Source organism: Numenius arquata, chromosome 2 (assembly GCF_964106895.1).
Source record: "Numenius arquata chromosome 2, bNumArq3.hap1.1, whole genome shotgun sequence".
In the NCBI taxonomy this organism is placed as follows: domain Eukaryota; kingdom Metazoa; phylum Chordata; class Aves; order Charadriiformes; family Scolopacidae; genus Numenius; species Numenius arquata.
The window spans coordinates 21085735-21229913 of NC_133577.1; the positions used below are offsets into that span (position 1 = coordinate 21085735).

Genomic DNA, 144179 nt, shown 5'->3' on the forward strand with positions numbered 1-144179 from the left:
GCAGGGTATCACAGCAGTAATAGAATAAATATTTCTCTGCCAGAATTGTAAATACAATGGCCAATGCCAGAGCCTTCGAAAGAATAATACAATGCCCCGTAAAGCCCTCAGTTTTTGTAACTGTAGATACCTTGAATGTTAATGTCCCAGAAGAACCTTATCATTCATAATCAAAGACTGGATGGTATACATGTGGGTAATATTTTTATCCATACAGATGTCTACTGCTTTCTCTTTATTTTATTTATTAATATGCCAAAGCTGTGAGTTTCATCAGATAATCACATGTGCATCAGCCAAGCACAAGCTATGCTTCAGGCAAGCATGCATTCAACCAGGCTTGAGAGAGAAATAACTGGGAAAAATCTAATAATTTCTGATAAACAGGAGGCCAAACTAAATTATCTAGTTGTCCCATCTGGCTCAGAGCTCTGTGAAACAACTTAGCATAAAGAATCATGCCCTTCTGTTCATTTTACACCCAGTACCTTTTAACTGAGAGAATTCCTTTTTCATGTACTTTGCATGCAAAAGTAGGAAGTAACATCTTCCTCCAGTGCAATCTCCTGTTGAGCACACAATTTTTCCCCATTTCTGTTAAATAATTACAACAGAAGAGTATACTGAAAAATGAAAGCCCAGTCTTCTTACCATTTCAGTAGTGATGAGTCATTTGGCTTTAGTAGGAGAAAGATCAAGCCATAGACCCTAAGGCGAATGAATCCGATGATGCTGAAGATAGCAATCTGGGAGAAGGAAAACTTATGCAGAGGAGACTGGAAATATTTTCTTCCCCTGCTGCCACAAAGTATCTTTTTCATTCTTGCTCATCCCAGCATATTTATGCAACAGACAGATTAATAACTTCAATAGTGCCTCCCTAATCTCCAGTTTATCCCCAGCATATGGATACAATATGCTCCAAGTCCTAACTCACTGATAATTAGGATGAATTTTAGAGTAAGAATTAAAAGAAAAACCTCTAATGAGGATGTAGAAGTTTATCATCCACATAGCAAATACCTACAAAATCATGTAAAGTAAAATCTGGTGGTTTGATTGGAGGACCTTATTTGACCCACAACTAGTTGCCAGATTCCCTGTTATGTCTCTAGACAATCAGTGCTTTGGGTGGCCAGAGAAGTCCGGTGGCCTGGAAAGTCAGGGTGTTTGGGCAATGCTGAGTGTCTTCTCAGAACACCCTGTGCAAACCTAGTACCAGAATTTCAAAAAAGAAATTCAATAGACGGAAATCAGCTCTCACCTCTCCTGCACCTTGAATTTCAGAACCTACATTGTATGTGTCAAAGTTTCAGATTACAACCACCAAACTGTCAGGCTTTGGCATCTGACACAACATGCCTACTGGGCATATTTTTCAGACTTCACAAACTCACTGGGGAAATGAAGAATAATTTGTTTAAGCATCCACACTACTCCTTTGATGCAGTTACAATGAAAATCTCTATTTCACAACAGAGAAAACTGAGGAATGGAAAAAATATTATCTACCTAAGGTGAGGAAACCAGCATCACAGACAATGCTAGAATGCAGATCCTCTAATTACCAGACTGTATTCTCCTAATTGCCAAATAAACCCAAACCCTAGCAGAAGAATGATTACACCTTCATCACCATCCTGTTTACTCAACAATCCGATAACAGAGCAATGACTGGGAGAAAAGACATTTTGTTTTTGAAAAATTATCTCAGAGATTTGACAAGTCCTCACACAGAGACCTGTAACGAGTTCAAACCACTCTTAAAATAAAACTAAAATCTGAACAAGCTTCTGAAAAGGAATCTGTGTCACTTTCTGAAACAAATTGTTCATTTACATTCCTTTAATGATCTGACTATATTGAACCCAGCGCTCTAAGCAACACATGTAAGAAAGCTCATTTACACTTCCAACTTTGTTTTTCCAAGGGAGTTGTATTATTTACCTCCTCATTTCCTTTGGAGCTCTTACGATGGGAGCTACAAGCTAAATGTCTCGAGCAATAGATGGAAGATGAAAGGTGACCAAATATGTTCAAGCCAATAATAAACAGAGAGCATTTGTAGGTGAAAACAACCAGCTTGGCACAAGAGAGAGAGATAATGCAGTGGGTTTAATAGGAGGCTTTTAACATTTCCTGTTCGGGATTGGCTGGCTTATTAATGATTTAAGCACAAATTGAATTAACCAAATATTGAACATATGTTCTTTTAAACTCTCTTAAATCTACGAGAGCCTTGCATGGGCAAGCTATGTGGCCATGCTGTTGAAGTGGGGGGAGGATGACAAGGGGGTATTGAGGGTGACTGGGTAAGTAAAACATAACCTGAAGGTGGTCAATTTAATGCTGTGTTAGTGGCCTGAACTTTCAGTTCCCAAAGGGAAAGGATGATTAATGCCACTACCAAATGTATACCCATACCTGACCCTGATCTCATCAAATCCTGCTGCCACCATCTGCTGTTTTTAATTCCTCTGCAATATTTGTATTTGCTACCTCCCTCCTACAAAGAGAGGGGGAAAAAAAATGTTCCCTGCTTATGAATGGTGTGATCTGGTTGTACTGGCTGAACACTGGCCAGGAGGCATCTGTTGCTTATAGTCCTGACAGCATCTGCTACTATTTCTCACTTTTCCCAGCATGCTGTGAGATATGGTTTCTCCCAAAGGTGGCCTTTGTATGCACCATTGTCAATTCCATCATTGTCTGCCACAGCCTGTTCCCACGATGCAGTGGTAGTTATTACCACGCTGCAAAACCTTTTCTTGCAGGCTATCTGTAATCTAAGATATTGTGTGATTGAGTTATGCAGTTAACCCTTTTCCTATGCATCAAACCATTAAAATAAAAAGAAACAGGCTGGACCATTTTTGGAAGGAAAACCTTCAGGGCTTGCAATGGATGGGAAAGTGAAACAGATTTTTTTGTTGGTGGTGGTGCGTTTTTTTTACTTTTAAAATAATGACAGTTTGGCATTAAGTAAACTCGAGGTTTAAAAACAAACAAACAAAAAGACAAAAATCAAAAAATGCCCTAAGTAGCAATTTTAATTCCTTTAAAAATACTATAAAGGATGCATTGTTTTTTCTCCTGATTCCTGATACGGCTATTAAGCATTGTAACCAAATGTGTGTGAATGCTATTATTTATGTGTCTGATCTTTAAATACCCTCTGCTAGTGGGATACAGACTGAGACTTCTGATGGACATAGGCGTCCCAAGCTGTCATCTTGCCTTGTCCTTCTGTCAAACAGTTAGTGTGTCAAGCGCTTCTCCTGGGAACTTTTAGAGCAAGAGACTGTAAGCGCAGAACGGCCCGGTCTCCAGAGAGCCACTTTTAACTCACGACAATATCCTTGGTGTCAGCTCAGAATAGCCCACTATGGGGCAAGGAGAAAGAAAGCGCAACAGATGTTACTAGTAAAACCATGTTTACAATTCTGTAAAGTTATTGCCCTTATGTACCTTCTGACCAAAACCCACTTAAAAGACGGCCAGGTTCCTAGCAGTTGGATTTTTAAGTCAATTCTGTTCACATAAATCTTTGCATAAAGAATTGGTGCGATTAAAATAGACATCGCATCTCTCACGTGTATGTGCCCCTCCCATTCCCCCCAGACGATCTCTAACAGTGTAGAGTTTCAAATAATATAGTTAACACTTACAGCTGTATTTATTGTAATTTCTATATCTGTATAAGAATTGTAAATATCCCTCCCTAATATGCATAGAACATGAATGATGTTTTGTCTCCCCAAATGCATTCATGCACCTTTTATCCTTTTTTTTCCCTCTTCTTTTTAACTTTTCATTAATTTGGGGCTATTTATTATGTATGGAATCATACCTAAATTCCCTCTGAGGTACTTTCACAGTTTTGTAATAGTTAAAGTAAGGAAGGTGGCTGACTCTGGAAGCAATGATGATAATTAACTGATTTTTTAAATCTATCTCAGAGCAGACCAAAATAGAGAGATGGGGTTGGGGGGGGAGGGGGGGAAAGCAGGGGGGACAGGAACAACCATAGAACTTGTGAAGAAGGTTTCTAAAACTAAGCCCCCCCACAAATCCTCATCTCTCCTTCTGCCCAGTCCTGAGGAACCATCAGGCAGTGCAATACAGCACATGGTGACAAAACAAATATCAGGGTAGGATTTACAAGACTATATTTGGCTACTGTTCCCCTGTTAGCCTCCTTTGTATTGTATCTTGCATCACCTATATTATGTTTTCCCAGGAAGAGGGCTTCTGAGGAAAGGGGAAATTGTGTTATTTTATATCTCTGATACTTTGTATCCCCCCCTACTATTTTAAGTGGGGACTCGTGTTATTTCAACAGTGTTTTTACCCTGTCTTCTCTAATAATGCCGCCTGTAGTACCAGCATGGAGGGAACGTAAAGAACAAGTACTGTACAGATGTAATACTGTCTTTTGGCACCAGTTTGTCTTGCCTTCACACTTTTGCTAGTTATTTAAAGTCTATTTCCAGTGTTATAAAGTTAAATGAGGAATTCTGATTTCAAACTCTTTTACATTCTCTCTGTGCATGTAAAAGTCTAGGTAGAATAAGTCACTTTACAGCCTAAGCCAGGTATGATACTAGACAACAGATCTGCCAAGTTGCTGTTGGTTAAGGCCATTAAAAATACATTGCTGAATCCAAGATTGAGTTCCTCCCTGCACTCTGAAATCCTTTTTCCAAAGGCAACAGATAACAGAAGGAAGACCATCGCTGGGGATTCACTTGCAGCTTTTCTATTGCTAAAACAGGTTGAGCTTGGGGAAGCAAAGAGAAAACTTAGAGCTGGACCTCAGTACTTACAGCACCTGGTCTCCACAATGGCTGCAAAATCTGCACAGATTTGCATGGAGAAACTAATGATTTCTTTGAAAAAAAAAAAAAAGAAGGGAGTGTTGCATGTGAAGGAATCCTAGGTACATGTGTGTGACCAACTTTTATAAAGTATTTAACATCCATAGATGGAAAGCAATAAAATTATCCTAGCTGCCAGACAATATAACTTGTGACAGAATCATTGAGTAGGATCACAATATACAAATGCTCTGAAAAACAGATTTCAAGCTACAGATTCCTCTCAGGTTGTCTGTGGAAGCTCAACTGCTGCAAACTTACCACCATTTCTGAGTCTCTAGCTCCTTGAGGCACCACCATATCCTTGGCTATTTCCATTAGGATACAGGATCCTTTACTGACACCTTTTTTGCAGGATGAACTGTGTGTTTATTTCCTGTAAAAGAGCGAACCAATGTAAGACCTGCTATGAAGGGCACTATGACCTTTCTGAGATCTTCAGTAAAATACAGCAGATGAAAGGAGGCACAAAAGCACAGCTTTCAACAGCAAGAGATTTGCACGCTAATGGCGTAACATCGCTTGAACAAGCCTCGCAATATTTTTTTCTATTTCAGGCCAATCAAAGGGACTCTGTTGCTCTTCGCTTTGACTCCTCTCTGCTCGTGGTCTGGCTGAAGTCAGAGAACGTTCCCTGCGGGAGGTGGTGGGCTCACCCTGCCCTTCTGATGCCCACATGGAGCCCAGGGGCCTCACCAGTGCTATAAACCAGAATTAACTTCAAGCCTGCCAGCACCTTCCCTGGCTGAAAAGCAGCGGTGGCCCATTTACAGACAAGCGTGTGTATAAACGTTTTCCTGAATCAGGAAATATTGCAATAATTTTTCCCTGTTTGTTTCAGCAGCAGGAACAAGTATGGACAAAATTCCTTTATTATGGGTGAGCAGGGTATTTACGTTAGGATCCGTTGTCTCTTCTCCTCCCTCCAGCATTACTGTCAGCAGATCCGCCTGCAAACTAGACAAAAACTTCTGCAGGTAGGTTTTGATAGTGCGTGTGAGCTGAAGGCTGCTCTCACTCACCCACCGTTTGTTCGTGTCTAGTGTAGCCAAGCAGCTACAGCTCCCACCACGCCAAACAGAGATTAAAATAAAGTGAAGTGGAGGCAGGAGAGACCTGTACTTCAATCGGGAAGGCGATATTGGAGGAGGAGGTGGCACGCCAAGGGAGATGGGCCACCCGACCCTACCTCAGCTCTTGCCCCAGGCCTTACGGCCGTGAGCGACCTCCAGCCCATCGCCTGCGAGGCGCCAGCTTATGGCCTCCACCCGGCCACCCTCCTCCAGTGCCCAGCAGCTGGGCCGGTGGGGTGGCTGGGCTTGCTGGGATCCAATGCCCTGGCCTTCCCTGGCCATCCTGGCCTCCTCTGGCCCTTTCCCGGCCTTCCCCGGCCCTTCCTTCCCCGGCAACAGCGGGGCGGCAGCCAATGGGGCCGGGGCGGGTCAGGGCGGCGCGGCGGCGGCGGCGCGGGCCTTTGTGCGGGGTGGCAGGTGACCACGGCGGGGGAACAAAGCGGGGTCAGGGCGGGAGCCGGGTCCCTTTTCTCAGGCCCATGTTCTCCACTCCTCACAATCTGTCTGAATTTAACTTGCCATTGAGGGCCCTGGCTGTAGAAAACAGCTTTATGTCTACTAATCCAGGCAGAAGTAAGGGTAGACACAGAGACAGGTTTGAAGGCGGGGACGTGGCTATTCTGCTCCCTCTTTTTTTTTTTTTTGGCTTTTTTTTTCCGCTCCCCCTCCCTTCCCCTCTGCCTCCAGTGAAAAGTTTTCTGAACAAAAAAAAAAAAAAAAAATGGTGACAAGATTAATCAGCCCGTGGAGCTGAAACACATGCTTGACTTAAACAACCTCTTTGCTGTTATTAACAACTGCTCCAGCATTTCTCTTGTTATGCTAATGGTACAGATTAGAGTAAAATCTATTCCTTCTTTGCTGAACAGGCCAATTGATAGAGGCCGATCTATTTTTCTCCCTCGTTTTAATTCTTTTTTTTCTCCAGGCACAAGTGTTTGTGGCAGCAAGAACAACAGGACACGGGGGAAAAAACCCACCAAAACTGCACACAAAAGTGACTGGCCCTCACATACACTAAAATCATTACTAAATACAAATCTACATCAGTCTCCAGTACAGCCTGGAAATAATGTCTGGGTGTTGTAAGACAGGCTGACCACAAAAGACAGGAAATTCAACACAGTGGCCGGTGCCCTGCCTTTAACTCATTCATTTATTTTTTTCTGTGCAGAAAGTGCCTGGCAAAGGAGATGGCTTTGATTAGTTTTAATATGTTCCTGGGATGAAAAATGAAGGAGAAGGGAGTGTTGCTGGGAAGTCCTGAAGAGGGGAAGAGTGCAACTTGACTCAACGCCACACCACATGCTGGAACGTCATTCGGATGGACGGAGGTAGTCCTGTTGCCAGGGGGGGTATTTGCTCTGTGGCATCAAGGGCAGCAGGATAGGTACCTGTGTGTCAGTCTGGGCTTGGTGATTTGTGCCTCCTGTTAGCCTGGGTCAGACCTTAAATGCTCTGTAGTTTTTCTCTGTATTCCCCCCCAGCTTTTTAGCAGTCAAAGACTGGGACCTGTTTCACAGATAACAGCAGAGATGACATTGCAACCTATGAGTTTATGATACGCTAAATATTTAAAAGCCTACTATGTCTGATACCTCAGAGAGGAGCTTTCAACAGGTAATAGCCACTGGGTGAGAATGAATGCACCATCAACTTCCATGTGCAGCCTATACATAGTATTTATATTAAACCCTGTATCACCTCCTCTGGATTTGAATTGTTCCTATATAAATAAATGGAAACATCACGACTTTGGTTCTGCCTTGTCCTATGTCAACTTAAATCAATGAGACTCCTCCCACAGATTTTGCTATTTCTAGATTTGGCCTACCACTGTCTCTGTATACAGTCGTTGCTCAGCGGCAAACATCTGCTGCTGCTTACCACCTTCTTCAGCCTCCCCAGACACATACGTAGTTGGTTGATACTGTAAACTTATGCAAGTTCAATGTTCCATGACTTCAGTGAGTTCAATGAGTTCTGTGAATTTCCAGGATCCACTTGTGAAGCCTGCAGTAACAGCAGGCTGATCTTCCTGGGTCCAAAGACGTTAAAGGCTCTCCTGGGTCAGGTCTGGATTTGGAGGTCAGCACTTTCTTAGCACTAAATTTGATCGGACAGATTTCATAATTTCATGGAGTCAAAGACCACAGGGATTGTTAGATCATCTGCTCTGACTTTCTGTATACCATATGCCATCATATTTCGCCCAGTTATTTCCATATTGAGCCTAATTACCTGTACGTGATTAAAACAGATCACCCATCCTGTCCTAATGAGATGAAATAAAAAAATGGGAAACTACTACCTCCTGTAGTGGTTTGTGCCAGTATTTTAATGACCTTCACTCTTCAAAAACATGTGCCTAGTTTCTCATTTGCGTGGGCCTGGCTTCAGTGTTCAGGTTTTGCCTAATTCGGCTCTACTGAAGTAAAAGAGCTTTCCTGAACCTGCTTTTTTCATCTTGTATGTAGATTTCTTTGCAATCTTTGTGTCATTTTTTTGACAATATACACTGGTTGAACTCCTTAGGGGGTTCACTGGAAGCCACTTCCTTGATCTTCCTTTCCTGTTAAGTGGGGATTGCCTACTCCCACTTGCTAATCCTGTGCAGGCACCCAAGCACTGCTTTGACGCCTTTGCCATCACCATGCTCAGGCAGCTTGTCCACTGTGAGTGCCAACCCTCTCCAAAATTGTCATATTCCAGGAGGCAACCCCACTTTCTCACGGAGTGGCCCACCTTCTTTTCTCTTAAGTGTGCACCATTTTGCAGTTTTAAGCACATTGTGTTTGCCTGACACATGATCATAGTTCTCCATACGACTGTTGTGTCTGCAACCATTCTACTAATCTTTGTATGTAAATGTGTACTTTGAAGGGCATTTTTTTTTGCTCCAAGATGAGCAGGATGAGGCTTGCGTATGGTTGATGTCAAGCACACTAGTAAAATCTCATTGAAAGGTAATTACCCAGGGACAACATCTCTTCAATACAGACCAGTATCTACCTATTAATCTATTTATCACATGATCTAGTGATATTTTAAAGAACTTTAGTCTTAATTAGTGTCCCATAGCATGAATACTGTATAGAATATATTTTATCTCTGTAGTTATCTTTGAGAGTTGAACTTTGAATCATATTGAAGGAGTTAGCAGTTATTGGATAAAATCAGCTTTCTTTGGTGTCATTAATCCAAAGATATTTGCATTTTCTAATTCTTTATTGATTAAAATCTATATCAGTCTAAGCGTTATTTCCCCTCAGAGAAATGGTAGGCTAATTAGGCCGCTGTTACTTCGGTCATCCTACTTGCTCTCTTTGAATATCAGCAGGCTATTTGCACTCTGTACAGCTGGAATATCCTTGGTAGTCTGAGATGAATTGAAAATTAATGTCAACAAGCTGAAGACTTCCTCAGTCAATAGTTTCTGAACTTCTGGCTATAAGTTACTGAGCCCTCATGGTTTATAAATGATTATCACTAAAAGATGTTGACTTGCTTTCCTTCCAGTAACATAGTGTCTGAAAGGAGCTTCTATGATCTTCATAAAACAGAAGTACCTCAATAAGAGAAAAAAAAATAGCTGTGAAATACCTATTTTTTCCACATCCGTGGAATCCTTTTCTGTAGTCTGCATCTCTGAGTATTTATATCCCATCATTAGGATTTCTTTTGTTCCTACTGTAGTTAAAAAATTCCTGTTCATTGTCTTCAGCAACTCCAGATAGGGATTTACCCAACTTTGGTTTTCCCTTATCAATTTTCTGCATTTCATCCCTTGTTATATCCTTTGTTATCAATTATCATTATACTTTCTTATTTCCGACTGCTGCTTTCAATATTTTGCTAATGCTCTATTGTTTCTTCTTATGGTAAGTGCACCGTTACAGTAAAATACCACTTCTATCCAGAGAAAATATGAAGAGGTACTGTATTTTTAGCATATCAACACTGTGCTAGGATCCCTAAAGGAAATCTAAAAAATTGCAAACAAACTTTTTGTTAGTTTGCGCAAAGCAGTCCTCTTTCCAAGAGGACAGTAGATACATACCAGTATGTTGGTAACTTCCAACGCTGTCCCAGTCCAAATCTACAGGCTGCACCACTGCATTCTCAGGACTGTGTCACGTTGGCACGAGCTTGCAGAGGAGGCACCAAAACTAGTCCAAGAAATCCCAGGCAGAAATATGGGGGGGTGTGGCACATGGTAGGTGTGCAGTCACCAGCAGGAATCTCTCTACGCTGTAGTCATACGACATGTGAGCAATGGCCCAGCAGCTGGCCAGAGGCACAGCTTTGTTTGGGCTGATGGACATTGGGAACCCCCTGAATGCAAAAAGATGTGAGGGAGACAGGCCCTGCAGAAGGTACTGTGACTCCTTCTTCTCACCTCCAAGTAAATCTTGCCTTCCTTGGATAATCCGGTGTGAAATGAGCACTGGAGTGCATATGGTGTTAGCTGTTTCTTAAACAGAGAGAGAAATCCAGGCATTTTGAGTCACCTACTAGATAAAAGAAGTTCTTACTCTTCACTGAAGAGAGTGTTCCTGGGAGAAGTATCCTCCCTTACATTCAAGTAAGAACTCAACAACAAAAAGAAAACAGAATAAATATATCTGATTTCCACCCATATAACTTAACGTCATGAGGTTTTTAAATGGGATTTCAATATCTACTTGCAAATCAGATATTTGTCTTTGAGAATTCATCTCTACACAGTACAAGGCCTGTCAGTCCTACTATGGGGCACTTTCCCACCGCCTTATTTGGAACATGTAGGATGTTATCATTTCTTGTTCCAGTTAAGCCGGTGGGGAGCAGTGGGAGAAAAGTGAGAGGAGAAACATGTTGGGCTCTGGTGCCAAATCCCTGAGTCTGAGCTTCGTGGAAACAATGCCAAAATACGGATTAGGCGTTACAGTAGCCAAGATGCTGTACAGGAACTCATTGCCAAATTTTAAATAAAAATACCTCCCTTAGAGAGGAAACTATTAGATTTTAAGAAGAGTTACCACATGGTCCAGCACTAATGCCTCCTACAGCCAACAACTGAAACCCAACATAGTATTATACAATGGGTTGAAGCCAACTATTTGTGCAAATCAATGAGGAAAGAGCAGAAGTGGTGTAATTGCTGCTACATTATTATTATTACATAATTTTCTATTCCTAATACTGCAGCCAGAGACAGTGAACTTCCTTTTGCAGCAGATAGTCAAGAAAGCTGAACAAAACTCTGCAATTTCCATTTACCAGTATTCATACAATATGCTTTGGGCCACATACCATGCAATCCCTGGTTTACCCAGAAATATCTTGTAGACAGAAGCTGTGCCTAAAAATAAGCCAGCAAAAGAACTAAACACAGTAATAAAGAGACTTTGTTGATATGTGAAACATTTTCAGAGAATTGCACAACATCTAGCAACTTTTCCAGGCTTTAGCTACTCCATCATTAGTTGTGTTGTGCAGTGCCTCTTCTGTTGTTCATATTTCTGCAGCATTACAGAGTCCTATTTGTGGACCCATTCTATTTAGGCATCAGTACTCTGTTGAACAGTACCAGATTTTGTGGTCTTGCAAGCCAGCTACTGGTTGGACAAGAAGTGATACAGACTCTAGAGATTTTCTCAGTCTGGGAGTTGTCAGGCTTTCTGGATCGGAGACTTGTGGCAGCCATTCACATTTCTGTCAGTCACACGGTACCTTAAACATTCACCTTTTAGCTGAGTGGACTCTGAAGGGAAGAATGTTTCACCAACCATCTCCTTGGGCAGCCGACGGTGTACTGCACTCAGGCTGGGAAACAACTGGTTAGACAGTATTTCAGAAAAGCTCCAGGGGCCAGGGTTTTTGAAATGAATCAGAACATATTAAAGAAATACCTAGACTCTGCATCACTGTCTTAGGGTTTGGCTGCAAAGAGCTTTGTAGGCTGACACAAGCCTACTCTGCCCACACTTCAGGCAAGCACAAACTCTTTCCACCCTAGTCAAAACCAAGGAAGCTTTGTTCTAGAAGCCATGCGGCTGTATTAGTGCTGCACAGATCCAAGGTGGTTTCTCCTTCATCCCCCAGCAGGACTTCTTAGCAAAGGCTCAGCATCCCTCTTTCTCTTCAGCACCCCACAGCTTCCAGTTTGGAGCTGTCATGGGTCCAGCTACCTCACTGAACAAGCAGAGTGTCACACAGCCGTTGCACCATACAATAATGTATCCTGTGTACTCAGTGCGCATGAGAGATGGGAAAAAACCACTCAAAAGTCCATCGCCTGAGACCTCTCAGCAAAAATTATCATTTTACAATTCATCAAAAACAATCCCCTTTCTAGAATTCATTCTAGTTAGGCAAAAACAAGGGTCAAAATCTTCTAATGCTGGGAGTGAATACTCCAGGGAAAGAGGCAACATGATTTAGCCTATCAGTTTTTCAAGGACAGAATAGCATTCTTCCAAAGAAAAACAACCGGTAAAGCCACAGGTGCCACACCAACATCCAGACTGTGCCAGACTGCTATTATTGTGTGCTCTTAATGAATGATGCCACTGCTATATTAATTTGGCTTGTATAATCATAAGAACATATTCTATTTTCATAATTATATGTAATATAATAAATCTTATATGTTATAAACATATATTGATTTTACAGCAGGTATTGTCAGTGTATGACAATCCTGTACTTAGCTCGCTATTGGTGCACTGTGCAAATTTGAGTATTACTGTTGAAGCAAGATGTGCAGCAATTGGAGGAAGCCCAAAGGACATGAGAGAAGGCTGAACAACTTGGGGTGGCCACATTCAGAAAAATCTGAGGGACACCAGGATGAGTCTTCAAATATGTGAAAGGCTGTCAGTATCAGTAAAGAAGAAGGGAATAACCTGCTCTCCTTATGCACAAGTCAGTAGCTTATTCAGACACTAGGAAAACTTTCTGATGGTCATGACAGTGAAGCACCCGACTGGATCGTTGGGAGTGATTGCAGGATCTGTGTCACTGAAGGTCTTAAAGTAGCAATTAGAAAATATCTCTCAGGAAGGGAGATATATCACATAGCTAGAGCTGATGGTGCCTTGGTGAAGTACATGAAGACTTGATGACCTCCAAAGGTGCCCTCCAGGACAGTTTTTCTGGGGTCCATGTTTTCAGTATTACCACCTAAATGAAAAGCACTCACTCTTAAAAAAGAGCAAGAAATCTCCCTCTAAAGACTCAAAGTCCAATGTTAGCCAGATCCAGCTTGCCAGTGGTAAAAGCTTCAGAATAAGGGCTGGTGCCTGCAGACTTCTGTGGGTTAAATGCAAGTGTCTGGAGGAATTAACTACTGCCCATTCCTGGTCTTCAACCACCACCCACGTGTTGGAAATGCAACAGCAGACATGACAAAGAAGCAATTATCCCAACAAAATCAGTTATTACCAGCGATTCATATGGTAATGATGGTGGTGAGGATGATGATGATACTGCTCAACTGTAGTAAGGATGATAATAACCAGTGTTTTAGGGGACGGATTACAGGTTTAATCAAAATGAATAGTTTATCACAGATAATGAATTTTACAGGGGAATATGGTCCTAGGAAAATGCCTTGTTCTGAATGCCTGAAAATTACATTGATTTAAGTAGTGGGATACCATATTTGCACTATTCATTTAGGAGAAGAGAGAATGTAGCATTTTTATGTAGTTATTCTTTGCCATGCCTAAAAAATGGGCGTTAATGTCATGATCATGGTAAGGAGAGCCATTACAGAGTCCCACATGTTTATTGGTATCATTTTTATAAGCTCTAAAATTTTACTCATCTCATTTATATGATCTTTATTTTGTCCCTGACATAGAAAGAAAAAACTATCCATGTGCTAAAAAGAAACTAAAATTTGTAAGCATCTTGTGAAATTCATAAGCTACAAAGATCTTAATTCAGAAGAATGTTGAGACTCCTGTTATTACAGTGAGACTTAAACACAAGCATAGATGAGAGGGAAGCTCTCTCAAGCAAAGGATAAATGGAGAAGGTCTGGAACAATATATAAGCACTAAAAAATTTGTTAAGTGTATTCATTTCCAAGCATGTGTCCTTTTTTCTAAAAAAAAAACAGGTTAGAAACTTCATTTATATGTTGTAGGGAGAGGCTAGGGAACAAAAAGTGAGAGAAAAGGATGTGATAAGATAGAATTAAAGAGTTGCCTGTGTTTTAAAAATAGATAGAGAAATTTCAGACCCAAAAGAACATTACTCTCTTCCCCAAAAGAAGCAGATCTGGGCTACCAGTATATCTCCTTTCCCATTCATTTAGCGTTTCCTTGTATAGTTTGCATGTTGAATTCTCTATAAGATCGTTCCCGATACTGTTAATGCTATTTTGCTGTCATTGTTGATTTCAAACCAGGCTCTGCTTTACTTCACAAAGCGCCCTCCAAACTCAAACAAGCTGCAGAAATGCTGAAATCAATACATGCCTCTTGAAGGATAGATCTTTTGTAACACAAAGGAGAGAATGACTAATAGATTACTGAAGCTTTAACAAAACCTCAACAGATCCCCATATGGTGCATTGCAATTAAAAGAGTAGAGGATGGATTTATAATTTTTGGGGTGGAGAAAAGAAAAAGAAAAGAAAGAGTTTTGGACAAGAAAATGAGTGAGGTGGAGACAGAAGTGATGTGTGACCATACACAAAATAGAAACCCTTCTTTTTGAGCTTTTCATCTCCGGGTCACTGGTTCCAATCGAGCCCAGGTCGATAGCGAACAAAAATCATTTTAATCTGATGGGTGTTTGCTGACCTATGTGAAATGAACTGGTTGTGTCAGTCCACTTCCCAGCTGACAGCTCTCCCCATCATCAAGGCCATTGCTACAAGTGGCAGTAATTGGTACTTTTTTGAGGCCAGCTCAGCTAAAAGGCTGAAGAATGGAAAAAGCAGTAGGGCTGAACCACCTCCTCCTCTTGTCCAGCTGCTCCCTCCAGGTGAGTGCTGGGGGATGCTGGGGGAAGCTGGCACTGCTGTTGCCTGCACCACATCTGCTCTTTGAACCAACAAAAGACTTTGGGGCAAAGGGGAGTCCTCTGAAGTGGTAAAGACCTCTTATGAACACAGATTTCTTGGGAAGGATGTGGGGTAATAGAGCCCCAAGCCTGCAGTGCATTTCAGGTGGATACCCTTGTTTGTTGGTGGCCCCATGGGAGGGTGTCTGTGCAAGCACAGGTGTCTGAAAGGACCCATCAAGCTACTGAGCCCGGTCCCTGGGGCCTGAGGATCTATAGCTACAATTTTACCTGCAAAGCAGGAGCGAGGAGGACTAAGTCCAACTTCCATTGATGGCAGTGGAAGGACACCTGGGCTCACTCACATGTGCATATGTCCAAAGAACTTCGATAACATTTTCAGAGCATTTCACTTTTTAATGAAACAAGCTGATGTGAGGGGTGACTTGACAAAGTGAATTGAATCTAAGATGCTAAAAGATCAAAGGAAGAAATAAAATATGAACTTCAAGAGGTTAATAAAACACAGTGCCCTAGAGAGGACAATTTTAATCATGAATTTTATCAGTATTTCTCTGAGCAGCTGATACCTCCCCTATTGCGAGGAGATAATGTATTATGAAGATAACATTATAAGGGGGACTTCCAATTACACTTTAAGTCACAGTGGCCCTGTCTCCCTTGGATATTCCCTGGGAATGGTGACTTTGCCATGGGAGATCAGAGATGCCAGGGTGGTCTAGCTGACAGGGGGAACCAAAAGGTTCCAAAGCCTGCCCAAATGGTTCTGGCCAGTGACACTTTCCACAAGGTAAATCTGTGGCTGCCACTTCAGACAAGAGGGAATGTGTCTCCATTGGGTGAAGGGAGTTAGAACTGCTGGCAAAGCTGTGAAAAAAAGCCTGGCAAAGTGGAAATCTGCCTTGTGAATATCCATTTCCCCTTTCAGGGATACACACAGAAGTATAAGAGAGTGAGGTTCTATCAGGCATTCTCCAGGCGGAAGGATCCATGCTGCAAGTGGATTTCCTGACAACTGAATGAGATGCTCCCAACATTGCACTTCACAAGCAGATTGTGCGATATTACAGCTATGAAACATAGGTGCATGGGATAGGAACAAGGAAGAAAAGAAGCCAGAAAATATTAGGAGGAACCTGGTTTTTGCAAGTCATGCCTTGTACAACTAAGTTTTTGCCATAGATGATCTTCTTTCACATATACACAAATGTCCTTTCCAGCACCCAAATCAAGCTAGGTGCTGGGGAAAGCAACACTCAATTCTCAAAGTAAGGGCAAGAAAAATGTATGATGCTCTCTCATGTCATGTACTTCTGAGTTGCTGCCATTCACTGTCCATTGTCAGATAGACCGTGGCCAGAGGCAACCTGTGTCAAAGAGGCAGTGGTCCTCACCAGCACATGTACACTCTAGTCCATTTGTCTAGAGCTGGAGAGAAAAAAAGTGATGTGTCTGCATGGAATAAACTTCTTTTCAGTTTGCACTGGTGATCCCCCATATCACTGTCAAGAAATAAACTTCTAGCAACTTCCATCTGGACACTAACAAATATTGACTGCTAGCGAAGCTGTCTGTGCATGCTGAATTGCCTTGTCGCTCAAAATCTGAAGAGTGGGAATACTCAGGGTGTCTCCAAAATCTAGAAGGGAGCTGTTGCCTTCTTCCTAGTGGAAATGATTCAGAAGGCAGTGGGAAGAAGTAATAGTCTAACAGGCACTGGTCCCACCTCAGCCTGAGTCACTCCTCAGGCGGGAGGATGAAGAGCAAGCACTTAGAGGACTGCAAGTGGGAGACATGTTATGACAACTGAGCAAGCTGGGCTTCAGCTGGAGTCTTATGCTCCCTGGGACCCTTTCTCTGTTTAATCTAAATTAAACTCACTTTTCCCAGAGGTTTACCAGTGGGGTAGGTGCAAACTGAATTCCGCTGCCATGTATAAAAAGCTGGGGTGACTGTCCTGTCCTTCCTTGGGCAAGGAAGGGAAAGGGCAGAGCTGGGATAGAGAGCTTGTGGGATAAGCCCATTTCCACAGTATGCTGTGGGATATACGGTTTGCAATTCTCAGAAGCGTGGGGGATTATATTAAGAGGAAATTCCTTCATACAGCTTCAACTAGTAAACTAAAATGCGCATGTGTTATATGATAGTCCTCATCTTTTAGAATACAAACCTGAACATAATGTTCAGGGGCAGGTAGAAACACAATCCAGAGGTGAATTGCACCTGTGAGGTGTCAGACCTTCCTCTGAAGAATTTGGTCTTTTCAGAGATAAGATCACTACTGGAATAAATAGGTTGCAAACAGAAGAATCCAGAAACTTATTTCCATGGTGGCTCAGACTTCTGGTCCATTCAGTTGAGCACATGCTTGTTCAGAAGCTGCTAAGCCCCTGTAACAGACAGTTCTGTGAGGATATACCTGTTTTGAGCTGTTTCTGGCTAAATACTGCAGTATTGCCACCTCCTCAGAATTTGGATACGCCTCAGTGAATATTCATAACTTGTAAGCTATGGGGTTTAGGGGATTGGAGTTTTGCAATAATTGGGAATTACATGAGACCACCTAGTTCATTAAAACCAAATGAAAAACAGAGTCAAAGGCAGGCCTGCAAAGGTAAACAGTGCATGAATTCACTGCCTCCATATTTAAAGCCTTCAAAGCCTTTCACTTAAAATCCTTTTCCGCTCTGGATCTCAGCATGAGTCTGGCTGCGGGGAGGTTTTGTGTGGTGGCCTGTCAGCTTCCATCTCCAACACAGTGAAATTCAACTAATTGTAAGTGCACGTTGCTCCAGGCGTACACTGCACACTGCCATTTGGGCCATGCACACGCGCCGAGACCCCATCCACCTACTGTAAAATATGGTATTCTCTCCCCCTCACACACACACACACCTTTTCTTTCTTGTTACTTGCAATCACTGAAAAGATGACATGCCAGAGCAAGGAGCAGAGATCCCCATTGTGTTTCTGCAAAAATTGGTGCAGAGGGATTTAGTCCCACGACTGCGTGATGTGCCAAAAATGGCAGCAATCATTGGCCTGTGCTTCCATTAATGAAGAAGGGCTGGCCGGAGAGCAGTGTGGGGCTGCGTCTGCCTTCGAACTTGGATCTTACCTGCTGAAGCTGACCTCACTGCCATGTCAGGCTCTCTGCATTGCGGCCGAGGTTCAGAAAGAATCAAGAGGAAAAGAGGAATAGAAAAATGGGAAATACCTCACAGTTGAAGACCCTCTGTGACCCAAAATAGCCTCTGCTAGTGCTAATCCTCAATTGCTTGTGAGGTTCTGCAAGGTCAGTAGCCACACAGGCCTAATTTGCTCCTTAAGCAAAACTGTTTCATTCCTGAGCTTTCATGGCGATAGTATGGTCACACGTTACTGCCAAACTGTCCGCTGCAGGCGTTTTTTCAGCATGTTCCCATTCTTCAGAATTTGACATCTGAACTTCACAGTAGTCATCTGAGTCTGGTTTTGTTTCTGGATTGGATAGGCCAGGGTTTACTTCCATCCAAGTAGGTTTTGTTTTCTCAATCCTTAAACTGGAAACTTTTTCAACTTAATTTGGGCTATCGGTTTGACCATCACAGATTGCGAGTGATGTACTGCTTGCGTGAATGCCGTCATCTTCAACTGGACTCTTCTAGGGGGACAATGCAGGAGTACATTTACCTTTCTCTCCCATAAATTTCCTCACTCCCCAGTACAAAGACAAGAGGGTCATCTGCATCACTTTTGCTGCTGCCAGTTGATCAGCAAACTACTATGGCAGTAAATCACATTTCATTCTTCTGCACTCACTTTTTTGTCCAGATTTGTGCACTCAGTTAGGTAAGCAGCTGGTCACTCCACCACAGCCAGCACCCTTTGTAAGGGCCTCGATGCTTTTGGGGTGCATTAAGCATGGTCCAGACACACCAAGACATAAGCCCCATCAGGATACTCAGGCAGAGCATAGGTGTCTCCAAAGTTCAATGAGCTTGGCCTGGACAAGTATCTTCCCCCAGGGCCGTATAGCTCCTGCGGCAATTGAAAAATTTCAGGGAACTTTGTGATCCAAAGCTCAGAAGCTGAATGATGCTAGGTGTCCCCCCAGAAATGGGGAACTGAATTAATCTCTTTGTGACTCAGTCTTATTTAGCTTTTGTATAAAATGCTGGAAGAGGTTGTTTCAATCCGGCCCTGTGCCTTTATTGTGTGTTAGTACCTGATCCTTCACTGGCAACTAAAAGTACTATATTGAATGAGTCATGTAAATAAGATGAATATTTGGTTAGTTGTTAGCATACTTTTCAGGCTGATCCTCATAAAGTTAAGTTCAGTTCTGAGCAACCTTCCTGATGTGACTAGCTTCATTTTCATTACTCTACTGCAGAAGTGTTTCTTGTCCTTCAGATCACCTGCTAACTCTGCTCTCATGTTCAGTCGACCTGTGACACTCTATAATTCAATGCTGCTTCAGTGACAATAACGTTGAAATTCAACCACACAAGATCAACAATTTAAATAAATAGTTCTAACTGCTCTCAAGGAACTCATAATCCAAGAGGCTTTCACTGCCGCTCGCCGCTGAACCTCACCACTTATGCTCACCTAATTATGCAACACTTTTCTTCCCAAGCCATTGCACCTGAAGTGCTGATTATACTGTACTTGGAGTGCTGTGTGCACTCTGAAGGGCCGTTTTTGGTCTCTGTGAGGTTGCCACTTGGCTCCTCATAGAAGTGATCCCATTTGCTATTTCCTACTTTGTTTTGGAGGGAGTAATTGAAGTGCTAATGTTCAGGGAAACATCCACAACACTAAAAGAAGTAGAAGTGCAAGGATTCCATTTTTGGAGATGGGGACATTGGAGCAAAGCAGTTTGCCCAAAATCTTGTCCTCATTTCTGGGCAATGTGAGAACTATGATCCAGGCTTGCCAGACGCCTCTCCTGACTGTGAGAACACCCTTCTCTGAAAATAAACCCTAGGCTGGGGGGCCCTGAGGAAGATAATAACTGCTGCTAGCTGCCTCAGGAATTAATTTGTTAGAGATAAGACAGTCTCAAAAACATTTGAAGGAACAACTCAGTTTCATTAAATAAAAAAGCCTTAGAGGAGTTAATAGGAAGAAACAGAATATGTTGATGTATGTGTGCATGTGTGCATGTCTGGAGATAAAGAGAGATAGAGATAGAGGGATACATACCCAACTGAAATATTCTCATCAGTTTACTGCTTCATTTATTTATTTCTAGGTGTTTTTGTAAATAAATACTAAAAAAAAAAAAAAAAAACCAAAACTCATTCCACATACTAGAGTCAAGGGGGACTTCTTCTTGGACCCTTTGATGTTGATTCAGAGTACACTGGGTTTTTCTCATAGAGCAAGGACAGCCTCTGCACATACAGCCAGAGCAAACCAGTGTGCCAATGATGTCTTTTTTGAGGAATTAAGTGCTAAGAACCTACAGCTTTTTACTGGTCTTCTGCAAGATATGAATTTCATCCACAAGATTTCACAAGGTAAAAAGTGGCACCATAGCAAACTGGAGACACAAGTACACTTCTTCTCACTTGGCCTTAAATGCCTTACCCATTTGAACTCACATTTCCAAGAAAAGATAACAATTAGGAAGAAGCAGATTAGATAGAATTGAGTGGCCCAGTTGATCCTGACATGTATTCTGATAGGTTTTGTGTTTCTGGAAGTAGCTATTCAAGAGAGTTAGGGCTCCTTCCTTTAATGGAGACTCTAAGTCTATCTATCAGATGGGCTGTCTCAGAGCACCTCACCACCTTGTGGGCAGAGAGCCAGTCTCTAGCACCAAAGTATAGAGGGAAATGTAGGAGGCACAGCCCAAAGGAATGAAGCACGTCCTCACATGTCCTTCCTTATGCAGGGACTCGAGAAGGGCCAGACCCACCATTCTCACAGATTTCTCAGAGTCCTGACTCCCGTCTCCTGCTTTCACACCACTTTCTGCAAAAGAACATTAAATTTTACCAGTCAGGAAACTCTCAGAGGACGGCTTCTTCTGCTCTCTGAGACAGTGCTGGGGAACAAGGGGCTTCCCACACTTTGAATTCACACATCACCTGCCTTCGTAGGCACCTGAATTTTTCCTTGAGCATTCTGGATATCAAGGCAAAGCATTTTCTCCCAGGAGGGCAATTTCACTTTCATGTTCTCCCCTGAATGTTTTCTCCAAGAAGCCAGAAATCTCTAGAGCAGTTGCTAATGTGGTTGATTTTTGCCATGTTGACAGTAAGTAGTAGTCATTAGTAAGCAAATACTGAATTCCCCCTGTTGCGTATTTCTCTTGCAGCTTAAAGACATTATTCAACTCTCTACTTTCTTTCCTGCAAAGCTTCTTCTAAGATAACTGAATAGTACAAAACTCACGGTTATTCTACCACACTTTTATTCCTAATCTTAATAAGCAGCAATGGCTGAGGTGTAGGGATTATTTTTGAAGAGTTCCTGACAAGTCAGGAGGAGCTGTTGGTTTGAGGTGCAGCAGAAAATCGTTAACCTTCAGCTAGTCATTAGTCCCCAGGAAATGTCCACCCTGCAGTCAGTACCGCTCTTAGGATGAAAAGTGTTGTATAAGAGCAGACTATTATTATGAGGTGAGAAGGGGGGGAAAAAAGATGTTTTTCTGAGAGTAAGTTCCCTCCAAATTTTATTTGGTTTTGATTTCCTTTTCCTAACAGTATTGAACTTCAGCAGAATGAGCACTGGGTTGCTTTAAACCATTGCTTCCCTCATATGTAACTCAGTTTGTACAGGCATGGGGTTTTTTTTGTTGTTGTTGTTTCTCTGAATACTGTTTATTTAAGTAATTGTTGGCTCTTTTCCTGTCCTTTGTTGACCCCAGGAAACAACTTTTTTATGTGTTTCCATTCTGGGATTTCTATTATCTACTGACTTGAGCTGGGTGTACTTCCGTGGAAAGGCCCAAAAGAGAAGGAGAGAGCTGAAGTTACTCTTGAACTAAAGTCAACTTGTCTTCCAGTCTGAGGCCCAAGAAAACCATCACTTGAAGCAAAGCACTCAGAAGACAGTTTACAAGTCTACTTCTCAAGAACAAACCAGGATGCAGTGTTATCACCTTTATGAAGTTAAAGGAGGTGGTTTTACAATTTGGTGGGGAAAAGTCATGCTGTTAATTAGTCACATTTATTTGACAAAAAAGTGGGTGAAGGTGAAAAGGGGAAAGGAAGTTGGGAAAGCAAAACAGAGCAGAAGGGAAAAAAATCTTTATGATGAGGTGCTCGGCAGGATGAAGGAACAAAAGGAAAGCTTTCTGCCTGTCTCCTGATATTTTCCAACTCAGCAAAAAAATCCATTGTGTAGCTTAAGGGGGAAAAAAAGTTAAAGTTGAAAGCTTAGTGTGTGAAAGCAACTGCTCAACCATTGTGTAATATGGGCTAATGTAATGTCACTGTTTCCCCATGATGTAAGTTGCAATTTTTGTTCCAGTTGCTGTGGTCAATGTTATCACTTTCAATTTTCAAAAGGGGGCAAAGGGATGCATGGAGATGGTATTTCTCTTTACTCCCACCGCCCCTTCCCCACCCCGAAACAAATACTTCTGTTAGGAAATATCAGTGCTGACCAGATGTCACTGACTTTTTTTTTTTTTTTTTTGCATGTGTCCCTTAACAGCTGGCAAGAATATCAGCTCAAATTATTCACCACAAGCACACTCTTTCTGTTTGTCTCCAGATAAAGGGATTTGAAATCCTGGTTGTCAGAGAGGGATGCTGAAAACTGTGGAATGGATTTCTTTGGGCAGAGGGAATACTTTTTGAAGATCTTTAAACCAATCGGGGATGGTCGGGACTAGCATGCAAAACCAAACATCCATTAGGGTTGGCACTTCGTGTTCTCAGAAACTGTTTCAGCCAAGGATGTTTTCTTGGAACCACTGTGAAGTGGCTTGTTCATAACAATCCGCAAATCTAAATGTAGAGACAGTTTTGTTTTGGCCATGTCAGCTGAAAAAAAAATCTTAGCTGTGGTTACAGATGAGAAATACAGTGGGTGGATGATAAAAAGAGACTGCTGTGCATGGATGTTCTAGAATTGCTTGGGATCATAGCCATGTGACTGTGCTACCTGGAACTACACTCTCTACAGCTTGCAAATGGGCAGAGGGCACAGGACAGCGCTAGGTTTGCAGTGGGACCATTCCACACACTGCCCTGGTGTCACAGGGCTCAGGAGGCGGCAGTGGTGGTGCAGCGAGTGGCACTGCTCCACCTGGAACCGCACTCAGTGGGTACCGCTGTGCACAGCACAGAGCAGGGGCTGGTTTATCCTGACAGCCCATATGCTAACTGCCCTTGCCACCCATGTCAATGAAGACTATTATCTTCTGCCTAACCAAAACCTTCTCCTCTTCCCCTCACATTTACGGTTATGTCTGCTTTTCTCTTCAAACCTGTCACATGTAACTGGTATCATACAGAACAGTGCTGTGTTCTTCCCCAGTTACAGCTCTGTAGCAAAATGAGTGTGTTTTATGAGCAAAGATAATTAAGGAGATTGGTACATGGAAGTCATAGCATGATAGTGTTATTTTTAACATTATCTTCAGATGAATGAAAAAACAAGATCAGATGAAGATAACTCAGAGTAACTGAAAACTCCCAGACAGCCGGGAAGCAGCTCTCTTCACTTCAGCTCTGTCTCTAAACCAGAACAAATCACTGTGTTTATTTAATACTGCATCTTTTCTTTGGTGATTGTTTTGAATAATCACTGTAAAACAAAGAGGCAAAGATTTTTAATGAATAATAAGGACAGCAACTAGCCTTGGAAGAGTATGTAACGCAAGACAGGTCCCAGGTATAGTAATGTTATGCTTCAGCATATTAAGGCTTGTATTCTATTACTTAGGGTCTCTAATGTAGCTGTAGCTATCCTTACTATTGATATGAACAACAATGCTTTTCTAAAGCATGCTAAAATCTTGAAATTACATCAAAGTTGTTCATAGACACTGAATTCCACTGGTGAACTACAACTTGTGGTTTCAAGTCCTCTTATTTTGTCCTTTTCCAGCAAGCAAGTAGGAGAAGCCAAGTCACTGTTCCATGTTACGTTCCATCTTTACCTACCCTTTAATAAGGAAACCTTGGCATTTTATCATGATGTGGAAGCCTTTCTATATGCGTCATCACCTCCACTGTCAATCTCTGCAGTCCATTCAGTTTTGAGTCTACTTATTTTGAAATGCAGAGATGGGAACTGACTATGGCTTTCTGACCATTTTTGGATACGGAAAGATGGGGCTCTAGACTACTGGAAAGGCAGTCTTGGGTGACCTAGATTTCTGTAAGAAATCCAAGCTCCATCTGAGTCAATTGCCATTGACTTCAAAGGGGCCAAGATAGCAGCCCCTGTGCCTTCGTTTCTGTGCTGAAAAATGGGATGTTATGGAACTTGCCATTGTTTCTGAAGTGGTTTTAGATGCATATAAAAATTAAATTATTAAACAAAAAATAATTATAATTATTACTGTATTTTCCATATTGTTTTCCATCACACTATTTTGTTTGCTTCTTTGATGGCCCCAAGGCACAGAGCAGATGTTTTCACTGAGCTGTCCTCAATGACTTTTAAATTACTTCATCATTGAAAAATGGCAACAGTGCCAGCCTTTCTTGTAACATTCAATCTCATCATTCCTCATATGCTTACAAAAAGACAACTTCAGGGCCAAATGTACATGGCATTGAAACCACTGTCTCCAGGTCAGGCAAAAAAGACAGGAATGGACAGAAAGAAAGAAAGGAAAGAAAGCAAGCTTATTTGTGCAATTGAAAAGCATTATAGTTTGGATTTTTCTCAACTATTAATGGCCTGAAACTCAAATATTAATTTAGCTTGATTCTTGAATTTGTTTTGCCTTGGAAATAATGGGGAAGCCCTTTATTAGAAAAAGGAAAAAACATTCCTCAAATATCTGACAATGGAGCATTACTGAAAACTTCTGATTCCCCCAACAGAAAACCTATTTAAAAAAAAAAAAAAAAAAAAAAAAAAAAAAAAAGAGTCATTAATCAGTAACAGCTGCTCCCAGCACCTGTTATTTATTCCCATCATTAACACTTCCTTTAACATTTCTGACAGAAATGGGTATCTTTTCAATCTGAACACCCTGCACTCTGTGGAACATCCCCAGAACTCGGTGGCTATATTTGATCAATAAGGTGTGTTTATGGCTTCCCCCCAGCGTGGTATTGCAGCTTTTCTTTTTCACTTGTGGGCTCTTTCTTTATTCTAAATGTAGGTTTAAAAATCCCTGAACGTCCCACGTCTTTTGCTGAGTACTTATGCAGCCTCTAATTTTTGGTATGCCCTGATTAACTGGCCACAGGGGCAGGGGCACACAGTGATTGTGGTGTGTGTACAGGTGCCAAAGGATTCCCAATCACCACGCCCGCCCCCCCCATGCCTAGTTCTTACTAAGGCAAATGGAAACTCAGAGGATTTACAAGCTGGGATTTCAGTGCTACAAGTGTTGTAATGTTTCTGTGTCAGTTTTACCCTCAGCCGGAGCTCCCATCTCCATGCTCAGAGCAAGACAAGCTGGGGTCCCCTGCAGAGCTGGCAAGGAGGTTCCTCACCCACCTTCCCCAGCCAGCATGGCTCTGTGACCCCACCGGCTCACCTCCACCACCTGGAGCCGGGGCGGGGGGGGGGAGGCGGTCCTGGGGCAAAATGATGCCTTGGCTTACCTCTTCCTGCAACACCCCCTGGCTGCCTCTTACCCCTTCCCTTCCCAGTGCAGGAGGCACCCAATCCTCTCCTCATGTAACAGAAGAAAACAGGGGAGATCAAACAGCAATGAGCATCACTTAGAGGTGCCTTTCCTTTATATCCATTACCCATAGGCTTCCACTGCCAAAGCTTCTTGTGGGGAGTCCTGCTTTCCATGATCATCCAAAACCCTCCTGTGCACATGCAGAAGTGAGCTCTGAAAGTCCAGCTGGCTCTGACAATCCTAGTTTGAAAACCTTATGGTAAACACAAATATATAGTATAAAATAATATATAATATAAAAGACATGTAGATGTGGTGCTTAGGGACATAATTTAGTGGTGGACTTTGCAGTGTTAGGTTTATGGTTGGACTCAATGATCTTAAGAGTCTTTTCCAACTTAAATGATTCTATAATCAATGATTCTACATTACTGCACGTAGTCAAACACAGGAGCAGCCGTGAAGAAACACAAGCATGCTGCTTTGCATTTGCTGCTTGTCCCCCACAGTCCCAAAAAACATTGCTGCTTTTTGTTTCCTTTTTCTTTTTTCCATCTCTCTCTTTTTGATTAATAAATATCAGTCAAATCTGTTTCATGCTTATTCACAGTTTAAACATTGAGATTTGTAGTGGTTTCCTACCACCATTAGATAATGTTTTTCATCTGAAAGCCACTGTTTTCACTTGAGACTGTTGAAGTTGTGGCAACATTTGTGTTAGTCTTGGGGTTTATACCATTGTAAAGTAAAAAGCATGCTTGAGGTTGGATTTAGGAGAACATTGTTTCTTTAATACAAATAGATAAAGAAAGCAGTGTATTGTATTTATCAAAAGGAAATGTCAGCAGAACTTTATAGTCTGGTAATTAGATAACGCAGATAAGTCTGCTGAGTTTGTGTGCTCACAACTGCCATTCCAGATAACACTTCCTGAAGTCAATTAGAAGAACTTACACAACATCATACATTTTTCACCGTTCCTTTCTTTAAACTGATACAGAAAGAAAGAAAGAAAATTAAGACACAGGCTACAAGCAGCACAATACGTAGTCGTTCCACATTATTTTTTGCTCTGAACAATCCAGCTCGCTTTGAGCGAAAGCGACGGGCATCTGACTTTTCCAAAGATTCCCCGCAATCGCGGCAGCAGCAGCTGTGCCAAACCATCACCACTGCAGAGCAATGGAGAATTCCATGGGCCCTTTGATTCAAACCAAGGTAAAACCAGACTGAAGCAAGGGGTTTACATTTTTCAGACAGGTGGCCTTTGTAAACACCTGTGTTTACATCTATGGAAAACCTCGTAAAGGAAAATCTCTTAGTGCCTTGAAAAGAAAAGCACACAAGTAATAGTCAAATTATCTTGGATGTGGAACTTTGACCCAAGTGTTGCAGGCTGGATTCTCCTCTGTACAATTTTTATTTTAAATGCAGAGGAGGTATTTTGACCCTATGCCTGATGAAAATGTTCTGAAGAGGTTTAATTTATTTATATTAGTGGTAAAGTATTAACATTTTATGCTAGGAGTTGATGTCTCATAATGCTTTGTGCCTTATGTAATTAGTTGAATTAGTTGTTCTTGAGAAAACCAGTTTTTCCTTGTGCAGGTAAACATTAAAAGTATTTTCCGGCATATGGTCAAATCCTGCAGTTTTCTTGTGTTAAATACAACCTTCCTCAGGCTACTAAAGCGCTACTTAGGGCCAGAAAATGGGGTGAGAAGGAGAACTTATCTTTAAAGATATTCATATTCTAAAGCAAAATGAAAAGTATAATATACAACTTTTTAATGAGATAAAATCCCAGATCAATTCTATTTGGGGGAAAAAAAAAAAAAAAAAAAAAAAAAGGAAGTTTTCAGCTAATTTGCTGTCTGCCAGGAAGCACTTACTTGTCATTTTGCTATCTTGCTTCACGAAGAAAGTGAAACTCATCATAAGAGCTTTTCAAGAGGGCATTTCAGTTTCCCATAGCTGAAAAACAGTTTCCCCACTGAAAATGTCTTTCATAAAAATATTGACTTTGAAGTGTTGTGGAAAAACGTAATTTTCTGCTAGGTAGAAATTCTGATTAGAAATTATCATCAACTGCCTCAGCATGAACATCCTGGCAGTGGTGGAAGCTGGGTGCAGAAATGGCTCTGCAGCACGTGTCCTCCCCGGGCTAGGGGCTGGTCAGAGTTGACCGTCTCTCTGTCCTTTCCCACAGAAAGTGCTGTCCCCACTAAGTTCCAGTTTCATGTTACGAAAGAGAACACAGGGCACCCGGGTCCTGATCCTTTCTCTGGCTCAGCCTCCAGAACCCTGGGAAATCACCCCACGGAGATACACACACTAACAAGCAGTCTTGAGCCTGCAGAGCTGTAAGCGCTCAAGCCTTGTCTGAACAGCCGTGTATTTTCCAAATTATACTTGTGTCTTTATAGCTGCACAGCCATGCTCTGGAGAAGTCAGTGGTATAAAGCTGCTTTTACTAGCATGGTTTAGATAAATAAAGGAAGGGGAGGTATCTCTACTGATGTACGTGATTTTTCTTTCAGTGTAGCTGCATCGACACTGACTGTTCAGCTGGTATAGTTTTATATCATGAAAAAAATCACCTTGGTCATATATAACCCATGCATAGAGCAATGCCAGTTTATAGAGTTGCCCCTAGCAGGTGACATGAGTCTGCACTGACCTTTACAGTTACCCCCGCAGCTGACACACAACATTCCTCATCTATGCCAAGGAGTAAGGCATTCCTGAACGGGGCACTAAGATGCTCTGGATACACCTGTGCTGGGAAATTAAGCAGCTCCTGGTCTCTGGAGCACAATAATCTGTATCATTGCATTGCTACAGTGGTCCCTGCCATGCTGTACCCCCGGAGTTAGCAGTGTCCCAGGCACAAAGCAGGAGCCATCCCCCACAGGCGGTGTGGATGTAAGCAGTCAGTTTGGGAAAGCAAGGCAGTTTAACACTATGGATGCAGACGGATCCATATCAACTGGCTGCAGGGCCAGAGAGCATCCTCAGCAGTGTTGAATTTATTGGTGCAGGAGGGCAGGCTGTAGCAGCAGGAAAAGACCAGAATGTTTCTTCTGTTTTTTCCCTGTCACAAGGACACTGTTGCCTCCAGCCCCATCTCCCCCCCACTGCCTGTCCCACTGACCAGGCAGCAGACCCCACACAGCAGTGGGTCTGTTGTCCACCTCTGACTCACTGCACGCAGCAGGATCAACCATCACATTTTCACAACAGCAGGCCCCATGTTTCATCTAAAAATCTGCCTCATAGTGCAGATTGGGTCTTTTCCAGCCAGGCTCTTGACTTCTCTGCCTTGCTTAGTAGGTAGCAGAGACACCCACAGAAAGCCAGGCAAGTGAAGAAAGTGATTCCCAAGGAGGGAAGGGAACAGAGAGGCTCCCCATTTGTCTGACACATGTAGATCTCAGGCATCTTGAGAGATCACTGCTCAGTTTGGGAATTGGCCTAGAAGTAGTTCTTGAGTCATTTTCTTTGAAATATAGGACTTTGGATGTTAGGCCATAATGATAGGGAGGTTTCCCAGGGTCTTTCATCAGAGAATTCCCATCCGTATCACTCCTGCAGCTTTTCTGCTTGTCCCCCACAGTCCCAAGCCAAGTTTAACCTGTACCTCTACCTGCAAAATGGTTTTGCTGGAAGAGAGCCTGCTACAGCAGAGAGCTGGCTACAGACCTTGATTGCAGGTGTTGATCTGTGAGAGGAGGCTGATAGCACTGTGGCCCCCCACGTTAACATGGCCATGTGTGGCGTCCTTTCTGGCCCATGGGCACACAGCTTCATCATGTCCCCTCTGCACACACTTCTACCACCGCAGCTTTATCCCTCCCCCCGCCAGCCCGTCTCCCTGCTGCCAGTGCAGGGTTTGCGTATCCTCTCTGAGATGATGGATGTGTCAATTGTGATAGGGGTCTCTATTCCATGCAAGCATCTCAAAGCGCTTTACAAAAATAGCTCGCTACCTCACAGACAAGCACTCTGACATGCAGAGATAGGAAACAGCCTTACTCGCCTTGGAGGGTATTTTAACATTCCCCGCCACCGCAGCATCCTCTCACAAGCACAGATGACCTTCTCCCTCTTAGCACAACCAGGAGGCCCCCATTTTCCTCAGGCCCTGGAAAGATTAAGTGACACAGGTCCAAGGTTGCACAGGAAGTCTGGAGGGAGCACTGGAAATAGAAGGGGGACCTCCTGAGTCCCTCCACAGCGCCTTGACCACAAGACCATCCTTCCTCTCCCAAGGTTACACATCGAGTCTGCGGTAGAGCCAGGAATAGTACCCAAGTTTCCTGACGCCCAAAGCCATCCTCCGGCACTGTGTACAAAGTAAGCACAAATATTAATTTAAAGCAACTTATAAACCTGTGTCTTGCCATTAAACCTAAGACATGCTGTCTGAACTCAAAGCTTCTTACGTTTCGAAAGCTGTGACACACCCCACTTAAAGAGTTCCCTTCCACAAACAGGGCAGTTAATGCCTCCCTGCAGCTAACCTCTCCTGCTGCCTCAGTGCCTCCTGATGTGTCCTGTCCACACCAGCCCTCCAAAATACTTCGCTGCTTGCCACAAACAGGTTTGCAGGAAGAGGCACAGGCTGAGGGGTGCCATCTCCGGCCACCCTGTTGAAACCTGGCACCCAACGAGGCCAAGCCCTCCCTGGCTGCTGCAGGGCTGAGGGGAGGAGATGTTGCAGGTCGAGGTGGGGGCATGAAGGGTCGGTGCCAGAGCAATGGCCTGAGGAGGTACCTCAGGCCCCCAGGGTCCTGGCACCAGGAGGATGAGACAGCTAGACCAGCCATGGGCTTTCATGTCCCCTCCTGTGGGGACACACGCTCCATCGGTACGTGCAGCTTGCCCGGGGAGAGCCAGAGATGTGCTGTGTCAGGAGGGGCACGGTGCCACGTGTCCCTGCAGCTCGTTGGAGCCGTTCCATTAATTTTAATGGGCTTTGGATCAGGCCCTGCATTCTCAGCTGTCCTGGCTAAACGGCCTCCCCAGGCAGGCTCTCCTCTCGTTTTAGACCGAGGAGGCCTTTCGGAGACCCTGCTGACAGGCAGGTTCCTGCCGCTTTTTGGCAGCAGCGCTCCCATCCCCGAGCAAGCACTGCCCTGGCAGGGCTGGGGAGGCCAGGCACCATGGCTGCCCCTCGTCCACAGCCTGCACCACCTGCACACACGGCTGGGCCTGCCAGGGCTGCCCACTTCCACTCAAGCAGACACACGGTCCCCTTCCACCCCCTACACAGATCATCCTTTTTTTTTTTTTTTTTCCCCCAGAAAGACCAAGGTACTAGAGGTGAGGAGCATGGATCCAGTGCTCCACACTGCATGCCTCAACCTGCTCTGGTCACTGAGAGCCCCAGTATAATCACATGCTCAGGTTTTGGGGGATTTAGTAATCCTGTACAAGAAATAAATCCTGCCTGTGGCAGTAGCCCCAGCACTGCTCAAGACAGAAACAGAAGATGCCATTGGCCTGAGTAGCCATCATTTCATAAGGTGCTTCAGAAGAACAAGACCATGCCCTTCTCTTTGCCCACAGTACCTTTTTCTTCACTCACCAATCTCAGCACTTCTGGTAATTAGCACACTTGGACAAACTGAGCTTTCCAAAGCTGTTTTATTTTTAAGCGAAGTTAGGTAGATGCTGATGCTGTGCCTCTTTATAAGAGCAAGGAGCTGTGTGCTTTTCCAGACCTTTACCTGACACCATATTAAAGTAGTACTTGCTGCAGCACTGAAGACCTGACATTACAGAGGTGCTCAGCCATCAATGACCTTCCGTTCATGATTGCTGATTAAGAGGGCCCAGCTGACACCATGGCACTGACTCTGCAAAGTGCAGTACATCATAAGAGACAAACCTGCTCCAAAAAGCTCAGGAAGAAGAGGAAACAGAGAGAAATAAAGTGATTTGCCCAACGTTGAAGAGCAAATCAGCAATGGAGATGGCAATAAAACCTACCAAGGCTCACTTGTCTGACCAATCTGTGAGATTATGTTGCTCGGAACACCTGCTGCCATACACATCGTCATGCCTCATTTAATACATGATGCATTGACTGGTTATTGGCAGGTTGTTATGTTACAGCTCAGATTGAAGATGCGGCTCAGACCATCACTGACAGGCTGGTTTTTGACACCTCGGATACACCACTCTCCTCATGCAAATTTTCCCTAAAAAGACACTTTGGGTTAAATGAAGAGGATTACCTTGTTGAGCCACATCATGACGAGTGAGTAGATTTTGTCTAAGGTTTGGCTTAGCAAGGAGGCCTTATAGATGGACAAGCCCCTGCAACTGATTGATTTTTCCATTGACCGTGATTTTTCCATTGACCTCACACTGAATTACAGTTCCAGTGGTTCACGTACTTATGTACACTAAAACAAGGGAAGCACCTATATACTTTACAGTTATAGATCACCAGCTGCGATAATGCTTGATTGTATCTGCTAACCCATTCTTTGCGTTTAGGATAGCATCCCCCTCCCCTGAAGGGAATGGGAACAGTGTGTTTTCATCAGGTCCCAGAAGACGCAGGAGGTGGCCCACAATGTTTGGGATACGTTCAGCTTTAATGGATCAAAAAATAAATTTCTTAGATTTACCTTTTCTTCCTGAAGCAGAATACTTTGCCCGTTTCTGTTTTAACATGCAGCACAACCTGAAGGAGAGCTAGTTAGGGCAAGCTAAATTGGGGAAATTGCCTGAGCATTCAGGGCCAAGCCAGGGGATGGGATCACACCCTTCCCCAGTGTGAAGGCAGCAGGGACCAGGGGAAGAGTTGAAACCAAAGGTGCAACTAATACTTTAGACAGGTATCACAGACAGAAAAGTTGTGGCCACCAGTCAATTCGGTGTCACCCTTTCCCAGGGAGGGAAGTGCCCCCCACCCCAGCAGGTATGACTGGGGGACCTCACAACCCATGGGTGCACATCAAAGGCCTGAGCCTAGGGGGCCTTGCTGGCATGCCCTGGGTGTCTCAAACTCCCCTGGTCTCCAGGCAAGTGTTTGAGGTTGAGAGAAATGAAGAGCTGAGTCACGACAAGCCCAGTATCTGGATTGCGATGCACCATGCTCATGTTGCTCTTCCTTGGGAAGTGATGCTGAACGTGTTTATATATACACAGCCCCACATGACTGAGCAAACATTACTCAAGGTTTTGACCGGCACTTGCCTTTGGGGTAAGAGTGAGCACAACCATGGGGTCAGCAGGTCAGAAGGGTAGGAGGGTAGAGGTGGGGGTGGCGGTCTACATGGAACAAGTTGTTCTCCAATCTTTGTGATAGGTCTCAGTCCTACTCCATCCACCCGTGAGTCCGCATAAGCCTGTCAGATGCCTGATTGCAAGGTTCAGTCAGCTTATCATCAGTTATGGAATAACCATAGCACTCCAATTATCATTAATAATATTTATTTTGGAAAAATATTTTAAAAATGAATTTCTTCATTAACAAAATGGTAAAAAAAACTCAAATAACATTTGCACAATATTCCATAAATACATTTATATACAAAAAAATATAGTCACATAGACCCGAAGTGCCTTTGTACATATTTACCAAAAAATTTAAATTATAAAAAAAATGAACATCACAAAATACTCAAGCTTTACAATTATCATGAAAATATTTTTACAGATTCAAAAAAATAACACACTTTTTCTCACCTAGTAAAAACACATTTTAGTATCAAAAAAGACAATAAAGGCAGTGTTTGTGTCTCTAATTCAAGAAAAGACTGGCTCATAAGAATCCAAAATATACACTTCAGGCAGTGCATGCTTCTTATGTAGTAATTAAGTCCATTCATTTAAATATATATAGAAAAGCAACTGACCATAGTGCAATGATAAAATTCATAAAAGGCAGTGCAACAGTAATCCTTGAACACAGACCCTTGCCTGGTGTCCATCTGGTTTCTTTATTTTGCAGTCACTTTGCTAACTTCAGTAGAGAACCAGCTCAAGCCTGAATTTAGTTTCTCAGCAGCAGTCAGTGAAGGAATCTATCTCCCATTCCTCTTTCAGCAGCATTCATTGGGGCACGTCTCCTCTGAAATTGTTCTGAACAACCACCTTGCCATATCACCTCTGTTTTACACCTGGTGAGAGAAAACACGAGCAGAGATCAGGAGAGGTTAATGGGAAGAAGAGGGCTCTAAGCCTGCAGAGGGTGGGGACTCTCTCTTTACGCTGGGCAAGAACAGACTGCATGAAGCACACTGAGGGGTAAGTCAGCAGACCACAACCGCACTATCATTGTACCCTTGTCTGCAAAAGTCATTGTACCCATAGTGTCCAGTGCAGCAAGTCACTGAGCTTGTCTTTGCAACATCCATAGCATGACAAACTCGGGCTGGCTGGATTTTAAGAGGTACAAATCGCTGTGGCACCATGGAAAAGAGTTTAGCTGCTCTGACTGTGTTAGATGAAGGTTGCACATCAAGACTTTTCTCTGCTGTTCCAGCTGCCAGGAAGTATACTAACCTCAGTTGCTATGATGCACTCATCTTTCTCTTCTGATATGACATACACCGACTGGTACTTTGTGTCCTTTGAAGTGGAATATACTGAATCTGGTCGTTTTCTTTCAGAAGTATCACTATTGAAGACAAAAAGAGAAAAGACAGGTCAGATGGCTTTTGCTTAACACTACCTATGAGACACACACAACCCCTTAAGAGTCAAGCCACCCCCCACACTCAGATGTGAGAGGTACCTCTTCAGTTGTACTGCACTTTTCTCCTCTGCCTCTGAATCATATGTTTCACACTTGGCTTCACATTTGCTGTGCTCCTCTTTAACAGAGTCCTCATTCTTGAGTTCATGCACCAAATTGTAATCCACTGATGGGTATCTGGCTTTGTAGCCATTTTTATCGGAGTTATCACTGTGAAAGTCTACTTTCTTGTTCGTGTTTTTAATCTGAGTGGCACCAATGACACTTATGGAAATGTCCTTCTCGCGCTGGCAGTTCGCCAGGTTGTTCATGGTCTCAGTCTCGCTCCTGCAGGCATCAGGCTGGTGGTGCCTCTTCTGCACTCGGAGCCTGATGCAGACGACCACAGCAGCACACCCCAGTAGCAGCATGAGGACCAGAATAATCCCAGCGCAGACAGCGATCCAGGGGAACTGGCCGTTCTGGCCTTCCGTGTACTTCTCAGTGAAGTCAACGATGACTGGTCCCTGAGGTGGCTCGGGGAGCAAAAACTGGCAGTTGAGCCCGCCGTACCCCCGGGCGCACTCACAGACGTAGCGGTTGTTTCTTTCATGGCAGGTGGCCCCATTGTGGCAGGGGTTGTGTTCACATCTGCTCACCGGGGTGCTGCAGTTCTTCCCATTGTATCCTGGGGGGCAGGTGCAGGAATAGTCATTGACGCCATCCTGGCAGGTCCCTCCGTTGACACAGGGAAAGGAGGCACAGTCATCCACGTTATCATCACAGTGTCTCCCAGTGAAACCAGCCTGGCACTGGCATATGTAAGAGTTTCCCAGATCGACGCACTGGGCTCCTGCAAGACATCAAGGGGCATGAGCACTGAGTGGTGGGCAAACAGACCCAACAGTCTCCCACCTGCTGCTCTCAGGACAAACAACCATCACAACTAGCAGCTGAGAAAAACTTTCTTTCTGAGAGGTTAGCTCAACCTTTGCCAAGTCTAATCTACCATTAAAAGTACAGGGGTTTATAAAGGAAGGTATTTGTTAATCAGATCTATTTTTCATTCTCCATCCTATTCCCTTTTTAACATTTCATTCAGCTTGGACAACAAAGCTAGTCCAGATCAGGTTAACACCACAATCTCACATTACAGTGTTTGAGTGGTGATGAATGAGGAGGACTGCAGTAAAGAAAGCCTTCACTAGTTTAATCAAAACAGGAAGATTGCTGTTACCAGATTACAAGTAATAGTATTTAGCACTTGTATGGCATTTTGCATCCACAGACCTCAAAGAGTCTTTGCAAAACATTTGCAAGTATAATCCTCCACATTTTTACGCATGGAGTTTCAGGCCAAGTTACCTGGCCACAGTCACCCCTTGAGAAAATGCAAACTGCAGCAGTGGCCCAAACCACACCATTACTTTTTAAGTACAGTTCCTCCACCAAGTCAACTATTGACACGACATGGACCATGATTGATCAGTGGGCCTTGTTATGAACTCCAGACCAGAAGCCAAAGTAACTGGATGGTCTCATTTTAGAAGGTCACCGTAGCAGGTTTGGCCTTACCATTAGCACAAGGGCTGGAACTGCAGTAATCAATTTTCTTTTCACAGTTGAACCCGGAATAACCCAGGGGGCAGCGGCAGCTGTATCCCCCATCAGGGTTGTCGGTGCATCGCCCACCATTGAAGCATGGTCCATCAGCACAAGTCATTGCGCTCAGCTCACAGTTTTTACCATAGAAGCCCGGGGGACAGGTACAGGAATAGCTGTTCTCAAGATCCTGGAGGGAAGAAATGAGAAATGGTCAAAATACTTATCTGAAGTTGCTTTGAAATCCAAAAAAGGATTTAAAAAAAAAAAAAAAAAAAATCAGTAAAACTGACGTTAACTCCTCCCTTGGGATTTCAGGTGGCACAAGCAACTCAAACTTACAGTGCAGCTTCCACCATTCTTGCAAGGGTTGGCATCACATTCATTGATTTCAATCTCACAGTTGGAGCCTGTGTACCCGGGTCGGCAAGAACAAGTGTAGCTCCCCTGACCAGTGTTGGTGCATGTGGCACCGTTCTTGCAGGGCTTGTGATGGGTGCAGTAGTTCAGGTCTGTAAAAGATTTTTTTTTTAAAAAAGAGGACAGTCAAGATACTTGTCACTTTGCAAGGCTAGCACAGGGTAAGTGAGATGGAAATGGCCACTTGCTTTCTGTTTTTTTAAAACAGATGCTCAGGCAGGGACTGAGAACTCACCCTGGTTGCAGAAAAGGCCACCCCAGCCTTCCTGGCAGTTGCACTGCCATGGCTGCTGACAGGTACCATGAAGGCAGCCTGGGTATCGGATGCACTCATCACAATATCGGCCCTGCCAACCCACTCTGCATCTGAAAAAAAAACCAACAACCAAAGTCTCGTCAGATTTAGACTTTTCACTGTTGGAAACCCTATCGCAAACTCCACAAACACACTGATGCCAAGGATCAAGTTTCCTAAAAGCCCTCAGTGATCCTTCATGTGAAAAAGTCAGAGTCCAACCGTAGCATCAGCTTTCACCGGTCCCAGCTATTTCTTCCACTTCCTTAGATAGAGCCATGGTTCCAAGTAGTTAATTTGTTTACTCTAGTAACAAACAGCTAAACCTTACACACAGCACTGTAAACTCATTAGGTTAATATTAATGGCACTGTTGTTTGACTTGTAGATTAATACTTTGATCTGGCATCACCTGGATTTCTCAAATTACCATCTAATATGAAGAAAGGCATTTAAGCTGACCCTTCCAATGACCAATGGCTTACTTAACACCAGAGCATCAACATTAAAGACAAAGAAGGGAGCAGGAGGGGAGCGGAAAACTTACTTGCATTCCCCAGGTTTGTCGCAAAAGCCATGTTGCTCATCGCATCCAGGCAAACAAATCGCTGTAAACAAATCAAGGAGGGAGAGACATCAGCACCGGGGCCAAACGCTTCCCTTCTACAAGTCCGATCCCAAGAGCACCTTGTGGGTGGGGAGCGAGCCCCTTTTACTAGGTCGGGGCAGTTAAGCGCAGCTGAGTTAATCTCTGGAGCCTGCAGGAGTATTGATCTCGCCCCGTAACTGGGTACTTTACTTATCACCGGGGATGAGCATTCTTCTTAATACAGTTGCACACAGACAAAAGAGGGCTCACAATTGCTCCCTTCCCCACAGCCCCTCACCCCTCCCCCGCCCCCTTCCCTTCCCAGTGAGGGTCAGAAGTCCTTTTTTCCAATTCTATGCACACAGCTCCACCTCTTAATATCCCCCGAAAGTGTGTGTGCAGATAAGAGTGGACAGCTGGTGTGCAGGGTGCCAGTGCAAGACAGCTGCTCTATTGTCTATTCTCTCCCAGCAGCTGCCCCACTGCAACAATACCCTGGCCCCGGAGCCAATGGGGCCGGCGGCCGGCGGCCGGGCAGCCTATCCCTGCCCACAGCTAATCTATGGCACGCGCGTGATTTCGCTGCAAAAAAAACTTTTTTTTTTTTTTTCTTATTCAAATAAATAAGTCTAAAGTTCTTCCTCCCTCCTTCCCCCCCGCCTCCACCCCGCTCCAAAAAGGGGTGGGCGGGTGGGTGCAGTCCTGGTAAAAGAGGTAAGCAGGCCAGCGGGAGGGAGGATGAGGGAAGGGAAAAAAGGGACTTCTGCTCATTACTTCGCCTGGTTATGGAACTCATTAAGCAGGCACTGCAAAGTTTTAATTCAACAAAGCCAGCCGGAGACAATGGCATGCAAGGGGAAGAGGAGGGGAAGAAAAAGAAAGAAAGAATCGGCGCTGATAATCAGATCGCCTCCAAGTTGGAAAGAATGGAGCTGGGGGCAAGGCGACGGGAAGCAATCTGCGACTGGCAGCTCCGCTTGCTAACGGCAAAACATTCTTTTTGCATGCACACATAAACACATCTCCCCTGCCTAGTACGTTGGCATCGCTGTTATAAGCTGTTTTTTTTCTGAGAGGGAAAGCAGAGCAAAGAGCATATGTAACGAGGCAAGAAAGACGGACAGCCTTCTACTTTGCTATGGGAAAGCGATGTACAGGCATCCAAAAGTGCTGACAGCCCCGAAAGAGCTCATTATCAAAATGCTTCCTTTTTCCCCACCCCTTGACACAACTGGGATAGGCACTTTTGATCATGGGAAAGGTTGTAGTTCCTATTTAAAACACTATCAAAGGAAATGCGAGCCCCTCTGCCTGCTGTTTCTTGTGCAACATTGTACCAGGAACTGCTAAAAGCATCCTATCAGCCACTAACAGTGTGAATAATTAATCTGGGGTCATTCAATAGCAGCTCAGCTGAGACCACAGTGTAGGTGGGCTTTAAGAAAAACAAAAACACAAGAAGAAAACCAAGAGGCTGCTTCACAGCCTATAACTGTTTCCTCCCTGCCTGCCTGGCCCTTTGATGATTGGAGAGGAGCACTCATCCAGTACGTCATCTGCCAGTGGACTTCAGATCCGTGTATACACACAAACAGAGAATGCCATCACATGCTGCAGCAGGAGCTCTGTGTGTATGTTTGGGTGTACACCACTATGTATCTACAAAGGGCAGTAATCTTGTACAAAGCTGGAGGTATCTGACATCTCTGACCATCCTCTCTGTGATCTGCTTACTGTCCCAGTATCAACAGCTTACTGCTGTATCAACACACCCCATTCCTCAACACATTCAAGCTCAGGCATACTTTAAAAGGTGTACTCATGTCCCTCACTACTTTATTAGTAGTAATGATCATGGCAATGGCACAGAGGAGAGAAGGGGAAGAAGCTAAATGTTCTCATGGAACAATCTGTTAGTGGCAGTTTACAAGTACCCTAAAAGAGAAATGTACAGTCTAGAGGCCACAGAGAGTATCTTGGACCTCCCAATACTTTTAATACAAGCTGGCAAGACATCAGACAATAACAAGCCTACCAATAGGTCTGCCGCATGGATGCTGCCAAAGCCTACCTCCCTCTCCTGAAGCCATCTACTGTGTAGATGATGATATCAATGTACCATGGTTGAAGGGGTGGCTAGGTATAAAAAGTAGTCCTGATATATTTGAATAAATCCTTGAGCAACTACTGAACATTTTGCTATCAGATTTGATGTCTACAGCAAATGAGCAAGAGTGTAATGTTGGCACTGACATTTTATTAGCTTAAGAAGGAGTTGTCTGCATTAACTTTCTGTGGTGATGCTGAACATCTCACATCCCCTGCACCAGTAAAGCCTGTACACAGCACCAGATCTCCACCCACTGCAGCTTGGTTCCCCCTCTCCCATGGGGCCTGATGGCAGAGAAACTTGTGTCGTCACCCCCCAAGAACTCATGGGACGCTGCTGCAAATAATGCCCAAGGAGACAAGAAGGTGGACACTCACGCTCAGTGCAGTACTGGCCTTTCCAGCCCGGGTTGCAGACTTTCTCGCCACGCTCTCCACAAGTGAAGTGACCAAAGGCATCATCCCGGGGACGGCAGAAGACAGAGCAGCCTTCTCCATAGTAGTGCTCGTCGCACACGAAGCGATAGGAGTACTTGAGGTCAGTGCGGCCACTGCTGTGCAGGTCCTGGGACCACTCTTCACCCACCGCCAAGTGCCTCTGAGTGGCCAGGCGGCTGATGAGGCGCTCGGGATTTTCTGCATGAAAGTGGAGAGAAGAGGTGTGATTAGGGAGTCCAAAGCTGGCAGGTGTGTAGGAATATGCTCAACGGGGGGTGAGAGGTGAACCACAGGGGCAGGATGACAGGGCTGCATGCCAACAGGTTTCCCTCTCTTCCCATGGTCTCCTGAAGAGGAGCAGGGATGGGATGGGGCAAATGCCCTGCACGCTGCAGAGAGAGGGACTTGAGTGGGGTGGTGGGGCTGAGATCATTCCAGGGAAGGGTCTGTTTCAGGACAGTTACCTGTGGTGAGGTCGTCAGGTGAGTCTGTGTGCAGAGCCTCAATGATGAGCGAGAAGGTGCCCTGGGGAAAGAAGAAGCAGAGACAACCCGCCGGGAGATTGTGAGAGCGGGCAGGGCTGAGAGGCAGCTCCCCCAGCCCCTCAGGGGTTACTCATACACACACTCCAAAAGACCCTCAGCGGGATCGGCGGCACCTCAGACGGGCGTTCGCCTGGCTGTGCGGCCGGGGGTGTGGGATGGGATGGGATGGGATGGGATGGGATGGGATGGGATGGGGGCCGCCCCCACCTACGCCGCCCCCCCACTTACGGGCCAGGTGAAGCCGAAGGGGAAGCGGATGGGGTTGCTGAAGGCGGGGTCGGCGCCGCCCGCGCCGTCGGGGACGCTGAAGGAGTTGGCGCCGAGGACGGGGGTGATGGCGCTGCCGTAGGTGCAGGGCGGCTCGGGGGAGACGCTGGCCTGGTAGTGCTTGAGGCAGACGCGGAAGAAGGTCTTGCAGTCGCACTGCTGGAGCCCGCCGCCGCCGGGGCCGCCCCCGCGGCAGCAGTTGCGGTTGCTGAGCAGCCCCTTCTTATTGACAAACTCCTGCAGCTTCAGCTCGAAGACCCCGGAGCAGCCAACCTGCGGGGAGGGGACAGCGGCCGTCAGCCCGAGCAGCCCGCTCCCGCGGGCCGACCCCAGCCCCACCGGGCATCAGCGGGACGGACACCCCCCGCCCCGACCCCTCTCCCCGCTTCTGCTGGCTGCAACAGGCAGCGACAGTCCCCGGCATCCCCGCGGGACCCCCCGGTGCGGGGACGACCGCAGGTCTTTCTGCCCCCCACCCCGCGGGCACTTACCTGGCAGCGGCTCAGCAGTACCGAGAGGAGGGCGAGCGTCAGCAGGAACCGACCTCCCATTTTGGAGGGGCAGCTCTGGTGCCCTCGCTTTCCTCCCCCTTGTCTTTTCGTCAGAGGGGAAAGGGGAAAGCGTCTCTCGAGGGAAGGGAAAAATACAGCGGCCAAAGCCGCTCGCCCCAGCAGAGCTGGAAGAGTTAGTGTCACGGTCTCCTTTCAGGAGTGTCTCTGACTTTTTTTCCCCCTCTGTCGATACCTTTAGGTGTAGCTTGTCGGCGACTGACAGCTCTTTCGGATGGCAAAAGAAAGGGGAAAAAAAAAAAAAAGAGAAAAAAAAAAGAAGAGGAAAAGGTTAAGATTAATCTGCTAAACTCTTTCTTTCACAATCCACGGTGCTCCTCCTTCTCTCCAAGAAGAAAAAAAAAAATTAAAAAAAAATAAAAGCAACTTAATTCCCAACAGAGGCAGAGAAAAAGCTTCCCAAGGAAGATTAAAAATCGGCGATCTGGCAATCCCTGCAGAGCCAGCGGCGGACGCGGCGGCAGCGGCGATAATTCCCGGTGCTGAGATGCGGGAGCGGCTCTGCGCGGCTCTGCGCGACTGCGCTCGCGCTGCGCACGTCGGGGCTGGTGGGTGTCAAACGGCAGCGGCGGCGGGCAGGTCACGTCGGAGCCTTGAAGCCTTGATCCCCTTTTTTCCTCTTTTTTTTTTTTTTTTTTTTTTTCCCAAAAGAAGAGAAGCTCTCTTTCCTTGTTGCGGGCTTACTTTTGTTTTTAGAGGAATCCCAGCCAACAAAAATAAGCTCGTGTCTCAAAGCGGCGCACTGAGCGTGTCCGGGTGTGCTCCTACGGGGGAGGGGGTGCCTGCTCTGCCCTGCTCCGCTCCGCTCCGCACTGCGCCGCGGCTCGGCTCGGCGGCTCTCTCCGAGGGTGGAAGCGCTAAGGATCTGCCTCTCCTTGGGCGCCTGCCTCCCTTATATCCCGCCGGCCGCCTGCATGCCTAATGAGATGCAAATGAGCAGCCCCCCAATCTGGCTAGAGCTGTCACAAAGGAGCCACTTTTCCAAACCCTCCTCTCAATGGATCGCCAAATGGTCAGTGAGCTGTAAAATGTGCAACCCTCCTCCCCCTCCCCTCCGCGCTCACCAAACGTGCTCATTTACATTCCTGCAAATTTGGTAACCGCAAGAATCCCCCTTCTGCTCCGGGGGAGAGGGTAACAGCCCCTCTGCACCGGAGAGAGGCAGCGCAACACGCTCCGGCGAGAAAACAACCCTGGGGACGGCGGGCTGTAATTACCTCTCCAAACGTGCAAAAGCAACGGCCGTGCCCCCAAAAAGTGACTCGGTGATCATGGCCACTTCCAAAGGGCATCTTCGGCTTTAACGGGACGAGGGAGGCGGGAGCCAGCGAGCCACAACAAGGGGAATCCGATCCCTTGAAATTCACACCGCATTTCCCCTGGCATAACCGGGGTAACTGGGGACGGGGGGATGAATTTGCGCGCACCGAGCCGGGGCTCGCCCTTCCCTTGGCTCCGCTCACGGCGCTCATCCCGCCGGCGAAGGGAAGGGGGGTCCCCGGGGGTCCCGGCGGAGGGAAGGGGCGCCCTCGGGAGTCCCGGCGGCGGGGGAGGGCGCAGGCGAGTTCGCGGAGGGGACCCGTCTGCGGGGCTCGGCGGGTCCCGTCCCCGCCACCACCGCTGCCGGAGAGAGCCACCAGCTCCGCCCGGGTCCCGCACCCCTCTATGATTATTATCATCATCACCAGCAACCTCTCCCTCTCTCTCTCTCTCTCTCTCTTTTTTTTCCTCCTTCAGCTTAGTAAAAAGTGAGTTTGGTGTGTGTCGTTCGCGTGGCTGTCATTAAGGCCGTTTGTTATTGTGTGAGGGCTGAATCAGTTAGCTCTTTGTGCTCTCAGCTGTATGGTAATGTAGACAGCACCTGCTCCCTGCACAATGCGAGGGAGAGAAAGAGCTCCCCTCGGCGCACGCTACTGCCTCTACAACAATGTCCGCACATTTTTTAAAGAAATCCCTTCCAGCACTTCCCCCCTCCGTAAAAAAAAAAAAAAAAAAAAAAAAAAAAAAAAAAAAACCAACACCACAACCCAACTTTACACCAACCGTCACCTTATTATTTTTTTTACATATCCATCAGACACTAGAACTTTTGTTTTGATCTTAAAAACATGGAAAGGAGTTTACTGGTGCGGTGAAAGAGGGATAGAGATGATTACCATTTGAGCAGTTTCTTAATGACGGATGGAAGCGGGGGATAAAAGTTGGAGGGCGACTCTGGCATGTCACTCGAAGCAGGGTTTTCCACTTTGTTCGGGCCTTCTGTTTAAACACCTTCGGTAGGCGCAGGCGGATTCATTAGGATGCAAGGTGTAACTGTCTCTGTAAATGTCATTTTAATTGTAACACATCATTTCAGCACAGATTAAGCTTGTGTGCGAAAGGAGAGGATTTGGCTACAATAACCTCACTGTAGGTATGCCGTGCTAAAAGCCTTATTATGGCGACTTTATTGGGTTGAAACGTGCATTTGCATGGCAAAATGTGACTTTCATTGAAGCAGATGTCTTGATCACAAATTATCTTACAATGCGCTAGGAAAAAAAAATCTTAAAGACTTCTTAAAGTAAAAGCATTGGGTAATACCAATTAAAAGAAAATCACTAATGAGTTCATTCAGCCCAGCTCTTCTTGACTGTTCCAGGACTGTAGCTGCCCACGTTCATTTACTGGGGACTTGTGGCACCTATCCCAAATCCAGACAGGTACCCTCGGTACTTAAGCATCCAGACTTTTGCAACGTTTCGCCACTCAACGTGTGCGTCCTTTACATCTAATTTTGGTCGAACGAGCCATCTGCATCCAGGTACTCTTCTTCTCCTCTCTCCCCGCCCTTTAACGCTAAAGCGAAAGCAGAAATGTACAGGAATGTTTGGTGGGTTTTTTACCCCGGAGTTATATCTGGGCAGAGAGGGGAGCAGCGATCCCGCAGGCAGGGTGCGAGGGCGCAGGGAAGGCGGCCCGGGAGGGAGCGGAACGGAGCGGGCGGCGGGTTCCCGGAGGACGGGCCGCCCGTCCCCCCCACAGCCCCCCCCGCCGTGCATGGCCTCTGCGGCGGGGAGCGGGGGGGCCGCCCCGCAGCCACCCCGGGTTTAACTGTACATTACTTTTGCCACCTAGCGTCAATGTCTTTTCAAGTGGCTTGCCGCTGCTTCCCAAACTTTGCTGCGGCGTTATCCTCGGGAAAGGTAGAGAGAGAGAAGGAGAAAAAAAAAATCATTTCGTATCGGGTTTACTAAGAGAGTGGGTCGGGGTCGGGGGGGGGCAATATCTGTCTTGAAATTTGGGGGTAGCCCGTCGGTGGAGGCGAGAAGCGATATATCACCGCGGATCTTTTAATCTACAAGAGACAGAAAGTTGGTCCATGAGCATCCCCTTGCTTAAAAAACTGGAAATAAAAAGTTACACGCGCGAGGGCTTTAACCTAGTGATAGGGAAAAAAAAAAAAAAAAAAAAAGACCCGAAAAAACTTGCCCCCAAATCCTTAACAACCCCCCTTCGGTACCGGGTATTTGTTAAATTGACGTGGCACAGATTTCTCGATTACCGCTGCTGAGCGTGACTGAAAGGCGCCGTGAGAGCCGGCAGGATCCTGCCCACGGCGCTCATTCTTCTCCGGCTTAATTTATGCCACGCGATTCTGTATTGGGGAAATCAAGCAGAAAGCTCCTTTTTCTGCTTTTTTCCCCCCTCTCCCTCTCTCTTTCAGATGCTGGGCTAACGGGGAGACTGTTTAACTTAAGTGTTTCTATAGGAGGCTGTTGTAGTTTAACTCCTGCCCACCAGTAGCTGAGGCGAACAAAGGAGGGACTCGAGGTCTAACTATTCATCCATTCTCTGCACTTTAATTTTCATTGATTTCGAAGACAAGGGGAGCCCTTAGGGATTCTCGCTGAAGGGGGATGACACGCCTTTAGACGCGATCAGCCCCCCAGCCAGCCATCTGCTCCCAACCAAATGGCGCTTTTTCGCTCCCAACCGCGTGTCTCCGCACCGCGCTCGCCCGCCGCCCCCCGCCGCCCCCCGCGCCCGCCTCCGCGCTGCTCACCGCGCCCGCGCACGGGGTCCCGCTGCCCCCGACGGGCGGCCGCTCTCGCCCGACGCCCTGCCCGCCCCGACGGAGCGAGCCGGCGGCAGGACCCCCCGGGGGCGGGCGCGGTGCCCGGGGCCCCGCCAGGGCGCGGCGGCGACCCCGCACGGCCGGGACGTGGCGGGCCCGGCCCCGCCTGCCAGCGGTTCGCCGGGGCTGGTGGGGTATTGTGCTGCCCCTCCCTTGCCCCTAATTGATACTCTTCCCGCAACGTCGGGACCCCCGCCTCTCCTGCCCCGGCGAGGATTTACGGCCCCGCCGCGCAGCAGCGCGGCCGAGAGTTCCCCATCAGCCGCCAGATGATGGGAAAAGTCACTTCAAAAGCGGGTGGGGGGGGAGCTGTTAATTAGGGCGACGCGCTGCCATCGCTGGCGCGCAACCCTGAATTTTCCCGGGACGGCAGGCTCCGGGCATATGGCGAACGGTGCGTCGGCGGAGGGACGTGTACGTGTGGAGCTATGTGTAGCCGAGTGTGCATAATATTTTAATTAGGTCTATAGTCCCTACGGAGGTATGTGTGTGCGGCTGCCTCTCCGCCGCAGCCCTCCCCGCACGCCCCTTTCACCTGTCCGGGAGGGATGGATGGGGATGGGGTGGGATAGGATGGAAAGGGGAGGGGAGGGCAGGCTGGGCGCTGTCGGGCAGGGGCTCTGGCTCCCCCGCCGGCCCCGGGCTCGGCGGCGTGACCAGGGTGCTGGCGGCCGCCCGGGTCCCCGCCACCGGGCGCCCGGACCCGAGGCGGGTGGGTGGCGGGCGCGGAGGTGCCGGAGGGGCGCTCCGCCGCCCTTGCCGTGTGCGGGGAGGGGGATTAAGAAGTTTAGCGTGTAGGTTAGCCCAAAGTTGCAAAGGCATGTGCTGATTAGAATAAGAAAGGGCAGTCGCGTGGCTCAGCTGGCACACAGCGAGGCCAGATGATAGATAAGCAGCTCTGGGCCTTCCCTCCCCCCCAGCCCCCTTTTTCAAATCGCAAATCATCTGCTTCGGCCCTATCCTAGCCCCTCATTTTCATGACAATGGTTGTGTGTTTACCTGTGATCCTGGGACGGGGCATTCCTTTGTCTCCCGAGGAGATTACCGCAGCCAGCTGCTCTGCAACCCTTTCCTGGGCAAATCCCGAAGTGGCCCCTATATGTGTTTTACTGATTGCACACGAGGAGAAAGCGAGCCCCCCTCTCCGCCCCGCTCTCCTGCGCTTGTTTGTTTGGGTTTGCTCGCTGGCTTGCTTCCGACGGGATTTTGCTTGTGGGAAACTATGAGGGATAAAATTGGTCACTCGTGTGCGTGAGCTGTCGTTGCTCCCAAAGTTGGGAAGGGTGAAGGGCTGCGTACCCCTGCGAAGGCGCGCACCACCCGCCTGGGGGGCAGAGCCGCGGGGCCTCCCCGGGACGAGGGGACATCAGGGGCCCGAGGGAAGTAGGCTTCCCCCTACTTTGCTCTCCCTCGGGCCCCGGACACCCCCCGGTCCGGGACAGCACCTTCCCTCGAACGTTCCGGGGGGTGCCCCGGGCCGGGCGAGTCCCGCTGCCTCCTCCAGTCTCATCTCGGGGACACGGCGACTCGCACGCTGCCACCGCCCGTGCCCCGCCGGGGAGCAGCTCGGCCTTGCATTTGGAGAACTCGTCTCTTTGCCCCCTCTTTAACTCCACGGAGACACGATCTTCACCACACTAGAAACCACGGATCGCGTTTGTACTAGATGACCTTCTGAGGTCCCTTCCAAGCCGAAATATCCCATGATCCTGGGATTTCCCCTGCGGCCCAGCACCCCGTCCACCCCATCAGGCAAGCCAGGTATAAGCCTGTGCAGCGCCGAGGCCTGGCTTGTCTTGGTGGGGTGGCACAGAGCAGGGAGGGCAAGCGATTGGGCTCAGATCATGCACACGGGATAAAAAAACATGATGCACTTCTCAGAAAAATGTTTTCCATTCCGGCTATGAGATTTTGCTGGATGGCTGGAAATATTCCCTTCTGCTACCAACTTCAGTAGCAACATTTGCTGCGTTCACCAGTTCTCATAAGGAAACCCCCTCTTCTCTTTTTCCCCATTTTTATTAATCATCATCTTAAGCCAGAACTCTGAACGGTAACTGCAAACTACCACCCCAGAGAGTAGCTGCGCAGACCACTCTTCCCCTATGACCGCCAGCACAGTGTGCCGCGGTACTGTACTGCGTTTCATGCACGAAGGGTTTTTCTGTTCCCCTGCGGCCTGCAGCCCCCTTTGCCCGGTGTGCACATCTTGTGCATTGTCCGCTGGCTGTGGCGCAAAACCTGCTCCTAATAAACTTTGGAAGAGGGGTAGCAGTCCGATCGTATGTTTCCAGGGCTTTCCGAGCCACTTCCAATTTGCGTCGTTTTTATTTCTTTCCACATCTCTCCATGTGCAGGGAGGGGGAGGAGGGAAAAGAAGGGGGCAGAAGCTCCTCTGCAGAAGGTGATTATGAGAAAGAGGATGGGTATGGATGGGGCGGGCCCGAGCTTTTGGAACTGCTCTCCCCTTTTCTGAGAGCATCTGCCCGGAGACGAACAGATGTGGGCACCTGCGGTGACAGGCCACATATGCTCCATCCTATTCACAGGCATTCAGACGTGGCTACAATGGTGAGGCTTTGTGCACACGGAGTCACCAAATATATTAATCTGTGCTCCCCAGAGCACTGCTCTTTAATTTTTTCACTGGCAATAACATCTGATCTAATCCTTCCACCAGCTCCCCCACGTCCCTCTTACCCAAGCCCCCGAAAAGATGTGAAGTTATTCAGGTCCCCACCTGTTGCCAGTGGGGTGGCAGGGGCCTGCGCTCCCGGCCGGCCTGCAGCCAGGCCCTTATCCCGGGCTGCACCCCGGGGAAACGGGGGTTCCCCTCCACCGGCAAGCCCCGAGAAAAGAAAGCAAAGCAAACTCGTCCCCTTCTCTTTCTCCCCCCGGCTCCGGGCCGGATCCTGCCAAGCCCTCCCCCCCCCCCCCCCCCCGCGCCATGCTGCGCCGGGCCGCTTTGTTCCCCAGCGGCCAGCGCCGCTCAGGGGCCACATAAATCTCCCATGTACGACTCGGAGGTTTTCAAGCAATTTCGGTGCGCGAAGCTTTCATCTCCCCACGTCCCCCCCCGCCCCGGTTGGATTTGTTCGGGGGCACAATGGCTCCTCCGGCCCCATTGTGGCCGTACAAAGCCGAGGGACACCAGGCCGCGAGCAGGGACAGCCGTGGTTCAAACCAGCCCGGCCCCCCGCCGCTGTCATGCGAAGGGCCCCGCTGCAGCCGGCTGTCCCCGGCAGGGCGGACACGGACACGAACACGAACGGCGACGGCGACCGACCCGCTCCCTCAGGCCCGCCCTGGCCCGGCCGCCGGGCGCATGCGCAGCCCCGCCCCCGCGGGAAGCGGAAGCGCAGACTGGGGTCAGTGCCGGGGTGCCGTTGGGAGGGGGCGGTCAGCCGGTCGTTTAACGGCGACGCCGTGCAGGGGCGGAGGAGAATGGGGCTTGTCGGGGATGAACGTGACTGGAGCCCCAGTTCTGGCTGGCGGCGTGGTCCGGGTACCGCACGGCCTCCCGAGGCCCTCACAGGTTGCCCGGTGCAGGCCCCAGCCCTCGCCTCAGCGGCGGGCGGATAGCGCCGGCCCTTCACCTGCCTGCGGCCTCCCGCTGTCCTGCTTCTGGGGCAGGCTGTGGCCCTTCAGAGCAGAGGGGGGCTGCAGGCCTGTCCCTGGGCTGCTGCACGTCGGAAGTGGAGGGCTTTGTTCCTACGTCCGTTGTGCTGTGGGCCTCGGTTACAGGGCTCTAGAGGGCTGGAGTGGTTATTCTGAACATTCCTGCTAACAACCTGTTGCAATCCTGGGTGTTACTATGGGCATAATAAAATTTGTATCGTGGTAGTTGCTTGCTGGCAAGATGAAGTTTAGTGGTATTATCAGCAGTTGTAGGGGCCACCTCTCTGAATTTTTGTGTTTTTATAAAACTGGGGTTGAAAATGCTTTTGATTATTTCGGTTTATGGAGAAAGTTGTTTGTTGTTTGGTTTTTCTTTTTTTTTTTCCCTTGCAGATTCATGCACTTGATAGTAATGCAGTTGAGATCTTATGGTAATTTGAGGTCTCCATTGCACACGAGTAACATCAGAAATAAGCATCCAACCTTAAACTATTCATCTGCTGCACAGAATGTTCATGTTTTCCACTCTTGGGAAACTTCGCATTACAACATAAAACATTTTAGTGCTGATTCTGCCAATTTTATTGAGGTGCATCTGGTGAAAGTACTTCTCACGTCAGTAGATCTTACATGTTCTCTTTTCTGTTACTGTGATGGATTAGAGAGCGATTTCCTTAACATAGCTGTTACTGTTTAGTAGTGAAACAGAACGGTTGACAGAATATAAACTCTGCATTTTTTGTTACTTTCAGTGAATGTGTTTGATAGTAATATGAAAATGCCAGAAGTGGCCAAGGTGCTTGCTTATGTGTTTGGGTGCGAACTTGCTATTGATTAAGCTGAACTAATACTGGAAATTTTTCTGATAATTTCTGTATCATATATTTGCTTAAATTGTTAGGCAAGAGGAGTGCTTCAAATAGAGGTGTGAGGACGTGGGAAAATTTTCCATTTATTACAGTACAGTATAGCTAGTAAGTTGCTATTTACTAGCACTTTTTGCTCTAGGCTACTATGTAGCCACTATGGGCAGAATCTCTACTGAATTATAACTAAAACTTGCTTGGGCACAATGCATTTTTGCAGAGGTAAGACCTGCCATGGTATGCTGCCTCTGTGTAGCAATCTCCGATCATTTAGTCCTACCGCATGTGTTAGTGATTAAAAGATAAAGACCTTCACACCCATTGCTTGGTCTCCATGGAAAGTAACAAAAACCGATAACCTACCAGTGCTCAAACTGTTCGGAATCAGAGGTGCAGCTTTCTTGGAAAAGCAAATGGCTGGAGTCGTAAGGGCACCCAGGTAGCACTGGAAGTAGCATCATAGAGAGCACCATGCCCTACCTTGTATCCATGTGCAGCAATGAAACAGATTTATACATGCTTATTTCTGATTTCTATAACAATGTGGTCTACTGTATGCGCTCAGCTTTATTTTGTATGTATTTCATATGACATTATATAAGGAAGAAATTTTTTACAATGAGAGTGGTAAAACACTGGAACAGGTTGCCCAGAGAGGTGGTAGATGCCCCATCCCTGGAAACATTCAAGGTCAGGTTGGACGGGGCTCTGAGCAACCTGATCTAATTGAAGATGTCCCTGGTCATCGCAAGAGGGTTGGACTAGATGGCCTTTAAAGGTCCCTTCCAACCCAAAACGTTCTATGATTAAGGAGGATGGTATTCAAAAGCTGTATCTGGAGGGTATTGGATATTTAAACTCTGAGAATGCAGGAATACTTTTAAAAGCTGATCATTCACAGTACTTTTGTGAATTCAGCTTCCTTTTTTTCTTTTTGTAGACCGTAAGGTTGTATATTGTGATGTAACACTCCTGAGACAGTCTGTAACTGAAATGTCAGAAATCAGCAGTGTGAAAAACAGGAAAAATTGTACTCGTTTAATTAAAACATAGTGAATTTCTTCAATGTTTAACTGAGAAGGGGGTTGACTTTCAAGTAAAATAAAAATAAAAGAGATTCTCTGAGAATAAAGAAGAAAAAAAAGCTTGATGGAGCTTGTTACCTCAATTTTTCATTAGAGGGTCCTTTAAAATAAAATGATGATAAGGTAGAGGAAATTGATGCTGTAGTAGGGGAAGGAGCACTTCTGTCCTACAGGCTATGCCAAAATTCTTTGCACTGAGATTTGTAGAAATATAAATGGAGGTCATCAACAGTTTTAATTTTATCCCACAACTGTCTCTGGAACGTGTAAATTTGTTTATTTGGTATGCTATAAAGTTCTGCCACGGAACTCAGAGATTGTCTTCTTCAATTTTTTGCTATTTCCTAAACTGAAAATAGGCTTATTCCATTTTTAATTATTTCATGTCTAGCTAATGTTTGCATGTGTGTCTTCTAAAACAGACTGGTTCAAAATTGCGGTACATATTATAAATGCCATTTGGTGTATTAAGTTCACTATTAATGATGGTCAGATTTGTAGATTCACAAAATATAGGTAAACCTCTAATTCTTAAGCAGGTCTTGAAAACTATGTCTTCAAATGACAGGATGGTAAATTGGATTGAATTTCTGATTCAAAGCACAGCTGATACTACCAAAACTGTTACAGAAGTCGAGGTATTGCAACTGTTGCCATATCAATGGACTATTGTCTATAAACTCAGATGGTAACTGAGCCGTTTGCACAATCAAGGTACAAGACTGATTTCCAAAGTTATTCAGTATTTTTTTCTGCTGACGTCAATTAAAGACGTTCATATACTTTTAGAGTGAAAATCAAGCCATTAATTCCTGTTGTACACGGTCAGCTAAGATGTTATAAAGCTTTTAATTATGTCTATACTTGTTTTTCTAGCAACGTGTACTTTTCTATATTTTATGCTATTAATCTGAAATTGCAAAAGTCATATTTGTGAAAACCTTTTGATATTTACAGTTTTCATTGATAGAAAAAGCAGATGTGGAAGGCAAAGTGGATGGGCACTTCTATCCAGTTTGTCGAGGGGAAGAAAACCGGTTCAGACTGTTTGAAGCCTAGGACTACACAACAAGCTATCAGAAAAAGCAGAAAAATAACAGTTCAGTTTCCAAGCTGCCTTTTTTTTTTTTTGATTGTAGAATTTTATTACTTTTCTCAGTATTGCATTTTAGAATGCTGTTTTTCTTTTTCTTCTTTCAGACTGCTGTGGGTTTCGGAGATCAGCCATGGGAATTAGAGGTTTGCAGGGATTTGTGGCAAGAGTTTGCCCCGATGTATGCAGAATGGTAGATCTGAGAGAAATGGCAGAAAAACATCGCATCGATCATCCTGATTTCCCACCTGTTATCGTAGTAGACGCCATGTGTTGTGTTAGATACTGGTACACACCAGAAAACTGGGTATGTGGTGGACAGTGGCGGGAATACCTTGCTGTTTTAGAGGATTTTATTAAAGCTTTTATGGCAGCTGGTATCAAGTTGGTGTTTTACTTTGATGGAGGGGTAGAAGAGAAAAAGAGGGATGAATGGATCAAACGGAGGTTGCAGAATAACAAGGAAATAGCCAGAATTTTTCAGTTTATCAAGACTCACAGGAAACAACCAGGGAGAGGAATGTTTGTTGTTCCTTCAGCTTTGCCTACTTTTACACGTTTTGCACTAAAGTTGCTTGGTCAAAAAACGGTATGCACATTGCAAGAGGCAGACTTTGAGGTGGCCACATATGGTTTGGAACATAACTGCATAGGAATTCTCGGGCAAGACAGTGACTACCTCATCTATAATACATGCCCCTACTTTTCCATTGAGAAGCTCCGTTTGGACAGACTGGTCACTCTTATGTACTCTCGAGAAGATCTTTGCTGTGCATTGGGTCTTAGTTTGACACACCTCCCTCTCTTTGCTTGTTTGCTTGGCAATGATGTTATTCCAGAAAGCTTGTTGGAAGGCTTTTGGCATAAATGTTTAGTCACTAGTCCCAACAAGAATAACGGCTACAACAGAAGAGCAAACATAATTCTAGCTGTAGCAAATTACATCTCAAAACTTCCATGCTCATACAGCAGCCTGAAACAATTGAAAGAGATGCTACCTTTGGGATCAGATGAGACATTACTTTACAGAGGAGTGCAGTCCTATCTTTTGCCTGGGCAGCAGTCTCCATGGATTCCTCCCAACATAACAAATTGCCGAATGTTCTCCCTTCAAGAACAAACAGCCATGTGTCAAGAGAAAGAAATCCTTCAGGTACCTTGTTTTTTAAAGCTTAATGGTCACTATTGCTATGACTACTTAGTGGAAGTCGGTAATGAGTACACCAAACCTATTGATTTAAATTTGCTTGAGCAAAATCTTTTGTCTGTTAAGTACAGCCATGGTTAGGACTATTACATGCATCAAGATGAGGGCAGATGGGGCACGTTTAATTAAAAGTGGTTCCTCTATGAAGCATCAGGTAGGTCAAATAATGGGGAGCAGCTCCTGTATATGCCTATAGCTGGGCATAGAGATGTACTTTCCGTGTAACGCATGGTGTAATGACTTGCTTTCAGAACCCACAGGTCAGCTACAGCTGGTTAATGGTCTGCTTGGCTGTGCCTGGCACGTGCAGTCAAGGTATTAAAGGGAGCTGTGCTAAGAATGCAGAAGTTGAAATTGCTCTTGTGGAAGAAATGAAGAAGCTTCCTATGAATCTCTATTTCCTGTTTTTTGGATCAGGTTAATTATCCTTTAGATTCATTGTCCCTGATGGAACCAAAAGCACTTCAAGTATCTTGTTAATCCTTAAAAGGAAGGGCTGCACTAGCAAGTTTCACTTATGGCTTCCCACATGGTCAGAGATGCACTGGTATTGGGGGTGAGAAAAGGTACAGTCGGATTGGGTCACCTTTGGATATCTTAGCTGGTGTGCCCTACCTGGCTAATAGAAAACTGAGCTACCTTGCATCAGAGTTTATGCAATAGTACAATTCTGCAGAGTACAATTCTGTAAATTCATGACAATTAGGATAACACACTGAGATTTAAGTAAAAAAAATAATCTATATGAGGTACTGTATTTTAAACCCTATATTAGCCATCTGTTACTCCCTATTTTGTTAGGTACCTATTTGTTAGACTTCAAATAGAGAGTAGCTTGTTTGGTTTTTTTTCTCTATCTCTTATTCATTTTGAGCCTTTTCTTTAAAAACTATTTTTCTGTTTTCTCATATTACCCTAAAGTGATCCTGTAATCTACATTTTCCTTTTCTAAAAAGACTCTAAGCCATTTAAAAACTATATTGTAACCTATGCAATGCTCATTTCAGCTAAACTGCGGATATATTTGTTTTTTTTTTAATTAACCACACATAGATCCAATACATGCCACATTTGACTGTAGTAGTTAAATAGATGATGCTATTTTAAAAAAAACAACCCTACATCCTAATAAAGTGTTGAAAAATATTGTTTATGCTTAAAATGCAAGTTAAAATTAGCCAGAATGTAATTATCTTGGTTGGATTATGGCCAGGACAATAGTGGTAATATCCTTGCTCCTTAAGAGAATGTACCACGCAGTCTTTATGACAAGTGGTCATTATTTCTTGGCTAGATCTTTCATTTGAAGGGTTGCAGTTCTCTAGCGTCATGCTGAGCTACTGCTGTAATAAAATAATAATGTTTAGGAACTCCACTGAAGAATGCCTCACTGTTGCTGAATAAATCCTATGTTAAGCCAGTCTCTGGGCCAAGGAAATCACAGTCAAAGTTGTAGACATGTTAACTTGTCTTTGTTTTTGTTACAGGTGTTTAAATATTTGTATATGTAATGTGTGTGCTTTGCTTCATGTTTTGAAACCCATATGTATTTCTGCTTACCTATGTATTTCTGCACATAATCTGTACTGCACGTAAATGACATACATAGCTCAGTTCCAACCTTGAAGACGTTGACTCAGGTTGCTGCTTCTCTCAGGAAGGGGGGAGCATAATTGTCTAGCTGACTGTATATGTAAATCAGAAATATTTTTTTAAGATACGGCATTGAATGCAGCAATACTTTTGAAATCAGCTTGTCTTTTTTTCAATGCATAGGATGTGTAGTTTATTTATAAAGTGCAAGAAACTAGTATTTTCAAATTATATCTGTGACAGTGGTTTGTATGAAACAGTTCAATGCTTCATTCAAATCATGCTTAGAAAGACTTAACTCTCTGCTTTTGTTTGATACAAAAGTAGATTTGAGAGATTACATTGTTTATGTTTATTAGGGATACTGAAGTATTTCTTCAAGGGCAACCATTAATTTATTGCTGTAAGAAAATGGTCTGTTGATTGGCATCGTACACGGAAGCTTATCATTGATTTTATGCTCATGTAAGAATTTCTTCTGGAAGTAGGACATTTCAGTAGAATTAGTTTTGATCAGTAATGACCCAGTGATTGAATGCAGCTTTGACCTGCTGAGTTCCCAGGTTTGCAGGTACTGGAATTCTGCAGAAATGGTGAATTTGGCTCTGGCAAGTGGTCTGGTAATTTCTAGGGAAAAAGGCTGAGATAGCTGCATGGATGGCACAAGTCAAATAAGACAGACAGTGTGGCACATGTAGGGAATGCAGAGCCTCATCACCATACGGCATGGAGAGTCCAGCAGAATTATTATTAGTGTCACTCCATGGAAATAATTGGCTCTGCTCAGGTGTTTGAACACCTCCCATAGTTTTGGTCTGATGTTGTGAAGTAGAAAGTCTGTCAGGCATTGCCCTTGGCCAGTCCAGATTACAAGTGTTACTGGTTGAAATTCTGTGCTGCCTGAGAGCAGCTTTGTTCCTTCTGCATCTAAGCTGCTCCAGACCAGTGGTCCCTGATGGTACTGAAGTTGCTTGTAGCCAGATGCGTCTGCATCCAGTGCACGGTTAATATGCAGCCTGGATGATGCTGTGATTCTACTTTTCAGCAACAGCCTGCCGACCTGGTTTTCCTCAATAGAGTAGATTGTATTACTTTTCTTGAAGAAGAGCTATTGCAAAGTAAAAGTGTGGTGAAGTTAAGTATTCTAATTTCACCACAATATAAACTATATAAAGTCAGCTCAGGAAAGAAATGGAGCTGTCTTATGTAGTTCGTCTTGCAATAAAATTAGAAGTTTGAGTTTTGTCATGCCTTCACGCTCGCTATTTAAAGGGAGAAGATATGTTTTCAGGTGACTAAAGGAGGGCAGCTTGTTTTTCTATTTCTGAATTCAGAATTCATTTTAAGAATAATTACTCTCTAAAAAACTGTCATTAAACCCCCTGAGTTTTAAGAATTCAAGGAGAAGCTAAAAAATACAACGATGGGTTTCATGGGGATTCCTGTCCACAAAAAGATAGATGTCTAAAAATATACCGTACTGCTGTCACTTGAACAGCCACTTGTTCCCTCCCTGGCCATTCCCTCTATTTCCACTGATAGAGAAAGTGCCATTTCCTCAAACAATGAATACATTTTGTTACTTTTTGATCTTTTTTAATTTTGGAGATAATGCTTTCTTCCTTCTTTGAACAAACAGTTAGCTAAAGAACAGCATATCCGATCTGAAAATTATACAATCTTCAATATCCTGAGTAGTGGAGAGACTGAGTGCAGCAACTCTTTGGAAGATGAATGTGATACAGAGATTCCTGGACAGGCACTTATCTACCGTCCTGCTCGTCAGCATATTTATTCTGTCTTGTTGGAATCTGGAAAAGGTAAGGATTAAACTACTTACACCATTATTCAAGTATACTTTCAATTTTGAAACATGAAATCTTGAATTCATTGTTTCAGTGGCTACATCAGCATGGCATTTAGGATAAAAACTGTGGGCAGCTGAAGTGTACTTAAGGAATCAAGAGAAAATGTGACAATGAAATCGCAGTTTTTCTACATGCTGTTCAATTTCAGAGCTTTTAAAGAGATTTTTTTTTTTTTTTAAATTGAGTTTTTCCCTTGTTAAGTGGGAAGTTGTGAAAGTTGTTAATGATCAAAAGGTTGAGCAAAACAATGAGATTTAGAAGATTCTAAAAGTTTGAGAGGATATGAAACATTATGTTACTTTGCTAAGTGTAACTCCCAATGAATTAGTGAGTTGTAATACACTTCTGCAAAACAGAAATGCACTGTTACAGTTTTACCTTCTGTTGATTTTAGGTCTGCAATTTTAAGAACAGTGGATAGTCAAATACAGTTATTGTAGTAACACAAATGCAAGTAGTCGCGCCAGTGGTCATTAGTTCTTTCATCAAAGTGCAAGAAAATATCATTTCTTTATCCAGTGGTGTAAATAGATTCTGTAGCAGGTATATGTATCTATGCTTCCATTCTTCTCCTTTAAAACAGGTAATTCTTTATTCACATCCTTGGACAAATTCTGTGTTCTAAAGACTCGCATTTGTTAAATGTTATCTTTAGCTACAATGTCTTCTAGGCAGTGAGTTGAAAGTTAAAAATGTACTGAACTTTTATTCTTTTTAATATGTTGATTTTTCCGTGGTAATCACTGTACTGATGAAAGTGCACCGCCATCAGACCTAATATTCAAACTATGTGCTTAGAAAGGCACAGAAAGGTAATTAAGTACTTGACTTCCTTCAGCAACTAGAGGTTGAAGCTGTGCCATAATAGGAAAAAAAATAGGAAAAACTGAATCAGAGTTTACGTAGTCATTTGGAGAGAGTAACAAAAATCTCAGCAGTAATCATGCACATCTGTCATTTTTCATTTTTCAGCCTACTGCCTCTAAGTTTTGTAGACAATTATAACTTGGTTGGATTTTGTTTGTTCCTCTAAGCAGCAGGATATTCATTGATGTTTTCAGAAACACCCAGACCAAAACTTCTAATTAACAATTGTTGCTGCAATATGGCAGGGTAGTAGGCAGATCTGCATTTGTGTTACAGTGTTTGTAGTGCTCGAATGAAGAAGATTAGAATTGAAATCAGAAACATTAATTTAGAATCTTATTGAAAATAGAATTCGGATGTGAAAAAGGTCTTTTAAGAAAATGATTTTAGAATAAAACCAGAGGTAACTTGTGTTATTTGTTCTCAGTTCATGCTTCAAATTTCAGAGATAATTTTCTAAAGTAAATCATAGTGCACCCGCAATCCTTAACCCTTCCAGAAAGGTAGGTAGAATGTGTCTGCATGGGCACCCTTATTAAATCTGATTTTTTAGTGCATGTATCTACCTCCAACTGCTTTAACCATGTCTCTTCCTAGCAGCTCATGGGTTGGTATTTTATTTCAGTGTATAGTTGCTTCTAAGTCAAGAGCGTAGATCATTAATCAGAAACTGTATGGGATTTTATAAGTAAATGTCAGTGTTACTTTTTATGAATTTGCTGCTAGACTTACAAGGGAGTTTTGTTCTTTACAAAGTAAGTAGAATCCTATGCCAGTTTTGCTCAGATGAGGTCAAGTTGGCTACTTTTTGTAATTTGGTGAGGGGTAGGATGGGAAGAAGTAACCTACACTGTATGTAGGTTGTAGTATAATGTAGAATTAATGGGCCCAAGAGACCCAAGAATCCATAGGAGCTGGATTTTGTCCTTTGAAATCATCCACATAGACCATGCCACTTTTCCTGAAGCCACAGTGTGATCAGCGTTTCTTTTGCTGTCGGTGCCAGTTTAAGTAATTCTCTTGCAGAGCCACTCATTTCAGTCCCTGTGCAACCTCTCTGTTGTGCTGGTGCAGCAGTTTGTGCAGCTGCATGGTGGCCTAGTTGGAGATACTGAAAATAGCCCCTCTCTCTCTTCCCTCCCTTTTTTGCAGTCAGGTAACTAACCTGATCCTGTTTCCCCATCTGACTCTTTGTGTAGCCACAAACAGCTGTGGTGAAACAGCCCGAGGGAATGGCAGGGAGTGGGAATGAGCAAATCGATGGGTACCTGTAAAAGTTTGCAGCGCTGCCGAAAGCTCATGAAGCCTTTGGCATAGCTTGGTGTATGGTAAGCATGTGCGTACCTTTACTCATGAAATGTTACTAGAATCACAGCCTTATTTTTGACCCTACAAAAATAAATAGGGGGTTGATGGTGATCCTGATAACCTGGCATTTGTTGCCTGTGTATTTTAAAAGTATCTTTATAATTAATTGAGCTGTTTCTGATCATTAAGTGGAGTATTGCCTGTAGTGATGTATAAATTGTAAACTTTTAGCCCCTTTCCTAGAAAAACAGTGCTATTGGAAAAATTCAAGAAGGAGGGGAAAATAACAGTAATGCACCTTGATAGGCCAGCCAAACTCTCTTTTGTGTGCAAAGATTTCAGAACAAAGCCGGCAGGTTTTGGCACTAGCACAGTCCGTGGAAATACCTGCACCTGCATGATTGTTGCCAATTAGGAGGTTGTGTAATGTAGCCTAAGCCTGTGGCCAGCTTCTGGAAGTCCTGGCGTCACTCCCAGTTCTAACATTAGCAGGCCAGACTGACCCTCGCTTTGACACTGTCAGAAAAAAAAAAGTCCATTAGCAGAATTTTTGCCAGTTATCACCAGTGACCACTCAGGAGGGCTGGCATTGTTGCAGGCATAGAGGAGCACACATAACAGCATTTCCAACTGTCTCGTGTTTTGTTGTTTTGGACATAGTTGAAATTTTCCTTAGGCTGCCTGGGTTGTTCAGGTTGTTCCACAGGTTGTTCAGAATCTATTGAAACAAAGGAACTGCTGTGTTTTGAATTTCACTGATGATATTCTGTGTGTGCATTGTGGGGAAAAGAGTTTGAAAAGTTACTGTTTTTTTCCAGAGCTATTTCCGTGCAAGGGGGGTTGGCATTTAGTAACCATGTCTCCATTTTGTTCTTGATGTGTTAATGTGCTGTCAGTTTGCAGGACATTGCTTTCAGCTATATTTGTTTGGCTACTTATGTGAATAGCCATGTACTTTTGTTACTAATGGATTATAATAGTGAAAAGCACTGATGTGGTACTACATCCTGTACTAACATTCACATAGATTAAAAGAACAAAACTAGAGGTTTCCTGTTGACTTCTCTTTTTACTGTGCTTGAGCTTTATGGGTGATGCAAAGGTAGTCTTTCACTGGCATTTGGAATCAAGTGACATTTTTATAACTTGTGAATTGTGGAACTTGGAAAGGGTGACTCTCCCCACCAGCTTCCCCTCAGCAAAGCTTTTATATTTCCATCTTCCTTCCTAGCATTCTCTTAACTTCTGCCCGTGTCCTTGACAAATCCCGCCTGCAATATATGGTGTTTTCAAGTATGTTCCCTATTGTCTACTGCTCTCCCCATATCCCATCTACCATTTTATTCAGCTCTAGCTCTTCCATAGCTACTTGTGTATTGATTTGCCATCAAATTTGGATGAATGAATTTGATGTTTGGATACAACAGGTAACTTGACTTTCCTGCCTTTCAGTCGGTACCCTAATAGGATCCTTCTGTCAGCTGAGTCACCAGTTTCACAAATGTTTAGGAACTTAATACATTTGAAGTCTCTTCTCTGTCAGGTTTAGTTGAAACAGCAGTGCATCCCTGAATTAATTATAGGACAGATGTCCTAATTGTATTAGGCTTGCTTCCTTAAGGAGCCAGGCTAAAATTTGGGAGGCTGAGCTCAATGGATTGAATAAAGCAGAGTATTTTACATAATAAATCTTAAAACAGAATGCTAAAGCATCAGAATCTCTCTGAAAGTGACTTTGGGATATTAAATTGTAGGGGTTTGTTCATGAAATAGCATTATCATAGGAATGATTTATAATCAAGACGTGAGACTATTCATCTACCGGAATGTGCAGTTTAAGGTGGTGGGTTTTTTTTCCCCGTAGTACAGGCATTTTTCATTTTTTTCTTAATGTCATCTGTTTTTGTATAGTGAAGCATGGCAAGCCAGGTGTAATGCTGTCTCTCATAGTCCAGCTGTTGGTTCTTCAGTCCCTCATCTTCATGGGGAGAAGGAAGAAGCAGCAGGGCTGTAAAACAGATTTTGTTATGTTCTTCTCCCCCTCTCTTATCCCTGACACTAGAACTCCATCTCAGGAATTTCTGCCCTTACACCATAGCACACTACTCGTTCATTCATGCCAACAGTTGTTTGCAACGTTGAGCTATGAATGGTCACATTAATTTCCTGATCACATACTTTTTTGGGTAGTGTAGAGAAGGGAAGGAAAGCATTGGAGAGATCTGTTTGATTTGTTTTAAGCTAGGTGGAGTTTTTGATTAGGGTTCATAATGTGGCATCAGAAATACTTGTGCAGTAAAGTGCAAGGTGATTGGAATTGATGATAAAAGGCAGGAATTTTCAAGAACAGTGGCTCCAGAACTGGGTGAGAGCTGGAAGGAATTAGAGATGCAATTCTGTGAATCTGGAAAGGGACAAAGTAAGGGAAAAAAAGCTTTGAGATTTGCCTGGAAAAGATTTGCAAACACTATTCCAAGTGCTGAGGACTAGCTAAATCTGTTTACTTCATACTGTTTACCACACTGCAGAGGGTGGAAATTTAGGGCAATATGACATGGTTACCATAAGCAAAATCTGGACGGAATTCAGAAGCACCATTTATAACAATAATTCAGGGTTGTTGGGTTTTTTTTAAGACTTGCGTTGGAATAATTATGAGGCGATTATTGGAAATCGGATAGACTGCATTGCAAAAATTCTTAAATGCTTGAGTTTTTCCTGAGGATATTTGCATTTTTGAGGTGGTTTTTTTTTTTTTTATTTTAAAGCATCAAGCAGTTAGATGCACAACTAAAGTAGTGGAGTTTTTAATTTAAGAGGCACCTTACTCTTTACTGGGGGGCGGGGCAGAGTTGAGGTTAGAGGGTAGGAAGCCACTTGAGCTATTATGCATAAACAATCCCTTTATACCAGATAAAAGGTCTGGAACAATGGGCTGTAAAAGCTCTGCATCTGATGGTGGGATGACTCCATTGCCGTCAGCTTTCAAATAGCCATCAAGGCCTCCTTATAAAGATTTTGTCTCAAACCCTGACACAGGAAATGTCAGGGCAAGTTGGGAGGAGAATCATATTAAGGACTGCCAGTGTGACAGCCCAGAGAGACTGAGGTAGCTCATGTAGGTCCCTAAGCTATGCCAGATGCCTCCACAGCTTCCTGAACTGCCTTGGAATGGGAAGGCCTAAAATTGGCTGAGAGCCATTTTAAAATGCTTTCCACAGGCTCTTGTACTTACTTTTTTGGCTGCAGTTCCCAACTCCAAACTCATGTTTATAGTACATAATTCAAACTCTCTTCATTTGTGCTGATGATTTGTCATAAAGATACTAAAACTAATTTTTCTTGGTTTGTTTTTAGAGAAGCTGAGCAAACAAGTCATTATGAAGTGCCTTCTATTACTTTAAAATCCTGATCACTACTGCTTCCAACTCTTACGCTACTGTCAATACTTGCATTTGACTTACTGATGCAATTCTGTCTTTTTCAGGTGGAGCCTATCCTGTGGTAAAAGAGTGGTTTGTCTATTTTGGCAATCCTCTCCAGCAGCCGGAGCTGATACAACCTATACAACCTTCTGTTCCAGGTAAAATAAAAATGTGTTTAAATCTGAACTGAAATAATGGCATGGCTAAAATCAGGTTAGACAATCCATCATCACATATTTGATATGGAATCCAACATGACTGCAGAGAACAAGGAGCTAAAGTAGAAATGCTGCATGCCTGTAATTGCTTTTAATTACCCTGTGTAATTATAATAGGATTCAGCTTTGTGCTACATGTTGTTACTATGTCTTGTTAAACATAGTGCTAATTCAAGCATAAGTTCTAAAATGCAAACAATTTCTTAGAGGTTCTAAATACTGCTCTGAGGCCAGGACAAGTGGTGTGTAGGGCCATATTAAAATTCTCCTATTAAGCTGTTTGAGAGAATGTGTTAACAAGACTGGCAGAGAGTATAAAAAGGGACCATTTTTAGATCACCTGTGACAACCCAAAAAGAGAATCCAGCTTTCAATAAAAAATAATTAGACTATCTGTTTCTGTGAAGCTGTTTCTACTGTCTTAAGCATCAAGTGTTTTGTGTGTATTTTATCTTCTTCCCTTTGGTAAAGGACACATTCATGAACACTTCTGGTGAAATTAGTGTTACAAGGGATGTGTTACATTTACAAGGAGGTATCATACACTTTAGTGAAAAGATTGGGCACTGTATATGTCACTCATCTTTTTATCACTAAATTGTATCATGCGATACAAGTTTAAGATAGGAAGTAACAGTACTGTATCAATTTTGTTATTTCAGAGGGAAAATTGTTCTAATTGTTCATTTGTCCATGCTATTGTAGTCATAACCCCTCTATCTTTACTCTCACAGCTCGCTCGCTCTCTATTTAGCATCTGCTATCATGTAGATCAGGAGCTAAGAGGTTTTTTGGTCTTTCATATGAAATGACTTAGTTCTATTGGTAGACAATACCATTGATAACTTATTAAGAAAAATTATTATCTGCTTGACTTTTTGAGAGTAATTACCAGTGCTTCTTCACTCAGTACCCAGAGCTTTCAGCTTTCTGTAGTAGTCCTTGTTGGGATCAAGTCTAAGCCCAGATTCAGAAGTTGAAATGCATGCACCTTTTTCTTTTCTTATGTTTTTTTGTTTGGGTTTTTTTTTTTGTTTTGTTTTTTTGTTTTGTTAGGGATCACTTTAGAATCCACTTGTTTTTAATTTAGTAGGGTTAAAGTAAATTTTCTTTTAAGATATCCTAAGATTATATGTTTATCTTCATATTTGAAACTCATATATTTAATGAGAGTCTTCAAATTCAAGGATGAAGGAAAAACAGTTGCTCTTTAGATATCAGCCTTTTCAAAATCCTTTTGAAAAGAACTGTTTGGAAAGAAATTAGTTATGTAGACAAAGTACAAACAAGGTTTCATTTGATATACAGTAGTTTCACTGTCCAGTACCCCTGATACAATATTAGAAGAGTGATTGTCTGATTGACTTGATGATAGCATGAAATTGCTGTGAAATTTTCCAAATGGATATGAGTATGCAGGGTAAAAATTGATCGATCTGTACAACTGGTTTATTTCAGCATACAATGGTCTGGGAACATGCATTTGTAAAACAAGCAAACAAAACTCAATGAATTATAAACCATACCTGTGTAGTTACATTTCGGTTTGCATGGCAAATATGCTGTATTTATTGTTTTGACATTTTCCTTCCCAGATAGTATAGTGCTTTCCTCCCTTTTTGGAGAGGAACCCACTTAATCTCAGGTACTCTGGTTCTACTGCTCTGCAAACATGCTACACATAGAACCCACCTTCATGTTGAGGATAAACAGGATTTTAAATCACTGTGTTTTTGTTTATAGCAACTGCACAAGAGGAGTTTATAAAAACAGCATCTTCTCAGCCATAATCTTTACTAACTCAGTAATGAAAGGCTGTTCAGGCAGGCTATTAAAAAGGGGGAGGAGGACTTCTAGTGTTTATTTTTAGTGCTCTGTTGTCATTCCTTCAGCGAACAAATATTTTTCTAAAATTTTTGCAGTCCATATTTGTATGCCTTACATTCGCTCATGCATCTTTTATTTTCCACAGCATGACTTTCTAATTCGCCAAATAAGGTTCTCAACAGCGCATCACATTTTTCAGACAGGGATCATATTTAGAGCTAAATTTAAAGAAGTTGTTATAGGAAGTTAAAGTTCAAAGCTGTCAATCAAGATCAGGCTACTCAAAAAAGAGAAAGAACCTTACCAGAAACTATTTGAAAAATCGCAGGTGCAATTAATCTGGGAAGATTCTTTATCTTTTTTTGAAAAGCTGATAACCTCGTCACAACTACTTTAGAAGTGTACTGAGAATATATGGGAAATCCTGACTCTTGAATTTGGTTTAGATTAAAAAGTCTGAAGAAAGAACACTTGATATGAACTTTGAACTGTAATGCACATAACCGTAAATATTTCAAATTTTGCATTGATATTAAAAAAAATAAAATAGAATTCCCACTGATTTTTTTTTTTGGTGGGTGTATAAAACAACAGAATTTTCATGCGTCTGAAAAGCTTGTGGGTAACAGATAGAATGTTAGCTGTTTTTAAAGAAATGAAATACAGAATCCTAAAGGCTGTAAGAGGATAGCTTAAAACATATTTAAAATACACTATATTTTATGTATATGTATTCTTGAGAGACAGTCTTCTGAATTAGCATCTGCACTTGCTCGCATTCTCTGTCTCTCTTTCTCCCTTCTGGAATGTTTCCTTTCAGTTGAATGAATGTGATCATGATGTTTCCCAGACATTGACAGAGCAGCACTTAAATTGATAAAAAGTGTGTCTGAGAAATGAATTTTGTTACAAGATCTGTGATCCAAGAAAATACTGTTTGACATCTATGTCTTGTGAACATAGCTGATCTATTTGATGTGTGTGCCGTTTGTATGGAACGAGGGAAATTTTAAAGTCTTTACTGGAAATGTATGGATTCTGCTTTTAATTTTATTTCTGAAAATGTGTAAGATATTGTAGCTTCATACCACAGGAGTTTGGGTGTACTTTCGGTATTCTAGTCGTTGCATCTTACAGGAATATGTCATGATTACAATTATGTTCAAAATGCTGTTTCTGGAATGCTTCTTTAATGGTCAGATTTAATTGGCATTTGAGTTTACGGCCTCTTTAAAATTGGCCACAGTTGTTGACAAGTTAACGTTGAGCGTTCCTAGCAAGTGCATTTTTATACTTATTTTTATTGCTCAGTATTACACAAGCAAGTAAAATGTTGAAGTGTTAAAGTTCTGTTACTGGTGCTATAAAGTGAAATTTCTATAGTCATTGCTTCAGAGATATATGAACAGTTAATATTATACATTTACATCTATATACACAATGATGACATGTTTTAAGTTGGCATGAATGTGAGGATCATCTTTGTGTAAGCTGTTCCACAATATTCAGAGTTAGGCAGAGAGGAACCTAATGAAGTTCAACAAGGACAAGTGTAGGGTCCTGTACCTGGGGAGGAATAACCCCATACACCAGTACAGGTTAGGGACTGACATGCTGGAAAGCAGCTCTGCAGACAGGGACCTGGGAGTCCTGGTGAACAACAAGTTGACCATGAGCCAGCAATGAAGGCAAGAAGGCCAGTGGTATCCTGGAGTGCATTAAAAAGAGCATGGCCAGCAGGTCAAGGGAAATTATCCTCCCCCTCTACTCTGCCCCAGTGAGGCCACATCTAGAGTACTGTGTCCAGTTCTGGGCTCCCCAGTTCAAGAAAGGGAACTACTGGAAAGGGTCCAGTGGAGGGCTGTGAAGATGATCAGGGGACTGGAGCATCTCTCTTATGAGGAAAGGCTGAGAGACCTGGGTCTGTTTAGCTTGGAGAAGAGAAGACTGAGAGGGGATCTCATCAATGCTTATAAATATCTAAAGGGCGGGTGTCAAGAAGATAGGGCCAGATTCTTTTCAGTAGTGCCCAGCGACAGGACAAGAGGCAACAAGCAAAAACTGGAACACAGGGAATTCTGTCTGAACACAAGGAAAAAGTTCTTTACTTTGAGGGTTACAGAGCACTGGTACAGGCTACCCAAAGAGGTTGTGGAGGATTTCCTGGATGTGTTCTTGTCCAGCCTGCTCTAGGTGAACCTGCTTTGGCAGGGGGGTTGGACTAGATGATCTCTGAAAGTTCCTTCTAAGCCCTACCATTCTGTGATTCTGTAATGTCATAGTATTAATGCATTCCACAACTTTTGCATGCATTGCAGATTCATAAATCAGTTACTGAAGTTCAAACAAATGGAAAAAAATAATTCAATCAATGTTTTTTCTCTTAACTTGTTGGTTGTCCATTTTTGTGCTTAGGCAAGACCTCCATGGAGCTCTTTGTGGTGCTCCTCTTCTTGGAGTTCCGAAGGACTATAGTTTACATAGTATTGAATACAGTTTTCACAGTTTTGTGCATGTTGAGAACAACCGTAAGCATATGCAGCGTTTGAGTATCTCTCTAATTCATAGGATTCCTGTGACCCCAGTAGGATAGATAATTTTCCCATGACAAATATTCACAGTGAAGATTTATCAGTTTATATATATATATCTAAGTATGTTTTGTTGTGTTTCCCTTTTGTTACTCAGTTTTGGGGTTTTTGTAGGTTAATTTAGCAAATATTTAGATGTATTCAGAAAGTAAAATATTTCTCCTCCCTATCCAAGTAAACTTCTTTCTTGGAGGAAAGTTTCCTAGTTGCTGTAAAGTATGTAGTTAGGACTAACGAGAGCAGAGAACAGTTTTGGGGGTCTACTGTACATAAATCTTAGGTGTCTGTTGTTGATTGCACGCATGATGGGAGAGTCATTAAACTTCAGTGTATTTGTTTCTTTATTTTACTTTAATTTAAGGGTTAATATAATGGCTCCATTTTCGCTATTACATGGAATTTAATTACTTGTAGAAGAGGTCCTTTCAGAAAAATAACACTTTTGGTATGTTTCACAGGGAGATAGCGTCAAGTTTTCTTTCCCAGAGTGAATAACTCATAATTCATCAGTACCTCCTTTTTCCCAGGCGCAAGTAGATGTTGTTTCTGAAAGTGTAAGAAACTGTTTATGGAAGAGATGTCTTGAATTTTTTGTTGAGCTCTCTCAATATAGATATGTAATCTTGATTATTGATGTAGTTCATGGTTTTACTCTGAAGAAAGAAGGATTTCTATTATTAGGTATACCCCTGGATGCAATTCATTTTTAAAAAAACTGTACAGATGGAAAGAGTACTTTCCTTTAACTGATTCTTGGTGTATCTGTTCATATGCAGCTGATTGAGAACCTTCTAGAAAGCAGAAACCACCAAAACTATTTGAGTTTACCCGTGTAAAAATCATCTCACACATTAAAGTTGCTTAGCCTTGGTAGAAAAAGTTGGATTTGTTTTGGTTTTATGCATGTTATCATTGCTTTTCTTCCTGGAGGTCAGTCTCTGCTGTTCTGTTTTTTTCTTAAGGCAGCAATTACCAGTACCAAAACCAGTAATCTGAGTCTTATTGTGCTGTCTGTACTGGCCCGCTTACTGCCAGTATTTGTGTTATCACTAACCTGCATTTCTAACTCCAATCAAGCAACTGATATTTTTTCTTAATATATATATTTCCCTACAAAATAAGGTTAGAAACTTACAGATTGTATGATGGTAGTTCTTTACATGGTTAAAACTTTTGATGGGAGTTAGTCTTAAAAATAGTAAAAGAAACATCCATCAGGGAGATGAAGAAAGAAAACTCTCCAAAGAGTTAGTACCATTTGGTTAATGGGCTTTCTTGGTTAAATAAACATTGTCTATGTAGATTTCAGCACCTTGTCACTTTAACCATTTATTATCACCAAGTGTTCCTAACTGGGCTACAGCTGCTGCATGTCACACAAAAAAGAAAAGGTGTTACCAAATGTAGCTTAATTAGTCCACATTTAAAATTCACACCTCGTTCTATTTAACTACAGAAGCAGCAGTACTTTATGGGAGGATTCTGTCTTTAATTGGGATTCTTAGGCATAACCAGTTAGCTGTTCTGTTATTTCACATGCATTAGTGTTTATTTTGATAATGGATTAAACGTAATTTAATTGGGGAGCAAATTTTACATTAGTTCACACGTGTCACAGTCTAGGAGATGGCAACATGGGGTAAATATTAAGGATTTAGAGACCAGAGTGAATGATACTATAGAAAGTCTGGAAAGATACATTATACATAACTGACGGCAGTTCTTTTGTGTGAGTTTGCAACAGTGTTTCATACAGTAGCCTAGGGAGTGCAAAATACTAGAAAGCCTTGATTTTTGTTCCCAAAGGGGAACCTACTGCAGAGGAGTCATACCAACACAGTGTTCTGTGGAGAACGTGTTTGCCAACAAATGGCATAGGTGACCAGTTTGTTCATTAAAACAGGTGATTATAAGGGAGGCAATGTGTGGATCCTTCAAGGACCCCTGATACACTAGTTCTGAGAGAGAGAGAGAAGAAACAGATATAGTTGTTTTCTGCTAAATCACTATTTTATGATGAAGCTAACCTCATTTAATGCTGTGGATCCTCAAGGGGAAGGACGCGCTTGTAGGCAAACTTTGTTCCTGCAAAGGGTAAAAGCCTGATGTCTCAAAGTTGTCTCTATTGTAACAGTTGAATTCAGTCCACTCTGCTTAAACATGCCTGTATTCCATACAATTTGTTTAAATTACAGGCCTCAATTTTTTTTTGGTTTTTTTTTTTTTTCAAATGCCAAGTTTTGTAAAATACATTTTATTTTCAACTCTGTGGTCCTTGGAAGTGCCAGGAGCAGATCAGTTGTTTCCTTTCAGATTGCAATGAGGTAGGCATGTTTTATCTTGTTGCTGCCAAGATAAAAGAATGGATTTCTTTTGTAGGTGGAACACCTAATTTGAAAACACTGTGGTTTGCCAAAGGACCTGACGTGGAAAAGCAGCGGTATAGTACATTTCTGGCATGCTTTCACCTTCAGGATGGAATGGAAGAGCTCCAAGCTCTAGAAGCACCTGTTGCAGCATTCTGCTGCTTGCTGGCCTATCTCATGATGCAGGTAACTGGGACAGTTGCTTTTTCTTCAGCTGTCAGCCCTGAGAGAAGTGATTGACTAATAAATGGTTTCTTGCTAGCCTGTGCTGGACTTTTCTCTTAATCTTTACTGTAGGCGTAGTTGATCAAATACAATAGTACTGCATTACAGTATTTTTAATTACTGTACTTAACATGCATCATCCTGTTCAAGAAACACTTGGGTTTTTTTTAGTAGTTAATCATAACTCTCACATACCCATGACAAAACCCCTTGGGCAGTTTAATAGCGTGTAAACTGAGGGATTTCCCCCCACTTTTGGGGACCTGTTTGCAAATTAAAGCTTCTCTTTTTGTGTTTCCTTTGTGTTGTCAAAGAAGACATTCCCTCAGGTGACTATGCAGGCTGTGCAAACAGACAATATAAATATTTAGTCAGCTCTCACTACTTTTTCACACCGTCTTGTCAGTCTATTCAGTTTCAAGCCAGAACTGAGGATACGGCTCTTCTCATTAAATTCTGAGTAATAGGTGATCATTAGGTAGCAGTTCTGTTATAATTCCAAACATTTGGCAGCCTGCAGTCTACCTTAATTGTAATAAAAAGGAACACAAGATTAAATACAGTATTGCTTCATTATTTACATTTCTCATAGGTATTTAATATATTGTCTGTACTTGCCGCCTTTAGAATGCTGATCTCGGATGCAGATTTTCCTCTCTAAGGAAGAGGAAATTATAATGCCTTTATCTAATCTGATAAGCTCTGTTGCATTTTTGCTTACACTGAACTACATTTTGTCTTTTGGTTTGCTGCTTTCCTCAATAACAGATTTATACTGGTGTGTGATACATGAAAACAAGTTCTCTCTAACTTTTCCTTTCTTTTTGCTTCATATGTAATTGTTCAAACTTAGATTACACATTGATAATTCCCAGTACGTATGGGAATTATACAAATTATCAATATTGGTCTTTTTTTTCTTTAATTTTTGTAAAGCAGAGTATAAATGGAAAGTTTTTTGAAAATGAAACCCAGTAAACATCATTTTATGCCTTGTGGTTTCAATTCAGCAAGATATATATCATGTACTTAGCTTTAAACAAACTCTAAGTGTTTTTCATATTTGGATATGAAATCCCTGTTTCATTATCTATCTATTTTCACTGTTTCATGGTGCTATTTCATTAATCTATTGTGCGCCCTTTCATAGCATGATTACTAAATTATTTGAGAAGTGTTTCTTTAGTGGTATTAAGAAGAAGAGTAACACAACACCTACAGAAATGAGGATTTACTAGGCCTTGATCACAGCATATTAACAAAATGTTAGGGGATATGGTTTTCAGAACTTATTATCCAATGGCTGATGTTAAGAACAGAGACGAAAACAGTTTTGCAGCTCGTGTTTTCAAAAAGAACCATAACAGAGAGATCATGCAAAGGGCTTCATCTGATGGAAGGTTTTTCATGGCAGTGCCCTTTTCTTAACACCTGTCTCATTTTCCTGATTCTCTTCTGCCCTCTGAGTTGCACTGCTACGATCTGCTCTGTGAACCAGACTAGGGAGTTGATTTGGATTAAAATATTTTTCGTTGCTGAGTTCTTCTAAACTTTGTTAGTTCTCTGATCTTACCCATTTATTTTCTTGAGGTGTTTGAGAGGAAAAAATGAGAGCAAGAGTGTCAGCAGCTGTGCTTTGAGCTGGCCATACTGCTTCCATTTGTTTTATAGCTGAGAAAACAATGCTTGTCTAACTGTGACCTAATTCTTGTCTCGTCTTTACACTTCAGTCTTACATTTGTATTAGAAAGGGAAAGTGGATTTTTACCCCAAGGATGACTTAAGTTGAGCAATTGTAGATTGCCTTGAAGCAGACTGGCATAATTTCCTTTAGCTCATGTGAGGGAGAAATAAACTTCTTAAAATTTTCGTTACTTATCATTTAATATAACCTAAAACTTAGTTTTTTACCGGAACCGGCATACTGACCAACCCATCTAGTTTCCTCAAAATGTGTGAGAATATTTAATGAAAAATTCAGATGCATATTTTTTTTTAAGTGAGAAAAGGTTTCCAATAAGCAAATCTTTGCTATATAAAGAAAATGTCGATTTGAGGAGTAATCTTTTCAGAGAGGGTACTTTTCAAATATCCTCCAAATTAAGAACAAAAATAGCAAAAAAAAAAAAAAAATACAAACCAATAGGTCTGTCTTTAAGGAAAGGAGTGAATGAGTTCAAATACCAAACTCTGGAGCCTCCAAAGAAAGGGGAAATTTCTTTTTCAAGCTCTTACAGTTTTTGAAGAAATCTGAAGTTATCTGTGATAACTCACCAAGTTCAGTTACTAAATAAAATATTTTTCTAAAGAAGCGTTTTGACATTCATAGGCATTTTGGCTGATCTGCTTTATTGGGGGCATTGCCTTGCCCTTGTACTTGCAAGCAATCTTTGACTTACTTTTCTTAAGCCAAAATTGTGCAACTATTAAGTATTGTTTTGTAGATAGAAGTCACTTTTTGTATTACTGCAATGTATAAAATGTGCAGGTTTAGTAAATGGCTCTTGTTGCCGTCTACATAAAGGTGACACCTGACTTGAAATACAGGGTAAAGTAGGGCCATTATCAGATCTTAGCAGCCAGGTGAAGTTAATGAATACCAAGGAGCATTTGGAAAGCTTAAAACTTTTCAGATACCCCTCACATTCTTGTGCTTTATGCAAGTTTGAATAGAGTTATAGAGGGCAAAGTATTTTACAGTGGGATAAGGAGCAAGGCCTGATTTGGGGGGGGGAAAAGAAATTCTCAGTAGTGGTTGAATAATCTTTATTTTGAGGAGGAAAGAATGGGTTACTCCTCCTAAGCAAATAAATGAATGAAGTAATTATAAATGGCTTCTTAGTGTGGGTTTTTTTTTTTAATTGGTTTACAACAATATTTTTTTATTATTTTTCTCTCCTTCATTTTTTCTGTCACTTTTTGATTTTTAGTAGTCTTAATAGAAACTCTTAACGGATTGAAATGGGATATACACAACATTCCCTGAAAATCAAGCTGTTAAAAGAAAGGCAATGCAGAGTTTTAGGCAGCCTTTTAACTGTACTGTAAGCTCACAAGTGCACATTTCCACACTTTGCAGGAGAAACCTTCCCTCAAATTCCAATTGATAAAGAATTGTAATGCTTGATGGATCTCACTTAGAGCTCCCTTTATAGTCTCAGCATTTGTAACATAGTTGGTCTTGGTGCCCATGTGTAATCTGTAGTGCTCTTACAAGAGGAAGCAATTGATCAGAACTGGACTGGTACTGTCAGGGAATCAGCCCAGCTGGTCTAGAGGTGCTGTTTTTCTCCTGAGGTGATGATATGCCTCTATAGAATCTCAGAATACTTTTTCACAACAGTAAATGCCTCTATTCTCCCTTTTCCAATAGAAATATTGAAGTGAACTGTTACACAAATTTAAAGTTTTCCTTTGTTTTCCCAGGTTTAGTTTTCTTATAGTTTTGAGTTCGTCCCACTTGCATATGTAACCTAAAAAACTAAAAGAATCTAAATATGTTTTGTTAGATCCTGACATTTAACTTAAAATAGGCAGTTAAAGTATTTTAGATTGTTTTTAAAGTTTCCAACACATTTGAAAGAAATCCTAATGGTCATCATATCTGTGGCTCACTGAGGTGGATTTTTATTCTAGGTCTTGAATATAAAGCAATTTATATTTTTATAAATCTAGTTGTTTTTGTTACTATGCTTAGTGTCATGGACATGAAGAAATTTCCTGTTATTAAGAAACAACAAGGGAAGAGGAAAAGGGAATATGTGAAGGGTAGGCATTTTATTTGGTGTGTGAAAATTCATGTATATACACTATACACGGGTATTGGGGTATGCACTTCATTCAGGTTCTGAAAGTATCTTTTTCCCTTTAAGTATCTTTTCCTAGATGATGCATTCATGGTGGTCATAACTTCATGAGGTCATTGATTTAAGTTTAATGGTCTTGAGCAAGAGAAGCCAATTTACAGAAAGTTCCTCTTCAGATAACGTGTTGTTTTTTCATCTATTTTAGGTCAGTAGCCTCTCTCTGGAGGACTTAAATGCATTTGTGGCAGTCATTCTCTGCCTCAAGGGGAAGTCAGCTGCTCAACTGGCAGGTTTGCAGGTATGGACTGGAATAATTGAGTACCATAAAATCCCAAAGTTACCACGAACATAAATATTTTTGGGGGAAATTTTTTCAGATACAGGAACTGCTGAGGCTCATGGTAAATACATAGGCTTTTAATGTGCTACAGTTCCTGTCAATACTTAAATTTGTTAATCACATTAGAAAAAATAGAACAGAAAGGATGGATTCTAGTGGTTGCAGTCCTAGAGTGAGCGAATTAGTCTCAGATTTCTTCCTGGCTTGGCTTCCAGACTTCCAGCTGATGGAAAATTTGTAATGGTGAATCCTGTTTTGCAACATTGCCTCATTCTTTTTTCCTGGGGGGGATAGTGTTTTGGTACATAAGTTGTATGAAAGTCACTACATTAAATAAAGTTTAGTATTACTACTTGTGGGAGGACATAAACATAACATAAACCTAAGCAGAAAAAAAAGTCTTGTTACATTGTGGCCCACTGTAGTGAAGACTTTTTGGATCACACTATTCTGTACTTATTCAGGAGTTAATTTTAAAATGTTTATTTACTCTGTGCAAATCTGTTTGGTTTTTTTTTTTTCCCCTTTCCTATCTTCTTGAATCCACATGTGGAAAAGCAGGTTCCCTGATAGTTATTGCAGTAGAACCATCTAAATAGTTCTTGCATATCTTATTATACAAGAGTATTTTGTAGAGCACTTATTTATCTTATTCTATTGAAATTCTCGGTAGTGCCTTTGTTAGTAGTTTGAGCCATAATAAATCCATCTGAAGAGAATAGTGAGGAAAGATTTTTGGCTTCTTTCCTTTCCAGGGCTGTGAATAGGTGAGTAACAGTTCCAAAATTTTCCCGTTACCTTCCAGTTAACCTCCCTTCCTGTGCTTTAATATTTGGATCTCCCAGTGGAAAATAGTTGCTGTTTCTCAGTTTGTTGTGTATCTCTACCTGGTCAAGCTGTATCAAGAGAGGATGTTATGTTGTATTAATTGCCATAAAAGTACTTTTTTTGCTTCATATATAAGCCACCTGTAATTTTTTTGGTAGCACCACGATCAATTTCAAGATTTGTATGTGGTTAATCTCACTTTACAGGAAGAGTAAAAAATGGACTGTTTCTCATTTCCGTGCTTATGAAATGTGGTATGTAGATGAACTTAATGTCCTATGAATTTTCTCTTGGAAAGGCAGGAGACTGAACTAATAGAATATCTTATATGAATATTCCAAAAATAATGATCAATAAAGCAAGCATACTGAGTATTGTAATTCAAGTATCTTATTTTCAAGATTCCATTTCAGAATAGCTTAAACTGACTTTACTCATTACTATGTTCATTTAATAGTTTTACAAAATTGAGTTATGCTATTAAGTTATTTTAATACATAGTAGGTAAGTTATCAATAGGTATTCAGTAGCTTAATTTTCTAGGTATTTGTGTTTAAAATTAGTGGAGAAGCCAAGTGAAATTAATTACACTAGTATGTAGGTCATTAATATATGGGGTTTATAGTAGGAGAACAGGAACAGAGTTCAACTTTTTCTTCTCTGCTGAAAAGTCAAATATGATCCCTAGAAACAATAACAGAGCTTTCAAGGAAGTTGTGTTAAACATAGCATCTGCCAAATTTTATGAAAATGTTTGCTCATTTGCAATTTTGGACTTAACACTGTATTATTATTTTAAATGTAGAAACAGTGTTTACTCCTTCTAAACAGTTCTGTGAAGAACTGATTTGATTAAAAAAAATTGCTCTGTTTCTGCAAGGGAGTCCATTAGCAAATACGTTTTAGCAGAAGAAAACTTAACTTCCACTGTGAAGTATGAGAGAAAATGCAAATAGACCCTGCTCTTCTCATAGGATGAAGAGTTCTTTTCAGCCTTAACTTTCAAATCTGCTTTCTGATATGCTATCCATATTTCATAGTTAATGAGATCCATAAACCCGCAAATTTATGAAACAGAAATGTCCATGGTTTGAATAACGTGGGTTAATGCCACAAAAAATATAGTTTGTCTCATGCTGAAAGAAAGTGGGCTGTGCACATATAACTAAAATGCACATTAAATAATTACTTTTTGAGAATAACATAATGTTTATACATGAAGATTTGATTATTTTTCAAGATCGACGGTTTCAAAATACCAAAATGTGGACACGATAGAGAAGCGATTTTATACGTTCTTTTTTCTCTTAAGTTTTTTTCCTAGTTTTCTTGTGCCTCCCTTATATGGTAGATTAACATTTTGCTTTGCCCAAGCCTCCCATAGAGCTTATACATAAGGTCAGAATTAAATTTTGGACCCCAGGTTGCCTATTTCCCTTCTTTCTATTTTAATCTGGTGTGCAGTTTTGGCAAAAAGCCCAGAGAGCCATCAGTCTAACTTTGAGGCCATTGTAGAGAAAAAGAGGCACCAGCAGTCATGCTTGCACTCCTGTTTCTTATGTTGTGCTGGCCCTGGTTGTTTACAAGACCAATTATAGATCATCTTTCACCTGTAATGTATGTAAAATGCTGTCCAAACAGGAGAGGCTATAGTGAATTATAAACAGAAATGCATTTCTTCTAAGATTTTTCTAAATATGCAAATATATGAAAAATTTGTATTGGAGGTGGAAAGTTGTGAACCACATCTTTTTTGAACGTGATAGCCAAGGATGAGACAGGAAAATTTGGTTAAAAAGGAAGTACACCTGGAAAATGGTAGATAAAACTTGGGTCCTGTTAAATGCTTTTAAAAGTGAAATGTATGTCAGAAGGTATGAACTCAAAGTTAGTAGCAGATGCACAGATGGATGTACACATCACCTACTTCTGAAATTCATGGCATTTGCAAGCTCTTTATAACTTTGCCATAAAATATCCAGCTATGCCAGAATATCTGCTTTGGAGTAGTTGCATCTTTTGTTCCAAAGGAACAGTTTGACTGTGTATGAGGTGTAAGAAAGTCAAGCACTGAAGTGTATTCCTTCAATTTTTCAAGTGCTCTCAGTTATTTAAAAATTATTACTGATACGAAGAAAGCACAACCATTTTAGATCTTAAATGATAAACTCCAGAGAGTCTTTGCAATTTGATTGCAAATGAAATTTCACAAAGTGCATATTAGGTATTACTTGACTAGCTTTTGGAATAATAAAAAAATACTCTGCAAACAAGTTAACTGGTTTGACAGGCAGAAGTAGCTTTAGCAAGAACTGTAGTTGCATGGAACCTTTGAAAATGTTCCATTTTACAGGTATCACGGAAGCAGAATTAGTTTGGTAGTAGCATTATACCAATATTACACAAGACATTTTTCTCTGAATATTTTCCTGAGGGTTTGTTAGTTAAATGCATGCAAAAAAGCAGTATGTTTTAGTGTAGTCTGTAGGTATCTTAGGTAGGGTCTTGCAAATTTCAGAAGGATGTTGCTAAATCTATTCTGTATTTTTAAGCTCAGTATTCTTTCTCCTTTGCCATGTGGACAGAAAAGCATAAATAATACCCAGATTCTGAACATTCCAGAATTTCAATCTTCTGACCTATTTGGCAAGCCAAGCTACATTTGTCAACACCATTAGATGTGATACTTTTCAGACAGACTCCAAACAGGCTTTATGAGCTCTCTGTGTTTTTCAAAACATAATTGTTTTAAAAACGCCTCTCTCCCCCAGGGAGTGTATGTTTATTGTGCCTGTGTGACTGTTTCCTAATACATATTAGCTTGAAATCTAATTGAATTGAGGAAAACATAAAATACAAGTAAGAGGTTTATCTTTGAGATCTTTACAATATTCTTACTTACTTAGGACCTGCTTCTGTGATGTATGTTGGTATTAACTAAAGTGGAATTTGAGTGCATTCCCAAATGCTTTACTGAATCAGGGCTTTATATTCCCTCAAAATTTGCATCTGTCAAAAGTGTTTTTAAAATGATAGGTGAGATTGTAACTGGCAGGGAATGGGGAGTGGGGGGTTGAGATGGTTTACTGATCTTGGCATTGCTTCCCAACCCATTTTCTCATCTACAGTCTTCAGGTTTTCTCAGTGATCTGGGCTAATTGGAACAAAAGTCAGCAGTATGGGGTGTGATTGCAAGCTGATATTGGTTCAGTTCCTGTTCAACCTCAGAAATTTACCTTTCTTGTCATTTCCTCAAGATAGTCCTAAATGAACTAATCTAAATAGAAACAGTTTAAAGTCTTCCAGCAGCTAAATTACTTCTGGTCTAAAACATTGAAAAAAAAATTACATGATTAATCAAGAGAAAGTTGCATCAAATGAACCTGCTTAAATATAATCTGTATATTAAGGCTGAATGTATTCAGGCTTCCATACTCTGCTTTTCTCTTAATAACTGTATTTTGGCCTCCCAGGCACCTCCATGCCTAGTTCAGTATCACAGAACCTATTTATTTTCTCTAATGACTTTGAAGTGGTGCGTATGGCTCCCCCATTCTGTTACTGAAAGTGAAGTATTGCGTTTGCATGGATCAAGCATTAGTTTGATTCATGAAGTTAGTCATTGTTTACAGTATTTTTTTGAGAGTCCCATCTCTAATTCTGTTGCTATTTTCATAGTCATCTTCTGAAGTTCTGAAGAAATTCAAGTTTTCTTGGTCCTGCTGCGTGGACAACTGGCTCTATCTGTCTTTGCTGCTGTTGGTTCATAAACATATAAAAAAACTTTCTTAGGCTAACATATTCAACTTCCAGATGAGATTGCTCTCCCCCATTTTCTTCTTTACCAAATTGGGTATATTTTCTGGCATTATTAGCATCTGTTTCCCTGAACATTTTTTACATTTGACATCAGCTCAAGTATTAGAATTCACATAACTGTGTGCATTCTGTTATGTGTCACTGGCACAACTACAACCCCCCTCATGACTAGATCAGCTCTTCTACCTTCTGAGAAAAATTCATTTCTTTCCCTGGATGCAGTTTGCTTATGGAGAAAATCTTGAGCAAGATTTTGAGCAAGGGCCTTAAACTAGAGGATTTATATTATTTTACATGGAAGATAATCTTGCATTTTTCTCCATAACTGTATGAGTTTGCTCTGCTTTTCTGTGAGTTTTGCCCTTTACTGCCACATAGCTCATTATTAGCAGAGTTTCAACAGCAATGGAACGAGCAATGTTTCAGTTATACATTCCTTTTAGACTTCATATAGCATAAAGAATTTTTCATAATGTTGGAGGTAAAAGACACTGTGGAATTTCAGATAACAAAATTACTGTTAATTTTTAATCCATGTTCAATAATACTGCAGAAGGTGAAATATAGTTATTGGTAGTGCGAGTAATAAACCTCTCCCAAAATATTAAGCAAACTGATAGCTTTGAAAAAGTCAGCGATAACTTATTAGAGAGGGAAAATAATAATTTCTGGTATCAACTGACATTTTATTGCCAAGCTGGTGTTGATCAAAGTGTACGTTTGCTCATGAGATAAATAGTTTTCACTTCCTTGCATGTTGTATGTTGGAAGGAAGAGGCAGCACATGAGGGTTGGAGGTGTGTTTGTGTGGTGTAGGTGGGGTTGCTCTCCATTGCCTTTAAGGGCTGACCCGTGTACCTGCAGGGCAGGTGACGCGCAGGGGCTGGAGCCGAGGAAGGAAGGGAGCGTGCAGTCAGGAAGTGGTGGCACGCATGCACCTGCCTGTCATCTGCTCAGGGCTGCCTGCACCTGCCTGCCTGCCCCTGTCACGCCTGAGCAGGAATGCAAGCTGCACATCTGTCTAGGCTTTTCCTGCAGAAGCAGATGGCTGTGTGTAACTTCAGAGAAGCAAAAACGTTTTCTGAAATGACCTAATGAGCCATTTGTAGGTGGATGGAGAAAGAAGATAAAAGAAGCCTTTAGGCATATGGTTACAGTGCTTCGTAGGATGTACTGGAATTTTTCAAATTGCAATAGCAGAAATGTTCATCTTGAAGATACCAGAAACAGCGAAGATAACCAAGAACTGATTTGTTCCCCTTCTTCTCAAGAGTATTCTTGACTGACATTATCATTTTCCATGGGTTAAAAGTCAAGACGGTGTCCAGTTCCTATCTGTTGCTTCCTCTATGACTTTGGTCAAATTGTTCAGTTCTTTCTCATATTTTAGTTCTTCATTGTGACACTTATGCACCAGTAGTCTCAATAGTATAAGTTCTTTAGTGAATTTTTAATATATTCTTAAAACTAATACTGATGTCACATGTATATTCTCCTCCCTTTCAGCTTTATTTTGAGATTATTTCATTTGACATTCACTGAACGTCATGTGCTGACATGTGGTTAAAGGACCTTTTTATAAAGAAATGGAGCTGTGTTAAGAGAAAAGTGATACGTGTCCATTGTAACATCCCATACCAGCGTTATATCTCGGTACAAGACATCATCACTCGTTAAGGCAATTCTGTCCCTGTGTTATACATGAGGAAACAACACACAGGGACAGTAAACACCAGATGCGTAAAGGTAGTTGTGTGTTACCTCTAAACAAAATTAGTGATTTAGAGGGAGATTTAGATAATTGTTTAAGAATCTAATCAGCGTGTCTAGTGTCTCACCAGCACTAGTAGGAAGTATATGCATAGTAACTAAAGAGGCATATTACATTCAGCTAGGCTGCTATATATTCCCCTGAGAAATTTAAAAGAGACATTAATTTCCTTGCCAAATGCGAAACTGTGTATGTATTGGTTTTAGCAAGGGCAGTTAATGCATGCCTAAGTATCGTTTCCTATTTAGCAATAGTTTTCTATTTACTTTCTCTGTATAGGATACAGAAATACATCTTGGCAGAAAATATTTTTGTGCTAGGACTGAAGTTCTCTAAGTTCCTACTAAAATGAATGAGAACTTTACTACTGAATTTAATAAAAGCAGATCTGTGCCAATACACTTTTGAAAAAACTATCCCTCAATCTGCTCAGTGTTATTTACTTTTACAATTGTATGTTGTATTTGTACAGTGAGGCTTCAATACAACAGAGGCATACTTCAGTCTAGCAACAGTGGCAAGTAATATTTTTCAAATACAGGAGGCTGAAAGCATAGTGGTTCTGCAGGAAGTTTATTTTGGCCCAGTACCATGTGTGAAAAAAATAGGTACCTTTTGTTTTAAAATGGCTGTGGATCAATTCCTGAGGATGGAATGTCAGTGAATGCTTATTTCAACAGCAAAGTACCTGCAGAGTCCAATGCTGGCTGAAGTGCTGAAATCCCAAAATTTGGCTTATTACAGAGCATGCATTTTCTTTTAAACAACATTCTTCTCCATGTTTTAATATACCTTTAAAAATGGCCAAGTTACTCTCACATAACCTGTTTCCCTATTTATATTCAATTTGCTCTGACATAGTGCTGATAGAAGAAAATGCAGAATATTACATGTAAGTAATATTACTTTCATTAAAACCATTATTTGTAGTCAGTTCTTGAATAGCTCAGAAGACCATCTTCATGCAACAGCTGTGTGCACCAAACAAAGATTCTCTAATTTCACTGTATGTGTTCATCTGAACTACAGCATGGCGTTGGTGTTCCTGTTGTAACTTTCAAGCCGTGTATGGCAGTTTTCCATTCCAAAAGAAATAGGCACTCTGGAAGTGAATACCCTATTGCAGCTTAATTGCAAATCAATTCCTAGTATCTTGAACATACCTGATCACAGGCTGCATGTTGGCAGTTCCTTTCACAGGTCGTCTGAGATACTGCTGCATTAATTCATGGTTGGATTTGTCTTGGACCTCAGGCTTGTCATGAAATAGCAGCAGACCAGTTCTTCTTTTTTTCCTCAACCTGTGGACTTAACTCCTGGAAAATTCCTTAGCCAGAGCTGTTTACCTTGGACCATATCACTTCAAAAGGGCAACTGTAGTATCAACAATCTTATTGTGCAGCTGCTTTGCAATACAAAGAAACTGTCAGAGAAAAAAAAAAACCACACACAACACAACAACTAAAAACCTATATTGCACTGGTAAACAGTATTTTTTCTCATGGATTTCTCTATACTAACCATATTCGTTCAATGACGGTTTTATTTTAAGAGCTTATATACCAGACATGATGTTAGTAACAGTTGTAATAATACTTCTGGAAGCTGCAGAGCTTCAGACATACTAAATTTTCCTAATGTAATTCTGCTGTTATTCACTGGTCTTTCTGTTGGGTTCAGTGGGGAATAGATCAGGCCCTTAAAAAAGTATATGATCAAAACAATTTAAGAGAGGGAATGGCCAAACATTAGGACAACTAAATAGATCTTGAGCATCTACTCTGACTCTGGGGAGGAAAAGAAAACAAAATTCATTTTTAAACTTGGCTAATTAATCCTTGGACAGTTTCAGATTTAAACTCTCACCTATCAAAATTTCTTTGTAGTCGCAACGATGTCTTAATCCATGGCAACAGTTTCACAGAACACTGCAAAAAAAGTCCACAAGATAAGCCACCCGAGAGCAGCACACTGAGCAGCTGCGTCCCAAAACAGCTATCGTTTGCCAGTATAATGTGCAGCTGTGGAAGGACACGCTGCATTAGCAAAGGTGGCCAAGCATGCTCTGCCCAGGGGTCATGTTGGTGGCAGAATTTTTAATCCTAAAACTTTGTTCCATGGACCAGTCCCTATGATTAAACAAAGGCAAAGGCCTGGGGTAAGGTATGGATAAGGACTTTAGATCAGGAGTGTGGTCAAGATGCAGGTAGTGGAAAATGACTAGCTCCTTTACCAAAATCTTTAAAATGAGGGGCTTCAGTGTGGAGTAGAATACAGAAATTTATAGCGAGTGTCAGAAAGTAAGGAAGTGGAAGAAGTTTGATCTTTGAAGGTTTACAATGGAAAGTTACTGGAACTAAGAGAGGGAAGTGACCTTTTGTTTTGTTCTTTAATTTTTTCTCCGTGTCCCCTAATAACTTCTGAATATATTGGCTAATTTCAGTCACATTTGACAGAGATGTAGGAGTCTCTGAGAGAAATAGATTAGTGCTGATTGTTTTAAATAGACAGCTGGGGAGAAGGGGAAGGCTATCTAAATTGCCCAACAGGAGGAAGCTTTAATGTGACATCACATTACTAGGGCATCCATGTCAGAGGGAGACATTGCTACAGGCATGGGAAAAAGTTTCAGATAATTACTGAACCATTTCAGATGCCAGTGACATAGCACATAGAGGAGCCCATCAGTTTCTGGTGCAGACATGCCAGGAGTCTGTCAGCATTTTATGCCCCATCAGGGACAAACTTTATTAGTTGCAAGGCAGATGCAGCTACCAATACTTCCCCTTCTCATAAGTCCACAACATTTAACTGATGTATGAAAAAAACAAAAGGAAAGAAAAGGTGATCATAAGAGTTTTCAGAGTCCTGAACAAATAAAATATATATTGCTACCAAATAAATCCAATATTATCTATATGAGGGAAAGGTGAGGAGGTTCAAAGATACTATGTCACCAAAACCACAAGCACGTATTTAAGAGAGTAAGAATTTTAATAGAAAAGATGTGGCTGGTGGCTGGGCTACGGTCAGGTGGTTAGCCTGATGACTATAACTCAAAATTTATGTGAATGTTCTGTAAATGTCACATGTATTATGGACTGTCATTAGCCCAGTAATCATTTAGATCAGAGTCGAGCAGTTGTGGCTAAAATAAGAAAAGTAATGTTATTTTAATCTTTTTTTTGCAGGTGCTAGTGTGCTATCTATTGCGTAACTCTGTATAAATAAGCTGAAGGGGCTAAATTTTTAAACTGGTGATATTCATCATCACAGAAATGTGATTTCTGCTGGGTTTTGTTGTAGATGTGGTTAAGAGCTCTGATAAAGGCCAATGTTTTTGAAAATTAAACAAGAAATGAGAAGCAATCTTTTTGGAACTGAAGAAGATTTTTATCTAGTTGCAGATAGGTTAGCAGTATTTTGTGTTATTATTTTGTAGGGTGCTTAAAGGTAAAAGCCATTTTGAAGCTTTTAATAGGTTGACTTCATTGGAGCTTTCAGCTTAATGTAAATAACAGTGTTGTTCCACAGAGAGGTATCATTTTACATCAAACTCCTGATAAAACCCAGTAAATAAACTTTTCTCAACATATAAACACTAAACAATTGGGGTGTTTACTGCTAAATATTTACTGCGAAGCCTTAGAAGCATTTAAAAACTGGTTTTTCTAGTTTCTGTTGCAGCAGATGCCCTCGTAGGATCTCTTTTCAATCCTCATTTTCCTTTGCACACACCTTGTTTAAGCAGGAAGAGCTTAATTTAAGCCGTAATCTTTTATCAGAATAAACCTTAGTTTTGTTTTCAAAATACTGCTGCTCCTCTCCCTGCTCAATTGGACAGGTCCAGGAAGCCAGTGATGTACTACGCTCCCAGCAGCCCTTAAAGCTGACTGATACCAAGTAAATGTACTGTTTCACCAGCCCATCTCGGTAGGATAACACTCCTTAAATTTGTCACCATTGCACTAGTTTAGGTTTTCTTTGCTCAAGAGCAGAGCATATAGCTCCAGTGCACAGGGGTATTAACATCTTTTGGCAACTCACGCCAGGAATTTATACTAACAGCTGAAGGCAGGAAGATCTGGAATTCAAGAAAGGACTCTGTCTTTTGGTTGAAAGAATTTGTTTAGTGATACTTTCCATTGCAGGGAATTTAACTTCAGTGAAGTTGTCATCAGTTGACAGTTTATCTATTTATACTTGGAACACAATGTGCCTTCCCTCTCCTAGGCAAAGCTAAGCCTTACTGTTTTAATGACAATTTCCTGAGATAGGATCTACCTGCTGCCTTTATTGCTCAAGCATGAATTCCATATTTGATCATTTAAGGTACAGGTGGGTTTGGGGAGGTAATGTAAGAAGTAGTATAGTGATAATATGCTGACTGAGTTCAAATGGATCTAAAAAAAACCCAGTTAAACTAGGAAAGTACTCAGATTTTGATCACCATCACTTGAATTCCAGCAGTTTATTGCTTGGGTAAAATTTAATTGATTTTTAACTGTTGTTCTGCAATTGATTAATTTTAGCTAGAAATTGGCAAATACTAACCTGACCTTGAATGTTGTGTTTTCCTTTTCATAACAGAGACAGGTATGTTCTTTTGAGGGTGGGTGGGCTGGCGAAGGGAGGAGGGGAGGGACAAATGCCTTATGTAATTTTAAAGTTATTTCTTTTTAAATTTATGTTTCAAGATGTCAGGCGTAGCCATATCTCCTGTATTTAGCTCAACCACGGGAAGAAGGCAACAGAATAAGAAAAAAATTAAATGCATAAGAACAACTTTAACCTAAATAACAATTATTAATACGGGTTTTTTTTGCATTGAAAAAGTGTGTCCCCAGAATGTTGTTGAAAATCCTACTAAAGGAACCAGTTTTTAAATGAAATATAGTATTTAGTGCATTGAGATATAGATGACGTGTTAAGTAGCACCAAGTAAAGAATTCTAAAATTATGATCATATCTTTACCTTTCTCCTTGGTTTCTACAAAGGAAGGTAGTGAGGTGGCTTTGCCAGTGGGTCAGTTCTGGCATTCCTTTGTGTCTGCTGACGTCTGACGTGTTCAGATACTTGCCCTCACATTTCAGGTGCAGTAGAACCTCTTTGTTTTCTATGGGCTTTAGAGGGTTCAAATTCTGTTAAAAGGATGAGGAGTTGTGGGGTTTTTTAGCATATTCCTGAAAATAGAATGTGCAGCTTTCAAATTGCATAAGATAAGGTTTGGTTTACACCTCTATCAAAAAATCACTTGTGAATCCACAAAGAAGACTCAGAGGACTAGTAGTATTTCCTTAAAATGTTAAGGTACTTTTACATCCTGATTATTTTTTATTATTATTTAATTAGATGTAATTTAAACTGGAAATTTGCATTTCATATACAAGATCCATGTATTTTTCTTCCTGCAAGTAAAAACTCTTCAGCAGGATATACAGTCTGTGGGTATTAGATTTGCAAACTGCTCCTGTGAGCAAACACTTGCTTCTTGAAAGCCTCTTCTATGGTCAGTGCGGATGCACACAAGTGCAGAGATCAGCCTCAACTTGTGGTCCACAGGCTGAAGCCCTGTGTTTCTAGAGCAGAAAAAGGCGTGATAGGAGTCTATGATGACAGCTTTTCTAGCAAAGACATTTCTCAAATTGTTAGAAAAAAACACTATACGTTAGCGATGTGGGTACTGTAGCACTTCTCTTGCTCTTTTCAAGTGGGCTTACCCAGTTCAGCTCAGGCCTTCTAAGCCCAATATCAGTAACCTCTGCTGCAGTGATACCAGAGGACAATGAACTTTGAGTTCTCTTCTCGGCCCTCAGTTAATGGTGGCGAATAGGAAAAGTAATCTTTTCCCCCAGAGCCTGGGATGGTGGGGAGCTACTGTTGGTAGGAGCAGCAGCAGGGGCACAGCGCAGGCAGCTGGTGCAGGAGGAGCAGTTCTCACGCACTCCCTGTCTCTCTCACACAAATGTCATCAGCTGGTGGTAGGAGTAGCAGCAACGAGATCACAGGGGTGTATCTCACATGATTCACTGGGGTCCTGAGTTTATAAAAATAGTAAAAAGAACAGACGCAATTTCCAATAAGAAGTAATCTCTAGGGTGTAATGCCCTGGAAGCAAGACGTCTTTTCTTTTGGAATTTTCCACTTCTCCTCATCGTGATGTCTTTGCATTGCAGGCACCAAGCAGTTGTGAGCATTCCCAGGGCAAAGCAAGTCTGTGGTTTGCCATGTGCACAGGCTTATTGTTTCAGACTCACTGTGCTTTCATTTTCTTTGTTTTTCAATGCCAGACATGAAAAATAGAAACTACTCTTTAATGAATGTATTTCCTGTCTTATTAAAATAAAGAAATCACTGTTGATAGTTCTTGCGTTGGTCTTGCCAATATTGATTTCCATTAAAAAAAACAAGCCTTACCCAATATCTGCCCCCTGATACTTCAGTGCTTTAGGAAAGTTCTGGATTGATGTCCCTGTACAGTGAAGTCTTCTGCCTGTAAAACCTGTCACCAGCAATATTATTTTATCTTTTTAACCAGTATGTGACAGGTGGAGCTGAAAAGATCACAGCTAGGGTTGTATTGGTGGCTCAGACTTCATACTCACTTTGGCAGAAGTAACGATTACCATCAATGACAGTACTACACTGACCTCCAGTTTGAGACAGCACTCAGAGGCCTCTTCTGTATTTTACTATTTTGTGCGTCACCATCAAAAGCAAAATTTTTCAAATTCTCACTTAGACACTTGTTCTGCAAATACGTATGCGTTTGTTTTGCACTAACTTGAATAACATCACTGAAGAAAGTTGGGTTAATCACATATTTGTGTTGGGGTATATTCTTAGATTTTTCAGAATAAAATAGATCTTAAAATAAAGATTTTATATCTTTATGGCTCAGATGGCATCCAGCTTCCACATATAGTATTAGTAATCTGCTCTAACAGCTGGTTTACATCCTTGGTACCAGTGGGATTAAAAAGGACAGTAAAAGTATCCTTGTCAATAAATGACAAAAAGGTATGAATTAATAGTCATATAGTACAATAGTACACAGACATTAAATTAGAAGACAGACATTTCTTGGTGCAGATGCCAGCATTTACTATTTTCTTTTCAACAGGTTAAATACTTGTTTTCATTATTCTTAATGAAAGTTTGTTTTCAGTAATTAAATCATTTGACATTATCAGTACTTACTGATAATGCAGTGACAGAAGATACTGACTTGTATGACAGGGAATTTCAGTCTGTATTTGTGCTGATCTATAATAACGAGACTATTGGTGGTATAAGTCATATTGATATAAATTTGGCCCAGTTGGATTCAGCAGGTTGGTGTGCTACTGTTACTTTTGGACTCTACTGCTAATTGTAGCTTAACATGTCCATTTTCCTTATAGCTGAAGAGCTTTAAGGCTCTTTAAAACTTTACCTACATTTAGTGTTTGTCAAAGTGCTCTAAAGTATTTTATTGAAGTTATTTGAAGTTCAATTTATTGTTGCATTGAGAGTGAGTGCATAAATTCCGAAAGAATTCCCTAGCTGGATGAGTTTACAAAAAAAAAAAAAAAAGGGGAGGGGGTGGAGTTCTGAAGATTCCCAGCAGTTCTTACTCTTTGTACTTCTGCTCAAAAAGTCTTTCTTTGCAATCAAAAACCAATCAGATTCCATTTTAAAGCTTTTGGTGATGTGGACTTATTTCCTTAGCAGGTCTTGAGATTTGATCAGGTGATCATAAACAATCTGGTTAGTGCACTATAAGAAACATGATAACTGGCTGTGTGCACTGTTATGCTCTACTTTAGTACGAATAATACTGGTTTACTTAAACCATGTTCCTCTTTAAAGTACCTTTCAGCATTGTTAAGTGGTTTGCACAAACCTGCTTTACTTCCCAGAGCAAGCGAGTTATGAGTGTGCTTGTAGTTACTAGTCTCAGCTGGCAAAATGATAGCTTACATCTGGAGACAATAACTTCTGAAACTCAATAGCTTGATCCCATACTGAAAGTTCTTTTTATTTTAAAGGGAGGGGAGAAGAAGGTCTCCCTTACTCAAGTATGAGCGTCACAGTCAGAAAAGGATGGACTTTTCATTTTCTAAATGACTGCTCAAATTAACTTGTGCTTTCTGCATTTGTCTGGATGTCAGTGATTGTCTTCAGTTATTTGTATTGAATGAATTTAAAGTACTGAGTGTCATGTTGGGTCAGTGCCCTGGCAGCCAGCTTGATGCCTTTCCAGGAATCACTGGAGGCAGAAGAAAATCTTCCAAGAGCTCTCTGGCAGACCTTGCCTCGTATCTTTTGCCTGCACCATCATCTCTAGGTCCTCTTTTTCTTTTACACTAGAAAAAACAGGCAATGGAGATAAACCTCATCTTCAAGGTGGCTTAACAGAACCTTACTGTCCCTTGCCTCGGGTTAGGGGGAACCTTATCGAAGAAGCTATTTTCATGTAGTCAAATTATAGAACAATCTTGAGCTCATTGCATAATACAGAAAACCTAAATCCTTGTCCAGGTTCTAGCAATATTGTCCACATTATTTATTGTCTTTGTCTCTTTTAGAAGAAGTTTTGTAGCTCCATGTTGCTAGTAAAGGTTTCCCGATTTTGTTATGTGGACCTTAGGGGAGTAAAAGTTCTGATCTATTAGTACAGCTTTTCATGTTGTCTGCTACTATTTGTTTGGTTTTGTTTTTTTTTTTAAATAGGGCACTAATGTGTATGTTCATACCTTTAAGTCTTTTGGGGATCTTTCAAGACGTAACACGTTATTATTGGTAGTAATAATGGGTGAGCCCTTTCCATTGCATTTCAAACAAATAATTTACAGCTCTCCAGGAGCTAGGGCTAAGACAAATTTGAGCCACATTTTTGTCCTTTTTGTTCTGGACTATTTCAGATGCAATTCCATTCCTAGTATAACAGACTGCAAGGAAAACTGTACTATAAGGGTACAACAGCTGCCATGGATTACAGTACTGATGGCTGCATTGTTATGAATCCCTCCTGATTCTGACAGACTGCTTCAGTACAGACTGTGGAAGATGCATTCCCCACTGAGGAGCTTTGTACTGTTTACACAATACTTAAAATCACAGTTTTCCCTATATTGGATTCAAGGCCTTTGTAGTTTGCTATGCTCTTCCACAGCGGGATGTTAAATTCACCCATCAAGTTTATTTTGACCATGAGTTTTAATTGTGTTGCTGAGTTTGTCATTTTGCATTTTCTGGATGTTGTCATACCATTTCAGTATTTCTTCTGGAGACATCCATGTTGAAGTGAAATTATTTGACTTTCAGACTCCAGAGGAAATTTCAGAGTGTTTAAAATAAAAGTCTGGGCACAATAAATTTTGTTTTGTCAAATCTTACAATTTAAATGATCTCTAAGTGCTGTAACATTTCCCAAACTGTGGAAGATTAATGGATCACTGTACACATCATTTTATTCTCCCAGTTCATGTTTTGCATTCCACTAACAGGGTTTTTTTCTGGGAAACTGCTAATGTTTGAGAAATATTATGGAGAATAGTAATTTATTTCGTCTTTACTTTTTCATTTTTAATTTATCTGTCTTAAAAACTTGAGTGAGATGCTGTATTTGTTTTATTGAACTTCACTTATTTCACTTTATTGAATAAAGACAGATACAGGAACCTTTGATGAATTCTACTGTGCAATAGAGAACCATCATTCACAGAATCGCAGAATGGTAGGGGTTGGAAGGGACATCTGGCGATGATCTAGGCCAACCCCCCTGCCAGAGCAGGTTCACCTAGAGCAGGTTGCACAGGATGGTGTCCAGATGGGTTTTGAAGGACTGTTTATCATTTGCTCTGCTGCTCACTTAGCTATATGTGATGGTAAGGTTACTTGTATTCCCTGATTTGAAGCCTACTTTTTTTCTTTTTCTTTTTATGTTTACAGCTTGCACAAGTGGACTCCAGAGCTGTACATCTTGGTGCTGTGTTTGTTCGTGGCCTTACAACTTTGCTCTTGGCCAATAGTACCTGTGGCTTTCCATTCAGGATGGATGATTTGATGCCTTGGGAGATGTTTGATGGGAAACTTTTTCAAGAAAAATACCAGCAGTCACACCGAGGTTGCCCTTTGGAAGAGCTTTTGGAAGGCAATGTGAGTAATCGCATCTTCTTAAGACAGTTCTGTATTCTTTGTAAAATGTAGGTGGCAGTGCTTGTTTGAGTTTTTGTAATATTCATGTTTACACTGGTCCCCTTTCTTTGTATTTTTCTTCTCTTCTTTATTCCTTTTTCATCCTCTCCACCAAAAACACCTAAGAAGGTAGAAATACTGAGAAGGAAGCTATAATTTTACCTTTATTTTTGTTTCCGCTACTCAGAAAATAATATAAGGAAGTGTCAAAATGGTTGTCAGTCTCAAAAAATGAAAATGCCTGTAATGGTTTTCTAGTACTAAGATATTAATGAGGTCTTTTTCCTGTCAGATTTTAGGCAAAGTATTAAGAATGTCTTTAAATAAGTGTACTGGGTATAATTTTTAAACTGCTTAAGAATGATAGTTTTAAAGATATTAAGGAACCTAAAGTTTGAGATGAAGGTCTGGTGAATGCAAAGAGGAACTGGAAATCAGAGGAAGGTATATATCTGTGTATTTTTTTTAGTATCTCGCCAAGTACCTTCCTGTGCCTTTAAGTACTTATTTAGCCCTCAATCCCACTTTTCAGAATCTGGGGATTTGTACAATTTGCATGTTATGTTACCAAAAAAACAGTATGACTTAAAACATGTCTGCCCAGGCAACGGCAGGGAGATGTCAGCAGAGTCTTGCTGGGTATGGGCCGTATCTGGCGCATTAGGGTGGCATCATGTCCAGGCTCAGAGGTGGGGTCTGCTAGGCTGAATGCAAACCAGTGGAGCCTCAGACCAGACCTGGTTCGTGCCCCACCAGCACAGAATATGTAGAGATGCTTGGGTAGGTCTGTACTCATCTGTGTAGATTGGCCTCTGAAGACCTTCAATTAATGTGTCTCTTTTCAATGTGGAACTGAAATCCTGTATCGTTTAATTACTTTTGAAAATTTTACCTTTGAAATGTTTTTACCTGCTATTACATATACCACTTGAGGTTAAAATAAATAAAAATGATTACAGAGAAAAGAATTTTGGGGTTTGAATGATTTTAATCTCATGCATTCAATATCAGTTGTTGTGTAATTAGTTTTCTTTTCTAATTTTGTGTCCAATTACATACTGTCCTGATCTGGAGTGATGAGTGGAACGCTTGTGGGTGGATGGAATGTATGTGTTTTCAGCATGGAGGAGGATGATAATCCTTTCCATATGGAATCAATCATATGATTAGGACTATTGCCTCTATCCAGATCCTGTGGTTCCCATTAATTGCTCCGTTGATTTCAGTTGATTTTGGATTGGGCCAGTGGTTCATCCAGTTTGTCATGTAGGACTTTTGCAGAACAACAGAGTGTCTAAAGAATAAACGGAACAAAATAAAACTACACAAATCTATGTGAAACTGATACTTCTTTTCCATTTGGGTAGAATTCAGGTTAGTGAATAGCTTTTACAATATGTATCTAAATCTGTACAAAATTTATATTGGCCAAGAAGTATTTTCAAATGTGTTGGGTAGTTTGTTCTAGCTAACATTTGAAATTCTTGAAGTGGTCAGGTTAAGGTTATATTTTAACCTGTCCTGGAATTAAGATGCTTAGATCCCGAGAACAGAGTAGGAAATTTGCTTGATCAACTGAAATATCTAGGTTAGGGTTTTTAAAATCCTGATACTCTAGTTTAACCAAACCCCAGATAAATTCTTCTGTTGGGGGGGAAATAGTCTAGTCCTGTGAATTTTTAGAGTAGTTTAAATATATTTCTCTTTTTAGGTACGGTTTTAGGGTACATACATGGCAGAGAGAGCTCCCAGACTAATAAAACAACTTTCCAACTTATCAGTTTGAGGCAAGAATCTGTTTTTGGGAGAATTGCCAAGAGATGCCAGTTTAGCTGGGGCCACTGGCAAAGCAACAAGCATATGTGATTGGTTTTTCCTATTATTATAAGTTCAACTTTAATAAATAAAACTGGTACTTAGTTCCTGGCAGAGCATAATGTACTGCTGGAAGCCAAGATCTTTCAGCACTTGTTTGTTAACGACCTATGCTTGAGCACCATAAATCTAATCTGATATTAGCGACAGCATTGTATTCAGAAAAAAGTTATTCTAGATGGGATGTTTTGTTATAGAAAAGATAAGTAATAGAAAAAAGTTACTCCTTTCGGTGTTCGATGCTTGTCTCCTAACTCCTAAGGTTCCTTCTCTATGATTTGGACAGTTACATTACTTCAGAGAGTTCAGGAGATCTCAGAATCAGCATTGGTTTAGTTATGATGGTCTTAAATACAGTTAATAGCTTTATGAAAATTACAGTAGAAATATAATCTTCGTTAAATATTTACATGTATACCAGAAATTTTTAACATTTCAGGGTTTGCTTCCCACAGATTCTTGTACCAAAAAGAAGAAAATGTATAAATTAAATGCAGTTGATATATTTGTGGGCAAGTTTTTGTGTAGCTCAGCTCTTTGTAGCCTAGCAGCTGTTAAAGATAAAAAATGGAAAGCTTCTGATAAGAATCAAAAATAGAGCCATCTTGATTTTTTAAAAAAAATATGCTAAACTCATATTATGCTAGTTCTCTGTTTTTCATAACAGTAATCATATTAGTTTGTTTATCCACACAGAAAATTGGATATAATAGTCTCATAAAGCAGTGAGGCAATGATATTATCACTTTATTAGCCTTTTTATTGTGCTTCTCACTAATGAGTATGTTCATGATCAATTTTTTTAAATTAAAACCAAATTACCTAATGGAGTCAGTATAAGTGATATGTTTTGTCCATTTCTGATCATGCCCTTCATCCAGCCTTCATAAACACATTCTTAATTTATTTTCCCAAGAATATAATGAAAAGTTAGTGAGTGTTCTTCACAGAATGTTCTCCGTTTGTGTGGGAAAAAAAAAAAAATCTGTGGGGTTTGCTTAAGACTCTATGAAGAGGTTTGTTAACTTAAAAAATGTACTAGGAAAATTCATGGGAGGGTTCAGGTCTCTTCATAATTTTTTTTTAATGTGTACTGCTGCCTATATGCCCAGTACAAATTAATAAAAAAGAAGCAGATTCTAAGATCTGATACTTCAAGGCTCACTGAAATCAGTGAAAGTTAGGGATATGTCACATCTCTTAGTACCGCATCTTTAAATAGCTTCAGGTTGTCCTTTTGACAGTAGAACTTTTCATCACACCACAAGGTAAACGTTTTTATCTAATTCCCCATTTCTCTTTAGACTTGGTTATATTTCATCAGTCAGGAGCTGGGGCTGATGCATTACTATTGTGTTAAGTTTTCTTTCTGATGTATGAGATTAAGATACTTTGATTTTCACTGGTACGTTTTCCATGAGTTCATCAGTCCGTTTCTGGAGGCTTTAAACATCTCTGCCTGAGGTATTGCTTATAGAAGTCTAGTTAAGTATATCTACAGGTGCAAGGTAATAGAATCATAAAAGCAAGTGATTTACAGATGTGAGCAGAGAAGAAAACCAAATTTCACTGAGAAAGGGGAAAACATCCCTTCTGGGATCCACTTGTAATATGAAATGTTTGAACTTTGTTTCTGAAAAAACGCAAAGCGGATCTACCACCTTCATATATGTATGAGTGTGGGCTAAGAAATTCTTTTCGTCGTTGTATATGTGGTTGATTTGTGCTACACCTGAAGAGAGCAAAGCAGAACAGTCATTGATTTTTAACCCTGTTGTCTGCAGGAGTCTTTGTATGCGCCCTTCCACAATCTGAAGTCTTTTATTTGCAAGGCCTGCATGGCGAAGAAGAGAACAATACAGAGCAGACCAAGAGGGAATGGATTTATCACAGGTTGGCGTTGTGTTAATTTTCTTAATAAAATCAATATATTGATAAGGTCTATTATCCTTCAACAGCAGCAGCATTTACAGAGGCAACCCATCAAGCTAAGTAAATTGTAAGGTCTTTCTCCAAGAAACCAAAAGAGAGATCTAAGAAAATATTTCCTGTTTTTAGGAATTCATATGAATTTGATTACCCAAGTTTGGATAAAATTATGTTTCCATCTAGCTACGTAGTTAGTGAGATATATGCAGTAAATATAATACATTCACTGACAGAAATGTTAGTGCTATTTACTCAGTGACTCAGAGTTTTTATTTCCTTTCCCTCAGGGGAGCTATTTTAACATTGATAATTGAAGGTTTGAGTGAGGCACTGAAGAGAGAATGCTCCTTATTGGACTGACTGATATAGTTCAAAATATAAGAAAGTTTTTGGGCAACCTGGAGAATGTTTTTTTTTCCTTACGTAAGACTTACCACTTTTTTCCCCTAAATTTATGGCTTGGTTTACTAAAGACATTGCTTTTCCCCACCTGATCTGCCTGACTTTCAGGGGAAAAAAAAATCTGAGAGGTTTTCAGCACCGTTTGCAAATTGGCCTGAAAGTTGAGACTGTTGAGGCTTTGAAATAATTCACACTGAATTGCAGTGTTTATGCTGGTATTATGCTTATTACCTGCTCAATACTTGATCAGTTATAATATCTGTGAGGATAAAAATTACCTCTTCAAAATTCCTTCAGCAAATTACAACAGACAACATGATTTTTTGTTAGTTCAGTACTTTGCATTATGTGATGGCAATACTTCTGATGTGTTACTACACCATATTGGTGTTGGGCATTCAAAGCTAAGGGTATCTGTTGGCGAACTATGATAACAGACCTTGTTAGCATCTGCTATTGCTTGAAAGCTGTACTTAACCATTTTAATTATGATTTGTGATTCCAATTTGGACAGAGATTTCTGTTTTGTTTTAATGACTGCAGTCTCCAAATCTGTGTCATAAAATTTTGATCTGGTTTCTAAATACTCTTGTTAACAGCTTGTAATCATGATGTGCATAGATGGAAATGAGGACAAGAACTGTGCTTATTAGGCTGACTTTAGTTTGGAAAAATCATAGTTGTCCATAAGTATTTTGGCATAAAACTAAGAAATGTTGTTTCCTGAAAAAAAATACGCTCTCTTTTTCTTCATTTAATCTTATATACAGTCAGAGTTGCTTAGTAAATACTGTTTTTTAGGAACACAACAAAGAGAATTTCATCCCAGGTTCCAACAAACACACAGAAGTTCCTTTGTTCCTCCATATCATAACCAGATGAGGGGGTTCCCATGGAGAAATCCTCAACCACAAGGTAAAAAACATGTGTATGTGTGAATATTTGGAATCATCTCTATCAACAATATGACAGCTCTATGACTATATGCAGTTTGTGTTTGTATGTACGCAGATACCTTGTGGCCACATCAGTCAGTAACAAAACTTATATCAAGTCTGGTTGCGTACTGCCATTAGCAAAACTAACTCTGCAAGGTGAGGCAGAGTGAGCATTATAATCTGGAGTCATCTTTTACAGTGTTCTGGGAAAAAGCTTTCATGAGATATTTAAATTTTCCATGCTTGGTCTCGGCTAAACTGTGTTTAAAATTGTAATAGTTCTGAAACAAATTGTCACAGCTGCACAGAAATGTCTGTCTGAAGTCATTAGCTGTAGATCTTAGTTCATACTTCAAGAAAATATTTAAGCATATGAATAAAGTTAAAGACATTCTTAAGTGGTTTTCTAGGTCAGGGTCTCAGCTTCCAGATCATTGCCTAAGTAATATAAATGTAAGTTCTGTCTTGTCTTGTCATTAATCTTAAGTAATTCACCAATCTCACTTCCTGAACAGAACAGACATTTCAGTGAAGCATCGCTGTGGATAACACTGTTGAGCTAACATAATTCAGTTTTATTTCCTCATTATTATGAGTTAAAGCATATACACGTAGATTAAAGAAAATAAGGAAAAGGAAGAGAAGTGTCTTAAGATCAATTATTTTATTAAGTCTGCAGAGCCTACATTTCTTCTGTGTTTCCAGGTGAGGTTTTCAAATATTGATGATGTGATTAGAGAGGATAAATAATAAATAAATTCAGTAAAATTTTTAATGTGTTTCAGCTGCCACTGTTCTATGCTTGAGAGTGAGATACTTTCATTTGATTCCCAGATAAGATTGATTGTGTACGCAAAATGCAAAGCTAAAATACAGAGTGTGTACGCTGACTGTGAGCAGAACCAAATCCAGTCATTGTTACTGTGACCGTCTCTAGAAGCCTGCTATTCAGGGGTCAGGTCATCTCTGACCAACTCCAGAAATCTTACAACTAGATGTATTCCACAAAGTGTGTTCCTCAGTAATGTGCTGAACTGTGTTATAAATGTGTTTCAGTAGCATTATTAAAACGTCTTGGCTGCTTCTAATCTAGCCCTATTTACTACCCTCAGGATGCTCTTAAAACATGATCCCATAAGTGCAGTGAAATTGTCTCTGTTATAAGTAAAATAGAGTTATTGGAAAAATATATCTGTCTTTACAGAAGAGCCCTGCAATGTTTTAGACCTCCTTTTAAACTGATCTGCCAAGATGACTAATTTTGACAAAGTTTCTTTTTCCTAAGTTTGCTAATATTAAGACAGGTATTTGGGTTGCTTCATTATGTAGCCTGTGGAGGAAAGAGTGCCTCCACCCAGAAAGCATAACCCTAAGAAGCACTGGTATTTCTCTGAGATGATGGTTTAAATCCCCTCAGGCAGAACAAGAATTAAACTTAGGCATCCCTCATTTTATAGTGAATACTAACCACTGATCTGTTGTAATTAACATCTCATCTTCTAGCTGTATTTTGAGAGAAGGGAATGGGGTTTTTGGATTTTCAGGGGGTTGGGGTTTTTTTGTTTTGTTTTGATTTTATTTATGTATTTATTTTAAGTTATCTTCATAAATTTCTTGGCTGTGTGTCACAGATAGAGAGTACATCCATGTAACTCAGAGCAGGACATCTAAGCCTCACAGTGAGGTAGATTTTTCCTTAGTGTTTCTTGTTTGTTAGTTTAGAAGGCTTCCAATTTAGCACGTTGACTTTTGTATATCCCATTCTGAGTGTCTGTCTGTTCTGATGCTTGTTAAACAGATTATAGGTATCTAATTTAAAGCTAAGGTTGGGCTTCTGTTACTGAGATATAAAACTTTGCATTGCAGTACTTGATAATGGTTGTGCTTTGCATTTAAAATTCTTGCCTGAGGTAACATAGATGTCTGTAATAAAGCATGACTTTCCAGATTCTAGGTTGGTGGCTGGAAGACCACACCACATGCCATATAGCCTTATTGGTAGATAAAACTTCATTAATTGGCGCGTAAGGCCACTAATACGTTGTTTTGAACCACATTGCTACCTCATTCTACAAATAGCTAAAAATAAATTGAGCACTAAGAACTATGGAAATCACTATTGAGTATCATGAGTCTCTGTCACTCTCTGCAGCAGTTCAGCTGATAAACACAGAGATTGTTTGTCATAGCATACAAATTACCACCTAGTTCTAAATCAATGTACAAAAGATGGCAAAAAAAAAAAAAAAAAGAAAAGAAAAAAGTGAGTCTATCCTTATCTATGCATTGTCTTATATAGTCCTATAGCTGTATTTTAAAATTTCACTGATTTGGACAATGATTCTCCTACCAGTATTTGAAAAATTGTCTGAGCATTGAGCTGAAGATAAGGGAATGAGATAGGGAAGAGAGTGTCTATGGGAATGGTTGTAACAGCTACATGTGTGGTTGAAATCAAGAATAGCCTAATACATTAGAAATAGTGACAGGTATTGGCAAGGATATAGAATTTCTGCTGGTGATAAGGTAAACACCAGAACTCTCTGGATAATGGACGCAGGGGAGGGATGATGACATAATGAATAAGAGCTGTCAGACAGCTAGAAGTAACGGATGATAATTTCAGCTACCAGTTATCTACCACCAGAATCATAAACAGTGAGATGGGGAAGTAGTGAAGAGTTTTGACAATTTCATACTTGCATTTAGAAGTTTTTGGATTTTGGGGTCAGCTGTATTCTACATAAGAAAATTATGTTCTCTCCAAAAAAATAATTTTGCTTTCTATGTTTCCATTCACCTTTGCCTTGGGTTTTTTTCTGTCTCTCTATCGGAAGAGTAAAAGGAAATGGGGCAGCTTTTGTTTTGTAAAGAATTTAGCTTAGAAAATGTCACTTCTTCTAAAGGGTTTATCTTCCTTTAAAAACAAGGTCTTGGAGAAAAGCTTTTTTTATGGAAAATTGAAAGCAATTTTTCAGGGGAAAGGAAAGATATGGAAAAAATAGAATTGTTGGAGGTGTATCTCACTCCAGACAAACCCTTTTGTCCAAGAGAAAAGGGAATTATCCAGAGTCCCATTTCTTTATGGAACGCAATTGCATCAAAAGAGTATGTTCACTTCAGCCTTAGCACACTGTAAGCCTTGTAGCTGAACATAATACAACTATAATGAAGGATGTGCGTTTGTACCAAGTATTCGTTTGCTAGGTATTTAGTAAAGGCTTCTACACTTGTGTTGCGTACTCTGTGTTCCAGCGTGTTTCTGATTGTCCCGGTTTGAAGTAAAACCGAAGCAATTTTCTGTTCTGTAACTTTACATCCTAACTAGGCCTCCTCTAACTGTCTGAAATTAACGGCATATTGTGGAGAAAACTGCTCGTTCTCAGAATCACAGAATCACAGAATCTTAGTGGTTGGAAGGGACCTTTGAGATCATCGAGTCCAACCACATTAAAAAAAAAAACAAAAAACCACAAACAAACAAAAAAACACAACACACAAAACCAAACAAACAACAAATTCCCCCCCCCCAAAAAAAAAAAAAAAAAAAAAAAGCACCCACCAACTAAACCCCACACCCACAACCTCACACACAACACCCCACCACAAACCAACAATCCCGGGCACTAGAGCATGCCCTGAAGAGCCACGTCTACATGTTTCTTAAATACCTCCAGGGATGGTGACTCCACCACCTCCCTGGGCAGGCTGTTCCAGTGCTTGACCACTCTTTCAGTAAAGTAATTCTTCCTAATATCTAATCTAAACCTCCCTTGCCGCAGCTTCATACCATTTCCTCTGGTCCTGTCGTTATTCCCTTGGGAGAAGAGGCCAACCCCCGCCTCTCTACAGTTTCCTTTCAGGTAGTTGTAGAGAGCAATGAGGTCTCCCCTCAGCCTCCTCTTCTCCAAACTAAACATGCCCAGTTCCCTCAGCCTCTCCTCATAGGACTTGTTCTCCAGACCCCTCACCGGCTTGGTGGCTCTCCTCTGGACACGCTCCAGCACTTCAATGTCTTTCATGTAGTGAGGGGCCCAAAACTGAACACAGCACTCGAGGTGAGGCCTCACCAGTGCCGAGTACAGAGGCACGATGACTTCCCTGCTCCTGCTGGCCACGCTATTCCTGATACAAGCCAGGATGCCGTTGGCCTTCTTGGCCGCCTGGGCACACTGCTGGCTCATGTTAAGCCGGTTGTCCACTAACACTCCCAGGTCCTTTTCTGCCGGGCAGCTTTCCAGCCACTCAGCCCCAAGCCTGTAGCGTTGTTTGGGGTTGTTGTGGCCGAAATGCAGAACCCGGCACTTGGCCTTATTAAACCTCATCCCATTGGCCTTGGCCGAATGATAAGACCAATGTTTGTGCTCCATGCCAAGGAATGGTATGCAGGGAGGCCCTTGCTTATACTTATTGTCATAACAACCAAGGTCAGCCATTTTCGTTATTTGCCCCCTTAGAGGGTCGGAAACGGAAAAAACGTAGAGGGGTCACATCGGTGGGGAGGAGTGGACAGGACAGGTGACCCAAACCTGACCAACTGGGGTATTCCATCCCATCTGCCCCATGCTTAGTATAAAGGCTGAGGGATCAAAAGGGTCAGCCCGCTTCCTGCGATGGCCGACGTCCAGAGAGGACTCTGTCTGTTCATCTGCCTTTGATCCCGATCCGTGTGTTCCTGACTCCAGAGCTGGAATCCAGTTCCCATTCGTCACTGAGTCCAGTCTGGGACTTCCCCAGTGCCTGCCGGTGCTGTGACTGTCATCCTGGGAGCTTGATACGGTTTTGTATATATTGTATCTATTTCATTATTTTCATCTTCATTTTTATTTTAATATTAATTTTTCATTAAAGTAGTTTAGTTCATTCTAAACTTCTGAATCTCCTTATCTCTTTCTCCTCCTCTCTCCTCTTTTGGGGGGGGGGGAAGGGCCATCTGTCGGTCCGGTTTTGGTAAATTCAGCCAAAACCACGACACTGATTAATAGGATTCTGCTAGAACTGTAATGTAGGTGGGACTTGGTAGAACTTCCGTGCTGAAAAAAAAGATTGCACTTACAGTTTGAGTAGTACTTTGCTTATAAGAATCTATAACTAAAGCATTATTGTACACAGACACACTTAAACCAGTATGAAAATGTTTGTTAATATAGCTTATGTGTGGTTCTAAATGGTTTATTTTCTTTTCCTGAATTCACACGATCTGATCTACCAACCACAGTGTGTGACCCGTATGATTTACTATCCCAGCCCATTAATTGGGTTAGATTTAAAAGTTACAGTGGCTCGGGAGCTTTAGGAAGAGCAATGCCACCAGGGACTTTATCCTCCAGCATCTCAAAATACTATACATCAACTGGAGAGGGAAATGTTTGTCTTTCAAAATACATGTAAATGTGTTTTTTCTTGCAGACTATCTGAATAAGCTGTTGTTTTCCTGCTTTAATGTTGATTGAAAGTATGTAATTCCTCTCCTGTTCCCTCCAGGTAGAGAATATAGATTGAGACATCCAGAATGGAGAAGAAGATTCCACCTTCCTCCTCGGTAAAGAATACAGGTAGCAAACTGATTACCATTGAGATAATTTTTGTCTATGAGAGCCTCTTTTCATGAACTTTACAGAGTAACTGTGACTTCATGAACTTTACGGGCTGCGGAGGAAATCACTTGAAGCTGAGGGCATTCAGCCTGTAAATCACTTGTCATGTTAGGTATAAGCTTGCTATGTGACTGGAATCACTAAAACTTAAGTTAAAGATACCAGCTGAAGCATAGTAGCATCCCAGTACGGCTACAATGTTTTGTCCTTTTGACACTGGAAGATATGAAGTGTTTTTACAGCATAGTTAGATATTCCTGACTATAAGTGTTAAGAATTATAGTTTGTTTTGCATATTTTCATTATAGATGTGTATATTACAAGAGTTTGCTCGCCATGAATAGTGTGACATATCAATGCCGAATTGTGGGTTGTGTCTTAACTCTGGATCATATCTTTATTTTAGGGTTATACCATTGTTACTGAAATCTATTGAAAAGTTTGCAACATGACATCACTGATGTAAACATCATCAGCCAATAAAATAAACTGACCTTCCTGTAAAGTGCAGTGCTTTCTTTCAAGAGCAAAAAATTTCTGTTACCTTTGGCATTTCTAATTAAGCAACTTTTTCTGTCTATCTATCTCAGATGACTGTGCAGAGTAAACCCACATCACTGCTGAGGAAAGAAAGAAAATGAGTCTTGTCATGCTTTACATCTGTAATAAATAATACATAAGAGAACTAAGTATTTTTTCCTGTCCAGATTTGCAATTTAAACTCTTCTGTTCAGAATTATTTCTTAAAAAATGATATATTTCACTTTGTGAATCAATTTCAGTGGTGTATGTAATTATAAAATTAATTAATTTTAAATAGAGTTAATCTAAATAATACTAAAGAATAATAATAATAATTCTAAAGAAATGCAAGTAATGCTGAAGAAATGTAAAATAACAGAGCACATGCAATTTTTAACAGCGCCATAGGATCATATATTGGTAAGTTGGTAGCACAAAAGCCCCTCTTTGAGACATTACTTGTGTTTTTAAAGAAACTGTTTTGGAGATTACAGCAACTTTCTTATGTCTTCTGTTTGCATACCCATACAGTTAGAAATAATCAATTAAAAATAATAATTACTGTCTTCAGGCAAGAAAAATTAGACAGTTATGTAGAAATCCCATTTTAAATCATGAAGTGTAAAAATTGTGCTAGAGGAAAAAAGTGTCAACAATACTTGTGTCACATAGAAAGTGGGTGACACACTTAGAACCGTGGTTATCTCTTTACTGATCTGCACCCTAACCTAATTGAAAATTGTCTCCATCTATGTAATCTTCAACAATTTCATGCTTTCCTTAGGTTTCTAGGAATCTTTGAATTGGGTTGACTCTAGTGGATATCTATAGAACTGATGGGTTTTCATCTGTTGATGTGCTTTGGAATCACAGTATCTATAGTTTTGTACTTCAGCATTTTCAGTACATTAAGTTATATAATAAACTCGCTTCTACTCATACGGGAGTATATGATGAAAGAAGAATGAAAGCCTGATGTCTGTTCCTGCTCTCAAAAAAGACTGAGCAGCAGAAAAAGAAGATATCCAAAGACAGAGGCAAAATGTTAAGAGCAAGTTTTGATAACTGATAGAGTTTGCAGATTTTCGTAAGAACGTGTTTACTTGTTGAGGATGATGACTATTCCAAACAGTGAAGTCAGTGATGTTGCACACGGACAAAACTTAGTATTTATGCAAAAAACTGTGGCCTTAATGTTTATTATGTTGGAAAGTCCACTCTTTTGGATTATTTTTCTTTTTTGTTTTCAATAATATCGATTACTATCTTGTTAGTGTAGTTCACATAATCATCATTCTAGATTTTACTGTTACAGAAACTGATCTCAGTCTTAGGCTTCTTATTGTATTACTGCCAGGATTATTTATTTTTATGAGCATTGGAAAATTGGATTTATACCTGAAATCTATCTCCTGACCCATACTTTCAGAGAGTAGCAGACGCTATAAAACTTAATGCTTGCATTAAAACTTGCAGAACTTAAGGTTCAAAACACAACAGCTGATTTGAATAATTAATACATATATCATTAAACCTTGAATGCATCATTATGGTAGTTTAATCACCTACGTAATACAGACCACAAAATCTCACCCTGTAACAGGCCATAACTTCTAAAATTGTTTCACTGTTGATGTTCATGTGTCTTATTTGTCTCCTTATGACTGTCTTCTAGATCATCCAGGTGACCCTACTTATTACTGGAAGTGGATGAAAATGGATAAGAGAACAAGAAACGTTTTTATGAAATGCTGTGAGCTGAAGATCATAAAAGCTTCATCAGTATTTCAAGAATGGAGTGGGGAGGCTCTAATCAGAAATGTATCATGCCTCATTTTTAGTTCCATTTTATTTTGTATACCTTTTCTTTTTTTAACCTATAGCTTAGAGAAGTAAATTATGGAATGTTGTGAAACGAATATTATAGAACTTAGTTTCCAGATAGTATTGTTTGGAGCACTATACAAAAACCCTGTTGACACAGTTATGAAAAATGATCATTAAAAAATTATGTCTAGAAACATAGAGGGCAGTCTGAAGTGTTGAGGAAGGCTGCAAAAATTTAATTAATTCATCTGGTTCTGTTGTCAAAACTATTATGTCTCTTCTGTTAAACCTTTATGCTATATGAGGCTGAAAGCACCCATACAAGTGCTCAGACAAAAAAGGGTACTTCTAAAGTGTTTACAATGATGTCACATTTAAAAATGTTACTTTTTTGTCACATGGCTTACTTTCATAGTTCCTCAGTGTCACAGAATGAGAAAAGGGTAACTAAAACATTCCAGAGAGTTATAAAATTAGTTTCTATGTACAAAACTGCTACAGCTTTAATGTCCTATTGTTTTGGGACCTTTCAGAGTTGCATCAAATGCATGGTCCTCTTCTGGAATACCTACAATTCTCCTCCATATGTAGTGAGTCATTTACAAAACATCTAAGGTTTATGCTATACCTTACATCTGTCTTTAGCCTCAAAGTAAAAGTGTGAGTGTGGGCCTTTAGCCAGTATAATTTTGGAGGAAATTCTAAATCAAGGGGAGACTAACAGACATTTCGAATGCATTCTTTTTTTTTTCCCTAAGTGGCAGTTGTTTGAAGCACACAGGGTAAAACTTTTTCCCTGTCGACATCATTGGTGCATCGTTTGCAGATACGAGCAGCATCATGATTTCACTGTGTACTGATAAAGTAATCCCAAGAAATCTAAATAAATGGACAGAGTACAAGTAGGGCAATCAGGTATCTCCTGTGTTAATTTTCACTGGTCTATTACTCATCACACAGACTTTATTACTACTTTGGGGATGTGTATTTGTAGAATAGTACATAAATACACTTGAAATTAAATGTCTTTAGAAATGTTTAGCATGAGGAAGAAGCATTATTTTTATATTCCAAAGAGAAAATTTAGTTCTAATTTTGAAATCTATTTTCAGAAGAAGTACTATAGCTATTGTACAATTTAAACTTATCTCTAAGGTACAATGATTACCCATTTAAACTCCATTGGTTTTAGTCCATTATTGTTCAGTTAATGTTGTTTCTTAGGCCTTGTACTGGTAACTCCTTTGAGTCAAGTTATTGAGTACAAGTTATGTCAAAGTGAATAGAATTGTCAGACATACATAACTCAATATTATAATGTCCTTGCATGTATTTTTCTGTTTGCAACCCAATAAATATATTCTTTCTTACTCTGCATATAGCTATAGTCCAGCTAAACAAATACATTGGCAGCAATACAGGGTTCTAGTTGTTAAAAGTCTGAACAGACACAGTTTTTACACAACACTGTCTATTTTGCATTCTTGGGATCCTGTCATGATAGGGGCATTCCTGCCTCCTTTTTCTATTAATTTTGCACTGACTGTAATTGTACTACCATTATATTTTTTTTTTCCCCTAAACCTTTTGGAATATTGTGGTCTGAGTTTTATGAAAAGTTCTCTAGTTTCAGGAATCTCATGATGTATAATAGTGTATTTGAAAAGAATGTCATTGTGTGCCAGAATTTGTTGGTAATTCTCCCTTCAGGCTTTGATATGACAAAAGATTTCTCTTGGCCTCAATAAACAAAGTTAAATACAGTTAGAGTGGGAGTTTTGCTGTGCTAGTTGTGGTATGTTATGAATTGTTGGTAATAATTACCCTGACTACTGACGAACTGTTAGCTTCTCTGTGAGGTTTTTTTTCCTCCTAATGTTAGACCATAAGCAGAAGCTGCTTATTATTATTTCCAAGCCAAAAGACTATTTTTTTTTCCCACCAGGAATCAGAGAGTGAAAGCAGAAGCATGGAGTTGAAATACAGAGATGCTTCTTTGCTGTCTCACTGAACTTTAAATTGAATACCATAAAGCTTAGGGACTGTAGAAGTCATGCTTGGGTGTGTAGGGATACCGTGACGTTTTGTGATTCTGGTGAGGCTGCCCTGTTAGATACATGTTGATGACCTGAAGGTTGGTCATTCAGAGTTGCTGGGGTTGCTCAGGACAGGGCTCAGTGAGGGCGAGGATACAAGCCCTAGTGTTTCCTGGTGTCCCAGGCGCAGAGGTGCCTGACAGGCCTATGGCTGATTGCACCCTAAATGCCCTACCAGGCTCTCCTCTTGGCCCCCAAGGGGTTTGGCTGCCTGCAGCTGAGTGACCTTGGATCCAGCTGGTGTGTGAGAAGGACCAGTGTGAGAGAGCTGTGAAAAGTCTCATGAGCGGTTTCTGCACCTTGGCTCAAGAGATAACATTTAAGCTCAGGTCCTTGCCTAATGTACTTTGCCTGTGTTGAGCCTGGCACCTTGCTGATTCTGCCCTTGTCTTGCTGATTTGACTTCCTGCTTTGACCTGGGACGTGCACAATCACCGTGGACTTATCCCGTCATCACAGGACTGCTGTGTGAACCTGGTTACCATCATCAGACCTGCTCTGCTCTTGTTCAGGTACTGTGGGACTGCACCCTCACCAATGCGATCGCTCCCCTCCCTGCGTCGTCTCTCGCAGCTGCTGGCTTGCTCTCCCTCGTGGAGCAGCCCGCTCTTGCTGCTCCGTGACAGTGGGCTTTAAGGCCCAGACAGCACAGGTGGTCAGAAAGTTTGGCTGTAGCTACCATAGTAATTGGACAGTGTCAATACAATAGATACGGCCTGTGAGATTACGTGCTGCTGAAAAACAGAAAAGAGCTACAACCAGTAAAATGTCTTTTTGTATCTCTGTACAGTTAAGGAGCTTGCGCTCATTGCTTTATTATTGAATGACCTATTATTAGTAGTGGTCACATAAAAAGGGATATATTCAATATTAATATACTTAATCTAGGCATGAATTTTGATATGAAATTGATATTTCATTGATATTTAAAATGTATTAATCCCGAAGACACAAGAAATACTAGGCACAGAAACCAATCCTGGATAAAAGTCCCCTGAAAATGCTTGATAACTGAAGGCTTTTTAATAGAGAGTGGTGCCCCCTGTCTCAAAAATTAGGTAGCCAGGTATGCAGCTGGCCTTTGGGCTCTTACTAAAGAGCAAAACTGTACTGTAAGAACTGTTCTGATCTCAGATGTGATTTCTAAATATAGCTCAAAAAGTCATTGTTCAGTGAAAGCAATCATGATTTTTAGAAAAATGATGAGAAACTCTCATGTCCTTTATGGCATTTTGAAAATTTAAGTCATGGTAACCATTCAGGAGTTAGCTTTATCAGATCCACCTTTATTTTAGTCAAGGGTTTGTTTGTTTATTAATAGCAGAGCCCCAGCAGGTCCTATATTTACTTTCTGAGAACACTTTAATTTTCATTTGTGATGATGATGCAGCTCATCTAAAAGGGCGTAAATGTATAATGTGGTGCCTTTTGATAATCATCTTTGCCCTTTGGTTTAATTACCCAGCAGATCCTTTAGTCCATCTGATCTACACTCTGCTGGAGGGTTTTCAGTCTGAGAAAGGTTTATCCAGGTTTGAGGCTGGTGATAAAGCTAGCCCTCTTGTTATGTAGTACGCATATGAAAGATCCCCACGTTTAAGTATGGTGATAAGGCTGACTCAGAATCTTCACCATCTTTGGGCAAATCGCAATACTTCTCTCCTTAACAAGGCCTTCATTTTGTAGGTGTGATTTAACTTCTACTCTGCCTTCCCTGTGCAGAGCGGAGATGCCACAAAGGAGCAAATAGGAGAGGTTCAAAAAAATCCAGTAGCGACATTTCATTTCCAGACAAAAGAGGGAGAGCAGCTACACAGTTGATGCACAGCAGCACAGAACATTGAGAAGGTGCCTGGTGCAGCCGGGCCAAAAGTTCCAGGTTTTAAAAACAATTCAGAAACCTAGGGCATACTGTACTTCCATCATGGTTGCAATACACTTGACCTTGTTATATTTTTTTTTTTTTAATTGACTCTTTGCGTATCTAGGCTCATTTTGGAACTGTAAGTGACCCCTCTGCAAGCCTAGACAGTGATTGTGGTTTATGCTTTACGCTTTACATAAAGGTTACATTTTGGATGATTTCCTGAAGTGGTCAAACAAAAGAAGTAATTAACAACCTGCAAATTCATCCTCCTTTTACTCTGAGAATAGACTTTTACTTATTTACATTAGTGATTGCTATATTAATTCTTGGCAACAAATAGGGCTGTGAGAAACTCCTGCTCCAAGCAAATTAAAAATATAGCATAAAAAAAAAAAAGTATTAAGTGCTAGGAGGAGCCAGTTTGTGAGTTTGTGTATCCTAACACTTGTTTGGAGTAGGAAAGAAATCCCAAATTTGTAATTGTGCATTTGTTTACAGTAACGTGTTATTGCTTAATCAATCCACCATCCCCCTCCCTGATAAACGTCCCCATCTGTCTGTAGAGAGAGCCCAACCTTGCAAGGCTGATAGCCTGTTTTAGAAATTAGAATCGGAGTGAGGAGAGGGGAGCTTCTCTTCTGTTGCTTATGCTCCAGGACTGTGGTGATTCAAGGGGTTGTTAACTGCCCTGTGTAGTTAACCACTACAGCTGGTGCCAGCCCACGGCATTTAGATTTTGAGAGGATGAGTGTCCATCCTGCTGGAGGATAAGATGCATTTGCTTTTCCGTGTACTGGATATGATCTAACCTTCAAGAGAGAATAGTTTCAACCCCAAAAGAGTAGTACTTCTAGGTACGTGAGGGTAGCACGTGTGATTTTCTGTAAGAGACTAGTGTTTTTCTCCCATACAAAAAGTTTCCTTACTCTTTTTTATTTTGTTATTTCAGTTAAATCTCTGAAGGGCCAGAGGGAGGTTTTTTCCCCCAGGATTCTCTTGGTTTTAAATTGGGCCAGAAGAGGAGGTAAATAAGTTTAAAGGTAACTTTACAGAAGAAGAGTAAGAGGATATGAAGCCAGAATTGCTTGAAAAATAGAAATTGAGGGCTATGTTTTGTCTTAGATGGCTTGTGTAACTGTCTTCAGGTTAACTGCACCCTTTTAGATGTGTTAGGCTGACAGTGCTGGGAAATTAGCCCAGGCCTTCTGACTTCTGGTAGCTTTCCTGACTGCTGGACTGCAAACTCGCATGACAGATTGCATCCAGCACAGTAGGCTGCAGAAAGTAGTTAATGGAGAATAGACTGCTTTGATGTTCGCTTCTGGTGGGCTGATCCTCTGGTTTAAAGGCTAAACATCTATTGTCCTCAGTAGGAGTTTTCTTTACGAAAAGCTTTCACAAAATCTATAATTTCCCATTTTGTTTTCCGAGACTGTGGTTTGCTCTATTCCTACATTCAGTAGCCAGCAAATATTTTCAAGAGCGATTTGTAATTTTCAAGTCTCTAACTTCAGATGCCACAGACAGGACCTTATTTCTCAGAAATTGCTAAGGATCTGTCCTCTTCTGCTAAAGCAGATGGCTCTAAAGTATTTCCATTAGAGCAGCAGAAACGAAGGCACCTAAACACACTGCCTCCTCTCCTGAAAAATGGGGCTAAGCGCTGCAGAGATGCACCTTAGAAAACAGGCTCGGCTAGAATTAAGATGGGGGGGAGTGAGAAGAGTGAGAGCAAATACAGTAGCAGCCTGTGATTAGAAATCTTAACAATGACAGTGAGTTCCGTTTAATTTCTAACTGCTTAAAAGCAGGCCTGGGGAAATGCTCTGCTTAGAAATGTCATGGAAAGTGCAGCTGGTCCATGGGCTTTATCTTGAAAAGCAAAGGATCTTTCCCATTTTGCAGTAACACTGCCATTTACTGGGCCATACCACTAGCAATTTGCAACAATGGGAGGGAAAAAAGCTGCCATTTGACCTAGAATGCAATTTTCAACTAATTAATAAAGTGACCATTAGTGCCCGAGGGGATAATAACAGGAATAAGAACAAATTACTATGGGGTGCAAAGGAGGCTTGGGCATTGTATTGCAAATTTCTTATGGCACTATTCTTCTTTTTTTCCTCACTAATACTTTTAAAGTGCCCCCACTCAACACTTGCTCCTTGTAGGACCCTTGCAAACCACATAAGAATTAGCCCTTCAAAGATCAATCAGGATCTAATTGTTGTTAACAAAGTGCCACCTGGAGAGAAATGTTACAATATACCTTCATTACAAAGCATTCAATCTCTCTCACGCTCACAAGTCCTGCCTACAGTACAGACAAAAAGCAGCGGTTGCTAGCATTAAGATCAGGCACCTGCAATTGCTTGTAAAACACTGCCAGTCCCTGCACAAATATGCTCCTAACATTGCATGAGCCTCGCTAGAACTGCTCTGTTTATGCTTCCTCACAGCAAATTTTGCTGGGGTCTCTCTATTTGTGGCACTTTAACGTGTCACTGAAGCCGTCATATTGATGGGGATGTCAGGCAAAGCAACTGCACCATTTGCCGTGCTCTTTGATAGGCTCCGGGATCTGCTCTTAGTAAGGATTATTCTGTATTTTATGGGCCCTGCTCTCCATGTCTCAAAGGCAAATGTTTGGGAGGCTCACAGTGAACTGATTTTTGATGCTCTGGTTTCATTTCTCTGCCCCGATAGAGATTTTACTTGTAGGTATAGCACATTTGCTGTAGGTCCTGCCTGTGCTAGTACTTTGCAGCTTCGACGGTGACAATTCAAAACAAGACCCATATTGCCCAGTATCTGTCACTTAATTCTTGGATGTCTTTGTGGCTACATGTCTGCAGAAATTGAAGCCAACCGATAGTACCGTTGTCTGTCCTGAAAATTTCCAGTGGACTGCTTTATAGCAAATTGAAAACTACTGTCCACAGACTTGCTTTGCTCATGCCTTGTTTACAAAGTCAGGGAGTTGGCTTGACTGAAAGCTAACCTGCTTAAGAAACTAAAACCAAATACTAGTCTTTGATCAGTTACTCGATCCGTCTGCTGTGGCTGCACAAAATCTACCCTCTTTTAGTTTAAAACCATTACCCCTTGTCCTGTCGCAACAAGCCCTGCTAAAAAGTTTGTCCCCATCTTTCCTGTAGGCGCCCTTTAGGTACTGGAAGGCCACTATAAGGTCTCCCTGGAGCCTTCTCTTCTCCAGGCTGAACAACCCCAACTCTCTCAGCCTGTCCTCATAGCCCTCTGATCATCCTCGCGGCCCTCCTCTGGACCCACTCCAATATGTCCATGTCTTTCCTGCGCTGAGGACTCCAGAACTGGACACAGTAGTCCAGGTGGGGTCTCACCAGAGCAGAGTAGAGGGGCAGAATCATCTCCCTCAACCTACTGGCCACACTTCCTTTGATGCAGCCCAGGATATGGTTGGCTTTCTGGGCTGTGAGTGCACATTGTCAGCTCATGTTCAGCTTTTCATCCACCAACACCCCCAAGTCCTTCTCAGCAGGGCTGCTCTCAATCCCTTCATCCCTCAGCCTGTATTGATACCAGGCGTTGTCCGGACCCATGTGCAGGACCTTGCACTTGGCCTTGTTGGACCTCATGAGGTTCACACAGGCCCACTTCTGGAGCCTGTCCAGGTCCCTCTGGATGGCATCCCTTCCCTCAGGTGTGTCAACTGCACCACTCAGCTTGGTGTCATCTGCAAACTTGCTGAGGGTGCACTCGATCCCACTGTCTACCTTATTGGTGAAGATATTGAACAGTGCTGGTCCCAAAATATGATGATGCTTCTTGTTCTGAGGATCAGGAAGTTCGAAAGTGAAGGAGAGGTGGAAACAGTCTCCTGTCTTTCTGTTTCTTGCTTAGGTTAGCCACCTGTCCAAGCCCTTATCCTGCTCCAGAGAACTGAGGGAATTACTGGGAGCGCTCAAGTACCTTGGCCAGGTTGATTCTTTAGTGGATGTACATGGAGGAAGGAAACTTTTGAAGACCTAAGCAGTGTTAACAGCCTTAGGCTGCCAGTTTTACTAGAGGAATTACCTCTGTCCAGACCCTGTCTCATACAGGTATGTACACAGGGGGAAATGGCATGCTCAGTACTTGTCTTGTTGGATAACTAATCCCAATGTCCTACTTGCCTCATATTTTGGAACATACGTAGTGCAAATAGATACAGAAGATACTTTTTTTCTGATAAAGAGTATATTATGCAAAACCAAACTAATCCTTCTGGATCCTGAAAGTCTTCATTCATTAAATGTCATTCCAAATGGCAGATACTGGTCATACGTCCTCACCCAACAGCATTAACAGTGTCAATGCTGCAACACGTGCTTTGGATTTTTCATTTAGACTTTTTGTGTCTTTGACCATCTCCAACTTTCATGTAAGAAGAACCTTGATAGTAAGGGATCTGTGCCGCTTTAACCATGGTGAAGGTTTGCCAAAGAACCAAGCGTCTTTGGTGTTAACGGGGACAGTGAAGCTGCACCTGACTAGTAAATATGCACAAGCTTTGCTTATGTGTGGTGGAGGAAAAGAAAAAAACATCCCCTATGACTGGAAAAGTGTCCCCCACGTTACACTGAAGGAGGTGAGCTTCTGACAGGACAATCCCAGATTGCCTTGCTAAGAGTCATTGATGGCATAAAGCAGCCCAGAGTATAAAAAACGGGCAACCTCTCAGCAATCTGGCATCCTTGTGCTTGAAAGGAATCAGAAATGGTTGAACTAGTCAGTCTCTCAGTTTAAAAATGTTCTTAAATGGCTTTACTAGAGTTACACTGCTTGTCTCTGGAGGTCAGCAACAAGAACACGTGCTTGGGATGCCTTCCTACTTAATGCAGTTTGTGCATGATTGTCTGTTTGGTTGTTGGCATACACCCTTCATTAGGGTGTTCTCATTGAACACGTTTTCAGAGTTGATGAGTATCTAATTTGGTCTCCTGTAAGAGGATTCTGTCTAATCAGTAGGATATGGGACAGAGTTAGGAAACCTGATTAATTCCCCTGCTCCTTCCTAGACCTGTCATTTACTTACTCTATGACCTTGGTCAAGACATACCAACATCTTATACCACCCATTGTCATCTGCTGGAGCACAGCCTGCCGTCTCGAGAAGTCTCTGTGAACCTTAGATCCATTTGGCACTGATTGCTCTGTGGGTGGCCGCTAAATGTGTGGAATATTACCCCTAATAACTCTGTAATGCTGAGGCCAGATACCGAGGTGTACGAAACTAGAAGACACTTGAAAATATGGGTAATTGACTCCCTGTGCTGCTCTTTGCTAAAAGAGGGCTGATGATATTCACCTCTCAGAGAGATTATAGCTTGAGGAACAGCAGGAGATCTTTATCTGAATGGGCCATAGGCCTGCATAGTATCTGGGTAAAGCTTCAGAGAAGAAACTGTGTGAATAATTAAGGGGGTGTACACAAGGTTATCCAGGCTGCAAATCTCTGATCAAATTCATGCTCTCCAAAGAAAGGCACAAGAAACAGAGTTGCAAGGGTTTGCCATCCCCAAAATAGCTTGGCATTCCCCCCGGACTGTAGACTGGCTTCACTGGACGGTCTGTTCTTCTGCTGACACAAGTGATGGGTGTACATACAAGTCCCATTAGCATTGGAGGGAAGTGCCTGCTAAACTTTCCCACGCGTTAGCAGAGGAAAAGTCTTCTAAAGGTATCTCAGGAGGAAACAGAAGGTTGTTGCTGCACATGTTGCATTTCTTTAGTATGTGCCTGAGATCCAGCTGTACGCTTACATCATTTAGATGTATCTACTTGACATCTTGCTGTCTGTCACAAAGAGGCATTTTGGAGCCATCCGACATGCTTTCCCATTATCCTCAATGCAAGTCTATAAATATACAACTTGTGTGTAACCTGTTTGCATACTGATTCCCCGAGTCTCAGATCAATCTGTTGTTGATTTCCAAGGACTATAGTCTCCTTTGATTCCTAGTTATTATTGAATGCTCATCAGCAGGCATATATGCTTGATTATTTTTTTTCCTTCTGTGGCTGTTTTTCTGTCTTTTGTAGCAGCCATTAAAGTTTATTTGTGGGCTGAGGAAAGTTATACTCTTTGTGACAATGTGTTGTGGGGCTTTATTTAATCCTGTGGGGTATTTGGGTGCATTCTGTTGGAGGAGGGATGGAAGGAATGAAAGAAAAAGCTGTAGAAATCAGTGGAACTGGAGATCTAGAGTCCTAGAAGGTGGCAATCTGTTAATTAGTGTTCTTGGGAAAACCTGCCTGTGATGAAAATAAAGCCCCATCATTAAAACCCAGCGCATTTTCCTTTTCTGCCCCTGAATGTTGTTAACAATGTTGCACTCTGGTTAAGTAAAAATCTAAAACTGCAGTGAAGTGTTAGTAATCGGTTCCTGAGCAGATTCCCTAATGCTATTCACTTTTCCCTGCTAATCTTCCTGTGTGAGTTATAACAATGCAGCACCAAATGAGAAGGAAATGTCAGGTTATGTTTCAGGGCCAGCCTCCTGCCCACCCTCCATCTGTGCTGATGTCAGTGCTTATTGGAACATATGCTGCCTGTTGCTCACTGACCATCTGTTAGCTGAGCTGATGAAGTGTTCCCGTTGCTGGGACAACCCGGCTCTTGATTGCCAGTGGCACCGCAAACATTTTCTGCTCAGGTTTCACTTTTATCTGTGCTCTGGAATGGCAGCCCTGCTGCCGTACGGGTTACCCCATCCCTGCCTCTTCCCTCGACTTGTGGGGGGGAGCGTGGTCAAAATTCAAGTTACAAATGAAAGGCTGCAGCAGAGCTAACATGCCCCTGATAAATTGTTGGTGTTACAGGCTGGGATGTAAGGGCAGGCACACTTTCCCCTGGGAGCCCGGAGCAGGGAGCATGTTTGGTAGTGGTGGTTAGGAAGTTTGTGCAGTAAGAAGAAACTGTGACTGCAGAGCAAAGAAAAACCTGTAGCCCTGAAGTCGCGCAAGGCTACTGAGGGATTTTTGGAGCCAAGCAAAAGGCAAGAGATGGGCAACTTTTCCCTTGGTTGAGAGTCACTGGTTCTGTAACTGCTGTGTGCTGTGGCTGTGCCTGACAGCCACAAATCTTTGAGGCTATCCACAACTGAATCCAAACGTAACTATTCCTTTATGTTGAAGACCTCAGTTTGTGGAGTGAAAGCGATGTTAAGCTGTAGCGGTGATAATAAAACCATTTGCCCTCATGCAGCCTTTTTGCAGCTCTGTCTGGTGAGCTTTCCCTCTCTCTTAAAAATGTCTACAAACGTTAATCAATCCTCATGACAAGCCTGTGGGGCTGGCAGGTGGTATTCCCATTTTAAAGAGGGAGAAGGAAAGTGTGAGAGCTGGCACGAGAAGCGCAGCATGCCCACCTCCCAGCCCTCGCCTGCTGAGATCACTAGACCATATTGCCCTTCATTACACACCAAGAGCCCCAGCCCAGCCCTGGTGCCAACAGGAGCTGCATACCAGACACGAGGGCTGAGTAGACTGTGTCCTGTAGTTCATTCCATCTTATATGTGAAGGGAAAAGAGCAGCGTCTGATAAATGAACTTTGTTGGTGAAGCTGACTATGATAACGAGGGTAAAAAGTGATGGCCTTTAGGACACAGAAAGTCTGGATGCTCGGTAGCGTTAAACACTCTGAAGCTGTGAAATCCCTTGGCCTCTCGTTTGCTGTGTTGGTATTTCTGTGTTTTCCCCACTGACTGTGGGGTTTTGGTCCCTGGATGACAGCAGTCACTTCCAGGATGTTTCAGCCCCAGCCTTGGGGCCAAAGACTCTCCCATCATCCTTCCATTCCTCTCCCTTCCCTTCTGTCCAGCCTTGTCTCTCTCCTTTTTTGCCAAAATATTTTCTCAGATATGTTGTCCCTTTGCAGTCCCTACATAGCAAAACCGAACTTTTTAGCCTTTTGCTCCTCCAGCCTGTCCCTTCTGACTGACAGTCCTCTGTCAAAGGCACCTGTAGCCTGGCCCGTCAGTCGTACTCTGGATGGCCTTTCTGCCCGCTCCCCTCACATCTCGTGCTTCTAAAATCCTCTTTTCTTCTGTTCTTAGCAGAAAAATCCTCTTGCCATTTTTAAAATGCATGCTGTCAGATATCTGTACCATCTTTTCATAAATCTAAGCTGTTCAGAAAAAGGGCTACTTATTTTTCACCCTATACATCAATTATTGTTTTAATTAAATGACTGAATAGTATAATAATGCTCTGTGCTCAGAGACTACATGACGTTGTGTGGCAGAGCTGGATAAGATATGATACATACTGGCATAATTCTAGGTGTTAATAATAATGTACAGCTTCAGCACATGTTGCTATTTCAGGATGTTCTGGCACAACAGACTGGTTTTATTCACCCTGGGGACAAGTACATGAACAAATTACCACAAGGCCAGCAAGGGTGGGGATTTACATTGCCTCATCTGCTTTGTGGTGAGTGCCTGAGTGTCGGGTCTTATTCCGTGGCACGTGCGAGGTAGCGCTCTGCGCTTTTGTCGAGCGGCAAGCCGGGTCTCTTACCTTGCCTTTATTGTGGTTATGATAAAAACATTTATCTGCAGTTTATCACAATTACCACAATGGAGCCTGAGCACTCTAAATTTATACCCTCTCTTGTGGCAACTCGTTTGGTGCCAGTCTGCTTTTAATTCCACTTTGGTGTCCTTGGTTTTTGCCAGAATGGTGCAAATGTGCCAGGACATAGATGAAAACTGGGCCAATCTTTCCTCCCCTCCAAGAATGTCGTAGAACTTGGCGGTTTTGCTGGATTTACAGGCCTGGGCTACTAGACATTTTGAATCAAAACAATGCAGAATTTAACACTTTGCTTTAAGATTTGACAACTTGATTTTCCCTCAGTCAAAAAACGTGAAGGAGAACTGGTAGCACGAGCCACCATCTGCCCAGCCTCCAGCAGGATTTGCAGCTCCCAACTGAAAGTGCTATTTTCATGCAGGACAGGACTGCATGTTTTGTGTGGTTTTTAGACTCAGATTAAATGGTTGTACTGATTCCTACACGTGGCTGAGAAGATAGATAACACTGTGGCTTTACTGAGTGGTATTTGAACAGTGAGAGTGGTAAATTAAAGAGTTTCAAAGCTTTGAGATGCTACTAACAAGATGAGATGGGGTATATGCATGTGCTTTTACCAGAAATTTGTAATGTCTGCACATTTCTAGGAGAGTGTATCAGGTAAGGGTCATGTTGAAATTCCAGAGTGCAATGCCCTTGCTGCCTTCATGGGTAGCTGTGTAACGGTTACTGTCCTCATCTTAAGTGGTCCCTCGTGCTGTGTCCATCTGCAGCGCTGGAAGGCAAACTGTCAATTGCAAGCGCAAGTACAGGCTTCTGAGATGGGTACACAGAGCCTTGGCTTGCAAAATGCAGAGGGGTGGATATAAATTGCCTGTTTGATATTGCTTAGACAAGGGTATCAGAACTAGTGACAGAAGCACTGGTGGGCTGCAGCCGGTCGATGTCTATTGACACCGTGAGAGAAATACTGATTTTTACCAGCTGAGAACCTGATCTCTGCGGAGGCTGGAGTGTTCGGCATTCAGAGCTCTGCTCAATCACAGCTCTAACACATTTCCTGAGTCTGGAGGGTTGGATCCCCTAAGAACAAGAAATACTTGCTTGCACTGCTGTGCTCTAAGGTTTGCAAAGCAAACAAACTTCTATGTCACGAAACACATTGCGTGTGCTTTTGTGAAAAAATCCCCTCCTGGCCGCAGCGCGGGGGGCAGGCTGCCACGAACATGCGTTGCGCGAGGATTTGCTCTGCACTGCCTGGGTTCTGGAGATCGCTCTCCGCACAAATTAATTAAAAGATGCCTTAGGTAGGTGTCCAGCCGGCACAGAAGGAACCCAGCTCTGTTACTAGTCTGCAATCCCCAGTTTTCCAGCTGTCACTATGTAATATGGTCTCCCCCTCACGTAATTCCTTCCTGTAGTCCAATAGAAGTCCTTTAAAGAAGAAAAAAAGAAAGAAAGAGGAACAACAAGCAAGTAATCCTGTCATACGATCTGCCCCAGTAGTTTGGGGCCTGTTTCTCTTTCAGGGGCTGTGAGCATGCTTTGAGGTGCACAATAGAGATGCCTTCTCCATTGACCGGGGAACTCAATGAGCCAAACTGGGCAGCAGCCCCGGTAACAGCAGCAGCAGCAGCAGTGGTGCAGCGCGGTAATGGGCCCAACTGTTAACTGATTTAACACTCTGCCAGCTGCAGTCCCTGAGCTGAGAGAGGAGCGGCGGGCCTTTGAATATTACCTTTCAGCCAATTAGACATATGTCACTTTCATAAAACCTTCCGTGTGCGCACCCATCGAGGGGAGGATCTGCTGGGGAGAAGGAGGGAGCTGCGTTACCTGCCTCCCTCCTGGACCCGCCGTCTCTCCCTCCAGTAGGAATTTCTTGTCATTTCTGGTATTATTTTCAGTGCTTATGCAAGTGCCTGGAGAGGGGTATGAGGGAAAGAGAACGATGCCCCGAGCTCCAGGATTTTTTCAGACAGTCTCATAGGCTGCCGGGGATAGGAGGCTTTTGCAGGAAAGGTGGATTCGAGTCATTAGATTGAAATGAAACCCCTCTCATCACCTGAATGCTGAGAAGGTTAACATCATCATCTGAACTGGCCTGAATTTGTTTCACACGTAAAACCCCCTGGTCTCAAAGAAACTTTGGATTCCGGTGAAGTAAGTGAGCATGCACATGCCAGAGAGACTGGTGCTGAATGGAAAAATTTTGTCCCAACAATCAATTTCACAAAAAAGTTCAAGGAAAATTGTTGCTAGTGAGTTGAGGCTCAGGGAGAGCACTGCAGGCTCCTGTTTTGCCCAAAGGATCAGCAGCACCAGCACCACCACTGAGTCCGCAAACACAGGTCTGGGGTACCTGCCCCAGCTGCTCCACAGTCGGTGTCTTTAGGGGTAGAAAGTACACAGGAGATGAATCTTAGTTTATTATTTTCAGAATCCATGTGGAATGTAAAAGTGTTTATATTGGTCACAGAACAGATACGCCACTTTTTATTCCTTCAGATTGATTGAATATTTTTATCTCAGCAAAGCTGAAATTCTTATTTCAGTCACATTGGTTTCTTTATGCTTTTTATAGTAAAATACTCAAAAATGCAATATTAAAATGCATATTAAATCATGATAAAATATGGCAGATTATGGTAAGTTTTTATAAAAAAATATTTAGTATAATGGTCTAAAATATGTTAATTCCAAAAGTCAATTCACTTTAATAACAGGTGAATTGAAACTAAAATGTTGAGCCAAAATGAACAGAATGAAAAGGATAAGATAAATGTTTGAAGGTTTTTTGTCATAGCAATGTAAAAAATCAAAGCATCCTGGGGGTGGGGGCTGATGGACAGAAAATAACTTATTTTAAAATCCTGGCTGAAAGCTTTCAGGCTGGCTCTTCTTGCTGACACAGTTGGTGAGCAGAAATAAGTGATCTAGAGCTGTGTGAAGACTGCTTGTTTTTCCCACCGGAGGTGAGGGACCTGCACAGGTTTTGCACACTATAAGACCTGGACAAGACACTGTGCGTGGCGTGTGAGGAAAGGGGGGGCTGGGTAATGGTCATTTCTTCTGTAGCTTGGGAGAGGAGAGCTGAAGCTGGGTTAGTCAGCCACGAGGGTGAGATGGTCCCTGAATACGCATGATCAGTTTATTCAGTTTTGGCTTTTGGAAATTTATTCTGGGTTTTCCTTCTCAGTCTCTTCAGTTGTCTTCCCAATAGGATGTTCTCTGGTTTAGACTTTGGGTGCTTGGTAATTGGGAAGTCGTGCTTGTCAAGGGCAATGAGGCAAGACATATTTTGGGGCGAGGGGTCATGTTGGATCTAAATGTGCAGGAGTAGTCTTCAGGTATTCAGTCCTTTTCACACCTGAAGAAAGGCCCGAGTTTAGTTCTTGAAAAAGAAACTCTCTTTTCCAAAAAACTCTTCCCTTGCAGTGTTTTCACCAGCTCCAGGCAGTGATGACAGGATTATGGAGTGGTAATACATAAACTGAAATGAGATGCTATTTGGAAGATCCCAGGGTTGTAGTCAGATAAATACTTTAAGCTGGCATAAGTTGTCAGTGTTGATAAAAGCAATAGTTCCACACTTCCTCTGCTTCTGGCTGCTTGTTCTCACCCTTGTACTATTCTTTTCCTTTTACCATGCTTTTCTTTTTGCAGCCTAATGGTGAACTGGAGCAGATTCAGCTGGAAATAACCTTTTTAAACTACTTCAGAGTTTGGGGTGGGGAGGTGGAGGGGATGTAGCTGGACCCATTTTTCCCAGTCTAGTTCACTGTATGACTGCACAAATCCTTGTGTCAGTAGATATCACATGGTACCACCAAGAATAGAATTGAGAAGCCAGGGCAGAGAAAGAGCAGGACCACTTTTTTTTTCTGTTAACACAAGCTTATTGTCTCCATTGAAGTCTGTTTTCCTATTTAGTAAGGACAATTTGCCCAACAGCCAGTGAGCCAAGGTCAGGTGTTCCTCTTGCTGGCGGTTCCTGTGGTCGAAATTCTTATGAAGTTCCTGGCAGGTGTTTCTACCTCTAGACTTTGTTTGGATGTGATAACTTTCTCAGTGGCATAGTTCAGTGCTGCTAAGCATGTTTTTGATAATGATCCTCACTCTGATTACATAGTTTGTGGGTAAAAAAGGGACTCTGAACACAAGTAGGGAATTTTTCCCCTGTGGAAGCGTGTCAGAAATTTATTTCACAGGTTTTGTATAACACTACGCCTCTTGAACATGGTACTGCCGATAACATGATTATTCTCTTTTTCATCTTTCTCTGCCAAATCTTCACTGGAGTTATCTTGCAAACTGTTCCTTTCCACCATCAGTCATTTAGTTGGTATGGATTGGAACTTGCATATCTTTGTGCATTTGAATCCATTACTAATGCATAAGCATTCATCAATTTGGCAGGAATGGACATTACACATCTGTAATTCATAAGCTTCAAGACAGTTTTGGGTGATGATGATTCAGGCATCCACTGAATGTCCAAATTCCCTTTGGCATCGGTTGTCCAGCCATAACTCGTTGGATCCAGCAGAGTGGGTTCACATTGCAGGAATCATCTCCAAATTCCTGCTTAATAGTTTGCATGCAGTTCATGCTGGAATAAGCAATCTTTGCATGGGGGAAGCTGGCTGGAGTCGATTTCATCCCTTTTGGCAGAGAAGGGTTGATAATGGCATCAGTTGTTGCACTTTTAGGGACAAACAGATGGCATGTGAATTCTTGTAATTTCTGAAAGAAGCCTGATGAAAGCTCCCAGGGTTGTCCAAACACTGAAAAGTTATATTGATAATGGCATTTTCTTTGCATGAGTTCTAGGGCTCCCAGTTTTCCTTTGTCTGAAAAAACACTAACAGCATTGCATCCCCAAAAGACATGCAGGCCAATCAGTGCTCTGCATGCGTCAGTCCTGGGGGAGCACGCTATTATATTACTGTCAGAGTGATGTTTTGTGTCTGTTTTCTGACTTTCTAATGCACTAGACAAGATCTGTATTACTGATGGAGTTTACCCATCATTTGAGCATCCAGTAAAACGCACATCTTCCTTCTTTAGTGGTATTTTGGGAAGTTCTGTTTTCTTGGGGTGGTGTCTGGTTAGGAAGAAAGAGAGGATCACAGCTGAATAGAGATGTGATGTGCTTTACCTTTGTGATTTACATACACACACACACACTGTCTTTTAAGCAAGAATTTGATGAAGTTTGATTTGCTGATGGGACAAGATAAAAATTTGTCTCTTATTTGGATTTCATGGCCTGCAGTTATATCCTTGAAATAAATGCTGGTAGTGGATCCTCTTGGATTTCTCCCCACCTTTTGTTGTTATTGTCTGGTAAATGTTTAACAATGTATTAACTTTATGACTTTCTGCACCTTCGCATAGTTCAAATGAGCAGAGATGCCTTGTTAACACCACTCAGCCTTTGGACAAGTCTTTGTTAATAACACAGACAGATGGGATAGTGATGGTTTCAGGGGGGCTTTGGTGGATCGTTTTTTTTTCCCCCCATCTGACTAAATAAACTAAGTCTTAGTCAAAGAGGTTTATCCGTTGCTCTGTTCTTGCTGATGGGCTTAAGTCTTCCTTCTATCCTGTTAGCATTGTATGAAGAAGCCATGTGCGTTTGACTTAATTCAGTTCTGAGGGCTGAAAAGGCCACAGCTCGCTCTCACTGCATACTTTGATGTCTGCTGTCCTCTGTAAAACTGCTCTGCACAGCACCACTTGGATGCCTATTGATTTTTACTTGGTTGCTTTCAGCTCTGTGTTCAGCACTAAATTATCTTTGGCAAGCATATCCATCAACAAGTTGTCTGGATATGTGATCGGCTTCCCTTTGTCACCCTGGCTGATACATACCTAGTGTCTCCTTCAAACCTGGTCTTTCGGGCTCCAAAGTTTTTGTTTCTCAGTTGAAATATTATTTATTGGTTTACATGTTTTCTTTTTCGATAGCACCACTATTGCTTTGAGCTAAAAGCTGCTATCGTATCTGGGTTAACAGAGACACTTTATGATAAATGCAAAGATCACTTGGTATACAAAGGGTTTTTTTCCTGAAGAATATTCAGAATTTGGATTATCCATCTGGTATTCTTCAGCGCTGTTATTTTGACTGCCTTTGCTTTAAAGTACAAATAGCAGCACCACAAATAATTAATGAGTGCTTGCAGCCACAGTTTCTCTATTGAAAATGGCAAGGTTCCTGGTTCTTTGCAATATTCTTTACTTGCACATCAGCATGTGGTGTATTATATATTACAGGTGCTTACTAGTCCTTTTTCTTTTCAAGGTGGGCGGGGGGGAGGGCATGTTTTGGGAGCTGGGGTGTTTAAGATTTGGGCTGTTTTTCTGGTAGAAGACACATTCATATTCCTTGGATCTTGTTGGTTTTCCTAGAAGTTTCTCCCTTCTCAGCCATTGTTGCCTTACTCCTCTGACCCAATGACATCCCAAAAGACCTATTTTTGGCCCTGGTTATTCATACTTCTCATAATCCTGAATCTGTGATATTTCATTTTTGTTCAAGCATTTGGCAACATCCTGAAACAGAATCTGGTTGCAGATTTAGGCAGCTTTCAGAAGAGTATTTGCAAATACCTTCTCAGATGTGGCTTTCGATTAGAGCTTGGTCCTCTGAAACTGTGAAGCGTGTGGATTTTCTGTGCTGTTCCAAAGATGTTCACTCCTCCTCCCTTTACTGCTTACTTTCATTGATGTGACACTGATATTTCAAATCTGCAATAAAAGAGGCATGTATTGGAAGCAGCAGCAAAGTTCACCATCATGTAAACATAAGCAGAGTGAGCATATGTATAAAACCTGATATTGTGGCATTCAGTTTTCATTTGGTGACCATCTTGGAAAAGCTAATCATATTGACAGTTGTAATTTGTCATCAAAATGCTAAACCACATAGATAAGTTCTATAACAACAGCCAAACCATTGAGATAATGAAAAGTCTGCTGATTCATATAGATAAATCCATCCTAATTCAAAATTTGCCCATTCAAATGAGACTACTTAACTACCCAGAGTCATTGATTAAGAGGAAAAGTGCTGTTATCTCCACTTCAGCAAGCACTTGAACAGTAATAGGAGGAGGAAGACAGATATTCTTTATGCTATCCTTGACTTTCCTTAACCAAGCAGAGGGTGTGAAATTTTAGCAAAATGGCAGAATTCAGCAGCTGGGCAAGATACAACAGGAAAAAAATGCAAAGATCAGTTTGCCTCAGAACAAATTGCGCTCATTCAATGCTTTGTGTTATTCAGCTCACATAAATTTCTGATATTACTAATATTTTCTGCCTGCCTTTCAGAACCAAATGGATACCTTTGTTAGTGGATATTCATATATATAGCCTTGAAAACTCAAACATTTCCATTCATTCTCCACTCTCTCTGTAATAAGAAGTGACTAGGGGGATCTGGACCAGAAAATTGGTGAAATGAATATGTTTCTGGGAAGCATTTCATCCTTAGCAAAACAACATATTTAGCTAAATTTCATGTGGTTGCAAATGCCCCCATCAGCCCTGGCCAGCAGTATTTGGTAGTGCCATAAATGAAATAAATATTACCTTCAGAAAGCAATTGCCCATGCACAACCCAGTTAGCACAGTTCTCCCGCTCATCTTTCTTTAATTACCTGCATTTAGACAGTAAGTGGAAGGTGCAGACAAATGAGTGGTAACAGACTAAATTATCTATGAATTAGGTAGATTGCCTGTATAATACTTTGTATTTCTGTATTTCTTTGATTCAGATGTTTTAAATGGCCCATAGTGATCAAGACAGGGAAACCTAAGAATCATCCACCTGAGAAATTTTTTTAAAAATTTAAGATGAGAAGTTCTGTGGCAAGGGCAGAGGAACTGGAGGAGCATGATCTCTCTGTGACTTCTGCTTTGTGTTTGTACAGTGTTGGTTCTAGCCGAGGTTTTTCCCCATGACTGAGACATAATGTCTCCCATATGGATTCCTTGCACCTAGTAAGATTTAGCTTCTGCTGAAGACTTTTCCTCAATAAGGGCATGAACAGAACCACCTTCTTCAACTTAGGTGTCCATTTTCGTGAGACCTGCAGTAATTTAATATCTTGGAGTGTAAATTCAACCTCTATCAAACTTGGTGCAAACTGGCTATTTGACTCAAAGGCTATCAAGAGAGCTAGGCATACATGCAGATACGCAAATGTACAGAAGATTATTGGACAAACCTTCTTTTTTCAGTAAACTTGGCTTAAAATGGTTGTTGAACATGAGGCTTTTACCTGCGTGTTAATATCCTATCAGCTCCTAGTGACTACATTGCAGCTGTGAATCCATGATGCTTTGGGAGCTTTCTTATCTGCTTATGTATACATTTAGGAATCTGATGTGAAGCCTACTTTTTCTAACAGTTCATCTCCTTTGAAAATGTAGTGAGGTACAAAGTTCCTGCGTCCATTCCCAGCCTCATACAGAGGAACATGGACGTAGCTCTTCAAATGTGAGGGTTTGGGTTTGTTCAATTTAAAATATGCACCGCGTGTTTGAAATCATTGGTTATTCTTGCCTTTTTTTTTTTTTTTTTTTTTTATGCCTCAGAAAACTTGGGAGTCAAACACAGACACCATTTCTGTCTTTGAGCAGAACAATTAAGGTAATTAGCCAAGGCAACTACTTGCTGTATGCAAAGTCGAGCTGAGGAAAATAGGAGGAATTTCCTCCTGTGAAAGAGATACTTGAAGCTACCTCCAGATTCTCAGTAACTGCTGTCAACTTGAGAATTTAGCTGCCATGCAAACCAAAAAGGACAAAGCCCGAGCACGAGAAAAAGGGAAAACAAGACACTTAAGACTATCCCAGAGGAGATTAGATGAAGATCCCTCTACAGGAACTCTTGACACTGCAGACACAAGCTTAAGAGTCTGCCCTGAATCAGACGTGTCTGAAAGCAGAGCTAACAATAGCCGCTGGGCCCAGCAGGCTGAGCCCTTCTCCCCGGAGGCTGCACTGTCCCTCAGAAACTCGTCATTGGGGCAGCAGAGGTGAAAGAAAGGGAGAGTCAGAAACAACCACTGTCCTCCTCTCGGCCCTGCAAGCCAAGTGAGCGACGTGAGCAGGAGGTGTTGCTTGATGGCTGTGATAAACTCTGTTCAGAGCAGTGCTGTAAGCTAACCGCTGCCAAGAAGGTGTGCAACAATATTTAAGATCTTATCTGCCACAGGCAAACACCTGAAATAAATTGTCTGAAGTGCTTGCAGATGAGGAAATAAATGCTCAGGTTATTCAGCTGTAAAGAAGCACTATGGCACCATGGAAACAGTGAAGAATAACATCCCTAGCAATTTTGCACTTGCCTTTCTTTGGCCCTTCAGTCCCTCAGTATTTCCATTGTGGTGCCATTCAGACCATAGCTGGACATTCTGGCACCACACATACTTCTCCCTTTCATGGCAGCCAAAGGCTGGTGAGACATGGGTGCGATGGCTGTCTTGCCTCACTGCTGCTGCAGCTCGTGGGACACCTGGAGCAGGGTGTGCTCCAAGCACGTCTGTCACTGCTGGTGTTGAGGAATGGTGGAGACACTTACATTTAGAATCCAAGCTCAGGAGATTCCTCGAGAACTCCTTGTGGGCAGTGTATCGTAACAGTGCTTGTAACAGCACTTCAACCTTGGTTTGTACAAAGAAATAAGGAAATAATTTGGAGCTGCATTTCTTCTAAAAGCTTTAACTTAGCTCCTAAAGCGTACTTTGATGCATTGATAGTTCAGCTGTGTTTTGAGCTGGGAGGATCTATGCAGGGAGTCTAGGGCAGGGGTCCTGGTAGAAGGGGCTGGAAAAAGGTGTAACTCAGGGCATTAATGCCATTCTGTTCAACTTGATCTGTTCTGTAGAGTGTTTTGTATCACTCCTCCTAGACACACCATAATTTAACATTTAGGAGCATATACCTCTTGTCATTAACTCCATCAGCTACTGGTTTTCTAACTCTTCCCTTCATCTGAGTGTCAGATTTTTCACTTGCAAATATCTCCAAAACAAGCCTTCTCATCCAGAGGAAGCAGAAGGAAATTGCCCTCCTTAATGAGGAGGGACTAAAAGAGGTGGAAAGCTTCCTGCCCTCTGCGAACACAGTTCAGGTCCATCATAGATGCTGTTTGATGTGCCTGAACTTCTCCTTCAAACAGACTGTAAAGCCAGGGTCCCGACTCTTTCTTTTTATTGAATGTCTCCTGGTACTTTTCACAGCTGTCAAGTGCCAACTTGCGCATTGCAGCGAAATTCCAGTTTGGAGTAACTGGACTTCCCTTCTCTGTCTTCCTCACATGGTTTCAGTTCCCTCCTGCATGTATTGACCCAAACTGTTGGGTAGCACTTGTTAGGCTCAAATGCTTCCTCGTGCCACCCCAGCCAAGGGCAGCTTCATTGCAGCGACCAGTTTGTTTTGTATGGCGTTACCTACAGGCTGGATCCGAGGGGGTCCTTAGTCCCGCTGCTGGTTCCCTTGGTTTCAGTGCAAATGTTGTGAGGAGAAGGTTTAAGTAAGGGTTGCAAAAAGCCTCCAATCCCAGGGCTAAATTAAAGCAGACTCTGGTGCCAGTATTGAATTCCATTCCTTCTCTTCAGCTCTGAGAGACTGCAGAGGCTGCTCTGTCAGCAGCCAGGTGCAGCCCTGGGGTCTGCATCTCTATGTCCCGCGGATAAGACGGTGCCATGGAATTCACAGAGTTAAAATAGCTTATATATTGATATTGTCATCGTTGTACAATACCTTTAATAGGCTAATACTAAGGCTGGTGAGAAAAATCCTGGGGTTTTTTTTTATTGGGTTTTTTGAGGTGGTTTTTTTTTTTTTGGTGATCAATAGGTCAGCTCTAACAAAAAAATTAGTTTCAAAGATTTCAGTAAGAGCCCAAAAAGATCCTGGAAGCAGAGGAGCTTCTAAGAACTCCAAGTGTGAAGCCATAAAGTCTTCATATGCCAAAAAAAGAATCTTTTATCACTTGAGCATTTGTCCTTTATTCAGGTATCTTGTAAGTGTTGCTGCAAATGCAGCAAGAGCTGAAAACAGGCAGCCTCTTAACAGTGGCTTTTTTTTTTTCTGGCTGTTTAATAAACATACACTGGATACAAATTTAGCCAATAAAAGGTTCGTGTAGTATGTATGTATGTATAATACATGCACAAAAGGGCTATTCAAAATGCATAGCAACCACTCGGCAGGGTTTAATTTTCCTTAACAGTTTTCCATTTTCCTTTAAATTTGGGATGGGAGTGGGGGGTAGCAATCAGAATCCTTGGCATAAATAGGATAATAATAAGGAAGTTCCTGGTATTGTTGATGTTACAGCTCTTAACAAAGCATACAACTGAATTCAGATAAAAGAAAGTTTTTGATTAAAAGGGACTGTATGAATGAAAAAATTGAAAAGTTATTGCAAATTTCTCTTAGTTGTTAATTGCTGTCATATGTTAATCATATGAGAAATGAAAAATTAGCCAAGATTTTTGGAACATGTTTTATTAATTTGGTTAGCACTTTTTAAATGTATTTTAAAAACTATTAGCATTCTGTATGATAGCACACATAAATTATGTCAGCTAAAGAGTACAGCAGGTTACATCATTGCCTTCTGTGACATTTATGAAGCCAGCATCTGCTGTGCATGATGGGGTGGCTTTTTCCAAAGCCTATCTAAGGGGTTTACAGCTGGCTTTCCAAATATATGCCCTACCATGTTCTTAAAGTGACACACACAAACCCCCCAAGGTCGTTGGCAGGTTTAGATTTTTATCCAGTTTGCTCACTTAGTAGAGCTGCTGGAGTGTCAGTTCTCCTGTGTGCTGGCAGTGAAGTCCTGAGTGCTAAACAGACGTCTCTGTTGCAGTAACACCTAGATGCCCAGATCGAGACTGTATTCCCATTTTAGTGCAAGTGAAGTAGAAATTATTAATAGTTGCTTGTAGCATAGTGCAAAGGTTGAGACTGCTGAATGCTGTAAAACCTTGAAGAATACAGCGGCAGGTTTTTGTTTTTGGTTTGGTTTGGTTTTTTTAAATTTTGATGCCTAATGACACAGATAAGATTTGGGGGGTTTTACCTTTTTTTTTTTTTTTTTTTTTTTTCCCCGGAAGAGTCTACCCTTTTAACTCTCACTGAATTCTGGTAGTTAGGTGCCTTCAGACATTAAAGGGTCTGGGCTCTGGGCTCTCTTTGCCTTTTTAGGCACCAATTTAGCCTTTGCATTGTGCAGGGGGAAAGGCTGGAGATGTGCCTGTAGGGTTTTGTGTATGTTTGGGTTTTAAAGAACTTTGGACCTAGGCAGACACAAAACCAGGAGTGGTGATGAAATAGCATCAGTCCTGCCAGCCTCGGCGCAATAATTGGTTGGTGTAAATTGGTCTGCCCAGTTTATTTTGACCCGTTAGTTTTTTGTTTTGTTTTGCTTTCTGTGTTGAACAGCACAAGCCTCCTGCGATGTGTTAGTGAAATAGGTGGAAAAATACTCACAACCTTCCATTTACTTCTTTACCTTCCCCTGCTACAAAAATAACTTTTTCCCATTTAAACGGAGAGAACAATCTTGTGATATGTGGGTGAAGACACATGCATATGCGTGCCTGCGTGTGTGTGTGTATATGAGCCGTTCCACCCCTAAGTCCTGAAATCAAACAAAGCCTGAAACCCCTGCAGTGCGCCAAATCCCCTTGCAGTTCTGCTACATGCATAAAGCAGGCAGCTAGTACTTATTCCCCAAAAAGCTTGTCTGTGCCTCTCCATTTATCTGGTTTTTGAGAAGCAAGCAGAGGTGAAATCCGCATTACCAAAAGAGGCATCTGAGTTTCTCTCACCTGATTGAAGGGATCGGCTTCAGATTCCCCTGCAAAACCCACCAGCAAAACACAAAGCTCTTACTGAGCCTTTTCCCCCCTCTAAGCTCTTCAGTGCCTGAGACACCTTTCCTTGGGGCAGCAGCTCTGCTTGCAGAAAGCCAATCATTTCATCAAAGCCCCAGACTCTGGAGAACATGGGCTGTGCCATCACAGGGCTGCTTTTCAAGGAGGCATCTGTGCTTAGCATATGGCAACTATTTATTATAGCTGTTGCATTGAGAAACAACAATTCCCATGATAATTGTTTCTCGTATATCAAGATGCTTCAATCTCTGTTTCCCACAACATTCTGCTTGTCTGGTATGTGTGTGCCAATGTCACCACAGTCCTAGCAGACAGTTGTCTACGTTTTGTCATTACTGAGGGTAAACAGACATGACTTGAGTGGGAAGGAGAGCGGGGGAAGTGGACTGCTAATTTAGTCTGGCTTTAATACTGCACTGTGAAAGAAGTACTGAATGATTTGTGGGCAATATTTACAAACCTCCCCTCCCTCATGCATCCATCCTTTTTCTTCAAGCTCACATTGTTTAAGGGAATTAATGCTTATTATTTGCCAGAATGCAGTACAGACGATGCTTGGTTTTGCAAGGGGATGGGCGGACTTTTCAGTCCCCCCACCAACTAGTGCTCTGTTCACTATTCCAAAAAGAAACACTCCTGTGTTCCCTTGAAAATATATAACATGTATTGCACATTTACTCACGCATGCATGCATACACTTTCAGCATCTATACTAGAAGTGTACAATTACCTTTCATATGCTAGATGTCAAAGTCCCTAAACACATAGAGTTAAAAAAAGAAAAATTAATTTAAAAAAAGAAAAAAAAAAAAAGAAATTATCACACACTATAAGGTAGCCTCCCACTGTCTTGTCACCAGCATGACTTTGTGGCTGCCTGACCTGGCTGTGGCGTTTCCTTGTGGGTCCTTAGTTTTGGAGGACATTACAGGGACTGATTTTGAGACTGGCCATGCCATTGCAGCAGCTCAGCTTCCAGGCTTTTTGTTTGCATAAATCAGTGCAAGTCCATAGACTTTCAGCATCAGTGTTTCGGCCTGTGCCAGGTGAGATTTGGATCTGTGACATTTGATGATGTTTCCTTTTTTCCATTATTTTTGCATTGTACAGTTGCTTGGGGGAGAGAAGGGACAGGATGCATGTTTTATTAGTTAATGAAAGCACATTATGCCTGGAGATGGCTGAGCAAAACCAGCATCTGAGAGTTTTGTGCAAGAGATAAATATTGCACTCATTTCCTCACAGAGCCAGAGCCACTCCTGAGAAGCTGTAAGTGTTAAAAATCACGATTTAATTTAAATAAACAAAAGTCAGGATTTAAATTTAAAATCAGGACCTAAGTTTGAGGCAGCAATCAAGGATTAGGTAGGAAGGGTGTTGACTCTTATAATGTTTTAACGTAAGTTACAGCAAAACTCAGGCATAACCAAGATTTGATCTTGGCTCATTCTGTGTGTACTAAAGCAGAGAAGAGTCTGTTAGTTTTTGAGAAATTAGGTTCTGTTCAAAACACACCATTACTCCCTTACAAAGGACCTAAGCTCTTCATGCCATGATGAGAGCTTCGATGATACTCAGCATTTGTGAATCTGACTCATTCTTTTGTGTAGCACTGATGTGTTTACACTAACCAGAGGATGTTCACACATACCACATTACTTATAAGTTCATCTGATTTTAACCAACTTGTCTGCTTTCATGTTAAAACCTGAGATGAAGCAATTTTGGTTGTGTGATGAGATGGTGCAGCTCTTAGTAAAGTTACATGACTCTGCTGCTTTATACCCCACTGACTGGGTCCTGTATTTGCATGTAAAAGTCTGACTTCATAATGCTGCTTTATCTTTTGCTGTGTGCAAGCTGTTTCTAGTTGAATCAATGGTAAAACTGCTCCTTAAGGCAGATAAATATGTAATTAGTAGAAATAATGGAGCAGTAGTCAGTCAGCTGCAAAACTGATGCTTCATCTAAATGTGTGTAAGGCACTTTATTTAGTTGGCATGTTGCTAACATCTATTAAGTTAAATTATGAGAAGTGTTTTGAGGCCTTTCACACAGAATGTGAAGCTTTTCATTCCTTATTTACATGTGTGAATATATATGCATGGAGATTTCAACCCATGAATTAACTCCAGAGGAAAACAAACTACCAGATAAACACAAAGCCTGGATTTGTGTTTGGGTTTATTATTTTTTCCCTTTAGAAAGCACAGAAGCATCCTTACAGAATTTTCTGATTAATTTATTCAAAGAACTTAATTGATGTATCACAACACAGTGGTATAATTTACATGGCATTAAAAAATGGAATTGCTTAGTTCTCCACACTGACAGCAGCCAGCTGAGAGAGTAACAAGAATTTGATCTTTGACGGTCATTTTTATGACTTTGAAACGTGTGCTTTTATTCAAATCTCATCTCATGCCGTTGGGTTTTCTAAATATTGAAACATTATGCAGTGTTTTTTTAACATCAGTTAATGCTGGTAGCTCTGCATTGATAGATCAATGGATGGATAGGTAGATAGATAGTTCTAGATCCTGTTGGAAGTCACCATACATCCCAGAGCTTTAATACAAATGCAAAACCCATGCAAAGCAACCTCTGGATTGGATAATTAAATGTTAGAAATCAGAAACCTGTTTGGTAGTTTGCTTCTGGGAAGCAGCCGTGGAAAGGAGGAGTTTATCACAGTATTGAAGTACAAGACATATGCTGGTATGTAAGGGCTGAGTGTTCCCAGGGGAAGAGGTGTTTTTAACTTAGTCCACCTGATCTCTTGGGTTTTGGATCTGGGGACGTCTACACCTCTAGAAGCAGGCTAAAAGGTGTAGCGTGGGGCACAGCTGAGACATACCCAAGAAGTGGGTGACACGTGAAGTGTCATCTCTCAAGTAATGGATGTCTCTACTCTGCAGCCCAAGGTCCTACTCTGCCAGCTTCTCTGCCAGGAACAGGGAGGAAGATGAGCGGTGAAAGGAGAGTAGATGGGTGAGAGTATCTCCAAGTACAAGGGTCTTTTATTAGAAGCATAAGAAAAGCTGGAAAAAATTACAGAACTTTGGTTTTTCCATCTCCCTACAGCACAAAGTACCTTGTCAGACTGTCTCATAAAGATTTTGAAGATGGTTTTAATACTTGAAACTTCCTCCGTCTTCAAAGAACAACAAGACTTTGAGAGAGAGATGTGGGAATTCACTTAGCCAAGGATTGCAATTTTAGTTCTTCTGCAGTGATCTGCAAACCACAGACTCTGAAATGAGCAAGGGGTTATGTGAATGTTCCGTATAAGTATTTATTTTTATTTTCTTTAGCAGAAGCTGTCAAATAAAGCATCTCCTGTCCTTCAGAGCTTTTGCAGTCTGTGCGGAGCTTCTGCAAGCCAGGGCTTTGCTTAGTACACTTAATTAGAGTTTGCTTATTATAACAGGGCAAAATACAAGCTGGTTTTACTCTGGGAATTAAATTTTGCTGCATTCTATTCTGGGCTAGCATCGGTTGCTTCCTAGTACTGGCAAGGATGCTCAAGAAATGTGGGTATGTCTGGTGCAGGAAAGGTTAGTATATTTAACAAGGAGGGATTAAAAATTGATTTAATAGAGTAGTAGCCTGGACTTTTGACTTCTGGGGATTTTTTTTGGTTTTTGTTTTGGTTTGGTTTTTTTTCATGAAACAGATGCCTCTCAATACACTTCTTTGGTAAATACACTCTGAGAATCCTCCATCTAATTGTAAGTGATTATATGGCTAAAAATGCAGTCTGTAATAGAGAAAACAGATGCAGTGATAATTATCCCAGTGCCCTGCATATCAAACATTAACTATTGGTGGTGGAAAAAAAAGGCTGAAATCAAAGCAAAGTGGGATTTGCTGCACCAGATCAGACTATCAGTTCAGGTTGCTTGACACTGTCTTCAGATATAGGCTGAGCTTGATGATTTATAAAGAAATCAGGAATGCTTCTTTATAACATTGCAAAGAACGTACAATGCTTCTTAGGTTCACTATCAGTTGTTTGCACGTGATTCTTGCTAGTCAGGCATGGAACTCAGAGGGTCTTGGGGCTTCTAATAATAATTATTTGAATATTTTAAATCTACAACCTGAATTTTCCACGGAGTTTTACTGCCCCCCAAAACTGTAGCCAGCTGTGCTTTGTCTTCAGTAATACGGGAACTGAAGTGCCTTGATAGGAAGTTTGAGGTTGAATCACTGAAATAAGTTTTGCCTGTGGCTGTTGCGGAAAATTCCATGTGGATGTGCAAGATTATCATCTGATCTTCCAAGATGCTGGTGAGTATAGCACTAGCCAGAGCGACCAGCGCATATGCAAGATCTTAGCCCAGGCTGGAAGCTTTAGTCCTTCGACTAAAATCATTGCAGCTGTTTCTGATTGCTCTTGTTTTGCTTTCGCATAGCTAAAGATGATTCAGTTTTAAAATGTGTCTAATAAAATAGCCTGAAATATGATTAATATCTTCTGCTATTTTTTTCTGATTCTTTTTAGGAGGGTTTCAATACTGAAAATCTGAAACTCCTCTCTGAAGCTGGCAAAGGTATTTGGCCCAGATTCCTGTCAACTACCCGGAGGCATCTCACCAACGATGCCTAAGGGCACAGACCCAGGAGCAGCTGTCTGAAAGCTGGGTTGCTGCAGATCCAGACCGATATTCTGTCTTCCTTCTCTTGCCGGTCAGGACACAACAGGTATTTTCAGAGGGCAGTTCAACCCCTCCTAAAATAGGTGGTAAAATTGTCTCCCACGTGTGCCTGCCTTGTCTCTGACTGTAAAGGGAGCCTGAAGTGCTGGCATGAGCTGGAAGCCTGATTTTTGGTGACTTGGTTACCTGAGGTGAGTGTTACCCCTGTTAGCCTCATCGTTCCCTTCACTTCTGCTCAAAATATAGAAAAGACAGTCTCTTCCAGAGGGTTATTCAGTTCACCTGAGACCCAAATCTGCCCCTGGGAAGTGATGCTTTTTGTTTGACTATTAGAAATGGGCAGCTCAGAGAGATAGTGTTATGATGAAACCAGATTATCATCCTGCAGCCTTAGGCTGGAGGAGAGGGAGAGAAGACTTGTTGCAGAGCCCCAGAGCTCTCCCAGTTCACTGGAAGTCACTCTCTGGGACATGTTGCTCTTCCGAATAAGGAAGTCTGTGTTACCATCTATGGGACACAAATGCCTCACCAAAAGCTTTTGACTTACCAAGCTGGTTTTCTTCATGAAGTGAAGATATATGCTATATTGATTAGAAAACAGTCTGCTGTGACATCTGAACAGACACTCATGCCTGTAGACTTAACAAAGTGGGCTGCTTTTATTTTGAAAACTAAATATAATAATAAATTGCGACTTGCCATCACATTGCCCAAAAAAAGTGGCCTTGCTTATGTTAGTCCTAGTCACATTAATGCAAGTTAGAAGTATGTGCCACCATCTTCTGATGAATGTGTTCTTCTCTTTCAGTTGTCCTAAAAGGTTGGGCATTAGCATCAAGCTGCTTTGCTTGGCCTGTTACTTCAGTTCCTTCTCATCTGGTCCAGCTTCAGTCAGAAGCACAATCGTGGGATGGACTCGATGATGTGGAATAGAGAAACATGACCCTGTAACACAAGGCAGCCGGAGGCTGGTGGCTGAAACAGGAAACTAATGTAAACTGCTTATCATTGACAGGTAGGTAAACTTTAGAAACTGGGTGAACTCACCTGTGTGAAATGTATGGGAAATAGGTCAAGGCCGTGCTGTCTGTTTACCTGCTTTTAATCTCCACTGGGGCAAAGCGATTTATCATCTTCCCAAAGTGAAAGCCCTGCTCAGTACAGAGGAATGGGCTGAAATTCCATGGCTGAGGACACTTAGGACACACAAGTGTTCAAGACAGAAAAATCTAATGGGCTTTCTGGGTTTGAAATATGCCTGTCTAGATACAGTTTGTTCTGATTATATTTGGCTGTCGTTCTACATATGTCAAATATACTTACAAGATGGTCTCCTAAGGGAGGTTATGGTCTGCAGAGGAGGCTTGCTTTTTTGCAAAACTCTCCTCAGGTTGGACAAAATGTTTAGAAATAACCCATATGTGTACTCATCCAGGAGAAAGGTGTGGTATGTTAATGTGAAGAGCCATGTGCCCTGCTCTTGCTATTATAGCAAAGACATGAGAGAGAGGGGCTTTTGGAAGCTGAAGGCAGCTTCCAGGGCACAGCTGAGACCAGGTCAGGCTGGACCTCAACACAAGACCCTTCTCCACATTCTCCTGCACCGCACTGAGCAGTAGCAGGAGCAGCCCCTGCGTTGGTTCAGCAGTAATCACTGGGCTAGCCTTTCATTAGTGTCTGGCACTAATTAATATGCTATGTGCTCTTTCAAGAGCACCAGATAAGTACTCACAGCTTTTGCTAGGCAGATGGTACTTTCATTACTTGACCAGATTTGCTGATCTCCTGTTAGATATCTCACCCCTTGCACAGCTCTGCAGCCACACTGTGTCAGGCTGCTGAGCACCGTCAGCCACAAACAAGAAGGACCCTGTTTGATTTTGAAAGCCACGGCCTGGGTAAAATCCCATTGCTCTTTTCTGATACATCTCCTCTGACATCAGCTTTTTGTCTGAATTTTTTCTGAACACAGAAGAACAAGATGCAGGTTTAAGCTCACTGTGGGCAGCAAATTCCCTCCCTCATCTTAAAAGTCATTTGTTTTTCCACAACTTTGTAGCATCTTTTAGGTCTCAGGAGGGGAATTACAAGTTGTAAATTTCTTTACTTGTCCTCCTTTCACACTCCTAGGAGTGAAAAATAAAATGCTGCCTCTGAATAAACATTTGTGTGAGGGTTCCCATTCTTGCCAAGGTGTTAGGATAACATTCTCATGCTGATTCCTCTGCCCTCCTTCAGCATCCCAGTGCTGGAGGTCCACTTCCGAGGCTTTGAAATGGCCATGCTCTCACCTCATCTCATACACATGGAAATCAGATCACCAGAAGGAGCTTGTAAATCCCATGGGGAAGCCAACAGGGCAGGTTAGGAAATTATGACCTTCAGTATAGGAACAGTTAAGAGCTGTGTGCAGCCAAAGAGGCTCCAATGAAAATGGAGGAGGCAGGGGTGGTGGGTGGGTGAGGGCACTACTGAAGGGCTTGGGCCTCCTTCCTTCAAACTCGGCTGACCATTTTGATATTTTTTCAACAAAAGCCAGAGCTGAACACTTACAACTTTTAACTGTTTGCTTATTTTAATACATTGAGGACAAAGGATCTTTTATCCATTAGCAACTGCTTGTGTAAGGCTTCAGCAACCACAGCTGATAGACAGGGGACCCAGGTCATACTGGGCACCACACATGCCCAGATCATCCTTGCTACAAACCTGACAGATGAGAGATGAAGGGCTCAGCATATAAGCAGCGTGGGTATTGCAGCAACACATTTCTGGTGAGGCAGGCCAGTGCCATCAACCACAAGACCAACTTGTCTCCTTAGTAGTTGTGTAAGACACAGAGGGGTGCTGACTGGGTGCACAAACATCTCCTGCTTATGCTGCTTCTAATTAACCAGAGGAACTTACTGCCACGTGGTGTCAGGGAGGCAGAGAGCTCCCGTGACTGCACAGCGAGGAGAACAAGGCTTTGTCTGTGCTTCAGAGGGATCTTGATGTAGTTATTCCTTCAACCATATTGGCAAATCCTCCAGCTACCAGCCATTACATCCTCTGTCTGGTATTGATCCTGCTCATTTGCTGAGCAAAATTAGCAATGAACCCTTCTGCTGATTTAGTTGTACCTAAACAAGGGCTTTTTCCTGGCAAAATGATGGTGCTAAGAGTGGGAATATTCTCCAACTCCTGGCTGCCATAGCTGATCTGAGAGGACTTTCCAGTGCAGACCTGGAAATGGATCTGTGGGCAGGAGGGTTATGTCAGTTACCCAAGTTTCACAGCTGGGATCCAGAAACAATTTTTCTCTTCATTACCTAATTGCATAGGTAGTTTAATTTGTGGAGGGAATCTTTCTTTTGAAATTCCTTAACTTGTGTTCTCCAGCTGTGTCCAGGTAAGCACCTAGTCTTTGGTTTGGTTGGACTGCCAGTTCCACCGTTTTTGTTTTCCGTGGATGCGCAGCAGTTCAGAAGGAGCTCGTGTGTGAACAGATAAGTGTCCTGCTAAACTCACACCTCTGAGAGCTGAACTGAGCTCTTCTGTTCACTCCTGACCTGTAAGCCAGAGTGAGTAACTCTGAGGTTTGAAGTGTCTCTCTGGTGACAGTAGATAAGGTCAGTGTTGCTTGTTTAGTGTAAGGCAAATTAGGTACAGGGAAAGGCCTGAAGGGAAGGAGGGAAGACGATTGTGACAAAGACAATGCATCCAGCATTGTTCTGTCCCTGTAAAAGAGAGAGGGGGCAGCAACCAAAGCCCCGATCTAGATTAGATCCAGAGGTCTTGTTGAGACTGCAATAAGATCATCTTCAAAGCTGACTTAAATATTCATTTTCTGATCTTGAGTAGGAGCTGGTTTGAGGACATTCCTTCAGGAACATCTTGAATGCAAAATACCATGAAATTCATATTTGTCAGTGATCAAAGAGACAGATAGAAATGAACTGTTTTGGAGATGAGAACTTTAACCAACACTGAAAGAAATTACACAGAAATCTCAAGATTAGTCAAATAGGGTATCTTAACATATTTTAACATGGTTAAATGCCTATTAGTGTGGGCCTTTAGAGCAAGTGTCTTTTGATACATTGGGAAAAATCGGCAGAAGAACAGTTATCACAGCTCTTCGAAAAACTGTTTTTTTAAAACTGAAGTAAGGGTTGGATTTCTACCTGAAATCCTTTATTACAGACTGTGTTTCCCAGGTGAAACTGTGTTCAAAAATAAACATGTGCACACCTTCGCTATACCCAAGCCCTTTATTGTTATGGGTTATTTGTTTTAGAGGTCCCTTAGGACTTTTAAGTAATTTTCTTATAATCAGAGGGACACAGTGAAGCACGAGCAATTGCACTTGAAATGGGAACGTTCCTCATTCTGTATTAGCTGGCACACTCCTTCTGAGGGGCATCTGGTTTGGGCTGTAGGGTTTTTCTAGTTTGTGTTTGTAGAGCTGTCTTACATCAAAAGAGAACCAAGAGAAAAAGGAACAAAATCTTAAAACTGTTCCGTTTCCTCTGCCACTGCTGTGAAATATGCTCCCAAGAATGAGAGCAGGTCAAATTATTCAGCGTTGGTACATGAGTGCTTTGGGAAGGGTTACTAGGGCATTTCCATTATTTGCTGTGGTTGTTTGGTGGTTGTGACATTTAGAGGGTACTTTGAAGAAAATAGCCTGAATGGTAAATGACAGTAGAGAACGGGGAAGGAAAGCAAATGGAGAGGAGGGAAGTTCACAGAGATTTCCTGACAAGATGAAAGGGTGAAGAAAACCAGTGAGTTCTTATTCAAAAACCATTTTGGTGGCCTCTGTTTGAATGGAAGAACAGTTTCTTAACATGTTTAACAACTACTTGGTCCCGTCCAGGAGTACACTTCACCAAATGTCTGCTGTGTTTAACACTACAGTCAACTTTGTAATGTGTGATGAGAATTATTTTTACAGCTGAGCTCCTTAAGAGAGCCCCACATGTGGTGTGTGTGAATCCTGGTGGGTTTTAACACACCTCAGTTGCACTGAAGAGGGAAATGCTGGTCTTCACCAAGATTAATAAGGTACACAAAAGTATTAGCATCCAATGTTTAAACCAAATGAAAAGCAGCCTGGGAACCTGGTGTCCTCTACAGGGAACCCAGTGTGTGCATGTGGGTGGATGGGGACAATGACAGGACTTTCCCTGCTGATTCTCAGCACAGTTTGGGTCATGTAATCTTTCCCATATGTCCTTCAGTGTCGCAACCTGCAGAGGAGACAAGAGTGGTGGCTACTCCAGACAGACAGTGTGAGAATTTAGTGTTTGTACACGGCTTTAATGAAAGGCTCAATAAGACTCAGTGCTCCTATTCCAGGTGATGGCATAAATATTGCTAGGTACTGAACTAAAAATGATGAGCTTGCGGATAAAGTATTAGTCTGGCATGAGAGGGAGTCTTGTGGGGGACCATATTCCTATTTTGAGTATGACCTTGGGAAAATTGCTTAACCTGTCCTCTGTGTCTTTTATTGCCCAACTCTAAACCCGAGCTGATATGTTACTGACTTGTTTGCAGGATTGCATGAGCCAATTAATCAACCTCTGAGAGACACTCGGCTACGCAGTGATACAAATAGAGCTGGGCAGGAAACTCTTCTCAGATCCTTCAACATTATTGCACATCAAGATAAAACAATCTTTCAAAGGTTGGTGGATTGGTAATTGAAGCAAATGCTCCTATGGAATGTGGATTCACATTCAAATTTCTATTACCTCATTTCATAGACGGACTTAAACATGGAGCTTTCTTTTCCTGGAAAATTGTTCAGAATTGAGGTGTTTGGTTAAAAAGAAAAAGCTGATTGTGTTTTAAAGAAACTTATTTTGCATGTAGTAAGAGCAGGAGTAATGTGATGAAAAAGTGCAAAATTTAAATACGGACCAGTCCTTATAGAGAAAGCAAGGCATGAGGGGAGAGAAAAGAAGAAAAAAGAAAGAGAATATAAAAAGGACTGCATATCTATCACCAAATGTGTCTTTTCCAAAGCATGTGGAAAAAAAGCATCATCAAGAGTGCAACACAGCAGGGTAGGTGTAGACTGAATACATAAACCGGTCCCCAAAACACTGAATAGTGCAACAGCATGGGATAGTGAGGTGTGAAACAGGGCAAATTTAGAGAAAGAAGAGCTATGTCAGCAGCAGCAACAAAACGTAGAGACTGGCATAGCCTTGTTTAAGAGAAATTAGAGGCTGAGAGAGAGGGGAGGGAGAAAGTGTTGATGCACTGTAAGATTATCACACATTTCTAAAGAGTTCTGAAAGAGCTGACTTCCTGCTGTGGAGTTCCTCTCATATTGGTGTGAACAAGCATCACGGTATCACCTGTAAATTCTTTAAGTGCAAGTGGTGACGCTTCGGTATTCACAGCCTGCCTTAGAAAATCCAAGGGAACCAAAAGAAAGATGAAAACCATGCAAGTCAAAAGGGTGCTGCTCCCATTGTTCTTCTTGCTGCTTGGTTAACTGGGAATCCCTTTGAGCAACAGAGAGGTCACATCTCCCCAGATGTACTGTGCCTGTATCCTAGGGCAGTGCAGTTCTGTCAATGTGGAAGGAGCTCCTCACAAACACCTTTCATGGTAAGAGTACAATGAAGTCACCCTGCTAGGCAGGACACAAGCTCTCACCATAAAAGTATGGTTTTAGCAGAATATATACCTGGAACACAACTACCAGTGGAAAATTATTATCTTGTGACACGGCAGCAGAGCCCCTGTTACAGAATCATAGAATGGTTTGGGTTGGAAGGGACCATAAAGATCATCAAGTTCCAACCCCCCTGCCATGGGCAGGGACACCTCCTACCAGACCAGGTTGCTCAAAGCCCCATCCAGCCTGGTCTTGAACACCTCCAGGGATGGGCCATCCACAGCTTCCCTGGGCAACCTGTTCCAGTGTCTCATCACCCTCACAGTAAAGAATTTCTTTCTGTTATCTAATCTAAATTTCCTCTCTTTCTGTTTAAAACCGTTACTCCTTGTCCTATTGCTACACTCCCTGATAAAGAGGTCGTGTCCCCCCCCCATCTTTTCTGTAGGCCTCCTTTAGGTAGTGGGAGGCTGCTATAAGGTCTCCCTGGAGCCTTCTCTTCTCCAGGCTGAACAACCCCAACTCTCCCAGCCTGTATTCCTAGGAGAGGTGCTCCAGCCACCAGGCAGGACTGAAACCATTCAGGACTCTCTTGGACCGAATCAGGATTTTATGGGCACCTGAGACTGCGTCTGAGTTACCAAAGATAAGAATGGGTGCATCTATATCCTCTCCTGCTAGGACCTTGGGGATGTCTGCGCTGCATCCCTGGCCATGAGCTCCCGCTGGTCCCAGCCCACTGGGGACTGAATGTGCTGTCAAGTACATGAAGACCTGGAGCTGAAGGAAGTCACTGTAGCTGTGACAGGAAGGAGCAGGAGATTCACAGGCAAGAATAATAGCAAGGAACAGGTCATCCACTAGAAACTGAGAGCAAAGGAAAATTAGCCCGAATTTTTGACACCAGGTAAAATAGTTGATCAACACAGTCACTGGAGGACCATGCTGAACTCAAGAAGGAAGTAAGGTATGTCCATGTGCTTTGCTGCATGCGTTTCGTACCTTGTAGACCATGTAACACCACAGAGCTCTCCCAAGGAGAGGCTTGCGCTTCGAAGGCACTTTCTGTTATCTCCAGCATGGAGCAGCAGAATGCCAGTGCAGCCTTTTTATTGTACAGTGTTACAAATGTGTAACGAGAATCTGGAATAAGCAGGGCTAATCAAAGTCCTTTATTTAGACAATACAATAGGAATAACAAAGCCTGTCTCATTTTCCAGGAAGGGATACACGGGAGGGTTTCTTTTTGAGGTCGGGGGAGTGTGCTCTGGGTATGCTTGTCTAGTTTTAATACTTATTTCTGGTTTGGACAACCTCATTCATTTAATGTCCAGTCCTATAGAAAGGACACAAATAAAGATGAGAACCAACTTTGTTATCTGCAACCCTACAACATTCTACAGCCACTTTCAGCAAGGAAAAAGCTGTTCATGTTCTTGATTCTTTGTGGGACACAGGTCTTTGTCTATAACCACCACCAAAAAAATCAAGCACACTGCAAATGCTTTATTTTTCACTATTATTAATATGTTCCCAGCAAGCTAATCCATTTCTTTTTTGAAACAGTGAGATAGTGTGCTTGGCTGACACTTACTAGAGAGCTGTTTGAACTTGCCTTCCCCACATTTCAAGAAAAAGTGTTTTTCCTCCTTTTAATGAAAATCCACTTTTTTTTTTTTTTTATGCTTCTTTATTCATTTATTTTTGAGGCCTTCCACCTCTGTTAACTGTGGGAAAAAGCTTCCCTTTGCCAGGGTACAGCATGCATTGTAAAAGTAATTCAATTTTACACCATAGCAATGACATGATCAAGGGAACTTTGAGCAGGCTTTGTGACCAAGAGCATTTAACGAGTATGTGAAAAGCTTCCAAAGGGCCTTCATGAAAGAAAGAAAGGTTATAACAATAGGAGAGGTAGTTTGATAGTGGTAAATTAAAAGTCATAGGAGTGACTCTAATCAGGTTAAAGAAAGAGAAGCACCTTAATATCTCTTGGGTATAGGCCTGAGTGCATCAAGAACTGTTGGATTTGTGTTGGGAAGTACACAAATAAATCCCTGTGGCACTCAGCACTTGCTCCTCCTTGGGCTGAAGAATTCAGGCCTGCAATGACAAAGACTTTCTAGGAAAAATAAGTAAATCTGCAGATTTGGACCAAGTACCTTGGAAAAATATATTGAATATTTGCTGGGTTTAGTCAATATTTAGACCTCTTTAGAGGTTGTTATCTTCCATTCTGTTCCAAGCATGGAAACAGTCTTGCCTATAAAAGTGATAATGAACTAGTCACACATGTTACTAGTTCATAAGGTCTGTGCAGCCTGAGCCAGATTCTGTCCTGAGCTACACCCCAGTGAAGTACATCGAGTACCACATGCAAGAAAGGCCATGCAGATGACAAATAATTATATATACTGTCTGTATTCATATGCACATTAGGGAGACTGGTTCGGGGCATATCATTAAAACTTAGAGTTGGTAAGGAACATGTATAGAGATGTATGTTGTAAAGGAGAATTCAGCTATCTGAAAAGATAACACATACTCAAACAGCCTATCAGGCTGTTCGGGCTGGTTTTGTTGTTTCTCACATGTGGCTTAATCAACACCTTTTATATACGTGTTACTATGAAAAATGATCAGAGTTTATTTTGCACGGGGAAAAGGTTATAGCTTGTCTTTTTCTCTGTTAGAGAAAAATAAGGAACGAAAAAGTTGGATCTAACTAATTTTTGCAATCGACAGGGACACCTACAGGAAGACAAAATTAACACATTGGCATATTGGGTGTTTTCTGCTTTATTTGTTCACAGCTTGAGCCTATTACCTAATAGAGACACAAGAAAATGGCCCATCTGTTTGCAGTGGGCAAATGTGTGAGTACTACTCTCTGGGGCTGCATGGGAGAAGGGTTGCTTTTCAAGAACGTATTTACTTTACTCTCTGTTTTCTCAACGGTGTGTATAACTCAATACTAAAAGGCTAATTTGTTTAAGAAAACCAAACCTGACTTCTTCAGTTAATTGCTTACAGAAAAGCTGTAGGTATTGCATGGATTCTGTGTGCTTTGCTGAGTGCACTGGAGTGGCCGCCGCTACGCGACCGGCGAGGAGGCAGAAAAGGCAGCTCGACGGCAGCAAAATGCTCATTGTTCCCGGCCTGCCTGCTCTGGCGGGGCTGCAGCTCTTGGAAAAGATCAAGGGTGTGTAAGGAGTGGGAGAGAGATGAAAGTCTGTCTATCAAGGAACGGGGATGAGGCAGCTGGGAGGGAAGGAAAGGCTGCTCAGGGGCACGCGGGATTTGAGATATGATTAATGCTTTGGCAACGTGTTAAGGAGAACAGGATCTGGCAACTGAGGAGAAATGCCTATGTGTTCACTCGTAACCAGCCTCGAGCCGGAATAGGAGCCTACGCTCACATCCAAGCTTTTGCATGTATAGGACTGGAAACAGTCTGTAATTGAACAACATGGAATTTGGAGAGCTGCATCCTGTGGGGCCCATTCCACCAGTGGGAGCTGGGTCTGCTTTGTAGTTCTTTTTCTCAGCAGAAGGACAGGGGTCGTTTTGGTAAACAGCAGCACCCTCTCAAAACTTAAGCAGTCGCTGCATCTTCTCCCCAGGTCCTTTGCCACTCGGGCTTTTAAAGCGATTTTTAAAACTCCCAAGACTCAAACCCACTGATGACAGAGGTAGCCTTTACTTCTCTCTAGTCTGCAGGGACAGAACTGCTTGAAGGTATTAGCTATGCTAAGCCTCTTAAATAACTATTAAACACATAAAACTCTTAAATGCAGGCAAATCCTGTGTAACAAATGGCAAACAATAAGGAAAAGCTGATCAAGCATTATACAGCAATTTAATCTATGCAATTTGCATAATTTTGCCTAACAGAAGGAGGCTATAGCAGAATTGCTTTCTGAAGAAAGGCAGAAATGCTGTACAAAACAGGTAAACAATCAGGAACGAGGATTTTGCAAGTCCTCAGCAAATTCTTGGCATACGGACAAAGGGAGTGTGATATAATTGCAAGGGATGTGATGTAGATGGACTGGAAGAGACAAAAGGAAAGTTGGG

The 144179-nt window shown here is 41.8% G+C and overlaps 2 protein-coding genes across 2 annotated transcripts; one reads left to right on the forward strand and one right to left on the reverse strand.

Moving 5' to 3' along the window:
• Nucleotides 1–34208: 34208 nt before the first annotated feature.
• On the reverse strand, nt 34209–41241 carry DLL1 (delta like canonical Notch ligand 1). Its single transcript, XM_074168683.1, has 10 exons — nt 41182–41241; nt 40652–40963; nt 40343–40403; nt 39819–40076; nt 37290–37350; nt 36683–36813; nt 36370–36539; nt 36001–36217; nt 34486–35278; nt 34209–34368 (listed from the first exon to the last, which is right to left on the reverse strand). The coding sequence occupies exons 1-10, from the start codon at nt 41239–41241 to the stop codon at nt 34209–34211; spliced, it is 2223 nt and encodes a 740-aa protein (XP_074024784.1).
• Nucleotides 41242–48482: 7241 nt separating this feature from the next.
• Nucleotides 48483–105133, forward strand: FAM120B (family with sequence similarity 120 member B). The gene is made up of 11 exons (XM_074168686.1): nt 48483–48744; nt 52146–53191; nt 56478–56658; nt 62369–62464; nt 69322–69494; nt 73545–73637; nt 90035–90241; nt 93940–94048; nt 95288–95401; nt 100909–100979; nt 103219–105133. The coding sequence occupies exons 1-10, from the start codon at nt 48483–48485 to the stop codon at nt 100968–100970; spliced, it is 2343 nt and encodes a 780-aa protein (XP_074024787.1). The 3' UTR covers nt 100971–100979; nt 103219–105133.
• Nucleotides 105134–144179: the final 39046 nt, after the last annotated feature.

Excerpts from the sequence above, each read along its gene's own strand:
- FAM120B (XM_074168686.1), top strand. The coding sequence starts at position 48,483 with ATGGCTCCTCCGGCCCCATTGTGGCCGTACAAAGCCGAGGGACACCAG. Across the intron at positions 56,659-62,368 it reads CTTGTTGGAATCTGGAAAAG|GTGGAGCCTATCCTGTGGTA; the intron begins GTAAGGATTAAA and ends TGTCTTTTTCAG. Across the intron at positions 95,402-100,908 it reads GAGAAATCCTCAACCACAAG|GTAGAGAATATAGATTGAGA; the intron begins GTAAAAAACATG and ends TGTTCCCTCCAG.
- DLL1 (XM_074168683.1), bottom strand. The coding sequence starts at position 41,241 with ATGGGAGGTCGGTTCCTGCTGACGCTCGCCCTCCTCTCGGTACTGCTG. Across the intron at positions 40,077-40,342 it reads ACCTGACGACCTCACCACAG|AAAATCCCGAGCGCCTCATC; the intron begins GTAACTGTCCTG and ends ACTTTCATGCAG. Across the intron at positions 34,369-34,485 it reads AGTGCAGTACAACTGAAGAG|TGATACTTCTGAAAGAAAAC; the intron begins GTACCTCTCACA and ends TGTCTTCAATAG.